We start from the raw sequence: 144,179 nt of genomic DNA, 5'->3' as shown, positions 1-144,179 counted from the left end.
ATGATAGACCGGACCTTCGGATCATACCTAGATTTTAGCAACTCAATTGGGTGGCAATTAAAACCGTTAACCCATACTTCGAATTGATGGTCTCTTCAACAAACTTCTAGAGCCCTAGTTTTTCCCTTAGCCTAATGAATTTGTAGTAGTCTTATCAACGACTTTCGCATCTACTTCGACAGCGAGACTAAATTCTTTAAACACAGGTAGGCAGATTTATACCAAATTCCTCAAATGTTACCTTTGTTTAGATTAGTACTTTTCTTGGGAGACGTGATCTCAATACACGATATTCTTTTCTTTTCCCAAAAGTTTGTAACTGTGGAAATTGAAATCCTTACAGAGTGTTGTTGTAAATTATGAGATATCCTTGGCATTTTCAGTCTTTATCGCTAATTTGTTAGCAATTTTTCAGCTATAACGTTTCTCCTCACATGTCAATCGAGAAAATTTAGTTTAACCTAAGACGTAGAATATGATTAAAGTTGTGACAATTGAGGCGTTGTCTTGTTTAGACCATTCTTCGTACACTTTTCGATAACATCGATAACTTCAAAATCCACAGTGATGATTCTCTGGATGTATTGGCTGCGTACTGATGCAGCACGATGAAGTATCACTTATGTTTCCCAATGATTGGAACTGTACGAAATGAATAATCTGATTCATGGCCTAGAGTCAACAGTTATCATCTTCATTTGAAAATCGAATGACACTTCTCTGTGGAGAAACGTGTCCAAAATCTTTACTAACATTAGACCTCTCAAATATATCTTCATTTGAAAGGAACTAGATTTCTGACAATGGCGATGGAAAAACCAAATCAATGCCTACGATTGCACCATCATGTTTTACCCCGGTTTTACAAACGTAATTACTAATTACTGTAGCAAAAGACATATCTACCCTTGAACACTTTCAGCTTGTCCTACCTTATTTCAATTGGAATTCATGAGTATTGATATGACGTTACTTACAATTCATCAAGAAATCGTTCGAGTGGTTGTAATCACTTTTTGTATCCAAATAAGATGAGAAATTATCAGCAAAAGCTCCATGTATGAGGTATCTTGTACATGTTGAGATTATGATAATGTTTCGATGATTATCAACTGACTTGACTAGTCAACTCACTTTCCGTTGGTCCAGAGGGATTACACTTTAGATCACTTGATAAAATTTCTCATTCTTGAATTTATCATATTTTCTAGCGTTTCGATCAACATCTACTCTAACTGTGATTCCATATTCATCTTTTTGTGCTGGAAGCATTTCAGTCAATCGTGGGTACACATCTACCCTATTGGACTTCGTATTGTTTCTGAAGCAGATAGACCATCTAGAAGAATCGCTCGGACCTTGGAATTTTAGTTATGACCATTAATTCTGTCATGTCCCGGCACAGGCCCCCACTACATCCCAGGCTCGACTCCGCCGTAACACGATATAGTCCGATTTGGGCCCTTACCACGCCCTCACGATTTTGTTTATGGGAACTCACACGAGAACTTCCTAGTGGGTCACCCATCATGAGATTGCTCTCACGCGAACTCGCTTAACTTCGGAGTTCCGATGGAACCCGAAGCCAGTGAGCTTCCAAAAGGCCTCGTGCTAGGTAAAGAAGGGAATATACATATAAGGCTTATATGATCCATTTCCCTGGGCGATGTGGGATGTTACAATCCACCCCCCTTAGGGGCCCAACATCCTCGTCGGCACACATCCGGCCAAGGATTTACTCTGATACCAAATTGTCACATCCCGGCCCGGGCCGCCACCACATCTTGGGATCGACTCCGCTATAGCACGATATTGTCTGCTTTAGGCCCTACCACGCCCTCATGGTTTTTTTTCTGGGAACTCACACAAGAACTTCCCAGTGGGTCACCCATCATAGGATTGCTCTCGCTTGAACTCACTTAACTCTAGAGTTCCGATGGAACTCGAAGCCAATGAGCTCCCAAAAGGCCTCATGCTAGGTAGAGAAGGGAATATACATATAAGGCTTACATGATCCATTTCCTTAGGCGATGTGGGATGTTACAAATTCCCCAATCACCTAACAAATACTCAGCTAAATGAATCTTTACCATTGGTGATTGAATATTCCGGAAGCTACCGTTATAGTGAGATGTTATGCATTCAATCTAGTTATCTCGTGTTATAGATTTGATGGACTTGTTTTAACCCTCAAATTCTTAAGTGTTTTTTTTTTTCGCTAAATCCAAGGGAAATTCACTTTTAATTTGCTTGCTAAGACATTGTGAACCATATTGTCTGGGTACATTGTGTGACTAACGCTATTATATCTCGCCGTGATACGTGTTTCACTTCCAAGTCCTAGGAAGTCTTCTTGGAGCCCATAGGTACTAAGTTTTGTGTTGTACCACATTTCACCCTCAGACTAATGGCCAGTCTAAACAAACTATCCATACCTTAGTGGACATGTTAAGTTTACCCATTCTATAGGTTTAGCATGATTACAACTAACACCTATCCCTGTTAGAGTTTAATGTAACTTCGATTATAATTTCGATTTTAGGTATGGCACCATTTGTGGCGTTGTAAACAGATTTTATGCAATGTACATGATTGAGAGAAGAGTATTGAGAACAGGTATCTGAAAGATCAAGATTACGATATAGGAAATTGTGTACTATTGACGATGTCGCTCGAAAGGGTAGTACGTGAGTGCGATTAAGGCATTTTTGGGGTGATTTATGCCAATTTCCCAATGGGGGCATGATGGTAATATTGCACCCTCGGGAAATTATTTCTTGCTTATCAAGACAATAGTGAGTTGTCGCTATTGCAAGCTGCAGACGTAATATCGATAACTTATTCGTTGGATTTGTTAAGCAAATGGATAAGTAGGCTGTCTACGTTAGTATTTTTATTTATTCATTTAGTTCTTTTATTTATTGTTTGGGCTTGACCCAAAGATACTACACACATATCTTCGGTGTACGTGACACTACGAGTGCGTAGATGAAATTTTTTTGTATTCAATTTTAATTTCAGTACAACTATTTTAAATTTTACATTATTGTGTATACGTATTTTGTCGTTATGTTATTATATATGTATTTTTTTACCTTGTGCTTTTATAAAGATATTGTATTATAGTGTTGTGTTGAAGGAGAAGAAAAGTTTGAGTTTGGAGGCATGAAAGAGGAATCACTGCAATCCGATCGCAATGGAATGGGATTCTCTTTTATGCAACCACTCTAGCTTGATTTCTTCTTTATTTATTTTTCTTCTATCTTCTCACTATTTTATGTATAGCAAGTTATTTCAAATTTCGGGGGCTAAAATTTTTTTAGGTGGGTAGATTGTAACAACCCGTCCCCTATTTTTCAACTTTGAATAATTTTAAAAGAGTGAATTGACGAAAATGCCATTGGAGGTGACATTGATGACTTTTGTTGACCATCATTTTGTGACGTGTACCAGTCACTATTTTGACGTATTCTCGAAAATCTTGATGGTACGAACGCGTAGGTGCAAGCGGAATCGAAATCGGAGTTACGATGGAGGTTTTACAAAACTACGAGTCCGAAAAATACTTTTGCAAAAATTACTATTTTGTTGTAGCCTATTTTATCTGACAAGGGTAAGGGGGCCGGCGACAAGGAGAAGAGAGATTGAGAGATATGTTTGTAGAATTGTAGGGGAATGTATATGTTATCCCTCTTACATAGTGCCTTTATTTATAGTACTAAATGAAAGAAGAAATTCCTTCATCCCCAAGGAATACAAGTTGTAATAGGAAAGGATAACTAGAATCAAATCTAATCTAGGATTTACAAATAAACTAGGAAAGTTTACAACACTCCCTCTTAAGTGCATAAATACTCAAGGTAGATTTAACATCATGCAGAAGTTAAGGAAGTCAATTAGTCAACACTGATTCTAAGGAACAACGCTTATTCTCAATAAGGTAGGAACTTGCATAAGGTAGTAAGCCTTACTAAAAAATCCTAAGGCTATGGCAAAAACCCAAGTAGGGACAAAATCCATACTCTAAGGAAAATGTGTGAGAAATACAAAGTCAATAGAAACGTCTACGGGACGTCATCATGGATATGACCAGCCCAAGGTGGGTGCCTCGTTAAAACCTAGTTAGGTAGCAAAAACCCAATGGGAAAAAATGCTCCCAATCATAAGGAAAAAGAGTACATTAAGATCAAGCAAGTATTCTTGCGGATACTCCCCCTAAGTCTGACACAATTCCACAGAGAAATAGCAATGTTACAACTCAGAAAGTTTACGCATACCAATTCCATGAACAAGCTTCTAAAATGTCACCTTCGGCAGTGATTTGGTGAAAAGGTTGGCAAGATTATCTTGTGAACAGATTTGCGTGACTCCAATCTTCTGATGCTCTTGTTTTTTATGTGAAAAAAAGAACTTCGGCGCAATGTGTTTGGTGTTGTCTCCTTTGATATAACCCTTCTTGAGATGTTCGATGCATGCTGCATTGTCTTCAAAGATCATCGTCAGGACATCAACAGTGGGGTAAAGATCACAAGAGCTTTGAATATAGCTCACAACTTCTCTCAACCAAAAGCATTCCCGAGTTGCTTCATGTAAGGCGAGAATTTTAGCATGGTTAGATAAGGTGGCAACTAAGGTCTGTTTAGTTGACTTCCAAGAGATTGTGGTGCCTCCAACGATAAAGACATAACCAGCTTGAGAACACACCTTGTGTGGATCAAACAAGTATCATGCGCCGGCATAACCAACAAGGCGAGAATCGACTCAAGAATTAAAGGGTGCAGCATTACTCGAGGATTCATAGGGATAGAACAAGCCTAAATCTGTACTACCCTTAAGGTAACGATAGTTATCTTTCACGCCAGTCCAGTGTTTGTATGTTGGTGCATTACTACATCTTACCAAAAGATTAACAGTGAAGGAGATGTTTGGTCTAGTGCATTGAGCTAAGTACAATAAAGTGCCTATCGCACTTAGATAAGGAACTTCAGGCTCCAAAATTTCTTCATCATCCTCCTTCAGACGGAAGGGATCTTGTTTTGCATTTAGCGATCGAACGACCATATGAGTACTCGAAAGCTTTACTTTATCCTCATTAAAATGGCGTAAAACCTTCTGGTTGTAGTTCAATTAATGTACTAGGATTACATCTGAACGGTGCTCTATCTCGAGACCGAGACAGTATCGAGTCTTTCTTAGATCTTTCATCTCAAATTCTGACTTCAGGTGCGCGGCAGTTCTCGCGAGCTCTTTAGGAGTTCCGATAAGGTTCATGTCATCGACATATACCGATGACATATACTGCAACAATCGTAAATCCAAAATGTGATTTCTTAATGAACACACAAGGGCATAGTTTGTTGTTCACATATCCCTGACTAGTCAAATACTCACTCAAAAGGTTATACCACATTCTTCTGGATTGTTTTAAACCGTAGAGTGAACGCCTCAACTGAATTGAGAGCGTGTTATGAGGTTTAGAAATATTTGAACCAGTCAATGTAAGTCCTTCAGGAATTTTCATATAGATTTCCGTATCAAGATCCCTATATAGATTCGCAGTTACTACGTCCATTAGCTGCATACTCGGTTTTTTTGAAACTACCAAATTGATAAGGTAGCGAAAAGTAATCACATCCATAACGGGTGAATAAGTTTATTCATAGTCAATCCCAGGGCGTTGTGATAAGCCTTGCGCAACAAGACAAGCTTTCTAATGCACAATTTTGTTCTTCTCATTACCCTTTCGAACGAAAACCCACTTGTAGCCAACTGGCTTCACATGTGGAGGAATAGGAGCTACAGGTCCAAACACCTTACGTTTCGCAAGCGAATCGAGTTCGACTTGGATTGCTTGTTTCCAGTTTGACCAATCAGTTATATGTCGACATTTATCAACGAAACGCGGTTCAATGTCATTGCTCAACATGATCTCAGTAGCTACTACAAATGCTAATGCATCATCGACAATCATCTCATTTCTACGCTACACATCATCTAAGCTATCATAATAGACTGAAATTTCACGATTCTCCGAAGGAGGATTCATCTTTTCAAGGATGCTTTCGTAATCTATAATTTCCTCATGAATTGAATACAATGAGTAAGCGATAATCGGATTAACGGTAGGCTCTTCGGGACCTTGTGTCGTGGATTTCCTCTTCCGAGGGTGTGAATCCTTTGAACCAAGAGATCTACCATGCTTTTGTGTAGGGGCAGATGATTGGTTAGCCGCTAATGTACGTGGATCACCTAAATTGGCCCCCCGAGCCTGCAAAAGGGAAGTCCGTCGTACATTTGCTACATCCATCTTTGCAGGCGTATTCACAACTAGAATATATGATCTTGTCACTCGCGCTAGATCAGTGAAAGCATCTAGCATGCTCTGAGCTACGCTCTGAATATCTAATATGCATAGCACTTCAGTCTCTTACTAAGTGGTGTGGGGATCTAAATGAGACAAAGTGAGAGTCGTCCATGATATTTCGTGTCGTTCTTCAGGAACATTGACGTTCTTATCTCCCCCTAACGAAGGGAAGATTGTCTTATAGAAGGAACAATCTGCGAAACGAGCGGTAAACAGATCACCTGTCAAAGGTTCTAAGTAATGAATAATCAAAGGAGAATCATATCCAACATAGATTCCCATCCTTCACCAAGGCCCCATTTTTGTACGTAAGGGTGGGGAGATCGGCACATATACCACACATGCCTCAGGCGGACCAACTTTGATGCTGCAATATTGTATGGCCCCAAGCAGTTATCGGGAGCTTGGTACGTATGACTAATGATCGAGCAATCATTTGTAAGTGCATAATGAAAGCCTCTGCCAGGCCATTCTAGGTGTGAACATGGGGTACAAGATGTTCAACTTCAACCCCAACCGATATGCAATAGTCATCAAAAGTTTTAGATGTGAATTCCAGCATTATCCAATCGAATAGATTTTATCAAATAATCAGGGTAGTGAGCCCTGAGCTTGATAACATGTGCCAACAGTTTGGAGAATGCAGTGTTCTTTGTGGACAACAAGCACACCTGTGACCAACGTGTGGAAATGTCAACAAATGTCCCCTTGAATCCATTGTAGAAAAATGGGAGGATTCGAACGAACCTTGTTATAAGAAGGCTTAGTAATAAGTATTCCCATGGAACATGTTTGACATGTAACTCCTTGGATCGAACCAAAACTTTGGGTTAGTGGATGTTGTGTGATGATTTGAGGATACGGCGCGCTATTCGTCCAGGATGTCCCAAACGATCATGCCAAAGTGTAATTTCGTGCGCGGTCCCAGTAGTAGGGCCGACCACATAGTGGTTTTCTATAGGATGTATGGTCGTAGTATACAGACCACTCAGGATACGTTTCATCTTCTCTAGAATACGCTTCAAGCCATATTCATAAGAAGTTATGCACAGAAATTCAACTTCGTTTTCTACATGGATTTCAGCATGGTAATTGTTATCTCTAATGTCCTTGAAACTCAACAATGTTCTTCTGGAACATGGAGAATAGAGTGCCTTAGAAATGGTCAAGATTGTACCATTGGACATCATTATACGTGCCTTACCGAATCCTTTTATCAGGTTAGATGGGCCTGAGAGGGTTGTTAGAGGTGCATTCTTAGGTATGAAGTTAGTGAAATAGATGTATTCACATAAAACGGTGTGCGTGGTTGCACTATCTTCTAGATAACTAACTTCCCCACTAGCCATACCTAGAATGAAAAATTAATTTGAATTGGTCACATGCGTAAAAGTTCCAAAAAACAAATAACCAACAAATAATCCAAACGTAATGGAAAATTGTTCAACAATCAACCAAAAAACAAGGGGGGTTCAGCCACTAGGTGGAATTCAGCCCCATTGTGTAATTTTTACTAAAAAAATAGTTTATGACTAAGATTCTAATCTTCCATAGGTGTGGTATCCTCTTGAAAGTCAGAAACCTCCATCTTTGTAGTTTTCGGTTTGTCCACTTACACGAAGTTTGATTCAAACTTCTTACAACGAGAATGATATTCAGCTACAACCTTCTGGGAGATCGACAAACATGGGACCAATGGTCCTTTGAACCACAGCAATAGCATATATCCGCATCTATGGTTTCAAGTGCTTTGCCTATATTCTTGAAGTTCAAGGCCTTAAGAGTGAGGTTTGAGCACTTTTAGGCTTTACTTCCTCTTTTGGATGGGCCTTGACTCTGTTGACATTGGTGGGATGGCTTCTGGCCACCCCTACCACACCTCTTTTGGTGTTTTGGGCATTGGTTTATGCTATAATGTGATTCAGGCACAGCAGTCTGGTGCGAAAATTATCTTAGCACACAAATTTAACCTTCTTTTGACAATTGTAGTACAAGTATAAGTAGGGATCGTTCTGGACCGGGGATTAGGAGGGCTTGCTAATAACCTCTAAACTGATTCAAAAACATAAAACTAAACTTAAAAACACTTAACAAGATTCACAAGACTCAAAGCAAACTTAAAATACTCAAAACAGCTTAAAACAACTAAATAAACTTAAACTAGACACTAGGAATGACTTTGGACGAAAATTGACTTTTACTTGAATCAAAACATTTAAAAACACAAATTAAAACAGATTCTAACTAATTAGACACACTAAAGTAAAGGGGGATTCAGTTTTGGATGAAGTTGAGACAAACACACAAACAAATATGAAAAACTAGACAGATTGTAAAACAAATTTGAGAAATAAGATGATGGATAGGATAGCTAGAGGCTTTTTCTCCACACATGATATGCATGCAAACAACTCGATTTCCAATTATTACTTCATTGAATTATGAATGACAATACTCCAAATTAACCGTGACATCACTAGTTAATTCTCAGATTTTCCTTGTTTTATTGGATTGGATAACATCATTCGACAACCCAAAACATTCTTCTAAAGTTCCCTACATGACATCATAATAGAGATACAATCAAAGATCATTACGTTTAATGAAAATCATAAGCATTGACAAAACACTTGCAACTATGACATCATGTCACTCATGCTAGGAATTGAACTTAACGCGATCGTTTATAAGCGACCTTCACTACATGTGAATATAAGTTTGTAACGATTATGTGAAACATTAGAAACAAAAGAAAGAAAACACCTAAATGCTCCAACGATCCAAGTTGGACAACAAGCACGTCCAAGCACTTTCCTTCCCTTCCTTTGCTACGGCACAAGGTGTTGGTGAGTGTTTGAAGGTTTGTTTGTATGGAGGAATAGATGTGAAGATGAATGGATGTGTTTGGATGAAGGTTGTGTTGAAATGGGAGTGAACGATCTAACAAAGTATGAACTAAATTTATGTTGCACATACTTCCTTGTATAGAGGAAGTGCATGGCAATGGAGGGGAACATGGAGTGGTGTAGCAATTGAGTGCAATGATGCATGAAATCTGAAATGATGGAGGGAACAAGGAATGGTGTAGCAATTGAGTGCAATGATTCAATGTAATGATGCATGAAATTTGAAATGATGGAGGGAACAAGGAATGGTGTAGCAATTGAGTGCAATGAGTGGTGTTTGAAATGATTCAAAGGTGAAAGTGAAGTGATGATGCAAAGCATGGGGGTAAAATGGAGTGGTGTTGTAACTAGGGAACATGAATGATTGTGCACATGGTAGAGAAAGGAAATGGAGGTGGAATGATGCAACAAATGAGTCAATGGAGGAAACATGGATGATGATGCATGGCATAGGAATCCAAAGAGAGTGCAATGGTGGTGCACGGCAATGATGGAAAGGTGAATGGTGAAGTGACACCCCTTTGTGGCTGAGCTCTTTGTCCTTTTTACATTAATTCTTCTTTCTCTTTAACACATTCCTAGCCTCTTTAGTCTTCAATTTCGTCCATCCACCTTGCTCCCTGCATGTGCTATTCATTCCAAGCCCAAAACTGCTCCAAAATGCATCTTATTGCTTCATAAGGCCTATGGACCTACAAACACACGAAAATAGCTTAAAATACATAATTAACTAAGAAATAACAACATAAATGCATGAGAACAAGCTAACTCAGTCACATAAATTTGCTCCTATCAAATTCCCCCACACTTAGCTTTTGCTAGTCCTCGAGCAAAACAAAACAAACGAAACAAACAAAACACAACCTAGACCTTCCAACATTTGCCTCAGAAATTTTTAATGAAACATGACATGTTAAAAATCATCATTCCCATAGATTTTGGTCATCTTTACACTCTAGCACATACTTAATCACAGTCACCACTTACTAGTTCACAATTAACCAATTAAAACGATGTTTGAATGTAGTAACATGCCTTAGAGAATTTGCTCAATTTCTTACAAGATACTCTCTATTTTCACACACATTTTCTGACGACACACCCTACACTAGTATATGTGAGAAGATTAATGTAGACACGAAAGACTAGGACTCACATATGTTATAACAAAGAAAGCAATTTTCTGGAGTTATTAAGCATGTTTAGATATGATCTCATGAATGGAATGCTACTACTTAGATGCGAGAACCAGTGACACCATATGCTCATACCAATTTCGAACTCCACAAATTGAAACACAAAACACTCAAGATTGAAGTCAAGGGTTGTAACGGGGCTTAGGGGTAATGGCTAACAAAGAAAGGATAGGGATAGCAAACGTTCTTAAAGCGATAGCAAGCAAAGTAATGAAATAGACACTTGGAATTCACTTAATAATGCAGAAATTAACTTTTAAACACAAAGGGAAGATTCAAGCAACACTTAGGGCCGTATTCAATGTTTTGGACCCTTTTTTAACAAACTTTTTTTCTTTTCACTTTTTTTTTTCTACCCGTACCTTATTAAGGACTTTGGCACACACACACACACAAGAATCACTTCCCCCACACTTGCTTTCTACAATACATTGATAAAAATAAATAAATAAATAAAAAAAGTTCATTTTAAGTCATGCTTTACTATGCTTCAAGAACAAGGGTATGGATGGTCCTAAAACTAGGCTAGGTAAGGATAGTGTGGATTAACAAAGACCATAGGCTTAACAAGGCTTAACAAGGCTCAACGGGGTTAAACTTAAACATATAATAAAATAGGGGCACGGCAATTTGGCTTTGGTGGTCACTACACAACTTCATCTTGAATATGTGTTATGCAAATCAATAGCATGCTTTGAATGAAATAGGCATGAGTCCTAGCATTTGGAACTAAATGATGAAACGCCTTCTAAGTAGCAACCAAGCAAAGAATAATGAGATCATGCAACGACTTTAGAAAACAATGATGCACAGATTATTAACTCTCCAAATAAACGTTTAGGCTCAAGTCTCACAAGGTTGTAGCGTTCATTTGAGTTCCTTCCTTCAAGCATCTTACAAAAACTGATTTTTCCTTTATCATTGCATGTGAATTCATAAATTATAACCACAACCAAGCATACACCAAAGAGTAAATCAAATTTTCATCCATGTTTATAACTCTCTTTAACAGTCATGTAATTAAAAACCAAATCCTCATCATTGTGTTGGAAGGTACCCTAAGACACAAACAAACACATAAAAACAACTCTCTTTTTGAGTTTTTCAAAACAATTTTTCAAATTTTTATGATATTTTCGGATTTTTATGTCAAAACACACTAAAACACTCCAAAACAGCTTTAAAACACTTAAAACAGCAAGGAACAACACTAGAAGTAATGAGTGATAAACTCGTACGAATTTCATGCAAAACAACTTGGTTACCCCCCCTCACACTTAAATCAAACAGTGTCCTCAATGTTTCAAGCATAAACTTACACAAAAACAAGCAAACAAACAAACAACGAATAAACATGACAAGCATAGCAAAGTAAAAACCAGACAGAGTAGAGTTTAAGAACGCAAATCTGGTTTTGGAGATAGATGATCTTGTTGACTTTCCACAGCTTTGATCTCGAACTGGTTTGGAATTCTGAGTGAGGAATATTAGAGTTCCTTGGTTGTGCAGTCTGCATTCTTCTCTGCTTGTTTCTTCTAAACGGCAGGCAAGCACGGGGTAGAGGTGATGGTCTGTTTCTTTCTTCAATCTTTCCAAGTGCCGACCATTTGCTTTCTTTCTCCTTGTCCCTAGCTGAGGATGAATTAGCACATTATCTCCACATGCTTCGAGGTATCATTTTCACTTCCCTTATCTGTTCCCTAGGCAGAAGTGGTAGACGAAGAGGAAGCATAAGATGTTGAAGATGAATACTCGAGAGCAAGGCTAGGTAAGCAATCAGGAAGGGGTTCCAGGCAATCGGTTCCAGATTGGAAAATTGATACCAAATGCTGGCTGATTGCTCTCTTTCTCCTTGTCCCCGCAGATGAAAACAACGACAAGGAGAAGGACAGGGAGAAAGCATGATATGAGATACTCTTGCTTTCAACCTTCATGATATGAAATAAGGAACACTGAGTGACTTGAGAGGCTTTGTTGGGAAGGCATTCTCGGAGATGAAGAAGGGTTATGTATGTCTGCCTTGCAATTGAGGGTGAAGGTCGACATTTATATGAATTAATAACCGGTACTATTCTTTCACTCTTTCGGCAACCGTTGGATGATTGAATAGTAATCTTCACGTGCTTTCTACGTCACCAGAAATCTTCGATAGATTGCCCGTAATTTTCGCAAGGCTGAGTGTACATGTGACAGATGCTGACACGTCTGGAAAAGCAAATGCCTCTTCGATATCTAAAATCGGCGCTTCGACAAATTGCCCGTGATTTCCGCAAGCTAAGTGTGCATGTGACAAATGCTGACACGTCTGGAAAAGCAAATGCCTCTCCAATTTCTGAGCTTGCCTCTTCGATTTCTAAGCTCCGTCGAGTGCAGAGGTTGCATGTGACAAGTGCGGACAAATCTGGAATAGAGGATGGCCTGTGGTTTCTGAGCAAGCCCAGCTTTTGAGAAAGCTAGTGCCTCTTCGATTTTTGAATTGGCCTCTTCAATTTCTGAGCTCGCCTCGTCGATCTCTGGAATCCCGTCAAGTGCTAATTTTTATAGAGGATAAGCAGTTCGTTTTTAAGCACACTTGAATTTCTGCCCATAGAAACTCCCTTCATTGCACTTCTAAGATCTCAATTTGTCCGACCACTTTTTTCTTCAACACCTTTGAAAATGTATATCCCCTCCGACTGTCGTTTTGACTTGAACCTTGGTGAAGAGGCATCCATGCCTTCTCCAGACAACATATGGCGCTCATCCTTCATATCCCCTACTGGTCCTCTTACCATTGGGGATTCGGTGATGAAGAATGATATGACCGCTGCGGTGGTGGCCCGAAACCTTGTCACTCCTAAAGATAACAGACTACTTTCCAAATGGTCTGATGAGTTAGCTGTTAAGGATTCTCTGGCTCTCAGTGTGCAGGTTCTGTGTCTAATATGGCCCAACGTCTATTTGCTCGAACCTGTCAAGTTGAATCATTGGCGACTGAAGTGATGAGTCACAAACAGGAGATTAGAAGGCTCAAGCATGAAAATAAACAGTTGCACAAGCTTGCACATAACTATGCTACAAACATGAAGAGGAAGATTGACCAGATGCAGGAATCTGATGGTCAGATTTTACTTGATCATCAGAGGTTTGTGGGTTTGATCATCAGAGGTTTGTGGGTTTGTTCCAACAGCATTTGCCTTCGTCTTCTGGGGCTGTACCGCGTAGTGAAGCTCCAAATGATCAACCTCTGATACCTCCTCCTTCTGTTGCTCCGCCAACTGCTAATGCTCCACCGACTACTAAGACTTCTCCTAAGCAGCCTTTGTGAAGGCTCCCTCTCGTACTTTTCTGCCTCTTGTTCATTTTCAACGAATTTTAATGTAAAATACCTTGCATATCTGTCAATGTTTCAAAAATAAACCCACAACAAAAAACAATTAAACAAGCAACAAATAAAAATGACAATCATGGCAAAATAAAATTGCAGAAAATGGAAGGTTTTTAGGAACGCAAAACATGGGTTGCCTTCCAAGAAGCGCTTGCTTTAACGTCTTGCAGCCGGACGAAACTTCCTTCTAAGCTTGGATAGGGCCCATGACACTGAGTGGGATTTATTCCACAATCTTCCCCACATCACTCTCATAGTATAGCTTCAGGCAATGCCCGTTCACTTTGAATTCGTCGTCGTTCCTTAAGCTTTTAACTTGGACTGCACCATGGGGAAAAACATTAGTGACAACAAATGGCCCAATCCACTTAGATTGTAACTTACCAGGGAACAATTGTAGACAGGAATTGAATAGTAGCACTTTCTGTCCAATTGAGAATGTTTTTCCCCGAATCATTTTGTCATGAAACGCCTTTGTTTTCTCCGTGTAAATTCGTGCATTCTCATAGGCTTTGTTTTGTATCTCCTCAAGTTCATTCAGTTGGAGCTTCCTATTTATTCCAACAGCATCTAAGTCCAAATTGAATATTTTCACAGCCCAGTGCGCTTTGTGCTCCAGTTCCACAGGTAGGTGACACGGCTTGCGGTAGATTAGTCGAAATGGAGACATCCCAAGAGGTGTTTTGTAGGCAGTGCGATATGCCCACAATGCATCATCTAAACACAAGCTCTAATACTTCTGGTTTGGCCCAACAGTCTTCTCCAAGATTTGCTTGATTTCTCTATTCGAGACTTCGTCTTAGCTACTTGTTTGAGGGTGGTATGGCGTGGAAACCCGATGCTTCACATTGTACTTTTTAAACAGCGCCTCAATGGTGCGATTGCAAAAGTGGGAGTCTCCATCGCTTATGAACACCCTCGGCATGCCAAATCTGGAAAAGATGTTAGCCTTGATAAAATCTGCCACCACTCTAGAATCGTTAGTATGGGTGGCTTTGGCTTCCACCCATTTCGACACATAATCAACGGCTAGCAAAATATAAGTAAAACCATATGAGAGCAGAAAGGGTCCCATGAAATCCATACCCCATACATCAAAGATCTCCACATTAAAGATGGGGGTTTGCGGCATTTGGTCTTTGGCACCAATTGTACCTGTTATTTGGCATCTATCACAAGTTATACAAAATGTTCTAGTGTCCTTAAACAATGTAGGCCAATAGAAACCACTCTCTAAAACCTTAAGGGATGTCCTTTGGGTAGCAAAATGACCCCCACATGCATAACTATGGCAAAATGCAAGAATTGAATTAAACTCAGAATTGTGCACACATCTACGAATAATCTGGTCAGGACAATACTTCCACAAATATGGATCATCCCACACATAAAATCATGCATCATTTCTGAGTTGATCACGCTTGTATTTATCTAGAGTGCTAGGAACTTGTTTTGTGACCAAATAATTGACCAAATCAGCATACCAAGGCTCACTTACCTCTAGGGACAGCAATTGCTCGTCAGGGAAGGTCTCTGGAATGGGTAAGGAGTCCTCCTCGTGCACCAAACGGCTGAGGTGGTTAGCCACCATGTTTTCACTCCCCCTTTTCTCTTATTTCAATGTTGAACTTTTGAAGTAGAAGCATCCAACGAATCAACCTTGGTTTAGCCTCCTTCTTGGTGAAGAGGTATTTCAATGCTGCATGGTCAGAATATACAATCACTTTAGTGCCAACTAAGTATGAACGAAATTTATCTAAAGCAAATACAACTGCAAGAAGTTCTTTCTCAGTGGTAGAATAATTCAATTGAGCATCATTTAGTGTCCGGGAAGCGTAGTGGATGACGTGGGGCTGTTTGTTCCTCATTTGGCCTAAAACAGCACATGGCATAATCAGATGCATCACACATTAGCTCAAATGGAAGGCTCCAATCTGGTGGCATGATGATGGGGGCCGACGTCAACATGTCCTTGAGGGTTTTGAAAGCGGTCTCACACTCCTTGTTGAACTTGAAGGCTACTTCCTTTTGGAGTAAACGGCACAGGGGTTGGGCGATTTTTAAGAAATCCTTAATTAATCTCCTATAAAATCCTGCATGGCTAAGAAAAGAACGAACCTCCCTCCCTCACAGAAGTGGGAGAGGGTAAGTGACGTACAAGATCTATTTTAGATTTATCAACCTCAATCCCATTTTCTGATATGATATGCCCCAAAACTATACCTTGTTTTACCATAAAATGGCACTTTTCCCAATTCAAGACAAGATTAGTTTCGATGCATCGTTGTAAGATCAGAGTAAGATTATTCAAGCATGCATCAAATGAGTCACCAAAGACACTAAAGTCATCCATAAACACTTCAATGATCTTTTCCACAAATTCTGTGAAATACTTACCATACACCTTTGGAATGTGGCTGGTGCATTGCATAGCCCAAATGGCATGCGTAGATAAGCAAAGGTACCAAAGGGGCATGTGAAGGTAGTTTTTTCTTGGTCATCAGGAGCTATCACAATCTGGGAATAGCCATCAAGAAAACAATAAAATGAATGACCGGCTAATCTTTCTAGCATTTGATCAATAAAGGGCAGCAGGAAATGATCTTTTCTTGTCGTAGCATTGAGCTTCTGATAGTCAATACAAACTCTCCATCCGGTTTGGATTCGGGTGGGCACAAGCTCATTATCTTCATTTTTTACCACAATGACTCCGAACTTCTTAGGAACAACTTGGACCGGCGAAACCCAATGGCTATCAAAAATTGGGTAAATCACTCCACAATCTAGTAGCTTGATGATTTCCTTCTTCACAACGTCCATCATGGGTGGATTGAGCTGGCGTTATGCTTCTCTAGATGGTTTGGCTCCTTCTTCCAAGAGTATTCGATGCATACAAGTGGTAGGGCTAATTCCCTTGATATCGGCCAATGTCCACCCATTGGCAGTTCTGTATTCCCGAAGCACCCTCACCAACTTGTTCTCCTCTTGTGCAGTGAGTGAAGAAGAGATGATGACGGGCAGCGTCTCTTGCTCTCCCAAAAACACATATTTCAAATGGCTAGGCAATGGTTTAAGCTCTAGGGAAGGGGGCTGGATTACAGAATGAAGCAACTTGTTAGTCGAAATGGGAATTGAAATTAGGTTAGGAGACTTACCAATATGCCTTGGATTTGACTCTAGGGCAGCAACCATCTCCACCAATTCTTCTTGAATAGGCACGGCAAGATGTTCCTTGTTGTTGCCGTGTGCATGCCTAAGTGATAACCCTTCGTTTTTTAGTCCAATGCTTTGCGTAAGAGTCTTTTCAAGTGCATCCTCATTCAAATCATCAAGGAATTCCTACGCCCAAGAGTCAATCACATCAATAGAGAAACAAGAGTGACCATCATGAGGATATCTCATAGCATCAGAAATATTGAAATCAATAACTTCCCATCAAATTCTATGGTCAATGTTCCCTTGAATACATCTATTTTTGTACGGGCAGTCTTCATGAATGGTCGGCCAAGTAATATTGGTAATTGAGAGGAATGGTTCGAGTCTTCCATTTCAAGCACGTAGAAGTCCGCCGGAAAGACTAGGTGATTTACCTGCACTAAAACATCCTCCAAAACACCTTTTGGATACACATTAGATCTATCGGCCAGTTGAATGATCACTCCATCATTTTTTAATTCTCCCAAGTTCATAAATGCATATATTGAATAAGTCATGACATTTATTGATGCACCTAGATCTAACATTGCATTCAAAGCGAGTATTTCCTATAACACAAGGAATTGTAAAACTGCCTGGATCTTTGCACTTAGGAGGTAGTTTTTGTTGCAACACAGCTGAGACATTCTCACTTACGCTTACCACCTCTTTGTTTGAAGCCTTCTTCCTTGTAGTGCACAGCTCCTTCAGAAACTTAGCATACTTGGGGACTTGTTTAATTGCATCTAGAAGTGGAATGTTGACTTGCACCTTTCTAAATGTGTCAAGGATGTCTTTGCCACTCTCATCCTTCTTTGATTGCACAAACTTGCGAGGAAAAGGTGCATTGGTTGGAATGGAATTAGAAGTCATGGAATTTGAACCCAACTTACCTTTGGTGGTCGAATTAGGGTGTGTAGGTGGCTGCGGCAACGATTGCTCAATCCTTGCCGAAGGCAGGCCTTGTTCTTTCTCCTCAGATTGCATCTTTTCATCCTCCTTTTGATTGGATTTATATGGGTTGGGATCAGATCCAACTTCTTGTCCACTTCATAAGGTGATGGCTTTGGCAGATTCGAAGCCTCCCTTTGGATTGACATCCGTCAAACTAGGTAACTTACTTGGCTCTCTACTAAATTACCCCATGAACTCAGCCATTTGTCCCATCTGTCTCTTCAATTCAGTCACCTCTCGAGCTTGATTTTGCACTTCCTTAGCGTAATTGTGCATATCTTTGGCTTGATTTTCCTGACCCTTAGCCAACGTAATTAGTAACTGAATAACTTGAGCATTATCAAAAGACGAACCTGAGTTATTTTGGGCAGGTTGTGTTTGGGGTTGTGAGGGTGCATACGACCTTTGATAGAATCCTGGAGGTTGTTGTCTGAATGCACTTTGTTGTTGGGTTTGTTGAGGCTCCCTCCATTTGAAATTTGGATGATCTCTCCAACCTGGATTGTATGTATTCGAGAACAGATCATTCCTTGGTTGGTTTTGACTCCCAAAACCCATGGCGTTGGCAGATTCCCACCCTCCGTTCTTGATCAATTGAGGGCACTTATCCGTGAGATGTCCATTCATTGAGCACACGCCACAAGCAGCTACACTTTGTTCTTTTGGTTTTTCAAGCACCTATGAAAGAAGAGTAGTAAGATTACCCATTTGATTTTGAAGTTCGGAAATAGCACTTACCTCATTAACTTGTTGCTACCGTGAGTTGTCTCTTTGACCAACGCCTTCATATTGTTGAGCATTCAATGCTTGATTAGCAATTAAAGTCATGGCAGCCATAGGTGTTTTGTCCACCAAAGCTCCTCCCACTGAGGCGTCTAACATTTGGCGTTCAATTGGTAGAAGCCCTTCGAAGAAATATTGAAGAAGAAGCTCCTCCTTCATCTGGTGCTGTGGACATGAAGCAACAAGGGTTTTAAAACGCTCATAGTAAGTGGGAAAGGATTCACCTTGGTTTTGCTAAATGCCACTAATCCTTTTAAGTAGTAGAATAACTCGAGAAGTTGGGAAAAACTTCTCCAAAAAAGCCCGTTTCATACTCTCTCATAATGTGACAATTCTGGGGGCTAGCTCATACAACCAATCTTTAGCCTTTTCCAAGAGAGAAAAGGGAAAAACCTTCATTTTCAGAATGCTCCCATCAACATTCACAGGGGTCATGCTCGAACAAACAACCTCGAACTCCTTCAAATGTTTATTAGGATCTTCCATGGACAACCCATGGAACTTAGGAATATGATGCAATAAACTGGACTTTAATTCGAACTCGTCGGTCTTGTTTTGGGCCGCCCTTGGATATTGAATGCATAAAGGCAAAGCATTGTCCAATCCCGAAGTGGAAAGCTCCTTGATTGTTTGATTGTCTACTGCCATATCTTGGACTTCTTCAAAAGTCCTTGTCGTGGCCTCCTCTTGCTCTTCTACTTTGTCTTCTTCAAGATCTGGTGTAGGTTGAGATGGTTGGGGATCTTGTTGATTCCTTGCTCGTCTCAAAGTTCGTTCAAAATCGTCGTCAAATTCAAAGATGTGTTTATGAACAGGTTGAGAACTTCGAGTCATAAACCACCTAAAACAAGAAAACAAGTAAAATCAGCAACTAGGAACAAAAATACTTGAAAATAAACAAAAATAAATAATAAGGGATTAGTAAAGTTGCTAATCCCCAGCAACGGGGCCAAAAACTTGGTGCGAAAATTATCTTAACACATAAATTTAACCCTCTTTTAACAATTGTAGTACAAGTATAAGTAGGGATCGTTCTAGACCGGGGATTAGGAGGGCTTGCTAATAACCTCTAAACTGACTCAAAAACATAAAACTAAACTTAAAAACACTTAACAAGATTCACAAGACTCAAAGCAAACTTAAAATACTCAAAACAGCTTAAAACAACTAAATAAACTTAAACTAGACACTAGGAATGACTTTGGACGAAAATTGACTTTTACTTGAATCAAAACATTTAAAAACAAAAATTAAAACAGATTCTAACTAATTAGACACACTAAAGTAAAGGGGGATTGAGTTTTGGATGAAGTTGAAACAAACAAACAAGTGTGAAAAACTAGACAGATTGTAAAACAAATTTGAGAAATAAGATGATGGATGTGATAGCTAGAGGCTTTTTCTCCACACATGATATGTATGCAAACAACTCGATTTCCAGTTATTACTTCATTGAATTATGAATGACAATGCTCCAAATTAACCGTGACATCACTAGTTAACTCTTAGATTTTCCTTGTTTTATTGGATTGGATGATATCATTCGATAACCCAAAACATTCTTCTAAAGTTCCCTACATGACATCATAATAGAGATACAATCAAAGATCATTACATTTAATGAAAATCATAAGCATTGACAAAGCACTTGCAACTATGACATCATGTCACTCATGCTAGGAATTGAACTTAACGCGATCGTTTATAAGCAACCTTCACTACATGTGAATATAAGTTTGTAATGATTATGTGAAACTTCCTTATATTCTAGCAACGGATTTATGCATGCCAATTAAGTGTCGACCCTTAATTAACAAATACAAATAAGTTATCAATCAAATAGTTAAGCCAATTGCATTCACGATTCAATAGTTCATAACTGGAATTTATCAAATTATATTGCACACATAATCATGGCTTTAAAATCACCCCTAGCCAAGAGGGGTTTAGCCACTCATATTTACAACAAAACGAAAGGAAATGAATTTAAACATTAGAAAGAAAAGAAAGAAAACACCTAAACGCTGCAACGATCCAAGTTGGACAGCAAGCACGTCCAAGCACTTTCCTTCCCTTCCTTTGCTACGGCACAAGGTGTTGGTGAGTGTTTGAAGGTTTGTTTGTATGGAGGAATGATATGAAGATGAATGGATGTATTTGGATAAAGGTTGTGTTGAAATGGGAGTGAATGATCTAACAAAGTATGAACTAAATTTATGCTACACACACTTCCTTTTATAGAGGAAGTGCATGGCAATGGAGGGGAACATGGAGTGGTGTAGCAATTGAGTGCAATGATGCATGAAATCTGAAATGATGGAGGGAACAAGGAATGGTGTAGCAATTGAGTGCAATGATTCAATGTAATGATGCATGAAATTTGAAATGATGGAGGGAACAAGGAATGGTGTAGCAATTGAGTGGTGTTTGAAATGATTCAAAGGTGAAAGTGAAGTGATGATGCAAAGCATGGGGGTAAAATGGAGTGGTGTTGCAGCTAGGGAACATGAATGATTGTGCACATGGTAGAGAAAGGAAATGGAGGTGGAATGATGTAACAAATGAGTCAATGGAGGGAAAATGGATGATGATGCACGGCATAGGAATCCAAAAGGAGTGCAATGGTGGTGCATGGCAATGATGGAAAGGTGAATGGTGGAGTGACACCCCTTTGTGGCTGAGCTCTTTGTCCTTTTTACATTAATTCTTCTTTCTCTTTAACACATTCCTAGCCTCTTTAGTCTTCAATTTTGTCCATCCACCTTGCTCCATGCATGTGCTATTCATTCCAAGCCCAAAACTGCTCCAAAATGCACCAAAATGCATCTTATTGCTTCATAATGCCTATGGACCTACAAACACACGAAAATAGCTTAAAACACATAATTAACTAAGAAATAACAACATAAATGAACAAGCTAACTCAGTCGCATAAATATGCTCCTATCACAGTCGCCCTAGTAGGTCGAGCTTTGATGTGAAATAATCCAACACGCAAATTAAACCTTATTATTGACAATTGTAGTAAAGATGTAAGTAGGGATCGTTCTAAACCGGGGATTAACTAGGGCTGCTAATCTACTTAAATTAAACTCTAAAACACTAAACTAGACTTAAAAACACAAGTCTAAACTCTATAGACTCTAAACTGACCTAAAACACTCAAATCAGCAAAACTAAGTTAAAAAGACTCAAAACAGGTTCTAGGGACTATTTGGACGAATTTAACACTAGTGAGACTTAAAACACTAATTTAGACAGATTTAAACACTTTTCTAACTAATCTAAGACACTTAATTGAATGGGGGGATGATTTGGACGAATTTGATTAAACTAAACAGATTGTAAACTAAAGCAAACTAGATATGAAATTGGGTGAATTGAATGGTGAAAAAGGTCCTTCTCCACACATAAACATATGCAACATAAATCGATTTCCAGTATTGTTTCTTTAAACCATGAAGGAAAATGCCCCAAATTAATCGTGAATGCACAAATTAACTGTCAGATTTTCCTGAATTCATTGAATTGAATGGACAACGCATCGCAACCAAATTATTCTTCTCAAGTTCCCTATATGAACAGCATGATAGAGATACATTCAAAGATCATTAAGTTCCATGGAAATCATAAGCATTGACAATGCAATTATAACTATGAACTGCATGATACTCTTGCCAAGAATCTACTTAACACGATTGTGACTAACAATCTCCACTACTTGTAATTATAAGTTCCTAACGATTAGGTGAAAGTCCTTTATAATTTAGCATCAGATTCATGTATGCAAACTAAGTATGCATCCTTAATCAACACACAAGAATAAGTTATCAATCAAATAGATAAGTAAATGACATTCATGTTTTACGAAACAATAACTGAAAGGAATCAATTCATATTAAACATATGTCCATGGCTTCGAATTCACCACTAACTAATAAGAACTTAGTTACACATGTTCACAGCAATTGAAAAGCGAATTGAAATAAACATTGAAACTAAAACGAGGGAAGAAAGAACTCTTAGAACTCCTAAGGATGCAGGTGGCTTGTGCACAAGGTCCTCCTTCATCAATGGAAGGCACGGCAAGGGTCCTTTTTCTCCAAAATTGCAGCAAAGGGTTGTAGAATGGTGAATATGGTGCGGCAGATTGTGTTTCTGAATGGTAAGGGGTTGTCAAGAATTTTGGCTTAAAACACATATATATAGGCACGGCACAAACCCTAGGGTGAATCAGATTAGGGTTAGAAATCTACACACTAAGAGAATTAGGGCCCTAAGGTGCGGCAAAGGTGTTTAAATCCACTTAGAAAAAAGTTTGGCCCAATTAATTTCTGAAAATGATTTGCACAACCCAAATCCACAAGGAAAAAGGCTAATTAAATTAGAATCCAAAGGGAATTGGGTAAGGAAGGGTGCGGCACAGATTGGAGGGAAAATGAGTGGCTTGCAAGGCAAGGCAAAAGCCTTCTAGAAGGGAAGAGGGGCCACTTTTGTAGGGTTTCTAGAAAAAATGTGTTTTGTGGCAGAAATTAAGGCTTCTAGAAAGAAATGCTTTTAGAATTAGCTTCTAGAAATAGATATTTAGGTCCCCTTGCAGCTAGAATTAAGTCACAAACTGATTTGGATAAGATGAGATAGGATAAAGCTAGATTAGGCAAGGATAAGATAAGATAAGGTTGGATAAGGTTTTGGATAATGTTTCTTCTTTTGAGCTGACTCCTAATCTTCTTTGTCTTGAATTTAATTTCTTCATATCCTTATCAGATTCCTAGCCTTTTGAACTCCAAAAACGTCCATCCACCTTGGCCCATACATGTGTTATCCATTTAGTGCCCAAAACTGCTTCAAAATGCACTTTCTTGCCAACTTTGTCATTTGGACCTACAAACACGAAAATAGCTTAAATCACTATAATAAACACAAACTAACTACGAAAATGCAAGAAAACAAGTTTAACTAAGTCGCATAAATATTCTCCTATCAAGCTTGATCATTCTTCATCAACAATTGGTTCTACTTTTCAGCGAGACGTAAAACAGAGATCAAATTCGAGAACTTAGTGAACTTTTGAGCTATTTATTGTTGCTGCAGGACAATATTAGAAGCAGAAAAGGTCGAATAAGTCTTCTCCAAGAAATCCTCTTCAGTCAAAGTCTCATTACAAAACTTGAGAAGTGATCGGATTGGAAAAATTTCAGAATTATATTCATTCAATAAGATGTCCTTTTGGTGATCAAAATGATCAACCAAAACAACCCATAATGCTCGTGGATCCTATTCAGCAATGTACTCGGTTAGCAAGGCATCATGAATATGTCTTCGGATGAAGATCATAGTAGTGGCTCTCACAGCTTCACCAACCGGATTGTTTGTCTCTTATTCAATGGCAGGATGCAAATTCTTTGTAGTGACGTGGAGCTTCACATCTTGGACCTACTTGAGGTAGTTCCTTCCAAAGACCTCCAAAGCAGTGAAGTCGAATTTGTTCAAATTCGACATGTTCTTATCACAAAATAAAGGACAAGATGTGATTAGTGCAATGGAGAAAAAAAAATCAATCCATTCACATAGGAGTAGAACATATGTTCTAGTAGACATGTATTGGTTAATATTCGCATGAAAAAATTTCGGGTTTTCAGGGTGATGATTTTAAGTGAAAAACTTCAGGTTTTCAAACAAGGCATGTTTATAGAAACTTCAAGTTTCAAAATAATTATGAACTTTAGGTTCATATGTTCCTGCAGACAAATGCAAATATATACACATAAATATGCAACAAGAAAATATGCAAATAGAACTTCGAGTCTATAATTAGAATTGAATTAATTATTTGGACTTCGAGTCAATTTTAAAGTGTGGGTTAAAAAATATAAAACCCATTGGGCCTAAAGTAATTAGGCAAATAAAACTTGGGGCCCAAAAGAAGGCTTAAGCCCTACGGGTGGGCTGAGCAAATTTGATAACATGCTGTCAAGCCCAAAAATTAGGCTGGGTTAGTTGATAAGGCCACGGGGGTTCAAGCCCAAAGTAGCAAACGGGCTACCTTGAAAGAAAAAGGTTACGCCCATGAAATAGAGGCCCAGATAGGGTACAAATCCAATCCAGCACAGTGCAAGTGCACTGGTGTACCAGCTGCAGGCTGGGATCGAGTGCAGCACAGGCAGTGAACCCAAGGGAGAAGGGAACAACGGGCCGAGCAAAGGTATTAGCCCAAAAACATAACAAAATAAAAAAATAAACTTTTTTTTTCTTCTTTGCATGGGCTGGTCAAATGGTTTTGGGCTAATATAGGGAGTCCAAAAAAGGAAATAAGGAGCAAGCCGAGAGATAGAGCCCAATAGAGCTTGGGTTGGGTCCAAAGACACCTCAGTTGTTGTTGGGTGCATTCGTCGGGGAAGAAAAACTAGCGCCAACGCTTCAGGTGGCCGTGGTTTGGGACAACGATGCTCGGGGTGAGTCCGTGGGTCGACAGAGACCTCAAATATGGACGGAGGTTTTGAACAAAAACTCAATCGTTCTAAAAAAACCCTAGAACTTCGAATCGGGTTTATAGAAAAATTTCGATGAATCTTGGTCCAATTTCGGTGTAGGACAACTTCTAGTCGTTGGCGACGTGAACGAAACATTCAGGGTGGTGACTGCAGGCCATGCCCATGGTCGATATGGACAAGGACACCATCAATGGTGTCTGGTTTTCTAGGTTTCTACCTGGAGCTTTTGGCTCCGACTTTGGGACTCTTGGCTTCAGCACGGCTCAGCCATCAAGCTACAGGCTTGGGCAAGCGGCTCGAGGTCATGGGTTCAAAGAACCCAGACTGTGGTTTCCCATTTCTTTTGTTTCCCTTTTTTTTTCTTTTTTTTTCAGTTCAATTCATATACAATTCAATTCAAAGCATATTCAATTCAATAGTTTAATGCATGTACATATATTTGATGCAATTCTTGGCAAATATCAAATTCACATAATTCAACAATTATGAATACAATGCATACACAATTTATGTAGAATCTAAAATTCGAAATACGTAAAGTTGGGTCATGCATTATGGTGAATGTTCATGCTATCAGGGCTGAAAAAATATCTAGATAAAAACCATTGTTTTGAAAGAACCTGATTGTTTGATGATATGGATGAACTGGTTTGATGCAGAAAATTTCCTCGTCAAATTCCTAAATGCAGTGGTAGGAGTGTATTGATAATGTGTTGTAGCCTATTTTATCTGACAAAGGTAAGGGGCTGGTGGCAAGGAAAAGAGAAATTGAGAGAGATGTGTTTGTAGAATTGTAGGGGAATGTGTGTTATATCCCTCCTACATAATGCCTTTATTTATAGTAGTAAATGAGAGAATAAATTTCTTCATCCTCAAGGAATACAAGTTGTAATAGGAAAGGATAGCTAAAATCCAATCTAATATAAGATTTATACAATCAAATATAAACTAGGAAAGTTTACAACATATTTTATATTTTATATATTTATTTTATATTATTATTTTATTATTTTAATATTTTTTTAGGGATATTTTTATTATTTTATAATATTTACGTCCTGTGGGGCCCACACTCACCCAAGCTCTCCACTCTTTTTTTGCCATATGTTCCTTCTCCCTATCCCCACACTTTCGAACTCTCTCTCTCCCCTTTGTCTTCTCCCGCAACTCTTTCTCTCTCTCTCTCAATCTCTTTCATTCCTCTGCAACCACTAGCGTCAAGGATAGTGACCACCAACTCGCCATCTTCTTCGGTGAACTTCATCAAACCAACGCCTAGATCCTCTCCTTCTCCCTCTTGTCAGTCTTTCTCTCTTAAACCCCTTGCTCTTGGCTAGGAAGCTGAGCTCCGTTCGAAATTCGAGAGGATTCCAAGAGAGTCTAACAAATCTGACCAAGTAATTAACTCAAGAAGTCTCCCCAATTTTCAGGGAATGACAACAATAGTTGTAGGCCTTTTTCCGACAGATCCTGACCATGACTTGACCTGATTTTGGTGCGATTACTAGCTAAGACTCCGGCTTCCCTCGTTCGAACATTTGTGTCGCAAGTATCTGTGAATGGGTCTTTTCTTTTATATAGTATATATATTATTGGAGTTTCCATACATAGATTAATAATGCATTTTCTAAGTGATGCCATAATTAAATTAACGTTATGAGAATTGTCGCGATGATTGAAATTGTGAGATTATTATGAATCCTACGGGATGCACAGGTATGCATATTATTACGGGATGCCTTATTTATATTTATGGAAGTGAATAGTATTATGTCGACTTAAATTATTGATATACCGCTGTATGATTTTATTTACGTTATCTGCTCATCGTTGTTGCACCAGTGTTAGTACTTGCCCAGGCCAAGGCCAGTCTTTCACGTGTATGTTCACATCTCACCGTACACTCACTTGGATCCATTGTAGGTGCCAGTCCTGTCCTAGATGCTATAGGCAATTAGGACTCATATGCGATGCACATAGTGCCAGTCTTCACGTGATTGTAGTACTATAGCGTATATCATTATTACACCCAGTGATGTTCATGTCAGAATATCTTAGCATGAACTCGTGTGTCAACATATGTCGATGAGCACTCAATATGATATATTTGTTATGCGAGATTATATGATTACTGGACCTTAGGTGTTTATTTACAATTGTGACGTATTGAATTCTTGAGATATTGCAGTCTACGGTAGTATTTTCATACTATACGTAGTATGTAAATTTTGGAAACTATACTTGTTTTACGGCGAGGGGTTATTATATTTTCGAAAAGGTTTTTACAAAGTTTTATTTTTAGGCCCATTCACCCTTATTTTTTCGCCCTCCAGGTATTGGAGATTACCTTTGATGGTATAATTCTCATTCTACTTTTCCTATCTTTACTTATGCTCTGACATCACGTGTGAAATGGGTTCATTCCCGCTCACTAGTGCACTCTCATATTTAGGCACTTTTAGATTTAAATTTATTCACATTTTTCACTTCACTACACTTTATGGCTTCATCACCTTCCTAGTGTCGGCTAGCACATCTTGATTCGGAGTCCAGGCAGACATTCCAGGTTAGGGTGTATCAATTATAAAAGTTCAGGGGGTAAAGGCTAAAATTAGAGTTCATGGAAAAATTGGCCAATTATAAAAGTTCTGGGATCAATTGACTAAACTTCAAATTAAAGTTCAGGGAATAAGTGGCAACTCCTTAGAAGATTGAAAGAGGGGGAGGGGGAGGGAATCTACAAATACCACTAATTAGATACTAACGTGAATCTCGGCATTGACTTGGATTGATCTTCACATGCTCTTTTTGCCTCAAATACACTTCTTTTTATTTTTTTGTCACCGAATTGAACAAATCAAATAAAACAATGTACAAATGACATGTAGGAGGAGAAAAAAAGTGCATATTTATCATTTTCCTCTAAAAGAAAGTCAATGATCCCATGATTTCACTTCAAGCAAGCAATTATATTCCAATTGAAATGAAGCTTGCCAAAGTTTCTTTTGCTTCAGTAAGTAGTCACCCTTTTTATATCTAGAAGGAAGATGGAAATTCTCTCCTTCTAACTTCTTTATTCGTTAGTTTACAAAAAAAAAAAACAAAAACAAAAAGTTCTTTATTCGGTTTATTAAAGAGAACAATTATCAATGACACGCGTCGCCCAAGACACATGCAAGAGATTTCCTGCATTTAAATCTCCAGTGCATATTTATGCACCCAAATACAAGAGGTCCTTTAGGGCCTTGTATATATATAGGAATGTGATATCCACACATCCCTTTTTACCTCTCTCACACCCTTTAATTTTCAGCCATCGGATCAGATGAATTGAAGAAGATCAAATGACATAAATTAACAAGAGATGTGAGAGAAGTAAAAAGGGGTGTGTGGATAGCACACCCCTATATATATTTGTTGGAAATGTGCCCTAAAACCAATCATATGATGATACTTTACGGACATTTCACATGTTAAACTAATATAGTTTAATATCAAGGGCATAGATTATTGTTTTAAGCCGTCTCATATAACTGTTATAGACCTAGGGTTAGTTTTGGGCCGCAAGGCCCAATGGGATTTGAATGTCAAGCCCATTAACTCAAGTTGTATGACAACTTGAATAAACAAAGGGCTTGAAAGCCCAATAAACCCTTAAGGCCGGCCATTTAGAGGAGGGTAATGAACTTGCTTTAATTACAAGTTTGCCACTCCAATGAAGGAAGGTATAAATATGACTTTATAGCCAAAATTCATTTAGGGTTTTCTTTTAGGGAAAGGATGAGAACACAAGCTCTCTTTTCTCTCTAAAGAGGCGCCACCCAAGAGGAAAATAGCTAGCAATCTTACTTCCTCTAGGTCACCCATTTCTTCTTAAAATCTTACCTTGGTGTGGAGACTTAGAGGTTCTCAATTTTGAGAACTTGGAGAAACCTATTCTTCCATCCAAATCCATGGATCTAAGAAGCAAGGAATGAAAGCCCTATCTCTTGGGTGATTATCCTTTGCTTTTGCAAAGAGGAATCTACAAAGGTATAAATTTCTCAACTCACTTTCTTTTGAGTTGAGTCTTTGTTCACCTAACTACTAGGCTTTGAATTTAATGGGTAATGTTTTGTTTTGAGTGCATGCAAGCATGATTCCGCCTTTAATTTGTTAATTGCATGCTATAGATGTTGCTCAAATGAACATATTTTTCACAAAATTTCCTTCAATATTGACGGACAAGTGACATGACACGACTTTTCACTCTCATAGTTGGTTCTAGACCTTAAAACCCTAACTACAAAAGAGAAAAATATAAAAAAAAACTATGTTGCCTACTTTTGCCCTTGTCCTTGGGTCTATTTCGTCTCTTCCCCTCCCTATATATCTCTTATCTCCTAACCTTTGGTTGGGGTTCCTTTTTGTCTTAAAAAATATATATTTTTGATAAAAGCCTTCTCTTTCTCAAGAAGAGCCTTGGCAGTAGGCTTGGCAAACGGATCGTGTATGTTGAGTTGAATATCAGAGTGCGCATACCACAATGAACGAACAAATGGATTACAAAACTAGAAATATTATTGATATCAAACAGAAAATGCTGAAACGACTACAAAACCCTAAAGGTTACATTGTGAATAGCTTGACTTCTTCTCTAATGAATAACAAAGCACCCTATTTATAACAAACTAACCCTAATTTCTAACAAAACCTAATTCTAACGGACTAAGCCCAGAAAACCAAACATTCAAATAAACCAAAATACTAATATTTTCCAACATCCCCCGTCAAACTCATGGCAGTACACGACATGAGTTTGCCAACAAGCAGATGTGGATGCAAGCCTTCAAATTCTGATGCCAATGCCGATGCCGATGCCGATGCCAATGCCAAATTTACATGCCAATACAAATTCCAACTTCCGAACAAACTTGAACAAAAAACAAAAGATCCAACTGTCATAACGTCACTCTAATGATCACCAGTCCAAGCACTCGAGTGATCGTCGCGGTGGGCAACCGGATGAACAAATTGATACCCATCTAGAACAGATTAAATTCCGAAGAATTGAACCTGCTCTGATACCAAGTTGAATATCAGAGTGCGCATACCACAATGAACGAACAAACGGATTACAAAACTAGAAATATTATTGATATCAAATAGAGAATGCTGAAACGGCTACAAAACCCTAAGAGGCTACATTGTGAATGACTTGATTTTCAACTGAATAACAAAGCACTCTATTTATAATAAACTAACCCTAATTTCTAACAAAACCTAATTCTAACGGGCTAAGCCCAGAAAACCAAACATTCAAATAAACCAAAATACTAATATTTTTCAACATGTTCGTGTCGTTTTCATGTAACACCTGTTATCTTAACAGGTCGTGTCATATCACATATGTTATCTTAATAAGTCGTGTCATATCACATCCGTTATGACCCGTTAAAAAATATATTTTTTCATAAATTTGCACATACCACACATTGCCTCATAAATATTACTTCAAAACATTAAAACACATTTGTTTTTTAAGTACTACATCTACACTCGAAAATAAGAGTCTAATAAAAAAACATCATACACTACTAGTCTATTACAAAATATTAAATGTGCAAAGATATGCAAAATGAAATAGTTTATACAAACAAGTTTGACGGTTGGATTGTTGAAATTAGTTTTGTAGGATACGTATCCCATCAAAACAATAGATTCACTAACACTTAGAGTTTATTTATACTTTTATTAAGTATAACATAAGATTTTGTGGTATCCACTTGTGTAAATATTTTAAATTGAAAATCGAATTCATTCATTGTATTCATATATGGTCAAGGAGTGTAGTTGTAAAAAAATCATCAAAATCGAAGTTAACATAACTGGTAAATTGTGATTTTTCGTTTATAACCATCGAAAAGTTCTATCCCGTTACTTGATCTCTGAATGTTTGTTTTTTACGATTTTTGGTGTATGCGATCTTGAAGCATATACAAACAAGTTTGATGGTCTGATCGTTGAAATTAGTTTCGTATGATGCGTATCCTATCAAAACGATAGATTCACTAATACTTAGAGTTTACTAGAGATTTATGCCCCCACATTGCTGCGGGATTGGAAATTGTATGAAACAGTCTAGATTAAAACAATCAATTCAATCAAGATCCATATTCTCAACATACTGTAACAGAGAACTTGATGATATTATTTTTTTTTTGTAAATCTGATTGTACTAAGCCATTCTTTCAATAATATGATAATTAAATAAAAGATCACTACCAATAGTTTAGATTAAAACAATCAAATCAATCAAGATCCATACTCCAACAGTAAGATAACTAAGAGCGAAGAGTTGAGAGAAGAAACAACACAAATGACTGGTTCCCGGAAAACAATTTAAGCGGAGTTAAAAAAAGCGGTCAATCATGACCAAATTTAAGAAGTCACTAAAACCAAAGCTCATACAGATACAAATCCAAGAATCCTATCTTGATTTTCCTTTTTTCAGTTTTATCAAGCACAATGTTCAATTGTTGTGCAAATAATCCAAAATCGAAAATGTTGAAATGTGTCAAATTGGAAACCTTCTTGTATTCCATGTATGCAATGACTGCAAGTCTGCTAATATATTCAGTCATGTTGACCTATATAAAGAAAAACCGATTTAGTTCATACCAAATTATGAGTCATTCCGTACATAAAAACTTCCTTTTTTCAATCACCCCTCTAAATAAAAAAATCAACTCCAAAATTGATGATCAAAAGTATAACTAAATGAAATGGGAAAACAGTTCAAAAACCTGCCTATGTCAAGTTCTATGAATTTGGGATTAAAAATTGTATGAAAGATTGTATCATAGAAAAATACGAAAATTTACAATGAAAACATTAGAAAGATTTTTACATACAATATACTCATTTACAAAAAAAAATAAAAAAAAAACAGAGTTTCTGAAACGAACAGATAAATCAACCAATCATCGCAGTACAAAACACAGTAAATAGAACGTTCACAGAACTGAGTCTCTTACACAATCCAAACATAGAATTTTAGCTTGTTGGTATCAGATGATTAACTCTAATTACACTAACGCGGACACTATCTATGAAGAAAACTAAAGAGAAGAACAAAAGTTGTGAAAAGTTATCAACCAAAGTACAAAGACCATAAAGCATGAAATGTTCGAGAAGAGCAGAATTCCTCTCAACTGATGCATATTGCTGTCATACCTCTGAGAATAGCTAACTAAACCAATCTAACTCTAAAGGCAGCCATCATAAATTGGAAAGCTCATTCGACAAAAGGCTACAGTCCTAAAAGGTTCCTGTATATACCTAATTATACAAACAATTTTGCTAAGGAATACCTTTCCAACCTCCTCCTGCAGCAACAGATACTGCATGTACAATTTGATAGTGTTTCTACCAGATATGTAACGAATGGGATTAAGAATTATTAAAGTTGACTCTCCACTACACCTATCCATGCGGCTATACATATTCTCTTGCAAAACGTTCAAAATGATGATATCAAAATCTTGTGAACATAAATTATAGCCGATGGTATATGTCCGTTCTCTTCTACCATTACAACCAATGAGATATATACATTCTCTTCTACCATTAAGATATATAAGAAAACAATTGTTCAACCTAAAATGAAGATCTAAAAGCGAGCTACCGTACATGTTCTATCCATTCTATTCTACCATTGAAGCATGCATGTTAAGAAAATTTTGTAAATCTAAACACGTATAAAAACATAGCATGTCCGTTCAGCTTTAAAACCAAAAGAAAAGATTTAGGTTTCTTTCTTACCCAAATCCACCAATTTGAATCAAATCTCTGCAGCCCTTCCAATCAAACGCAAATTAATACAACTCTGAAATCAATAGACAAAACGCAAATTAATACAACACTGCAATCAATAAACAAAACCCAGATTTTAAGAATTAAAATCATCAAAAAATTCCACAAAGAAAGAGAATCCAGAAACCAAACCTATCAATCAATTCCTAAAATCAACAGTAAAGAAAAAATTTCAATAAATAAGTTCTAACTCCACAAATAAACAGAACCCATATCAAATAATTCACAAAAATCAATAACAACTCCAAAATTACCTTCCAAGAGATGGAGACTCCGAGTAGGCTTCCAATAATGATTTGATTGATAAGAAAATAGTTGTAGGTCATGGGATATCACTTTGGGATTTTCATGGTTTACCTTTTCTTTTAACATGAGTTAATACTTGATCACCCAATCCTCCATGTAAGATTGTGAGTATGAAATATAGGTTGGGACCGGTTATATCGTTTAAGATTGATATAGAAAAGTCTTTTGTTTAAAGTAGTTAAGATATCCTCAATGATTTGGGTTAACAGGATTGAGAGAAGTTCTAATTGGTTTTGGAATAAGACTCGGTATTGGAACTTTATAGTGTCTCATAATTCTGTTTGGTTTGTAGCTTTGAGTCTGAGTCCGGTTCTGATAGGGAATGGACAGCGGAATGCTATATATATATATATATATATATATATATATATATATATATATATATATCTCAAACCCCTGCTCTTGCGATTGTAAGCTTGTAGAGTTCTAAGACCTATTGATTAGAAGAGTTTTTCTTATCGTTAAAGAGGAGAAGGTTTTGAGCAATAAGGCTGCAATGGCTTCTTCATCAGGATCAAATAGTGCAGGTATGTTTCAAAGGATTTTGACTCTCATATCTGTCTAAAATATAAAATTTGTATTGGCTGTGGTTCAATTGGATGAATCTTTGATTCTTGAATAAGGTGTTATAAACTTGTTCTTACATGTAGTATCAGAGTCAGTAGGGTTCAACCATTGAATTCAACAAAAAAAAAATGCATGAAAACATATTACCTGGGTTTCGAACTGGGCTTTTAGGGTTCTTAGAGCCTTTAGTTAGAAACGGTGCCGTTTTCGTTAAAATAGCCATTAGCCAAGTCATAAAAAAAAAAGGTAAAAACGGTGTCGCTTGGTATGCTCTTCGAAGAGGACTCTCTCTTATCATCTGAGATCGACCATTTTCTTCCTAATTACTTCTCTGATTCATGATTCTTAGTCGAAATAGATGCTGAAATTGACGAATCTTGAAAGTTAACTACAAAAGGTATGAATTTGAAATTCGAATTTATTTCAAATTATATAGACTATTTGGGATTAGGATTAGAACATTGACATGATTCATGTATGATTATCTGGCATAAGTCAAAAGTAATACAGATTGTTCTTGAAAGATGCTTCCGCTTATATATCTGATATCAGAGACTATATATATGTATATTGTGCAATCTGTGGTGACTCTAATGCAGATATTGATGAATCCCGTTGAATTGCTTATTCTATGTGTGTCTTTAAAATACCAGATCATATGTATGAATAAGTTGATTCAATGAATAAGTTTGGTAGTGAAAAGACTAAAATCAAGAATCTTTAAGATTCATAGTGATGATTTCATTGTTGTCTAATGCAGTTTCACCAAGATCACTGAACTTAGCAGCAATGCCAATACTCACTGGTGGAAGCAATTACAAAAGATGGAGAAGAGAGATTGAATTTCTTTTGACACTAAATGAGTATGACATTGCTCTTAACAATCCACAACCTGAGGCTTTAACAGACAAAAGCACTAAGGCTGAGAAGGCTGATTTTGAGAGATGGACCAGGGCCAACAAAGTGGCACTATCGATACTAGAAAGTGGTATGATAGACACTGTGCGTGGTGGGATAAAGAAGTCAGCTCTTGCAAAAGATTATCTCCAAGCCATTGAGAACAAATTTAAAGAATCAGAGAAGGCTGAGATTGCTCAATATATGTCCCTCTTGACTTCTTATAAATTTGAAGGTGGAGGATCAATCAGAGATCATATTCTGAAAATGACTGATGCAGCTGAAAAACTTAACTCCATGGAAGTTAATATTTGAGAGAAACAACTTGTGTTTATGATACTCCAAGCATTGCCGCTCAAATTCAGTCAACTCAAAGTGTCCTACAACACTCAAGGCAAGACTTGGACAGTGGATGAACTCATTGCTCAATGCGTGCAAGAAGAGAACAGACAAAAACAAGAAAAGGGAAAAGAGCCTGAAATTGTCAATTTTGTCCAAGTTGCCAAAGGAAAGAAGGGGTCCAATGTTGGTAAATCTTCTAAACCACAATCTTATGATAAATCTATTGTGCCTGCTAAAAGTTTCAATTCCTCTAAGTCTAATAAATTTAAGGTAAAAACTAAAAGTGTTGAAAAGATTAGATGTCATCACTGCAAGACTAAGGGTCACTATAGAAAAGATTGCGAAATATTCAAGGAGTGGCTGAGATCTAAAGGTAGAATTGATGTCTATGTCTGTGAGGAAACAAACCTTGTTGATATTCCCACAAACTCTTGGTGGTTTGACACCGGCGCATCTGTGCATATCACTAACACTTTGCATGGTTTTAAAGAACAAAAGAAGACAAACAATTTTAATGTTTTCGTTGGAGAGGGAACCAAAGTTTTTGTTGAGTCCATAGGCACTATCAAAGTAAGATTAGACACTGGTTTTACAATGCAACTGAATGACGTGTTATATGTGCCCAAAATGAGAAGAAATCTCGTTTCTGCATCAAAACTGGTTAAACAAGGGCATGTTTTTGTGGGAGATGATGAGTGTGTCAAGTTTTTCAAAAGGGGGTCTTTACATGGAAAAGCATTTCAGCATGACCATCTTTGGAAAATACAGTGCAATGTAGAGTTTGAGGACTTACATGTTTTAAATACTGCAACTAAGAGGATGCATGCTTCTGATCAATCCTTTATACTTTGGCATAAGAGGCTAGGACACATTTCAAAAGAAAGAGTTTTTCAGTTGTCTAAAATGAATTTGATCCCTGCAATAGACATTAAAACTGCTGCAGAATGTGTTGATTGCATCAAGGGCAAGATGACTAATACTAGAAAATTAGATGCTAAAAGAAGTAATGCATTGCTCAAGGTCATTCACACAGATATTTGTGGGCCATTTCCTGTCAAAACCATTTGTGGGAATACTTATTTTGTAAGCTTCATAGATGACTTCTCGAGATTCAGTTATGTTTACCTAATAAGTGAGAAATCGGCAGTCCTTGAATGTTTTAAAGTCTTCAAATGTGAAGTTGAGAAACAGTTAAACCATGTGATTAAAGTTGTTAGATCAGATAGGGGAGGTGAATACTTTGGCAGGCATACAGAAGCAGGGCAACAAAAGGGTCCATTTGCTCATTTTCTTGAAAGTCAAGGGATTGTGGCTCAATATACCACTCCTGGTACCCCACAACATAATGGAGTGGCAGAAATGAGGAATAGAACTCTTATGGAAATAGTGAGAATCATGATTTCAAGATCCAAGCTCCCAAATTTTCTTTGGGGAGAGGCATTGAAAACTGCAAGCTATATTATAAATCGAGTGCCCTTAAAATCCATGCCTAAGACACCTTTTGAATTATGGCATGGCAGAAAGCCAAGCTTCAATCACTTTCATGTATGGGGATGCAAAGCTGAAGCAAAATTCTACAACCCAAGTGAGAAGAAATTGGATCCAAGAACAACTACATGCTATTTCATCGGTTACTTAGAAAAGTCAAAGGGTTTCAAATTCTATTGTACACAAGCATACACAAGGATTCAAGAAACTCACAATGCCATTTTTCTGGAGGATGAAGATGTATTAGATATGGCACATGAAAAATTCGATTTTGAAGAGATGGTGCAATCAGAAAGCTGTTCTCAATTAATCTACAATCAAGTACCAGTATTGCAAAGAACTCATCCAAATGCCGATGATCTTGATGATGATATGGCAGAAGCTGAGAGCAATGATCAAGCAAGCATTGAGAATCGATCAGAGACTCAGAATCAAAATCTCAATGTTCAAACAAATGAGAATTTGACTGAACAACCACAGATCAGGAAGTCTAACAGAATCAAGAAACCTGTGATCTCACAAGACTATGTGTATCTTCAAGAGACAGAATTTGATTATGGTGATATAGATGATCCTATGACCTATCAGCAAGCTATCAAAAGCCCTCAAGCAGTCTTATAGCAGCAAGCCATGGTGGAGGAACTTGAGTCAATGGCAAAAAACAATGTTTGGTCTTTAGCAAAGCCATCAGATAACACTAAACCAGTAAACTGCAAGTGGGTATTTAAGACCAAGAGAGATGCTCAGGGAAGAATTGAGAGATATAAAGCTCGATTAGTTGCAAAGGGATTCACACAAAGGGAGGGTGTTGACTACAATGACACCTTTTCACCAGTTTCTTCCAAGGACTCCATGCGAGTGATAATGGCCTTGACAGCTTATTTTGACCTGGAATTGCATCAGATGGATGTCAAAACTGCATTTTTGAATGGAGAACTTGATGAGGAGATCTTTATGTCACAACCTCCTGGATTTTTTGAAAGGGGGAAAAAGGATATGGTTTATAAATTGAATAAATCAATCTATGGTTTGAAACAGGCTTCAAGACAATGGTTTCTGAAATTTGATCAAGTAGTTACTTCACAAGGGTTTATTGAAAACAAGATGGATGATTGTATCTACCTTAAGTTCAAGGGATCCAAGTTCATTTTTCTGGTCTTGTATGTCAATGACATTTTGCTTGCAAGTTTGGATGTACAGTTGCTAAAAGAGACTAAGAGCATGCTGAGTTCAAACTTTGAAATGAAGGATCTTGGGGAAGCTCACTATGTTCTCGGAATTGAAATCGTGAGAGACAGAAGACAGAAACTTCTTGGTTTATCTCAGAAGGGATATATAGAAAGAGTGCTTAATAGGTTTAATATGGAAAGTTGCAATAAGGCTGATGTTCCAGTAAATAAGGGTGATAAGTTCTCTTGAGATCAATGTCCTAAAAATGAACTTGAGACTAAATTGATGAAGATGAAACCATATGCTTCTTTAGTTGGCAGCCTTATGTATGCTATCATTTTTAAACTCGTTTATCCTTTCTTTTTTATCATTTACTCATTTTTCATCCGTCTATGTGTTTTTTTTAACAACTTGAAAATTAAAAAAGAAAATTTTGTCGTAATTTTCTTTTTCTAACAATTAAACACCGTTATAGGTACATTCATCATACATTTCCGCATTTTAATTTTTTAAGTCCTTATATCATTCCAATAATTAATAATAGTTTACAGACAATATTTTTAACCGTTAGCAATGAAGGTAATATAAAATTTGCTAAGTATTCTTGGGTTACGAAAACTGTTAAAAGACAGTATTCTTGGGTTATTTAACTCAGAATGTAAAATATTAACATAATATATATAATGGACCATGAAATTTAAAGTGGTTAAGGAAAACTATATTATATTAGCTATAGAAATCATGCACTATAGTCAATAGCATTGATCTAAGTTTTGTCCGATAGGGAACATGGTTTGTGTTAATTTTACTTATATAAAATAAATGGGTAAATGGTTACCCGTTTATAACCGCGGTTAATACTCATAACCACCCATTTAAATTTCGCGGGTAAACGGTTATACCCATAACCGTTTATTTATCTAAACAGTTACCCATAACCGTAACCGTGAAATTTAAATAGGCGGGTAACCGCGGTTACCCATAACCGATGGGTATTTGCCCATCCCTAATCTCAACGGTGAAGACCGAAGTAAAGCATGTCGGAAAAACGTGTTGAGGAGGTGTTGATGTTGTGGTCGAGCAGCTCGAATCGGCAAGGAAGTTGTCACATTATAAGGAGAAGGGCTGGAGGCGTTGTTGTCGTGGAGGAAGTGGGAAGGGGGAAGAGCTCAAGAATCTATTCTGGAAGCAAATGGAAGAGTTCATGCTATTCCAACCTTCATCCCTTACACGATGAGCAACACATGTACAGAGGGGTAAATTAGTAAATTAACTGTGCAACTCACATTAAAAAGCTTAGAATGAGTAGCAAATGAAGGGCAAATTTGTCAAATCACTGTTAATGAACAATGCTCAGCAACTGAGTTTTAGTATATATAATTTATACTTTCATTAAGTATAAAGTGTAAATATTTTAAATTGAAGATCGAATTCATTCATTCTATTCATATAGGATCAAGGAGTGTGGCTATAAAACATTATCAAAATCGAAGTTAAAATAACCATTAAATCGTGATTTTTCGTTTTATAATCGTCAAAAAGTTTTGTCACATTACTTGATCTTTGAATGTTTGTTTTTTGCGATTTTTTGCTGATGCAATCTCGAAGCATATACAAACAAGTTTGACGGTTGGATCGTTAAAATTAGTTCCATAGAATTCGTATCCCATCAAGTTCAATGGTATATATATATATATATATATATATATATATATGTATTTATTTATTTATTTATTTATTTATTTATTTATTTATTAAGTAGATTTAAATTTATTTATTTTGCACGTATAAGTTTATAACACTTGAAAAATTAAATGGTATGTATATCTAAGCTGATCCAATGGTCACCAATTTTTAAAATTTAATTTAATATATATATAATTATTATAGTATTTTTTTAGGGTTATAAAATTATAAAATTAATATTTTGCTTATCATGTATCGTGTTATCCACATGTATACCCGAACCAACCCATTATCTTAACAGGTACTTATCGGGTTACTCGATAATGACCCGATTCGTTATCGTGTCGATCCGAACACCTGTTAATTTCGTGTCGTATTGTGTCAGGAATTGCCAGGCCTACTTGGCAGTGTCTATTGCATTCGACTCAAATTCATATCTTTGAGTGGTGACTGTTGTTTAGAGTTAAGGTGATGTTTCTTGTGATTTGTGTGCATGAAAAAACATTCCAAGGAAGAAGCTTGGTGTTTGTTGAAGGTGACTCATGACAATCCTTCTTTGCCAATGGTTGCAAGATCATCAAAAGGTGATGCAATCTTTTCCTCCTGGTGCCTCCACAACAGTGTTTTAGAAAAATTGCCTTGGGGCGTGCCTAGGCATCCTTAGAGACGGTTGGCAGCGTTCGTCTCTGTTTTGTGGGAGTCAGCGAATAAGTCGTTTAGGCTTCGTCGAGGCGCACCAGAGCGTTTCCAGGCTTTTTTTTTCGTTTTCTTTTTGCTTTTTGGCTTTTTTGTTTTTCTTCTCGAAATTCACGTTTGTTTTTTAAATCTAGGAGAAGAGAACACATAAAGCTATACCGCTCTTGGTTTCAATGGAGAAGAAAGAGAGAAACTCAGTTCCTCTCTCCAATTCCCACATGACAAAGTCTAACTTCAACTCTTAACTCTTTGTTTTTTTTTTTATTGTCCATTCAAATATTGTCACCTAGCATATGGCCCACTCAACCTTATTTCTTTTGAAATGCCTTATAATTGCGGCCACACAACCTTATCCCTATAATTGCACCCACTCAGCCTTATTTCTCTTGAAATTCCCTATCATTGCTTACAATAAAATAAATAATTACAACATATTTAAGACCATATGACATAATTTTCAAGTTCAACTAGACTTAGCAATGAAGAAGATGATTTATGCTTGATTTTAAAACATTGCTCCATATGATAATTCTACAACGTGCAATATTTAGTCGGCACAAGGTGTTATCTTTCTTTTTAGTTGAATGCGAGTCCTCTACGGTTGTGGAATTATCTTGTATTCATAATGAGTTTGTAATTGTGAAGTTGTAGTGTTTTGTTTAGCGTGTATGACCTCTTGATTGACGTTTGATACGTTTGCCCTATGTACATTCTTGATAGTTCTCAATAGAGTTCCATTTGATCTCAAAGGAATTTAGTTGGTTCCTGTATCCATAGCCAGAGAAAAATAAGAATAACCACGTTCAAATCCATTGTGTGATTTTAGATTGTTCGAATGAGATTCAAGAAATTTTAAAAAATCATAGATCGTCACTGAATTTTTTGGGGAGGTTTACTGATCGTAAGTGGAGACTTGGATGAGAACTAAGTAATATTTATAACAAGGTGACTAACAAAACACTTCCTCATGTACAAAGTGTACTGCGTTTTGGCATTTGCACAAGAAACTCCAGTTTCCAAAGATTCTGGCCTCAATTCAAAGATCAGATATTCTTCATGTTATAAGCTTACCATGAGAAACTAGAGAGGCCCCTTGGAAGTTTTCATGCGAGAGCGCTTTGCTTCTAACCTGGCTTCTAGTAGTTTTGCCATCAACGTATTTTCGTCGAGGCCTGGAGGCCATTCCCATGAAGATTGAGATTTCCCAAAATCTGGGGTTCTTAGTTTTGACATCCATTGCTGTACTGGACTAGCATTACCTGTATGCACAGGCTGGACACAAGTTTCCACCCTGCAATTACTTTCGGGATGACTGGATTTCATTCCACGTGTGCTAAGTCGTTTACTTTGTATTTCTTTTAGACCTGTGATCAAATCGCAGTACTCAGATTCTTCAAGATTGTCAATCAGAGCTTGATTTTCTACTCCCACTATTTCACCATGTTCCCTATTTGCAGATTGGCTTCTGTTTGCATTATAGGACACTCTTTTGGTCATGCGTTCTTCAAATTGCCCTTGTAAATCACACAAGCTATTGGCCTTAGTGTTCTCCTGTGATACCTTCTCCCTCACGGAATTAGATCTCGCTATTCCTTCATATTGGCCCTCTGCAACATTATTTTTTCGCTGTCTAGAGCCGCGCTTGACTTGCTTTCCACTAGCACTCTTGCTTACGTCTACAGAGTGTGAATCATTGTCGGTGGAATCTTCATCAGCTACATGTTGTGGTGCACTTGTAGCCTGATTCAATGGAAAGGACTCTAATGACTGCTGGCGTGAGCAGTTTCCCTTCAGCTCCTTTGGGGATAACTTCCTATTTTTCTTTGTCTCAATAGATCGTTTAGCCTGAAGAAAGGTTTCTATATCAAAACCTAACTTGTCCACAATTGTATTCCTCTCCGCATAGTCGCTCTGAGCTTCAGGCATCTTCATTTGCATCCGTTCATCAAGCCATGCTTCTGAAAGATGGAGAATTAATCTGTCAGAGCTGATGTTACCACTGTGACCCTTCTCGGGCTTTTGCTTCAGGGATCGCACCTCTTGTTCATACTCTTTTATTCCATTGGCAAACTCATCGCACAAGTTTTCTAATAGGATACGCGCTTTTCTCTCCCTTTCGAGCTCTCTCAGAGCATTAGAGAAAGAAGATTTCATTTCAGGGAGCTCTCGAGCTAGCTTCCAATGCAGGCTCTCTGAATGCTTTCTCAACTTCCTCTCACCTTCTAGCTCATCCCTAAGCGATTGGACAGAAGCTTTGATTCGGTCTTGGTCCTTATTCTTCCAAACAAGTTTATTTTCTGTAACATGCTTCATCAAGTCGCCCATTTCTTGCCTATCTGATTCTTTCTCATGCAACAACTCTTTAATTCTTGCATGAGAATGATCTAGTTCCATTTTCAGCGCTTTAACCAATGATATATTAGATGCATGTTGCTCTTCAAGAGTCCAGATACGATTGAGTACTTTGAGTAATTCTGTGGATGTTTTAAAGCTACGACTTGATTCACCCATCCTTCCCTTATAAGGTGCCACCTACAAAAAATTGAAAACCAAAAGGTATCTGAATCCCTCAGACCCAGATAATGGATAACATTGATTCTACAATGTAACTGTTCCAATACGAATAATTACGGAACTCTTTTTTCAGGCATTAAAATTCTCTTCATTTCATGCCTCTTAGCTCTCAATTGTTTTAGTGAAAGTCAAGAACCCAAAACAGTAATCTAATTGTACGGATGACATTGTTTATATGAATTATACATCATACCTCAAAGTTCTTTCTTGGATTTCTTGTAGTTACATAATGTCATAACCTATATGGTCCTTTGAAAACATTTTTATCCAGCATGGAATCTACATGTCGATGAATCTTTTCCAGTGTTTTAAAAGGCTCACCTCAGGGCGCGCCTAGGCAGCCTCTGAGGCTGGGCGTCAATGTTCCTGCCTCTGTTTTGAGGGACGTCTGGGCGGCGGAGCATCCAGGGCGTTCATCTGGGCGTTTTTTTCTTCAAAATCCAGGTTTTCTGAAATGTTTTCTGCCAGTCTAGTTTCAACTCAGCCTTTATTTCATTTTAAATACCCTATAAATACTCCACTCAACCCTTTATTTTCGCCATTTATTTCATGTTAAATACCCTATAAATACTTCATTCAACCCCTTATTTTCCTTTAAATTCCTATAATTATTGCTTTATATCATTTTAAATATCCTATAACTACTCCACTCAGCCTTTATTTCCTTTTAAATTACTTATAATTGCAACATTAAGTCTTTATTTTCTTGAAATTTTCCTATAATTGTGACCATTCATCCTTATTTTCCTTGAAGTTCTCTATAATTGCTTACAATAAAATAAATAATTATAACATTTTGAGACTATATGACATAGTTTCCAAATACAACTAGACTTAGTAATAAAGAAGATGATATTATCTTTGATTTCGTTATAGTTATATTTGTTTTTACAAAGTATTGTATTGTTATAAATATACTTATATATATAATATATATTAAAATTTTACGCCTCACGCCTCGCGCTGGGCTATCCATTGGACGCCTCGGCCACACCCCCGCCTTTTAATACATTGATTTTTTCTGACACGTATCACTTTACATTTTTTGTCTACTTATCAATTGAATTTACCTTTAATCACTAGTAGACGATTCAATGAATCAGCCATTCTGATTACCATGTTAGTAAGAAGAAGCACATTCAAAGAAATGGAAACTCAGCTCATAGTCCTCATTCTAATTGTTGTTGAACTTTGAAGCGACTTCCTATTTTACCGGGACATAATTACTCACCTCCAATGAGCTACAACTAGCAGGAGATAGGGGTTGGAGTGCACAACCATTGCTCTCAACTGATTGATGGTTCTGTATCAGTGGTGCTGATACAAGCCTCCGCAAGCTGCTTGCACTAGCTGGCTGGAACGAGAAAGTTCAAGGATCAGTAATTAATCAAAACACACAAATGAAAGCACTTTCACATGTTTTTGAAATTTCGGAACCAGCAACAATAAGATAACAACTATCAAGTCATACACAACGACGAGCAATTCTTCCGAACATTACAATTTTCCCCTAATGTTATTGCTGCATAATCGTTCCAACAAGACAGCTCTATGCCAAACACATTAACCTTGACAATTAAGAATCAACAACTCAAACTTTTGTTTCTGAAAAAAAGGAAATTCTGAATCATATTTGCAGCAGAAAAGGAATTCAAAAATTCTGCACTTGCAAGTGTATAAACCCAAGAAAATAAAACTACAAACACAAATGTTGAAAGTTCTGAGGAAAGTAATGGACACAAACATAAGACAATGAGAATGCCTCACACTTTTGTTGGTTTGTTTTACAAAACTACTCTAATCTACGGAGCCTCCGACCTTGGACGGAAGGGGGCTCACACATTGCTCTAATCAAGTGGCCTAACTCACATCTACGGAATTGTATATCTTAATGTGCCAAAGAAGCAAAAAACAGATACAATCTTTGGACTAATGTGCAGCATAGCAAGAAATCCCAAATAAGCAAAAACTTGAAGAAGCATTCCATTTCTACAACAGGCTTCACAAAACAAAGCATGACTGAGCATTCGACCAAAAATAAAATAAACACATTAATAAAAGAAAACCCACGATGCCAACACATCCGACACTTAGCAAAAGAACACAAATTGCACACACACCTGGTCGTGAGTTGAGCCAGCAGGACTCTCCGCCTCCACCAGAAGCCTGGAAATCCCAACCCCATTTCTGCTCCGCTGCTTGCGGTGGAGCCCACCGCCTGCTTTGCTCATTTGCTCGATTTCCCAGACGGAGGAACAGAGCTTTCTGGCAGAGACTGACGCTGCGGAGAGAGGGTTGAGAAATTCTGAGGTGGGTTTTCTGTGACTCTGAGAACAGAAATCGACGAGCCTCCAAATGGGTGGTGGAGTACTGCAAAGCCCCCCTCTTTTCCTCACCAACATACCGCGTTTCAACTTTTTAACCACCACTCCTCCTTGCTTTTTCCTTTCACTTTCCGAACCTTTTTCCTCTCTCTCCATCTCTCTCTTAATTCAAATTTCAATCTGTGCTTGCTAACCCATGATTTTGGCTTTTGTATCTGCTTTTTTTTTTTTTTGGCGCTTCAAGATTACAAGGTTGCTTCTTTCACTCTCTTTTCCTTCAAACCTACAGAGTCGAGGTTTGTTCTGCTCGGTTCTGCCTACATTTTTTTTCATCTATTCCCCTTTTTTTTTTTCTTTTTTTTTTCCGCAGTGAATTTTTATGTTTCCTGTTTCTTTGTCCCCCGATTTACCCCGAAGTTTATCCACCTCAGCCATAATATGTCAAAGGAATTCTGACAGGGACCTCCAAAATTGGATTTGCACGTGAGATCTTAAGAATTCTCAAATTTTAATTATTCATCGCGCAGCCTGCGATTATAAATTATTTAATTTTTTTATTTAAAATTAAATATAAATAGTACCTGACGAAAATTAACTGTACAATATATAATAACAATTAAGATCCCTAAAAAATAGATCCGATGAGAATCCTCTTCCTCCAGAATTGGGCCCACTAGGCTCCAGCAATTTAATTGTGAGAAGTTACTACTATTTAAGCTTCACAACTTAAAATTCATTCTTAGAACTTTGATCTTAGGTCATCTCTAACTGAAAAGCTAAATATAGTTCCGTTCACAATTATAATCTTGTATAAAATTGTTGTTAAATGAACACTATCAAACCATTCTCATATATCATCTCCAACCGAATAGACTAAACATAGCTCCTCAATAATTTATTAGTTTTAAGTTTATAGTTTGGTTAATATTATTAAACTATTGTTAGATGCTTTTAAATTTAATCGTTGAATTTAAATCAATTATTGCAACTGAGAAGATGACAAAAAAAAAGACTAAGAGAGGCTATATTTGGATAGCATGATGCCACTTTGGCAAAATAATAGTATGGTGGGCTTTATAGAATTATAACTCAACTATCAATTAGAGATGAGTTTTTTTTCGCAAATCAAACCATTTTTTTGCTTTTGGGTAGTAATTGTAGGTTTATATTTGAATTTTATAAGACTTTTGACATTTTGAAAGTTGACTTAGTAACAGATATCAATTATAAATAATGAGCGTGATGCATATTTTACTAAAATTAAAATGACATTGTATTATCTTGTGTACTCAACCCATAAATTAGAAAACACCTCCAATAAACATCATAACCATTTGTGGTTTGGTAAAGGGACTCTTAAATTTTAAGAATTAGCAAACAATGATATTGTTAGTCAATTTTTCAAACGTTTTACACGATAGCTGAAGATCTTGACCCTTGAAAGAGAGAAATGACAAGATATGCACGTGATGAAATTGCCCTTTTCTTGCCTTCATGCGCCCCACATCTATACATTACAACAAATAATTATAGCTTTCTAAATATCTCACATGGTTTACCATACGTAAGGATGGGTAAATACCCATTGGTTATGGGTAACCATGGTTATCCATCCATTTAAATTTGATGGTTACGGTTATGGGTAACCGTTTAGATAAATAAACGGTTATGGGTATAACCGTTTACCTGTGAAATTTAAATCGGCGGTTATGGGTATTACCCGCGGTTATAAATGGGTACCCATTTAACTGTTTATTTTGATATATGTAAAACTAAAAAAAAAATACTTAGTTTCTAACTAGGTTTAGTATCCCGATATACATTTGGTTATAAAGGGCCATAATATATATATATATGCTTTTTTTTTATGCCTCACTTGAGAAAAAAATATAGTTGATAAAACGAGCTAATGTTTAATATATATGATTAAATGTGTTAAAGCATTAGAGTGTTCGACAATTTTGTTTTTGAGTCTTTTGGAGCTTTGACCAATTCAAGACAATGATTACCTTGAGTATTTAGAAACATGTTATTATCAAATGATGCGTACCTATATATATATAAATTTAATTCGCCTCGAGTTTTCAATAAATATTTGACCCCAAAATTAGAAATCGATTAAATGGCTTGGATCGATGAACATATGTTTATAAATAAAATCCAAATATTTATCAAATTAGCTGATTAGCAGGTTGCTGCGTACTTATATATATACAAGAATATTAATTAACCTACAACCATGCATGGTTGTTTCTTGTAATAGATTGATCGTCAAATAATTGGGAGACATCACATATAATATATTCATAAATAATATTGCCGTTAATATAAAAATACGTGTTAAATGTGCTTATAACAGTATTTAATAGTTAGATAAAAGAAAATTATGACAAATTTCTTTTTAATTTTCAAGTTGTTACGGGTAAAAAAAAAAGTAAACAAGTAAGCGGTTATGAGGATGGTTAATCGTTTATAAACGGTTATGGGTATGAGTATACCCGTTTATGTAAATATCCAACGGGTAAAAGGTTATGTAGGTAAAAGCTTAAACGGCTATGGGTAAATAACCGCATTTACCTACCCGCCATAACTGTTGCACACCCCTAACCATACACATCTTTCTCATATAATATAGAAAGAGATACATACAACACGAGACTAATAATTTTTCTTGATGATCAGTGGCGGAGCCAGAATTCTGAATGAGGAGGGGCCTTTCACAAATATGTGTGTGTGTATATATATATATATATATATATACATGAGTGTGTAAAAAGTTGAATTCATAACATGTTGACATATGCAATTTGTGTAATCCTCACAAAACTGAAAAAATTCTTTTAAATTCAATACTAAGAAGAAAAAATGTAAAACCCCAGACAACCAAGTAAGAGGTAGGTTGTGGAAGGCTAAAGAAAATACAAAGAAGTAGAAAAAGGACAAGGGGGAGAGGTCTGCAAATAAAGAAGGTGGGTTGCTTTAGAAAATTATAGGGTGTATATTACTGTTAGGTTAGAGAATCGAACCAGAAGTGGTGTTGCTTTTTCCATTTAAAATTGCACATCTCTTTTAAAACTCCTCTACCAAACTTATCGTTTCATTAGACAGTCGAAAAAATTTAAAATCAAAACTTAACGATGTCGTTTGCTTCATTTTCTTCTATAAGGTTCACACCTCATATGAAGTCAGGATGGGCCAGGGACTACCCTAGTCCCTTGGTGGCTCCGCCCCTGTTGATGATTATAGCACAACTTTGATGAGAAAGGATCCTCTCTGAATCCTGAATTTTGGCTGCACGCCTTGCCTCGAGCACAGTTGCGAAGCCATCGCAACTCCATCGCCAGGGATTCGATGTAAAGGATCTGATGGCCATTGTTGCCATTGCAGCTACTTCCTATTTCGATGATGCCAAAACGTTTTCCTAACCGATGAATTTTCTTTTGAACAGTTAAGATTGAAAGATTTTCCGAATATGAATGGAAGAGATTCGGAGAGGATCCTATCCCAACATTGATATCCAACCGATCAACCCCAAAGGATAATATATAGGGTTAGGACTGGAATCCTAGGCGAAGGAAGGTTACATTTTTTTTTTTTTAAGCCAATTTAATCAGTCTGTTCAATTAGTCACTGGAGAAGTATGTTTGTCCCAACATTGCAATCCGGAGACTTTTTACAAAGATAATATTAGGGAGATCAAAATTTTAAATTAAATATGCAAACAAAACAATATGTTACTAATAAAAAAAATATGGGTTTTTTGAACTTTAATCCTTTAAGAAGATTAAAATTCAATAAAAACTTGGTGTTAGATTGAATATTGATTTTGGTCCTCTAATGTGTACTTAACTCATACTGATACTATATTTTTGTTTTAATATTTAATGGATATCTTATTTAATGTCATTACATTAAAATTAAAATTATTTATTATTATACATATTTTAATTCATTATATTTATTTTACTTCCTCTAATTAGTGTACCTAAACGTTGTTATCATAACATATTTTACTAAATTAGTATACCAAAATGTCCGTACTTAAATATATTATAGTGAATTAGTGGCACATAAGAAAATATGTAAAAACATAAGTGTACTGAAAAATTCCGTATCTAAATATATGATACTAAACTAATGTACCCAAATGTTTGTACCTACATATATTATAATAAACTAGTGTACCAAAATGTCCATACCTAAACATATTATACTAACCTAGTGTATCAAAATGTTCGTATATAAATATATTGTAATGAATTAGTGGCAGATAAGAAAATATGCAAAAACATGTGTACCAAAAAATCTTTACGAAAATATTTTTTTATATAAGATAATTACCATTATGAGAATTAAAATTTATAATATTTTCTTAAAATTTAATTTATGAACACGTTAATCGAGGTATATTACTGAAGCCAAAATTTTAGCACTGATCACTTGTCCACAAGGACCACTCGACCTGTCAGTCAGAAGAGGGAAGGCCCAAAACTGTGGTCCTTGGCCTATCATGCAACAGTCTATAGGCATAGGATTATGCCTCTTTATTGCTCTAGTTGCCTTTCAGCTTTCTGTGTGCAGGCAGCAAGTGTCCGTCATCTCCCAGATGTCGTTTGATTACGATTTTGGATTTCCTTTCTCACCTTTTCTTTTCTTCACTTGAATGCTTTGCTTGTTGAATGCAAATTCGAGGTATAGAGTCAATTCAATTGTCAGACAACCAAACTTTATCCAAAATACCAATGCAGATTTGCTTCTTAGGTTTTCTTTTACTTTTAACCCTGAGAGCAAGTCCAACAGAGGCTGGTTGCTCGGGCGACAGCGAGGACAAAGGGCCCGAGGGCCGGTGGAGAGAGGTCCAGCCGTGTGGAGGCCGAGCCACGGTGGGAGCCCGAGCGAAGGTGGGGTGGGGAGTCGACGGGCCTGTGGCCTGAGGGTTTTGCAATTTTTTATTTTTTTTATGTCACAGAGAGAGAGAGAGAGAGAGAGAGAGCTTTTGTAATTTTTTATTATTTAAACAAACAAAAAAAAACTATTATTTTAATTGCTTATTGCCAGGGGAGGATTCCAAGGGTGGAGATGTAAATGACAATTACTGTTCATTAATGGTAGTTACTATTTATTTAAGGCAGTTACTGTTCAATATGGTGAATTGAATAGTGGATTGCCAGGGGGGAGGGCTCCATTGGTGGAGTTGCTCTGAGGGTGAGCTCGGTTTGGCTTAAATAAGTTTTATACTCAAATTTCATCTAAATTAACCAATTACGATTTTAACTAAACTAGATGAAAGCGAACCAAATCAAATCATCTTTTTTTAGTTTCTAAATTCATAACGTTATAACGCAAATTGTTTGTCTTTTTGAAGATTAAAAACCAAATTAAAATACTCATTGCGGGTGGAATCAGTCGATTTGATATGCACCCTTATTACTCATTACTATCTAAGCCAACTACAACATAGTCATTGTTGAGAGTTGAATCTAGCGACTTTCCAACATAAATATAGCACATCTACCTTGCATCAAGAGCTTCCATGCCAATTGAATTCCACCAACGAAAGGACCACAAAAGATCATAATTGGACCACTGGTGTGGTTTGGTGGTGTTCTAGATGGCGTGGTCCAAAGGGGGCATTGCTTTTGATGAACATATACAAAATCCCATTTCTGGTTTTGTTACCAACATGGGCAATGATTAAACCTCAAAGGGTACAGTAACATGGAACTTTCATTCCTTGTTTTCGTAAAACTTGTACCTTGCCATTGCATTTCTCACATTTTGTTGGGTGCGTCCAAGATTGGATTTACTGTATTTTGATTTTTGAGGTACCAATTTGTGACTGGCCGGCCTTTGCATAGACTTTATTGGGAAACTTGGCCTGGTATAACATTTGGTCATGTACGTACACTGCTACAAAAAACTCTTTGTGAGACAAAATAAGATTTGTTACGCAAAATAAGATTTCATCACTCAACACCTTGCGCGACAAATTTTTTGTCGTGCATAGGGTTTGCGCATGGAAATTAATCTTCATTTCGTGAAGGTACTTTGCGCAATGAAATATTTCGTCGCACAAAGTTTTTGGTTTTTTATTTTTTATTTAATTAAATTAATTTAATATTTTGCGCGACGAAATATTTGGTAGCACAAGATTTTGCATGACCAAAGTTTTTTGTTTTTATTTTTTTTATTTAATTAAATTGACTTTTTGTTTTATTAATTATTTTTATTATTTTATTTAATTATAGTAATTGTTTGCGCAACGAAATATTTGGTAGCGCAAGATTTTTTGAATTTAATTTAATTGTATGGCTTTATTTGTTTAATTACTTTAATTTAAATTGACATATTCAAAATAAAATTACATATGAAAAATAGTGATCAAATGATCCATAATATACATTATATTAAAAATGTACATATAAATTAACAAATTACAATAATAAAATCCTAATACAAGTCTATTATGTTGGTGGTGGTGGGGGATATGGTATGATAACATCATAATCATCAACTCCTCAACTTTCCTCATCAAAGTCTTGACAATTCCCAACGAAAAAACAAACATGGTCAAATAACAAAAAAAAAAACATAAAATAATACCAAAAAAATGGGCATAACCTCCCCTAAAATCGGCATACCCCAAATTCGACCCCAAACTCCACCCCTCACCTTATACCTGACCCCAAACCGAACCCAAACCTAAAATTAAGTCCAAAAAATCATATTAATGAAAAATAAATTAAAATTTACGAAGAAAATACCTTTTGGCAAGATTGAGAGTGAGTGAGAGATAGGGAGAGAGGAGTAAGTGAGAGAGAGAGAGAGAGAGAGAGAGAGAGAGAGAGAGAGGAGAGATTGAGTGTGAGAGATATGGTCGGATTTGGGGAGGGAAAAGAGAAGAGAGGTAAGAGAACTACATAAGCATTGAGAAAATTGTGGAGGAGTTATTTTGGTTTTAAAAACCGTATCACTTTGCATGATGAAAGATTAGTCACACAAAGTCTTAAAAAAAAATTATAAATTCCCACATCCCATTTTGGCGCCCACCCAAATTTTTAGGGTTTTGTGTGACGAAATATTGGTTGCCCAAAACTTTGTGTGACGAAGGATTGGTCGAGCAAAGTTTTAAAAAATAAATTTTCCACGTCCCATTTTCAGTACCTACCCAAATTTAACGATTTTGCGCTACGAAATATTGGTTTTATTAGACAATTTAAAATATAAAATTAAATAAAAAAAACAGAATTTATGCGATGAAATATTAGTATTCGTCACTCAAAGTTTTTAAAAGAAAATAATTTTATTATACAATTTAAAATATAAAATAAATAAGGTTTAGGCGACAGAATATTGATTCGTCGCACCAAGAAAATAATTTAGGTTTACAATATAAAATATAAAATTAAAATAAATAGGGTTTAGGCGACACAATATTAATTTTTCGTCGTGCAAAGTTTTTGAAAAATAATAAAAACAATGAAACATTTATTTTACAATTTAAAAATATAAAATTAAATAAAAAAGAAAATAAATTGGGTTTAGGTGACGAACTATTTGGATTTCGTCGCGCAAAGTTTTAAAAAAATCATTTTATTTTTTAAACATATTGCATAACGAAGTCTAAAATTTCATTGCGCAAAGTGACTTTGCACGATGTGTTTCGTCATGTAAGGGATTTTTTTTACTAGTGGTACTGAGATAGAGACTGTTTGGTTTCTAAGAATTCAATACTTAGGAGTCCATCTTGTATATTTATTTACAAGCACTTTTGTTGAAAACGCATTATTAGTAGCATGTTAAAATGCTTTATGAAAAGTACGTAAGTATTTTAATGAATAACTTGTGAATAATTTGTAACCAACAAGGTAATATTTGCAAGAACAAAAAAATGACGTTAGATGCTATAAGCGGTACGTGCATGCCATTGTATGCACAAGTTGTTACCAACATGGTAATATTTGTTAAAATGTTACAACCCAAAAACACTGCCAATTAACATTTTCGCATGCTAAAAGTGTTTTCGCTTACTAAAAGATTTCCCATGTAACATTTTTTTATTCTTACAACTATTAACATTACTTTCCAATCCTAGTAATGCAGCAAGCTGTAATTTCTACAGACGCATCCCTCGGATGCTGAGATAGCTGACATGAGTATCAAATTCAATCCAAACGAGCCCTTTGTTGTTACACTGCATAACTTGGAGATTGATGGATTGATTGGATACTCATAAGATTCAAAGTAAATATGTTGAAGTAAGAGATGAAGATAAAGGTGAAAGAATTTTTCATGTGGTAGAGGCTATAAATTACATGTTTTATCAAGCCTTATGTGCTCCTGCTCATCATCTGTGCATGGATCAATAATGCACACAGCCAGACTGACACCGATATACTTCATTCACCAATTGTCTTAAACTACTGAAAATCAAAACATAACTATATGGATTGTTCCACCATTGCAGATCTACTTGATTACATAGCTAGGAGACGAAGAAATTGACAGTATCATTTATCCCAATCGTCATCGGCCCACAACTGCCAAAAAATAAAAAATAAAATATAAATAAATAAATAAATATTCCAAGTACATAATATCATTAATTTCAACATCATCACCCTACGTATATAACAACTTGACTACACATACACAGTGGTGAAGCCAGAAATGTTGGGAGGAGGGACGAAATTTAAAAGGCTAAAAGGTCCAAAAAAATTTACATTCAATCGTTTTAGATAGTGGACAATATTAATATTGTTCAAAATTTATCAAGCCAATCGTATTATACACTACACGTAATTGCCTACAAATTCATTAACAAACTAAAATCCATTGCCAAACTGTAGAAAAGAAACTACTGGCCCCCTTTTGTAAGTAGCATTAGGGGTGAGTTCGGTTCCGTTCGGTTCGGTTTTTTGCCAAAACCGGAATTACTGTTTGGTTCGGTTTGATTTTCTATCGGTTTGGTTTGTATTTGATTCGGTTTTTCTCAGTTCGGTTTCGGCCCGGTTTGGTGTTTTTTTTTTTTTTTTTTTTGAAAAAATGAAAACAAAATTGAAATCTAAAATTTTAACATCTCCAACACAATTATAACATAAGCATTCTAACACAATGAAAATAAAGGTAGTCCTGAATCCGAATCATGTTGCTCTGTATATTTCATTGCCGTGCTCTGTATGTTTCATTAGGATTTTAACAAAATCTATAGCTGACTTTAGCTAAGTTCCACAATGTTGCTCTATTTGTTGACTCAACAGCAATCAACATAATGTGACTCAGCACATACAAAAATTGGAAAGCATCAATAATTGATCTTCATTTTAACCAAGGAAAGCCAGAAGAGTATCAGAATATATACACATATATATCAGAACTATCAAACTTGAAGAGGTAAATAATACATTTGATCTCTTTAGTACACTCACAAATTTACAAATAAAAAATATACGAAAATGTATACTGACAAATTTAGATACATGCAGAGAAGAATATTATCAAGGGACTAAGTATCCAGCACCAACAGCATTAAAATCAAGCATCCACCAGAATTACCGACGATTGGATTGACTGATATAACTACAAATTTCTCCACCAATATCAAAAGGATCTATCAAAAACTTTTCGAATTGATGGGGTAAAAATATTACCAGCTTGACATATTACCCCAAAAATAAAATGATAAGTCAAACATGATCAAATTGTTCGCAAATTAAGACGAAGAAACTGCAAAAGTAGCTCAAAAATCCAACTGCGTAACAAGTAAGCAAAGTTCCCAACTCAAATTTAGCATGCAAATTCAACAAATGGACTTAAATATTGAAAATTTCTCTACACCTACTTACTTTAGAACCCCAAAATTAGCTTCAACTAAGTGTTCAGAAATAGCATACCCAAAACAAATCGCAAAACCCATGAAATTACAGAACCCATGAAATTGAAAATAAAATCTACAAAACCTATGAAATTAAAAACAAAATTTGTAGAACATGAGAGAAAATACCTTGCAAAGGAAGGAAGTCGTGGGTCAAGATTCGAAAATGCGAGAGGAAGTCACGAGTCACGGGGGTGAGAGACTGAGAGTGAGACGGCGAGTCAGCGACACTTGCAAATTTACGAGATGTGAGACGGGTCGCTGGGAGTGGGAAGGAAGAAGACGAAGAGCGACGGAGCTGGGAGTGGGAAGGAAAGGGTCAAGTCGTCCAGAGTACAGAGGAGATGGATAAGAGCAAGTCCAGCCTTGCATGTAGGCCGGGGGACAAGGGAGAAGAAAGGGCCCGGGGGCCTGTCAACTAGCTCCAGCCATGAAGAGCCCGAGCTCGTGGAGAAGGCCCGAGCAAGAGGCCTGTCAATTTGTGATAGCCCGGCAGCCCGAGCTCCCAGCCCATTTTTTATTTTTTTCTGTCAGGCACGTGCACCCCACTCGCGCGTGGGGGCGCGTCGCCTGACAACATTTCAGAAAAGCAGTCCGCTTTTCAGAAGGTCTCAGTTACCGTTGGGAAGCCACGTGGCTTCCCACGGTCCGTTCGATCTCAACGGCCCCTTCATTTGGACCGTTGGATTTCAACGGTAAAAAAAAAAAATCTTATTTAATATCAACTGTTCGATCTGAGATCAACGGTCGATATTAATATGCTTTATAAATAAAGAAAAAATAGTTTTAAAATTAAGAAAAGTTACCGTTGTGACACGTGGCACAATCTGGAGTGTTGGAATTCAAATTTTTTTAAATCTAACGGCAGAGATTAATTATTTGAAAAAAAATTTAAAAAATGGTAAAAATTCGAAAAAATTTGTAAAAAATTGTTTTTACTTTTCTATAAATACCACTTCTTCTCCATCTACCTTACACCACAATTTCATATTTTCTCAACCACTTTCAATCAAATTCCTATCTTTCTCTCAAAGTTTCAATCCAATTTTTTTTCCACAAAATGACTACTGATGTAGGTACGAATTGGTCGCTTCTTGAAGATGTTGCGTTGTGCACTAGCTGGGTTGAAGTTACTCATAATTCCCTTACGGATTATATGGACGATTCAGAAAGGATTGGATTGTAGATAAGGCCACGTGGCATGCCGTCATTCGTTAAAAATCTGATCGAAATCTATCCTCAAAGATTCTGAAAAGATAATGACACGTGGCACGATCGTATTGGATAAAAATCTTATCGAAATCGATCTCCAATAATTATCTTTTCGGATAATGACACGTGGCGCAATTTTGAACGAGTTAAAATCTGATCGAAATCTATCGTCAAAGATTCTCAAAAGATAACGACACGTGGCACGATGACATTGGATAAAAATCTTATCGAAATCCATCACTAAATAATTGTTTTTTTTATAAAATGACACGTGGCGCAACGAGAACAATTTAAAAAATCTTATCCGAAATTACGAATAATTTTATTTTGTATTATTTAAACAAACAAAAAAAAACTAATATTTTATTGCCTATTGCCAGGGGGCAGGGCTCCAAGGGTGGAGATGCAAATGGCAATTACTGTTCATTAATGGTAGTTACTATTCATTAAAGGCAGTTACTGTTCAAAATGGTGGATTCAATAGTGGATTGCCAGGGGGGAGGGCTCCATGGGTGGAGTTGCTCTAAGGAAATGAAAAATTGAAAAGGTGTGGCTGCTACAACTAGTGGCTAGGGTTAAAGGGTTTTGTTGATTTTTCATAAAAATAAAAAAATTCTCCGAAATCTGGAGGCATGAGGGTTTGAACCCATGCGCTCCAGCTTGAAAAGTTTCATTGAAACCAACTTGGAAACAAGTCATTATTCTATGACTAAACTATTTATAAATATTGAAAAAAATAATTAAATATATATCGGTTCGGTTCGGTTCGGTTTCCGAACCTCAAAAACCCAAACCGAACTGGTCAAATTTGGTTTAGTTCGGTTTGACAGTTTCGGTTCGATTTTTTTTCGGTTCAGTTTTTTTCGGCCTCGTTCCGGTTCGGTTTTCGGTTTTTTGAACCCACCCCTAAGTAGCATTTCATTGTACATCTTTCATTAACTGATCAAATTGTAGGGTAATCTTATATTTATCCACCTACAAGAATCCATTAACTACCATCTTTTTCTTCCCGTACTCTGGAAAAAGAGCTTTCCCCGCCTCATCAGCGGAAGATCCCAACTCATCCAAAGCAGCCTATAACAATCAATCAGAAATGTTAGAATTCGAAAGTGATTACAATTTAGAAACAAACTATTATAAAAGTGCAATGCTTAAACATGTTACCAGTTAAAACACACACACACAAAACTTACTACCTATAGAGGTTGATCACAAGTCAATTACCGCGAAAGCTTTAGCAAAGTCGTCTACAAATTCGTCTTTTGGTTCGTGAATATAATTTGCATCTTCTTTATTTGAATTCTTGTTGATTATATCATAGAGCTCGCTGAATCGCCTAGAGTAATGATCATATTGATCTTTGTACCTGTAAAATGATAAGGGAAACGTATATAATCATTCATGGAGCACCAAAGGACAATTGAGTGCGTAGTGATAAGAAGTTTGTCAATACAATGATTGTGAAATCCCGTTCTGGATTTCGGTATTGTAATTTAGTTATTATGTATTTCTGGGATTTACATTATTTTCGTTAATTTTAGAGCTTTAGTCAGCTAGTTACAAAGTGTGAATTTTAATAATTAGTTATTAAAAATCCGTAGATCTTTGGGGGTCACTCTTAGTATTTTTGGATAGAACTCGTCCCACAAACCCATTGGCCAAAACTATTTGAGAAACATAGTTTTAACGAAGGAATTACAAGCCCTAAAGTTAGGGGAAATCGGTAAATTGGTCCTTCTATATATGGGAGACCCAAGAAAGTTGGAGGGGGATCAGCCCAGGATATAAACCGGGTTACGCGATCCGACTTCCCTCTTCCAAACCGGTGCGCCAACTTGCCTACACTGCGGTTTTTCAGGCCCTTTTTCCGACGATTTTCGATGTCGAAACCTATTGTGACCACCACCATTTATCTCTACACATCCTTCTGAACAAAACCCAACCAAGCATCGCCTTTATTGGCCATGATTTCTACTCGGGCATCCCTGATGGTGAACTCGCCGCTTCGGCCATCCCGACGTCACCCACCACCATCAGTCGATAGCCTAGGACCCTAGGAAGAGGTCACTAGGTCTTGATCGTTCGTCGGTGTGATGAGGGTCGAAGTTTTCCGACGAACTGAGGCTTCTACGACAATTTTCACCGCCTCCAGGCCATATTTAGGTCTTGGCACAAGTATAACTTTTACTTTACTCTCCATGATATATGAACTGGTAAAATTTGAGTCAGTTTGGTGATTGTCAACAAATTTGGCGAGGCTTGGCTGCTGGTTATTGCGTGTGGCCTGTGACCTGATCTTGTATTTTTAGGCTAAACTCAATGCCCTGATTTCCTTTTTTATATCTGTATTATGTAATTTGGCTATTTGAGCCTAGTTCTGTAAATGTCCGCCACTTGACCTTGTGGTAGGTAAAATTCGACCATTGGATCACCATGAAATTATAGTATGTTGTTATGCATATTATGTGAGGATCTTAAGAATTTATGGATCGGAAACTCTATTTTCATATTTTTTTGATTGAGTTACATAGGGTTGTTGACCATACCGTTGACTAAGAGTTAACTTTTGATCAACATGTTCTAGATCACTCTTAAGTAAGGAAGTTAGCATTAATAGAGACCCGATGGAGGACCAAACGTGCAAGTGGCCCCTTACAGGGATTTATATATTTAATGGGCTTCTAGATGAGATTAGTGATGTTGTACAATTACTAGATGAGGAGATGAGCCAAGAATCATAATAAATTTGTTCGTTAGAACTTGTATTATTGGTGTGACTAGATAATTGGTTGTCATGTGAATCTATGGTAGCTGTGTTTGCAATACAAATCATGTGGGTCAATGTGTGATAATGAGTCTGCATCATGTAACAGTGTGGTACATAAATGATCCCGCCTGATTAATCCGCATTACGGGACCATACGCATTCTAAGGGCGATTCATCCTAGTTAATCTTGGTTGTCATATGGCTTCGTTATATAGTATAGATTCTAGTGAATTATACTAGTTTAGTTCCATTGAGTAATTCTGGAACTCTATATTTTTTTTTTGTGAGAAAGTATTATAAAGAATGATATGTAGTATTATATGTGTTTTCAAAACAAGGGGTTGGTATGTTTAGAAAATAAAATTGTTTTAGAAAACTTTTATTTTTGTCCACTCACATTTTAATGCATACTTTCTCTAGTTGATAAAAATCCTATGTTCAGATTGCACAATTCCCATTCCTAAGAAATGATATAATAAACCAAGGTCTGTCATCTCATACTTCTTAATCATATCATTCTTGAACTCTTTTATCAATTCCATACTACTTCCTGTATACACAGTGTCATCAACATAAATTGATACAATCAATGGTTCTCCTCCTTCCTTGATTTTGATGTAAAGTGTGGCTTCACTGGAACTTCTTTGAAAACCACACTCCAAGAAATAGGAATTGATTTCTTCATACCAGGCTGTGGGAGCCTGTTTTGGCCATAAAAGGGTATTTCTTAACTTATATACCTTTTCTTTAGAGTCAGGCACAATGAACCCCTCAGGCTTATCCACATAAACTTCTTCAGTTAACACTCCATTCAAGAATGGTGATTTTACATCCAGTTGGTATAACTTCCAGCTTTCCTAAGTTGCAAGTGCAAGTGTCCTTGTTGTATCCTACCTAGCAACAAAAGCAAAAGTTTCATTGTAATCCATTCTTGGCTTTTGTGAGTAGTCCTTAGCAACCAGCCTTGCCTTATGTTTTTGTATGGTGCCATCCAATTTCAATTTGGTTTTGAACACCCATTTCACCCCAACAATGAATTTATCTGATGGTCTATCAACCAACTCCTATATTTCTTTCTTTTTTATCATCTCAATTTTGTACATAGCTTTCTTCCACGCTTTATCAGTAGCTGCATCTTCATATCTCTCAGGTTCAATGATACTGAGATTACATCTTGCATAAACATCATTCAATGACCTTAGTTTCACTGGTGTGGAACTCGTAGAACTTGCTTCACCAATTTATGTTACAGGATTAGGGAATTTAAGCCTTTGAGAACCACTCCCTTCTAACAGTGATTCTCTTACAGATTGATTACTTGTATCATTCTCAATTAGTAAGGTAATCTCTTCTTATGTAACATATTTTTGGCCATTTCAACAATTGCCCTATTCTTCCTCTCAGCAACACCATTTCAACAATTGTTTCTCAATCACAATATATTCACAAAAGCTTTGAAGCTCATTTGAAGTGTATTCTCCACCTCTATCACTCAATAGGTTCTTAATTTCATTAGCCAGATTGTAACTCTACCATTGACTTGAACCTTTTGAATACTCCAAAGACATGTGACTTGCAGGTTTTACACACAACACATTCCAGTGCAGTCATCAATGAAAGTAAAGAAATACCTATTTCCTCCAATTGTGGTAACCTTGCATTGGTCCACACACATCTGAGTGAATTAGTTCCGGAGGTTGTGTGGATCTTTACACTTGATCTTTCTCAAATGCTTTTCTATGTTGCTTCCCTGCAGCACAACCAGCACAAATTCCACCACTTCCTTTCAACTTAGGTAGCCTATGCACTATTTCCTTTTCATCTAGTAGATAAAAGCTTTGGAAGTTCAGATGTCTTATCCTTCTATGCTAATCCCATATATTTTCTTCAACCACTGCCTCTATAGAATATTCATATCTTCCATAAGCAAAGGAAAGCATATGTTCCCTGTCATTTGCACTGTGACCACATGATGCTCAAGCTGCCTATCTTCAAATATATCCAAATTTATCACACTCGTGACATTTTGGTTTTCCTTTTGAACCAACATTCTCCATAGTGCAGATTTCCACGGTATTTGCATCCATCTTTTGTATTCTACTTATTTCCCCCAAATTTAGGCACATAGTTTGGCTTTTCACCAAATTTCACATTTCCTTTCTTATCTTTGTTCTTCCAGGTTTTCTACATTTGGAACCCCCAGCATATGAGCTGTTCTTGGATTGTAGGCTAAGACTATTGGATACTCTCTCAGTGAACATCTCCATCATTAGCATGTCTATTCAGCCTTTGTTCAAACCCTTTTCAGAGTTGCAACAACATATCCCTTGTACCCTTAATCACAGATATAATATTATCAAAAATAGGTGCCAAGCTTATAAGCAACTTCTCTACATTTCTTTTACTAGAGAGATCTTCGTCATACATCTTCATCTTATTTATCAAGTCAAACAATCTAGTAACATACACAGAAAGTGATTCATCATTTTTTATTCTGGCATATTCAAAATCTCTTCTAATACCTTGTAATTTCACAGCTCGAACGTGAGAATCTCCTCAGTACTCTTGCTTCAGTATATCCCAAGCTGCCTTAGCAGTTTCTTGATTTGCAGTCCTTGAGAAAATTTCATTTGAAATTGAGTTCTGAATCAGTTTGAGAGCTCTAGCATCATGAGCAACCAGATCCTGAGCTTTCTTCTTCTCATCTTGTTCTCCTTTAGTCACAGCTAGTGCCTTATAACATTCATCCACAAACATATCAAGATTATAAGACTTGAATACAATCTTCATCTTGAAACGAAATCGTAGTTGATCTTAGTGAAGATCAGAGCTCGTAGCTCACCTCCAGATCTAGCCGTTACAACTGAACCTCTTGAGTTCTTCATTTAGAATCTCAGAAATCTTCTTCATAGATTACGCCCTTTGATTCAGATAGAACCAAGCTCTGAGGCCATGTTGAATTTAGTTTAAAAATGGTTATTTTGGTGAAAGTTGGATTCGAGCAGTTAAGAAGGTATGATGATAGCAATCAGAGAGAATGTTGCAAAGAGTACATTGCTCTCTCAGTGCTTGCATACACACTGAATCCATTACTTAATCACACAAGAAGTGTTTGAAATCCAAGCTATCTTCAATCATGCAGCAAGCTTAATCTCCAACAGATAATTGTTATATTGATTTGATCAATGGCAATTGCCATTACTTATATACATAGACTATGTCTAAGTCTAATACTATACAATAATTGTAAGAGAAATTTAAACTAATTAACTTATACAGATGAAATCAATGGAGGTAGGGATTCTTTGATAAGCAGGGAGAGTGATCACACTAAGATCTACCCACCAAAGTTCAACCCAGTTATACGATCCATTCCCCCAAAGAGTGAAACCCTTGTAATATTATATCCTTTTAACGGATTTTGGCGTTAACAATGATCATATTGAAATCTATAGAAAGAATGGTCTACATTGAACAATATTACATGAATATTTTCATGTAATCACATTAAAATTTATAGCAAGAATCGTCTAGTATTAACAACTTGTGCATACAATGGCATGCAGAAGTCTACTATGAACAATATGACTTGAAGGTTTAATTTCCATGAGAGTTTATGTTCCTATGAAATTTACAGCAAGAATCATCTATTATGAACAACTTGTGCATGCAATGGGATACACTTACCGCTAAGCACCTAACTTCAAAATTATATTTTTCTCTATAAATACTACCATCAGTTACAAGTTCACAATCCTATTTATACAGAAGCTTGTATTTTCTACAACATGCACGAAATGCGACATTTGGATCCAGAGATAGCTGACAAGTGATAGAGCTCTTGGTCTCGACCGGAAACCTCTCCTCTTTACTACGTTGTCTAAAATGATCAATTAGCTCAATCTTCGACTATGTTGTGGCTGAATCCCTGTCAAAACATGTTTAGAGTTATTTTAAGAACTTAATTATGGCTCATTTGGAAGTACTTTTAAAATGGTTAAAGCTCTTTTGGTGAATATTTTTGGTACCAATCCTTAGCAAAAATGCAAGTGAATCTTGAAAAAATACTTGAAGTCAAGTGCTTTTGGAATCCAAAAACATGTTCTCCAAAAATGCTTTCAGTCATCTTAAAAACACTTCCAAACGGTTCCTTATTGAGATGCAAATCACATCCTTAACGGTGTGTCAAGAATAGAAACCCTTCATGGTTACAGTGCATACTTAGGGCTCTGTTTAGAGCCAGTTTGGGATTGCTATGTTTAAAAAAAAAAAAAAAATAAAAAAAAACTGCTTATATTGTGCTTTAAGGATAATTATCTGGAAAATGAAATAGTTGAGCATTTGATAAATTGTTATTTAAGAAAAGTTGTGTAAAAGTGTTTGGTAAAATTTAATGTCAAAGTGATATATATGTATATAATGACAAAAATAGACATAGTTGTGGGGTTGTTGGCAGAAATAGTGGAGGTGATGGCAGCAACAATGGTGGGGGTGCGGTGGTGGTATTAATAATAAGGTGTGGCAGTTAGGGTTATAGGTAGCAGTGGTGCTAGTGGTAGAGATGGCAATTGCAACACTTTTGGTGGTAGTAGTGGCAACAAAGGTGGTGGTGATGGCGACCGTGGTGTAAGGTTGGTTGTTGCAGTCATAGGTGGTGGCGATGATAATGGTGGTGAAGGCGGTGACATTATCAGTGGTGGTGGAGTAGACCGCGATGATGGTGATGGCAACAACAACTGTAAGGTATGGTGGTGGTGCCAATAGTGAGGTGTGGTGGTTGGTGTGCAGAGGTTACAATGGTGGTAACAGTGGTGGTAGTGGTTGTGGGGGTTGTGGTGGCAGTGGTGGCGGTGGTGACAATAATGGCGACGGTGACGACAACGGATGGTGGTGCAATTGTGGTGCTAGTGGTGTCGGTTGTTGTGGTGGTGGAGGTGGTGATGAGTAGCGGCAGTAGTGGTGGTGACGATGACAGTGGTGATGTAATGTTAGTTGTTGTAGTGGTAGGTGATGGTGATAACTTTGTTCTCCAAGAGAGAAAATATATGTAGAAGGATAAACAATGTCAATTTAAAAATTTAATGAGGGTATTTACAAGAATTGAAAATATCCATTAAAGGCTCAGCTCTGCTTTTTATAAAAGTTGTTTGTAAAAGTAAAGCAACCTACATGCTGCTTTTATAAGTTGTTGGAGGCCATTGCTTTAAAAATAAGCAAGTTATTTTATTTTTAGTAAACATTTTTTCATTGCTTAATTTTAAAGTGAAGCAGTTTTTAGTAAAAAAAGAAACAATACCAAACAAAGCCTAAATTGGATTAGATAACCATAGGATTCAAGGCTTGATGAAGTATATATAAGGTTTTGATATCATAGCATTTGGTGAAAATTGGAAGGGTTACATTTGCTTCATGAGTAATCCATGTTCTAAATTGGATAAAATATCTTCATTTGTTCTTTTAGCATACCTTAAATCTAGTGAGTTATCTAATACAATCCTAAGTACCGATTCTGACATTTGAGTTTTGTAAGACTTGAGCTGAACCATGGACATGAGCTACTGCCTGTTGCCTCATACATAGACCATCCTTATTGAAAGCCCAAATGTGGCACGAACAGGTCTAATATGACTACTTTCTAGTTTTAATTTTCATTCAGTTTTATTTTTTTCAGTGTCTAACAATAACATGAAGGTGTTTCATACAAGAAATTTAAAGGTCAGATTTTGAAGGAGCATACGGAACCTGCCAGTTGTGTTCAGACTAGTCCGACTCTTCGGGCAGAAATACTTTGCTCAGAAACTCCTGAAAGCGAGAAGAGTAGGCTTTGGGGTTCACAGTTTTGATGGACTTTGAGTCGTATTTCATTGCCTTGCAAGCATGCTCAATGCGTTTCTTCATGTTGTAATTCTGACAAAAATCTATTATTCCAAAGAATAAAAGAACATTGAAGCATTCTTGTGTTCTGCTGGAGCTATATGATCTACTCTCCATTTCATTCCTGCAGGTTCGGACAGCTCGTGCTGGCAGTCTGTCACCAAATTTAAAATCAGGCCTGCAGCAGAAGAATAATGAGCAAGAGGAAGAAAAGAAAAATAAAGCAGTTACTAGTAAGCAGCATATATGATTTGGAAGAAACATATGGTTGGAAGTTTGTTAGGTTTTATTAGTTACAACTGTTACCTAAATTGTAAAGGCACTTTCATTTACACCCCTACTATTGTCAGGGCTTAAGCCCTGAAAACTTCCTATCAGAGGGGATTGTCCTGAAAGCCAAAGAAAGCAACTGAAAATTAATACAGATTTTCAAGAGTGACAAGAATTGATATGGGAAGAGTCTCGTGTCATCTGCCATTGCTTTCTTCCGCATCCAGGACAAACCACTCAGATACTAGTTTGTCACAGCTAAACCATCATTAGGAAATTACTGCAATTATCTCGCCAGCAGAGCCTCAATGATGGTATTACTTATTCGATGAGTCTAGCTGACAAAATAGTTGAAAAAGCAAACTTCCAACTATGTTTACACCAAACAGAACCTAGCACAATTCTATGCTAACTGAGACATTTTGATGCTATATTTAAACCCAAACAGAACCAATCTAAACCTACTTTCATCTTGCTGTTCAGAATTCTATGCGGCAATATATACAATACAATACCTGTCAATTAGATCGCATATATCGGCAAGAGTTAACTCTGATGAGGTTTCATCGTCTTCTGAAGTATCATCCGTTTGCCTTTTGGCATTAAAACTTCCGGAATTTTTTTTATCATTTGAACCTGCCAAGGGAGAGGTGGATTGTTTATGTTAGAGAATTAAGACTTTGTATATGTTCAATTCATGAAAAAAAGATGCAACCTTAACACTATATTTGACACGACGACAAGAACGGGAAAACAAAAATACCATCGCAGTTTTGGAAATTTTGTACCAGTTTTCTGCAGAAATATTTCTGTCTATGGTTGCTGTATTCTCATATTTTAGAATTTCCTAGTCTGCATAGATTTCCATGATACAAAACATCTATGGCTGATGAAAAACTTAGTTGCAGAATAAGCGGTAGAAAACGATTAATGAGAAGAACCACCTTCCAATGAACGTGAAGTATCTAGGTGTATACCAAGCAATAAACTATAATCCATGATGCCCTCGCCTTCCAAAAACTCGCAGTCATACTTGATTTGCCTATAAAAAAATAAGAAGACAAAAGATGTTAATAAGGCAAAACAAGGGATATATATGTCACGATGCAAACAGATCCATGCATCCTTGTAATAATTTTTGTCTTCTGAGACTGATGTGCGTAATAGGATAAGCTATACAATCAAATCTGTGTATAACATACCACAGCCAAAATCCAACAAGCGAATAAATGAATAATTAGGAATTTGTAATTACTTAGAAACAAATTATATATGATGGAATGCATTTCCAAAATATTAGTTTGTGAATGCACTCTCCAAACTAAAGTCATTCTCCCTTTGTCTCCATAGAAATCACCTTGGCAAGAAAACAATGTCAGTTTGTAGTTTACCTGCCAAATAACAATGGCAATATTACGGGCTCATATTTTCTTTTAGAAATGAGATACAAATCAGATAATTTGTAGAGCAGCAGCAGTGCACAATAGAGAAGTAAAGTTTCATGACTCTCAAGATCTCTAGACATCCAATAGGTGAAAGGAGTCAAAAACAAAATTTTGTTTATTATAGTACCGATGGCTACATGCCCTCAAATAATTGAACACAACTACAACGGCTCATTCAGAACATCTCCAGACATCCTAGGAGTGCTGTATTATTACAAGAAAATAGGAAACGACATGCGAGTTTGAGATCAAAGCTGCTTCTAATTTAAATAATGACTTAATCTTCAAGTAAAATAAAAAATTTCAAAGAGGCACCTGCTATTCACTAACATCCAAAAAATTCAAACTGAACTCAAGTTTTTTGCATAAAAGTTTGCTTATGCGCAGATGTGCTGAGAAATGACATTGATAATTAGACAAAGGTACTTACGCTAAGAGCCGATCTCGTACCAATGGGTCAAGGTAAAAGCAAAAGTCAAAATCCAGATCCTTGAGAATGACTCTGTCGTGAACTTGTGATTTGTTGCAGGTTCTGCCTACTGAAGACCCTTTGAGATCATAGCACTTATATAAGCATAGTTCTAACGGCATTACAGTTGCCCAAACGGCAAAGTAAACCTGCTCATTTCAAAAAAAAAATAAAAAAAAATGTAACTATTGATTAGAAGGAACTTGAATATGTCAAAACCTAATTAAAGGAGGATTTGGTAGGATAAATTTGTTCATCCAAGCCCTTTGCATATACGAGTGTTATGACACCATCATCCATGACGCTTTTTATGAGCATCATGGAAGGCAAAAGATGACGCAGTTTCCACATCATCCATGACGCTTATTATGAGCATCATGGAAGGCAAAAGATGATGCAGTTTCCGCATCATCTTTGTTGATATTTTTAGTCATTTGTATATAGCGCTATTTTCATATTTATGATTGGTTGTATATTGTGTGCTATTTCTACCCAATTATATTGCATTTAATTTAAATAAGTAAACTTCAATTCTCGTAACTGAGAAGATCGTACCTTGATACCTCCTGGTGGCCTGATAACATGAAGTCCATACAGTCTTTTCAAAAGTGAGGCGCCATACTTCTTAACATGGCGGTAATAATTTGGAAGCATTTCTAGGTACACCTATGAGAAAAAGTAAACACAGTAATATGCTTAGACTGCTGATAAAGAGATACAAAAGCAAAGCAAATTTCTTTGTTGATTAACTGCATCAAAAGTTCGAATTAATTCATAAATAAATCTTTAGAAACACAAAATCCTTCAAAGAACATAAAAATAAGAAGAATTGTTTCAGAGTTTTTTGTTACCTTTCATCCATTAATGGTAAAATGACACTAGAGATTTTTTTTTACCTTCTTTTCTGATTTCCGCAGGGTTTTAATCATGAATCGTTTGTCACCAGGCAATATATACACCCTACCATGTCTTCCTGGTAAAGAAACCTCCCTTAGAGTGTCATCTCCACATATTGTAAGCAGGTAGTCGTCGTAACTAATACTGTCAAGCTCCAGCAAACGTCTGCAAACAATCTATTCGATTATAGCTTTTTCAAAATCGAAAAAGATAGCAACGAACAGAGGCATATGTATATATATACCATAGACATATATGTGGGGACATGCTAAATCACTTCTAATTATACGAACAAAGAAACCTGGCACGAAAATAATTTGACATGTAACACATCTGAGAGGACACTGAAAATAAACCTGAAAACTGTAGGACTGTAATGTTTCCATTCGAAGTCATTCATGATGTAAGCTCCGTGTATTGAGCCCTGCCTGGTATATTTTATACAGTTTGTTTTAGCAGCTTTGAAGTCACCTGGTGAAAGTTCCTCTTGCAGAAGCTCCATGTATCGCCCTGAGACATAGTTCTTATTGGATCAGCATTTCAAAGTAGACGATGTTACACATTTGAGTTCGTTAGCACATCTACTAGCATCACGCATTACAACAAAGAAATGTAACAGTAATGTGGTCCTGAAGCTACTGAGTTAAAAATCATTACCACAACCCACAAATACAACGATGCGTAAAATTCTCTTGCTACACTGACGGTCTGGTCATATAATCAATAGTTCATATTCACGATTATACATGTTATTTACAATACAAAGGATTCATGTAATATTGATAATACAAGAGATTCTCTAACGTGTTATCATCACCTAAAAAGTAATGCAAGACATAATACATACTCAAAAAATAATTTGAAACTGAGGATTAAACATAACCACGAAAAATTGACATAAGAAGTTATAATCTCTTTTTCTGAATTGCTTTTTATCAACTTGTAAAACATTAATAAAGTTCCTCTTGTTCCTTTAACCAAAAAAAAAAAAAAAAAAAAAGTTCCTCTTGTGCAAGTAATTGAAACCAAAAGAACCCTTCTCTATTCTATAAATAATCAAAACTCGTTCAAAGAACAAAAACAAAATACAAAAAATGATTCATAATTGCAAATGGGATCATTTGGTATCTGACATTTATCTAACCAAGAGCCAAAATCTACCAATCAAAACAGAAAACCCTAGGAAAAACATGAGCTCCAAACCAACCCAGCAGTTATTAACCAAACATTAAAAGGAAAACTAATGAAAATGGCTTGAAAACTTTGAGTTTTAATGATAAGGACAAAATAAATGGTAAAGTGAATAGTACCAGGATTGACTTTTTAGTGTAAAAATATGATTTTTCATTAAAGTGAACAATACCGGGTGCTTTTCGTTAAAGTTTCCAACATTAAAACCCGAAAGCCACCTTTGCATTGGCTTCAATATCTCTGACAAGATCAAACAAAATCAAACCCACCAAAAAGAACATTGTTTGCGCAAAGATTTACCTTTGTCAGAAACCCTGTTTCGAATCCCAAGAATTTCCGGAGGAAAAGGTTCTCTTTTTTTTTTTAGGTACAACTTATTGGCTTCTGCTGCATCGTCGTCGTCTTCGTCATCAGTTTTAAAAATTGAGCTATAGTTGTTGGCATGGTTACGACAGAGAGGCGAGGAGGATTGCCCATCGGATTCATTGATTTACTGCACTTTTACGCGCGCAAAGAAAGATCCTCAACAACCAATATTGCCGTTTTTGGAATGCCAACGCTAACAGAGTTTCGCGTCTGGCACAAGACGTAAAACACCAACCCCAACAACGGTCCATTTTTATTAGACCATTTTGCCCTCGATTTTGGTATGTTTAATTTTCCATTTCATGTCCATTATGGTCATGTTCACAACTCATATGCAGTTTGAACTTTTTGGTTACAAACAATACTAATATTTCAAACTATGCTAAGAAGAGGGGAGGGACGGTTTGAACTCAAAACGGGTTAATGAAAAAGTTTCTATCCACTAAAACAATTCACGATAGGGTAAATTCTTTAGAAGGATTGATGGATGCATTAATCCAATTTGTTAGTTCCTTTGCCAAAAGGAGGGTTTCTAGGTTCACTAATAAAACACTTATCCACCTACAATCACGGTTCAATTCTTGTCTTCCTTATTTTACGGGAGCACAGATTAAAAAAAAAAAAAACAAAAAAAAAAAAAAGAAGAATGATAGCTACCTTTCCCACTTGTTTTTCTCGTTTACCTTTCTTATTTATTAAGTGTCATATGGACTCCAGTTAAGGCTGGGTTCGGTTGGCAAACCATGCCAAATTCCTTATACCACCTGTCAGCCATATATACATAATTACCGAAAATCAGTTACTGCTAGCCATCCATCTTCTTGCGGTTGCCAAAAATTGGTTCAACCAAAATTATTGGTTGGTTCGATTGGTAAATGGCACAACCAGTGGTTTGCAAATAAGCTACAAAAACAACAGCTCAACACCATGCATCAACCCATAGATAACAAACTAGAAAAGAGAAAAAGAAGTTGTTGCTGCTATTTTTCAATCGATGATAAGCCAATATAATCATGACTTAAAAAATTAAAATGGAAATCAAATCAAAACTTAAATAAGCCAACAAAAATTGTCAGCAAACATAATCCAAATAGTTATAAGTTCACAAACTCAAAAGTCTAACTAATATAATTGTCTAAATTCAATTGTAGCAACTAATGCATAAACAAAAAACTCAAAACTCAAAAGTATGGTTCTGATGATAAGATCCCCTTATAACCAGGGAGGTGTGCGTTGAAGAGAAGAAGAAAACTGAGAGATCAAGGCTGCTCGAAGTCGTGCAAGAGTTAGAAAAAAAATTGAACAACCTTTATTTTTTAAACCCTAAAACAGAGGAGTCATTTATTTTCTAAAACCCTAAAACCGAGGAGTCAAGCATGTAAAAATACCTAAAATATCTAAATAGAAAAAAAAAAAATATATATATATATATATTGGTCGGTATGGCATACCGCCGGTATACAAAATCCAATACCAAAACCATACCATTAATTGTCGATTCAGTATAATGCCAACCGATTATGAAAAAATGCCAAACCTATACCATACCATTATGAACCGATCGGTATGGTTCGGTCGGTAAATCGATTTATGGCAAAATTTCCCACCCCTAACTCCAGTGGTAAAGACGCGAACTGCGAATCCCCAATAAACAAAAAATTGCAGGAGGTTCCGAGTTTGATGCTCCAAGCTAGTAAGTCTGCTTAACTGTGGCCATGAGCAGGGTGAAATTCCCGATCGCCTCTCCGGTAACCAAAAGGGGTGGATAACCGTGGCTTGCCACCAATTGTCCTTTGAAAAAAAAAAAAGAATAAACTCATTACTATTTTTTCATATTTAACCTTGGGGTAATGTTAAGGAGATTAAATTTGTAGACAAAATTTGAAAACTAAATAATTTTCATCAACGTTTGTCATCATTGTCGCTCTCTACCATAGTTGTAGAGAGGAGTGTTGCCCTTACACTACGGCGTAGGTCCAAACCGCGTTGGCTTTCTGATCTAACATCTAATTTAACAAATCTATTGTATGACAAATAAATAAACAATAAACTCTCATATCATTTAATTACAAAATTTTATCTATAAATTTAGTCTTCCTAATATTATTCTTACCCCTTAGCCTTGTTTTCAAGAGCAAACTTCTCTCACCTACCACCCCGTGTTCTATAATCTAACCAATTTGTTTTTTCTTTTCTTTACCAAAAATAAAAACCCACCTAGAGGAAAACCCTTGGCCCCACCCTATTCCCCAGATCCGATTGGTCACGATTTGTCCGTTGACAAATTTGAGTTTTTTTTATTTTTTATTTTTTTTCTTTCTACCATGATTTGATTTTTGTGATGTAGGTTTGGAGGATTATTATGGTGGGTTGAATGCCTTCTGCAATTTTTTGCAATTTGGTATTAAAAACCATAAACATGAAAAGAACAAGAAAGGATGGGGAAAATGGACGACCAGGCTTCTAGAGCTAAGTTAGATATTTTTTATTTATTTTTAATTTGGGTGGGTTAAGGCTGGTAGATTGTCCTTAGTTAGGGACATATGTGAACATAAAATAATATATTCTATTTAGTTTCAACTCATTAAATACTTATATTTTAAGTGATAATGAAATTCACGTGACAATTGATGAGTGAGAAAGACAAATGATTTTGTGTAAATCACATTCCTATAAAAAGATTTGTTACAAAAGTAGCACTTCATCTAAATGATTTTGTGTTTAGATTCTTCTCTTACACTAGCCACCTACTAAGCAAAGACATTGCCAACCTTTTTAGATAGACTATTAAGGGAAACAAATTTCAGTTATAAACTTCTGTATATGCATGTTCTCATAATAGCCCCCCTGTAACTGCAAAGTGCGTGCAAGTCAAGTAATTAAAAGTATATATTGTGCTTGCAAGTCAAGTAATTAAGAGTATATATTTGAATTCGAAATTCTGTATTTGATTTTTTCCTCTCTCAATATTGTTTGTATCGTAAAACTCGAAGAAAAGGTTTTGTTTTATCTTAAAAGAAAAATGACAAAGATTTTTGTCATCCCCTGAATGGAGCATTGGACATATTGATTGTAGTGATCTCATTTGGTGTTTTTAATTCTAATGTTGTCAACTTGCCCTCACTTCTATTTGAACAAATCAATACCATTAGAATAATGTGAATAATTTTAAACATTTAAATCGTAAAATTCAAAACTTTTTTGAATTGGAGTGATGACGATTCCAGAAGCATACAAAACACAAACAGCTACAGAGATGTCGATGAGTTTGCAAGAAATTTTTAATAAGAATATTTTGCTAAACTACAAAGAAAAAAATTCAAATTTAAGTGCTTTAGAGGAAACCACACTACTTTAATTAATTTAGCTAAATACTTACGTAAAATTCCAAACTTAAATTAAGATTCATCGAAAAGCCAAGGCATTTCAATAAAATAAAACCCTTTTTCTTTAAAATATTTGGTAGTGGGCACAAGTCTTTGGACCACAAGAAAAAAAATAGCAGCATAAATTCATAAATCACAATCTTCCACCGTCACATGTCCACCAAGCAAAATCTACCTCCATTAAATATAGAATTTTAAAACCAAAGTGTTGATCTTCGTCACTTCTCAACCAACCCACACAAGGCAAACCCGAGCTTACCTCTTAATCTCCACTTTTTTAAGAGCCTAATCAGTTTCTTGATTATTTTTACGTTGAAAACAAGTGAATTCGCTAAAAGATACCACACGAAGTTTCTGTCATTGGCTCATTGCCAGAAATTGATCATTTCCCTTGGACTAGGAAAACACCTTCGTATCAATGGAACTTGAAAAGGGACAGTACCAATCAATGGAAATTTCGTCGTATGAACACTTATGACATATAAACAGAGTATGAACCATCTAATGAACAAAACTTCGCTAATCTAACGGTCCAGACAATGTATGTCATTGGAATAGATTGCCACTCCCACATAGATAATGAGGCATGAAAAGGAAATGTTTTAGGCATCCCGGGATATACGTGAGGAATAAAGAAAATGAACATATCATATATCCCCAATTGTATGACAGAATCCCTATGCAAAAGAGTTAAAAGGTAAAATGTTTATAAGTTACATGTCAGGAACTCATAAGATTGTATTACCAGCGGTAATTCCAATTGAAAGAATAATATAGCCATGACCATTAATAAGCAGCTTTTTATCTGCAGGTAAATTATATGTATACAAATTTTTGGACACAAATGTTGTAACTGAAAACTAAAGGGAAAAGAAAGAAAACAAGGTGGAACACAGGAATTTCGGACAAATTGGTATAATACCACCACAACATCCTATCAATCCACACAATCAAGGAGAAATTTCGAGCCTCGGTTCGAAACAAAAACCAGTAAAGAGCTGAAGTGGGAACCTCTTTGTTACAGGGCACTTCTGTGACCATCTCCAATGCCTCAGGTTCATGTCAAATACAAGAAGAGTTGGAGCTCCGTAGCTCTGTATGTATATGAGATCATCTGTGCCGCTGCTGGCAAAAACATCATCAAACTCCCCAAACCCTTGGAAGAATTTGTGAGGCATTCGCGCAACCTCTTGCCAATCCTTCCCCTTTAGAAGCCAGATACCAATCCCCTTAATTATGTCAGGCCGATCTTGTTTACCAATCCCTCCCACCATAACCAACCTCTCCTTCAAGTTCATCAGACGGCCACATGTAAGAGGGGAAGGTACATGAATAAAACTGCGTATCAATAACCCATGAGGAGAACGAGATGAAAGATTATATGTGATTAGGCCATGACGATTGTCTGGTAACCCGCCCCCAGTTGAGTAAATCAAGAAGTACAAAACCCCGTCACAGATAACACTCTCATCCCCACCTCTCCATCCTGTCAGAACCTCTGTCAAAGAGGTCATCCACATCATTGTTTCGGAATCATAAATATGAACGGAGACATCCCATTCGAAAAAATTTCCAGCAACTTGCTTAGATTTCACAATTGAGATTGTATAACCATGTGACTTCCTGTTAACGGAAACTGCAAGTGCACTGTAATCAGAAAATTTCAAGCCAGGGGGCTCCTGAAGCTTCCTACATGTTTTGGTAATAGGGTTGCAGACATATAATTCCGTTCTACTGTCGTTGTCCATAAAGCATACCAAACCGCATGATGAAGCAATAAACCAATTGGATGTCTCAATGCAGGGGAGCTCAATGCCATACCACTTCCTGAGGATAGGATCATATGCATAACCAGTTGGATCATTAGAGCTGGTAAACATAAAATACCAAGGCTTTTGTGATAGCACGTGCGAAAAGTTCCACATAAACCTTCTTGAATTAAGAATCTCATACCACCTTTTGCACACACTACGTGCTCTGAAAATGCTTGCAACTGGTAGATATGCTAATATCCGTTCCAACAGGTCATCAGGAAGTATCAAATCCACTGAAACTGCATTAGCTTCTCTATTTCCTTCGTCACTGAGCTCTGAGAATGAATCATACTCTGTAGTCCGCCTTGCCATGTTATCAAAGGAATGGCTAAACCATGATGTTTCTCCCTCCATTATCAAGAGAAGTAAAGTGAAAAGAACCTGAACACAAATATAATACACAAAAAATTCTTATCTAGAAAATACAACACACAAAGTTATGTTAATGAGATTCTCTTGCCATTACACAAGCTAGCGACCGCGAGATTAGCATCACTAACAATATATTAGTTACAAAACCAGTTGTCCAAACCAATACGAGTCGGAGACAGACAAATTCAAAATTGACGAATCAAAGATGGCATATCACTTCCAGATGTCAGCTAAATTAACTCTCTCATCTGATATGATTGACTGATTCATGACACCATAATCAGCAGATAATACTGCTCCCTTCTACCTTTAATAATTACATAAAAGGAATGAAACATGATTCCGACTAATCAAAAGACTACACATAAGCAGAAATCAATCCACCTTCGGAGATTTTTATTCGCTATTCCCACAGAAAATATTCATTATCCAGAATCCAAATCAATATTCATTCTATAAGAAGCGACTTGGTAACTGTCAAACACTCCATTTGAAAGGCAAAACAAAAGAAAGGACGGTAGGTGCAGCAAGAAAGTACAGACAGTCTAGCTAATTGAATACCGGAAATTCGATACAGAAAAATCCCATATCTTCAAAATTACAGATGCGACAGAGAATGCAGCATAACCAAATTATATCTTGTAATTGATAGAAATTCTACCTGATGCCAAAACAGAAAAATCAAATACACAACTAATGAACCACATATGAGATTGCATGCAGTGATGCAAACCCAGTAGAGAAATGATATCAAACTAAAATGCATACCAGGTGAAGGTATAAAAAAAATAACACTTCTCAGCAGCATATGGCCAATACTAATTGCAGAAGTTTACAACCCACATCCAAAGCAAGAGCAACAAAACAAAAGGGGGCCTTTAAAATTAGATTGAAAGCAAAAACTTGTGCTTTTTTCAAAGAAATCAAACCCTAAGAGAGATTTTAATTTAGTTAGATGAAGAGCTATTAGTCCATGGATAACAATCAATCAATCAAAACACCAAAACCAGAAAGCAATACATCAACAAACAATAGTTCCACATAACATTGATGGCACAAACAGATAAAAAAAAAACCACAGAAATATAAAAATTTCACACAAGCAAAAGCAGAGAGAAACTGTTTTCCTGCAACAAAATCCACCTAAGCACGTACCTTTTATTCGAATCCTGCCTTCTCCACGGCCACTGGCCAAATGGGTTCCCTTAGATTTGTGCAGAGATTCAATATAGCGGTGAAAAACAAACGAACCGAAAAGAAATTTAACCTTTCACCGCCCAGACCTCCTTAAACGAAGCAAAAGGTAAAAAAGCACAAGCTTTCCTTCAAATGGTAGAAAACCATGAGATGGGTAGCTCTAGATTTGGCTGGTGAAACATGTTTGCTCATCAGCTGGTGAGCAAAACCAATTGCAAAAGGAGATATTAAAGGGAGAGGGAGAGAAGAGAGAACAGGCAGATAGTGAAGTAAGAAAGAAAGCGTTTTATTTCTTTCTATAGCCTCTCTCCTCCTCTGTTTATGCGTGAGAGTGGGGAAGAGAGAGAGAGAGAGAGAGAGAGGCGCGTGAGAGAGCGTGGGAGTTGAGCTATGTTTTTGTCCATACAACAGGGTGAGCCTGAGATTTATGGGTGTTTGTGGCTTTTATTCAAGCATTTGATGAATTTTAATGAGAGGAAGAAGGGGACATTTGTCCACAGCACAACCAAAAAGGAAAATTATAGGGTGAGCATCACACAGTTATTTTGACATTTCATGCATTCTTATTAATTTGCATTCACTGATTTTCTTTAATTACTTAAATTTGACGGTTAGAAATTAAGAAGAGTATATAAAACATAAAATAAGTGTGTAAATATATAGCACAAAAGTACAATGTCATTGTACTTGTGGAATAAAAAATAATCAAAAAAATCCAAAATACAAAACACAGACTTTTTTCTCAAGAAAGATAAGATTGTCCATATTAAATGGGCAGGATTCTCAAATATTCATAGCTCATCATCCCTAAAGGTCCAAGCAATTGAATACGACCGTTAAGGCTCCCTGCTTGTGGTGTGGAAAAGTCAAAGACATTAAAGATAAGATTAATTACTAAATCTTATTTTTAATACATTCCCAATTGAATAGCAACTCTATCAAGTAAGGAATCCCTATCACAATGAATCATGGATACTTCCATCATTATTCCAATAAATTATCTCTTAATTAATATCTTGAGAATATTCTTTTCTTATATATCCAATGGATGACACACCTTGGCCATAAGATGTTGTCATGTATAGGGCTAAACCCTAATCCTATATCTTGAGAAACTAACTTATGCATCAAAGATCCATTCGCCAAACCTCCCCCACCTCGTGGGCGTGTGAGGCTTTGGTCTTTAATCAACTATGTTGATTATTTTTTATGTACAAATTCGTTAAGACTGAAGATGTCAGATTTTTGCTACCAATCGTCCCCCCTTTTTTTTTCTTTCACTTTTTTTCTTTTTTTTTTGTCCCTTGTTTTTTATCCATTTTTTCTTCTTCACAATTTCGTATTACACTTTGCACCCTCATTTTCCCCAACCACTTTGTTTCTTTTCCTTTTTTTTTTACTTATTAGACTGAATTTAATGGAGTTATTTGATAAACATTTCATTTTTAGTTTTTATTTTCATTCTCTTTGAAAATTGAATTTAACATCAAGCCAAATTTTGAAGACTCACAAAAATAGCTTTCAAAAGCTAAAAAATCGAAAATAGTTACTTAACTAAATTCCAGTTGTTCTAAGAGGTTATTTGATAACTATTTCGTTTTTAGTTTTTTTTCTTTCTTTTGACTAACAATTTGTTTGGTAGCTGATTTTTATTTTTATTTATTTTTAAATGACAAATGAAAAGCACAATTCATGACACACCCAAATCAGAGCATGTTGGCCGTCACGTGAGGGTGACGTAGCCATGTGCACAGTGCGGAAGCAATAATGATAATAGAGAATATGAATAATTAAAAACCAATTCATAAGAGTACTAGCTAAGGTAAGTGCTAGAAAATGTGTGAATACACAATCAGAGCATAAGTAGCCTAAGTTCAGTCCAGAAAAAAATCACTAATTAAATGACACCCAGAGATGCCCTACATTTGTGATAGTCTGTCAGAACCTCCAGTCAATCCTCGTGAGCCACCAACGAACTAGCTTATCTAAAACCTGGAGGGGCGCAAAATAGAAAGTGTGAGTGGGCAAAAACAAAGCTTTTCAAAACCATTTCATTATCAAATGCTCTAACCCCTACCGTAAACCATGTATAATTTTATCAAAAATGGAATAAATATATAAGTATATATACAGATATATTTCAATTCATGCTTCACATATCCATTTTCATAAGTATGCCATGCCAAAATATGAAACAGAATAAGTAACTCAGGTGATAATAAATTCATGGAAAAATAATATATTAGCCAGAACCCCTGCAGAGGTCTATACGGCAGAATTCATAGCTCATTAGTCCATCTAGCCAGAGTTACTGCAAGTGACCTATACAACACTACACTGCACACGAGTCGGAACCACTGTAATGGCTTGTACGACAGGACTGGGTGTAATATAACTATGCTCTACTATGCTCCTTACTACATTCTCACTATAATTGTGCGAAAAATCGCTAGTCACCTACGAGTTGGAACCACATATAATTGTCTGTACGATAAGACTGTGCACCTAAATTGGATCCAATGTGAGCATATGGTGCGGCATGTGACATTATATACAGGCATGTGCCATATCTCTGTCTAAATTACTAACACCGAGGTGACAATATTCCTCAATTAATCACAACCGTTATTCACATTCACAATTCATAAACTCACCTAGAACTTGCCTGAGCATCCACAGCACCACAATTATATATATATATATATATATATATATATATATATATATAATTTAAGTCATAACTCATTTAAATGCATTTTCTGGGAAAGATACCAAGCATATACATATATTTTTAAAACCAAAAGCCCACTCACCGGTATGTCGAAGGGTTGTAGTCCCCGAGTCGCCCTTGACTATGCTCGTCCTCGGGATAAGTCTCCCCTATATGCGAAACAACTATAAAAACATTAATTTAAAGCACATAACCAATACTGGCTAATAACTTCTTATACATTGCTCAAATGGGGTGTTTAAATATACCAACGTGATCTACACAACCACAGGAACATGCCCAAAATTTTAAAATAATTTTTGGAGCCCTCATGCACCATCACGTGCCAGCAAGGGCATGGCTCTACACACCCCCACGCGCGGTGATGTGAAAAATAAGTTAACACACAAAATTAAACCCTCTTTTTATCAAATGTAGTAAAGTATGTAAGTAGGGATCGTTCTAGGCCGGGGATTAGGAGGGATTGCTAAACACTTGAAAACTGACTTAAAAACATAAAAACAAAATTTAAAACACTAAACTAGACTCAAAGAATGCAAAACTATACTTTAAAATACTTAAACAAACATAAAACTCAAAACAGCAACCTAATGACTCAAAACTGCCTAAAAACCACTTTCTGGGCAGTTTTGAGAACCTAACAAGAACTTGGACGAAGTTGGATGAAAACTTGAATCAAAACACTTAGAAACACAAATCAAAACACTTTCTAACTAATCTAAGACTTCAAAATAAAGGGGGATTTGTTTTGGACGAAATTTGAAAACAAAACAGAAACTTTAAAACAAAACAGATTGTAAAACGTTTTTGGATGAAAAGGATGGATAAAAGGCTAGTTAGGAGGTTCTTCTCCACACATGACACACTTGCAAACAAAATGATTTTCAGTTGTTCTTTCAATAAATTATGAAACTCAACACCCCAAGTTAATTAGATACGCTTAAATTAACCTTCAAGTTCTCCTTAAGTTAATGAATTGGATGGAAAAGCGCATACAACAATTCAAAGCATTCCTCAAAGGTTCCTTACGTGATGAGCACAATAAAGATACAATCAAGAATCATGAAGCACAATGAGAACTATAAGTGTTGACAAGGCATTCGTTACTATGATGAGCATGAAACTAGTGCCAAGAATTCATTCAACGCGATCGTTTTCAAGCGACCTTCACTACTTGTGATTATAAGATTGTAACTATTAGGTGAAACTCCCTCATAATCTAGCATCATATTCATGCATGAAAACTAAGCGTGCACTCTCAATCAACATACACAAATAAGTTATCAATCAAGTAGATGAACGAATTGAATCCGCAACTTATGAAATAACAACTGAATGTAATCAAATCATATTGCAAGCATGTACATGGTTTCGAATCACGCCCCAACTAAGGGGGTTTAGTTCCTCATTCTTGCAATACAAAGATACATAAAATTAGACATTAAAATCCAAGGAAAGAAAACACCTAAAATGCTCCAACTTGGAAAGCAAGTGCATCAATGGATCTCCCTTCCTCCTTGTTGCGGCATGAAGCTTGTGGACAGATTTTTGGGTGGATTTATGGTGTAGAATGGATGGGGAATGATATGGAGGGGTTTAGGGTGAGTGTGGAAGAGTGTTTGATGGTTGGAAGGTGGTGGAGAACTAGGCAAAGAGGGTGGAAGAAGGTGGAGTGGCTGTTATGTTTTCTAGGCACTAGAATGGTGTTTTTGGGGTGTTTTGCTTCCTAGGGTGTGTATGGACGAATTTCTGTGATAAAATGATGAATATGGGGGATTATCCTTTGGCCAAGGGGTGTAAACATGTATTTATAGGCCCCAAAAACCTTAGAAAATCAGGTTAGGCTAGGGATGAAATGCATGGCAAGTTGGTGTGTGTGGTGTGCAATGGTCCAAGGGTGAAAATGAAGTGATGATGCAAAGTGTGAAGGGTAAAATGGAGTGGTGTTGCAGCTAGGGAGCATGAATGATTGTGTACATTGCATAGAGATGGAAAGGGAGGTGAAATGTGTCAACAAATGGGTCAAAGGTGCAACAACATGTGTGACACATGCCATTGGATTCCAAATGTGAATGATGGAGCATCAATTGGTGCATGTAATGGATGTAAAGGTTGTCTAAAATCTAATGGGTGAAGGGAACAAGAGGTATCAAGCAATTGAGTGAAATAATTAAATGAATTAAAGCATGAAATCAGAAATTATGTAGGGGACAAGAGTGATCAAGCATGGCATGAGAATCCAAAGGGAATTCTATGTGTTTTGCATGGCAAGGAGTGTGCAACTTGGAGTGACAAATTTTTGGGCTGAATTCTTTATCTTTTGGACACTAATTCTTCACATTCTTGGCCTCTTTAGTTCTCAAATTCGTCCATCCACTTTGGCCCATGCATTTGCTATCCATTCCAAGCCCGAAACATGCTCCAAAGGCCTCCAAAATGCATCTTCTTGCATACTTTGTACTTAGAGTCTTTCACTTTGCATGTGGGCTTCTTTGCATGTGTATGAGTTGTCATTGTTTATCCTTGCAATTACACACACACACTTGCACACACATATGCCCAAAACGTCCATCCTCATGCATGCAATCCATTTGAGCCCAATATTGATCCAACATGCACCAAAATGCACTTTTCTTGCCAAGGTTGTTATTAAGACCTACAAACAAATGAAAATGGCTTTAAACACTAAAATAACTAAAGAAACACAACGTAAACGCACAAGAACAAGCCAATTAAGTCGCATAAATATGCTCCTATCACGCGGCCAAACCTTAACTGAGGCCTAACGGCTGTTAGGAATATTTCGTTAAATTTAAGGAATATTTCGTTAAACTTAACTAACGCTGTTAGTCGCTGTTAGGAATATTCCGTCATCTTCTACCTTCGAAATCCAGAGACCGTCGTCGTCGTCGGAAACTGGAAAAATCTAAAAATCCTTCTCTAACTTCTTCATTTTTGCACCAAATTCATGAAACTTATACCAAATTAAAGCTTACAAGGAGTAGAACACATTCTTACCAATTTCAAGCTCTAAAAATCACGGGATATTGCCAGAGAAGGCACGATAATTTCGGCCAACTTTCAAACTCGCCAAACTCGACTTCCCGACGTCCAATTTGCTTGGTTTTCTTCTTTGAGCTTCGTAAGAACGTCCTAAAGCTTCCTATGAGCTTAAAATCCCTTGAAACATCCATAATTAGGACCACATGAACAGTACTCAAATCGGGGGTGATGGTTTCTCGGGGTTTTGAGGGTTTCACGATCTAAAAATGGCATACATGAACTCAGAGACTTTCAAAGAGTTCGAATCTTACATTCTTGACGTCAATCCATGCGTGAAATGTGAGTTGGTGTTCGTCCGTACGTTTTGTACGAAAATGGTAGGAAGGTTGAGAGAAGGAGAGAGAGAGAGATAAAGAGAGAGAGAGAGAGAGAGTGCACATGGTGTTTTTGTTTTTGTGTGTGTGTGTGTGTGTGTTCACTTGGTCACCAACCAAACAAACAAAAGTTTAACTTTTAATTGAGTCGAAAACTTAGGAACTCAACATATTGTCTACATCCCAAAAGCATGTCACACACATCACAATCTCAACGTCCAAGGATAAAACCGTCATTTCGCACCGTTGAAACTAAATATTTCGGGACGGGCTGTGACAATTCAAAACTTTTTTTGAGTTTACAAAATTTGACTTTCAATTTTTATTTTTATTTTTTAATTCAAAACTCAAAGAAATCACCAAACAATTTTTTTTATTTAAAAAACAAAAGGGTTAATCTCAGTTTACTACCCTAAAGTTTTTTGGTTTTCAACATTTAGTATATGAATTTGTTAAGGTTGTTGTTAAATTTGCCATTAACTGATAACGTGACATCCACATGGACAATGACTGGGTGCCACGCGGATATTTAAAAATAATAAAATAATAAAAAACAATTTTTTTTAAAAAAAAAGCTATTAGGTGTTTCTCCCTCACCCCTTCCGACCCTCCTCCCTTCTCTCCTTTGCACCCACCAAAACTCTCGACTCCTTCCCCGATTTGGCATCATTTAGCCCTAAACTAGGCAACAAAACTGAAGAATCCAACTGGGTTTTCCCATTTTTCCAATCATTCGACACAATTTTGAGCAAATAAACGATTGCCCATTTGTTATTTACACTCCCATAGCCATTTTTTGACACGAATTTGGTATAAAGGTTCGTGAAAGTGAGGGCCTATGAGGACTTACCTTGGGTGGTGAGGTGGCGCTTGATGGACTGGGCTGTGGCGGCGACGTTGGGAACCATAGACGGAGTTAATCGGTTGGAGATCAAGCAAAAAGTGTAGTAGAGTGAGCTCTGAAATTCTGGGGAGTTTGGAGTCGGTGGGTGAGATTTGAAATTGGGGTTTATGGAATGAAGGCTGATGACGAGCTCTTCAATCAGATCTGCAGCTTTTTGCTTATCTTTTTCCTCCATTGGTAAGAGAGAAAGGTCGAAGTGGGAAGGGAAATGGGTTGCAGGAGTGTGGGAGTGATTTGGTAAGGGTAAGGCTGCGAGGGTGGGTGCAGAGGAGAGAAGGGAGGGGGGTCAGAAGGGGTGAGGGAGAAACGCCCAAAAGTTTTTATTTTTTTATTAATTTATTAATTTATATTTTTTAATATCCACGTAACGCCTAGTCATTGTCCACGTAGATGCCACATCAACAATTAATGGCAAATTTAATAGCAACCTTAATGGATGTATGAAAGTGTCCCACAATTATAACTTTATGTACCACTCTTGGATGGAAAAAAACTTTGTGTACCAAATGTTGAAAACCAAGAAACTTTAGGGTGGTAAATTGATATTAACCCTAAATGGTTAACAAATGGACCTTGAATATAGGCTAAAGGCATCAAGAACATCTCACGGCCCAAAATTCATATCAGCTGAGTTATCCATGTGCCGCCTCCAGAGGTGGTTTCTGGAGAATGGAAACTCAATTTTCTAATGTCAACAAAAATTCACCAAATTTTACGGGTAGATAGAACTCAAGATGGGGATGAAACTTGCCACGAAGTCTGAAAGCGAACGAAGGACAGCCGAAATTGTTGGTAAGGGTCGTGGGTGCCTTAGAAACTCGCAACATCGATCTGTCGCTTACAGTGGCCCAACAAGGTCACAGCTGATCGTGTTAATCCTAGGTGGAAGAGCTACAAATTCCAGGTGGTGGTGTCAATCATTGCTTTAATTATTCACTGGAAAAAGAAAAACGGCTGCTGAAACCTTAAGAAAATCACGATCTTAGAGTGGTTCTTTTGGTGGGCTTTGTAAAGGTAGATGAGGGCTTCAATTCTGGGTAGGTGGTGTGGTAAAATTCATCGGGAACAACATTCAGTCGTGGTTGATTTGTTTGTGTGAAAAATGAGTCGGGGTGGAAGTTGGGTCGCGATTGGGTTTTCTAAAATTGGAAGGTTTCGGATTTTAGCAACTATTGTGATTTTCAAAACAGAAACATACGATTTATAGAAATCCCAAATATCCAAAATGTCCCTAACTTTCCTCGCTCGTTTAATTTCTTCATTTCAACTCCCTTTTGCAAACAATTTTTGCTTAACTCTCGAGGAATCAAGATCCGTTCTAAAAGTATAAGAGGTGGCCCACTAAGCCAATGAAAAATTTTCCAAAAAGAAAGGTCAACTCAAGCTTTATTAACAAGTCAAACAAGAATTTTCGATTTTAGCGAAATAAAATAAAATCTCAAAATTAAAAGTACAACTATAAATAGTGAAATCCGAAAAAGGTATTTCACACATATTGATGAAAAAAAAGAACCCCCTAAAAACCCAATTTGTTTAGACCTACTCCAATCTTTGGAGTATAACTCAAATTTTAGGTTCTCAACTTACCCCAACTTGCTCCAACCCTTGGGCAAATATGAGTTAAAATTCAAAACTCATTTATGAGCAAATTTAGCCTAGAATTCCTCTTGGTTAGTGGGGCTGGCCCACCATATATGTATATTTTTTAGTTTTATGTTTATAAATTTATTGAATCCAACGGTTAAGATTTAATTTGATCAAATTCAACAATTAAAAAAAAATCTAACGGTCCAAATTTAAATTCAACGGTTAAAGTAATTAAAAACAATTATTTTACGTGTTTCATATTCTTTCGTAGTGTTCCACAAGTTTCATGGTGTCCATTTAGTGATTTTTCAATAGTTTGTAGAATCTAAATAGTTTTAAGTTAAAATGTTCAAAAAATTAAATTAGGATAATTTGCATAATTTTTTATTTTTTTAAAATTTACTTTAAGAAAAAAATTATTCTAAATTCATTATGTAATAATCTTGGGCTAAAAGTTTAATTCAGAAGGTTTGGAGAAGAACAAAAATATTTTTGGGTTAAAACCTAAAGTTTTTTGGTTAAAAATTTTAAGTTTTAACTTAAGGGTTGAAGATGATCTTAGACTCATAAAGTCCAATGGTTCTACACAACGAAGTGCCCTTGAACTTAAAATTTGCACGAAGTATTTTCAAGTTCAATCCTAACAGACTAACCTATATTTTAACACTTTAGCTTAAGTCCTGTAAACCTCAAGGACGCCCGAAATTGTCTATATAGCTTTTCAACTAAATAACACAACGCATTCGCAGCATCTCCAAATCACATGGCACAATTTGGTCCATTCATTTCTAACGACTACTTCAATCCAATGTGGTGAGCCATTGTATGATCAAAAGCCAATTCAAACTATATTATTGCTAGTCATTGTGAGGCTACGCCTACTACCTCTCTCTATTAATATAGATAATATCATTTGTTAAAAAAAGAAAAAAGAAAAAAACCACTTGCTTAGATCTTAGAGGCTTAGGTGTGTTTCGCCGTGAAATAAAACAATGTAATCTTAATTTAGGTCGACAACAGAAAGTCATACAACAGATAAATTAAGGCAAAGTTAAAGAACCCAATTAAATTTGCCCATTGCAAAAGGGGAATGACAAAAGATGATGTACAGTGACATTAAACTCAGAAATTTGGTAATATTCAAAGTTTAGGCATATATTGATTGACAATTGGGGAAGAAACTGCCGGACAAAAAAACAAGCAAGAGAATACAACATGCTGTAGGAGACTAGGATATACGATCCCAAAGTTTCTTTCAATAAACAAACAATTATAAATATACAATGGAATATTGTGCAGGTACACTACATAATACCAACAAAAAAAAAATTGTTCAAATTATATATTTCTATAAGCGGCTGCCCTAAAAAATGCATAGTGCGTGGAGCCTCATCTGCTGATGGATGAAACTTTCTTCATGCCCAAGGGATAGACAGGTAAAGAAATGTTAAGACGATTCTCTTAAAAGTGAAACTGTTTATGGATTTTTTGCATCTTATAGTTCAACAGTAATTTATGTGCCAACATTGTAAAATATTGTGCAAAAAATGTGAGGTGATAGAAAGTCCATAAAGAATTCTACTTTTGAGAGTCTTTTCTCATAAATATATGAAAGGAAATAAAATTCCACTTTGTCACCTTCTGAGTGTCGGGCAGTATAGCTTGATTCGGAATCCAAGTGGACATTTCAGGTTGGGGTGTGTCAAAGGATCAAAGCCATGGAGTTAATTTACCCAAAAAAGGGGTACGACGTTATTTATTTGATTCGTTTTATAAATAATAATAAAAAAAACTAAAAAAAGTTAACATATTATGTCCAAATCTTTAAACCATAAATATTAGTATATGCCCACACACAAAGTGTTCTTAAATTTTTTTTTTTTTTAAATTAGAGATGATAAAATCAACTGTAGGTGAGGCTTAAACAAAAAATAGCAAAATTTTGTTTTGTGAAATTATGTTATTGTCCTTAACTTTTCTATTGTAATAGAAAACAAATATGTATTTTCATCATCTTTTGGTTGACAAAGAGAATTTTATTAATATGTAGTTTAGATTAAGAGAATAGTTATTAGCTTCTTCAAAAAGAAATGAAACTATTATTAGTACTTTAAAAATCTTATTTACACTTCTCACAAGTGTTTTTTTTTATTTCTAATTGTAGAAAGTTTGGGGTGTAAAATGAGATTTTAGAAGTACCAATAACAATTCCCATATTAAATTTGAAAAATGATTTTCGCACACCCTGCTCTCTATTTCGGATTGAATAAATTAAACACAATTAACGGCCAAAATTAAACATGGGTGGTTAAGAAGTTAAAAACAGTGTGTGAAAATCACTTTCAAAATTTATCCTGAGTACAATTTTCTTAGGAAAATTACATAATCAAAATACTTATATTCTAAATTTGGAGAAAAACTTGTGTGGGGCTTGGCTTGCTACTGGACTTTGTTGAGTGGCACTATAATCCACTTAAAACTCTCCACGTAGTAAGTTTTAAAATATAATATTTATCAGTCCCTATCATTCTTCTATTTCAAAATTTTTATGATTATATTTTCTACTAATGAATATATACCATGAGATTGATCTAACATTTCATATTTTTCCCTCTCCCCTATCCCCTATCTCTCATTTTCCTTGCCCATCTGCAGTTCATATTGTTTTTCTTTTCATTTAATTTGATTTATTTATCTATAATTATCTTTGAAATAATTACTGGTGAGAGGAAGGAGAATTCGTATGGTGTTCGGTTTTGTTTCTGACGACTAAAATCATTACCATGAGCTTCTGATCCTTTGCAATTAATGGACCTGATCGGTCGAACTTGAAAACTTAGTCGTTTAATATATTTTGGTGATATTCATTTTTGTAGTTAGTCAAGGTAGATGCTACAATTCATATTTATTGATAATCTGTTACAATTATAGATGCTTTTTGTTGACAATTCATATATGAAGAAAGGAAACAAACATTGTCCAAGAAGACTGCAATGGTAGAGAGGGAAGAAAAACAAGTGGAATGGGAAGAAGAAAAAATATGAAGTCTTAAATAGATTTGATGGTTTATTTTAATTAATAGAAAAGATAAGTATGAAAATTTTAAAATAGAAGAATGACAGGGAATGGTAAAATATTATAGGAAAGAAATCCTCTCCGGATCTCTTCCACCAAAGCCAACAGATCAAGTGATCCAGGTCTTTGAAATTTTATCCAACGGCAAAAATTATTACACCTTTTAAGGAATAAAAAAAAGGTGAGCCGTTGGATGAAATTTTAAAGGTCAAGAACACTTGATTTGGTGGCCTTGATGGAAGAGATCCAGAGAGGACCTCTTTCCAATATTATATGTAAAATTTATCATGTTGCAAATTTTGAATGGATTGTAGTGTCACTCAACAAAGTTTAGTGGCAAGCCGAGCCCCATACAAGTTTTTCTCCTAAATTTATGAGACTATTTGCTGCCATCTTTGCTTTCCTAAAAAGAAAAAGCATGGAATTTTTTTAAAATGTTGTATGAATTTATACATACTTTTCAACTGGTTATATGAACTAAAATTTTAGACGAATTGCTGTACCAACATTTTGATAGTAATTTGTCATCTCACCCTAACTTCGTTAAGCTTTCCATTCAAATTAAGTTGCATGAAACTTGCGTATTTCGGTCATTTCAACACCTCACTCTCCTTCTAATAAAGTTGCCTTCGACAAAAGTATTTCTTAGGTTTCTCAAAAAATACAAAAAATACAAAAAAAAGAGGGTTGATCTGGTATACGATGATCTAGGGGTTTGTCTTTTGAAAAGGGGATCGAATTGCACTCCAGTGTTTTGAAATGAAGATGATTGAAAATATAGTCATTGCGAACGCTCCAATCTATGGTAAAGTTGGATGATATTTGTATATGTTAAAATGTGTGAAATAACCCGAACACAAGTTATGTGCTTTTGGATGAAAATTTAATGGAGTTAGGATGAGAAGACAAACTAATAATTTCAGAAAGTTGGTATGACAAATCACATAAAATTTTAGTTCATATGATAAATTGAAAAAGGGGTATAAGTTCATATAACATTTCAAAAAATCTCCCTAAAAAGTATGAAGTTATTGACCTCTGGCATCACATAGTTTTTTTTGGAACTAATTAGAGGAAGAGTATGAAATGGCAGTATGAAGTTATTGACCTCTGGTATCACATAGTTTTTTTTTTTGTTTTTTGGAACTAATTAGAGGAAGAGTATGAAACAAATTGTAATGGCTGCACCACTACATAACAACCTATTTATGGTAAGAATGATCACTTTGTTCACATTAAGTCATGCCTCACTTGTAATAGTTTATTGACAAACTTTTACAAAACAAATATTAGTTATATTTATGTCTTGTTATGTGTGGGTTTTGTCAAGAGAGATCTACAAATAAAAAAAATAAAAAAAACTCAGCATATTATATTAATACATTTACTTTATAAGTTAGATAATGATCAAATTAGGTTAGGTTATATATCCCTTTATTTTCCAGGCGAGCTTAATTATTTGGACCATTCCATCTAACCGTGTTTAGTTACAAGGCCAGAGATTAGTGCATTTCTATTTTTGGATCATAGCTATAGGTAGATCAGTTGTAGGATGAGAGTCGAGTGATGTTATGTTACAGTAGGCGAATGCGATTGAGGTAAAAAATTTGGTATAAAGAGAAGAAAAGTTTCACGAGAATCACTGTCTCATCTATTACGAAATTTTAAATCAAATTATTGATTTTGAGGTCTTAATAAGGGCTTATGGTGAGATGATACTTGATAAGCGCATACTATGAGGTCTTAATAAGGGATAATGAGGTCCTACAAACATTCCAACTGAGGCCATCTCCAATGGAGAGTTAAAAAGTAAAAAAATGGTCTGATTTGTCCAAAAACTCATCTCTAACCTATGGCTAAGCTCTAATTTTATGGAGCCTACTAAGTCATTATTTGGTCAAAGGGACATCAAGCTGACCAAATGTAGCCCTCGTCTTAGCCCCTTTTTTTTGAAGGGTTAGCTCCCCATTCGCAATAATTGATTCAAAATCAATGGTTAGATTTGAAAACATCCAACGATAGTTTAATTAAATGAACTAATAAATTTGAAGTATAAACTTAAAACTAATAAGTTATTGAGGAGGCTATTTTTAGCCCTATCGATCAAAGAAAATATATGAATATGGTCTGATACTGTTTATTTTAAAAAAAAAAAAATTACAAAGCTGTAATTTTAGACAAGAGTATATTTAACCATTTCTATTGGAGATGGCTTCAACACGGCCTTTACAAACCTAGCGTGCATGATGGAAAAAGGCAAAATGTAAAGGGGAAGATAGTGGAGCAAGTAATCAAAGGTAAAGGAAAAGGGACAGCACATGGTTGAATTGCCAAAAGTGAATTATTACAAACTTATGGGTCGTGCAAATCTGGTGATGCCAATTAGTGGAGGTTATGGATTTTTGTGAAACCAGACTGCTATACAAGTGCTCATAGTCTCGTACATAATTGTGGGTTGCAAAATGCATGTTGAAAATGTGCTTGTGCTTTGGCACGCCAATTTGTTTTGTTTTGTTTTTTTTCTTGGCTAGCTGTACTTCTAATCCTTAGGTCACTCGCAAATCCATCAATGGGGTTCTAGACTTCTATGAACATTTACGATTTGCTACGTTGGGACATAATAACGATTGATTTTGTGTGTAGTTTGATAATTTTGTATATAACGTCTATTTTTCAGTTATATATAATTTTATATGTATGGTTTAAAGATCTGTTGAAGATCTTATTTGTAATTTGATTCTTGTTACAAAAAAAAAAGAAAAAAAACGGTTTTCAAAATGTTATGAACTAGATTTGTTGATGAGATCTCATTGTTAAAAGGTTTCAACGTCCTCCAAAGAAGAGACGATCACTTCTTAACACCTACGGTAAAAAGAAGAAAAAGTAGTAGCAAAAGGAGAGGAGACCACATGGGAAAGAAGAGGAGACCAAAAATTGATTTGACAAAACATTAATGGGATAAGATAAGTTGTTTCATGTTATAAGGTTTGGTCCTTGTTTTGATAAAGCAAGGAAAAGTAGGTATTCCTTCTCTAAATCTAAAACATGCACATTACTTAATTAATCAACACTCCTATCTTGTAAAATAGTGAAACATGTCGATGAATTTTTTAGAGTACTAATAACAATTCTCTTTTAAAATTACGCTAATATCAAATTTTTTTTATAAACTTTCCTATTTTTAGTGTGATTGTGTAAATTCTAGATTAGATTTGATTATAGTTATTCTTTCCTATGTGAAACAAAAATAGTGAAACATGTCAGTACATGATGAATTTTTTAGAGTACTAATAACAATTCTCTTTTAAAATTATGCTAATATCAAAATTTTGTTATAAACTTTCCTATTTTTAGTGTGATTGTGTAAATTCTAGATTAGATTTGATTATAGTTATTCTTTCCTATGTGAAACAAAAATAATGAAACATGTCAGTACATGATGAATTTTTTTAGAGTACTAATAACAATTCTCTTTTAAAATTACGCTAATATCAAAATTTTGTTATAAACTTTCCTATTTTTAGTGTGATTGTGTAAATTCTAGATTAGATTTGATTATAGTTATTCTTTCCTATATGGACTTGTATTCCTTGGGGATGAAGGACTTCTCTCTCTTATTACTATAAATAAAGGCACTGCATAGGAGGAATAACACATCCTCTACACATACATTCCTTTACACAATTCTACAAACATATCTCTCTCTCCTTTCTCTCCTTGTTGCCAGCCCTCTTCCCTTTGTGCATAACTTCCTAGGAATCTATATCGGATAGGAATCTATGTCGGATATGATTCTCTTTCAATCATTTGTTACTTAGAACCTTTGGTAGACGATCTGTTTATCGCTCGTTTCGCGGATTGTCACTTCTATGAGACAATCTTCCTGTCTAAGTACATTAACGTTCCTGATGAATGACACAAATTATTGTGGGCGACCCCACTTTGGCTCATTTAGATCCCCACACCGCTCAGTCTAAAGCTAAAGTGCAGTGCATATTAGATCTCCATAGCATGCTAGATGCTTTCACCGATCTAGCACGAGTGACAAGATCATATATTCCAGCTGCGAATGTGCTTGCAAAGATGGATGTACCAAATGTATGACAAACTTCCCTCCTAGAGGCCCGAGACGCCAACTTTGGTTATCCAAGTAGATTAGTGGCTAGCCAATCATCTGCCCTTACACATAAGTGTAGCAGACCTCTTGGTTCAAAGGATTCACACCCCGAGAAGAGGAAACCCACGACACAGGTACCTGAAAAGCCTACTGTGAATCCGGCTGTCGCTTACTCATTCTATCTAACTCATGAGGAAATTCTAGATTATGGAAGTGTCCTTGAAGAGATAAATCCACCTCCCGAGAATCGTGAGATTTTGATCTATTATACTAGCCTAAATGATGTGTGGTGTAGAAATGAGATGATCATCGGTGATGCATTAGCATATGCAGTAGCTACTGAGATCATGTTGAGCAATGACATTGAACCCCGTTCCGTTGATGAATGTCGATGTAGAACTGATTGGTCAAATTGGAAATAAGCAATCTAAGTCGAACTCGGTTCTTTTGCGAAACATAAGGTGTTTGGACCTGTAGCTCATACTCCTCCATATGTGAAGCTCATTGCCTACAAGTTAGTTTTCGTTCGGAAGCGTAATGAGAAGAACAAAATTATGCGTTACAAAGCTCATCTTGTTGCGCAAGGCTTCTCATAACACCTTCGGATTGACTATGACTAAGCTTATTCACCCGTTATGGATGTGATTACTTTTCGCTACCTTATCAGTTTGGTAGTTTCTGAAAAACTGAATATGTAGCTGATAGACGTAGCAACTGCATATCTCTATAGGGATCTTGATACAGAAATTTATATGAAAGTTCTCGAAGGACTTACATTGACTGGATCAAATATTTCCAAACCTCGGAACATGCTCTCAATTCAGCTGAAGCGTTCACTCTACGGTTTGAAGCAATCTAGAAGAATGTGGTATAACCATTTGAGTGAGTATTTGACTAGTCACGGTTATATGAACAATGAACTATTGCCTTTGTGTGTTCATTAAGAAGTCACATTCTGATTTTGCGATAGTTGCAGTATCTGTCGATGACATGAATCTTATCGGAACTCTTGACAAGCTCGTGAGAATTGGCGTGCACTTGAAGTTGGAATTTGAGATGAAAGATCTAAGAAAGACTCGATACTGTCTCGATCTCGAGATAAAGCATTGTTTGGATAGAATCTTAGTACATCAAATGAACTACACCTAACAGGTGTTACACCGCTTTAATGAGGATAAAGCGATGCCTTCAAGTACTTCTATGGTCGTTTGATTGCTAAATGCAAAACGAGATCCTTTTAGTCCGAAAAAGGATGATGAAGAGATTTTGGAGCTTGAAGTTCCTTATTTATGTGCGACAGGCACTTTATTGTACTTAGCTCAATGCACTAAACCTTACATCTCCTTTGCTGTTAATGTTTTGGCAAGATACAGTAATGCACCAACATGCAGACACTGGACTGATGTTAAAGACATCTTCCGCTACCTTAAGGGTACTATGGATTTAGGCTTGTTTTATCCCTACGAATCCTCGAGTGATGTTGCACCCTTTTATCTTGAGTTGATTCTCGCTTTGTTGGTTATGTCGACGCAGGATATTTATTTGATTCGTGTAAGGCACGTTCTTAAACGGGTTATGTCTCTACCGTTGGAGGCACCGCAATCTCTTGGAGGTTAACTAAACAAACCTTAGTTGCCACTTCGTCTAACCATGCTGAAATTCTCGCCTTATACGAAGCAACTTGGGAATGCTTTTGGTTGAGAGCAATTATGGGCCATATTCGAAGCTCCTGCAATCTTTACCCCGTCGTGGATGTCCCAAGGATGATCTATAAAGACAACGCATCGTGCATCAAATAGCTCAAGAAGGGTTACATCAAAGGAGACAACACCAAACACATTGCGCCGAAGTTATTATTCTCACATCAACAACAAAAACAACAGAAGATTGAAGTCACGCAAATCTGTTCACAAGACAATCTGGCCAACCTCTCATCAAATCACTACCAAAGACAACGTTTCAGAAGCTTGTTCAAGGAATTGGTATGCGTAATCTTTCTGAGTTGTAACATTGCTAGTTCTCTTTGGAATTGTGTCAAACTCAGGCGGAGTATCCTAAAGTATACTTGCTTGATCTTAATGTACTCTTTTTCCCTATGAATAGGATCATTTTTCTCACTGGGTTTTTGCTACCTAACTAGGTTTTAATGAGGCACCCACCTTGGGTTGATTATATCCCTGATGACGTTTCGTAGACGTTTTATTTGACTTTGCATTACTCACGCATGTTTCCTTAGACTATGGATTTTGTCCCTACTCGGGTTTATGCCATAGCCATAGGGTTTTTTTAGGGAGACTTACTTCCTAATGCAAGTTCCTACCTTATTGAGAATAAAGTGTTCCCATAATCAAGTGCCGACGAGTCGACTTCCTCAACTTCTACATGATGCTGAATCTACCTTGGGTATTTACACACTCAAAGGGGAATGTTATAAACTTTCTTAGTTGTAGTGTGATTGTGTAAATCATAGATTAGATTTATTCTTTCCTATATGGACTTTTATTCCTTCGGGATGAAGGATTTCTTCTTTTTCTTATTACTATAAATAAAGGCACTGCGTAGGGGGAATAACATATCCTCTACACACACATTCCTCTACATAACTACAAACACATATCTCTCTCTTTTCTCTCCTTGCCGCCGGCCCCCTTCCCTTTGTCAAATACAATAAGCTACAACAAATTTTATGTTATAGGTAGTTTATAGTGTTTAACTAAAAAATAAAGTGTTCAGGATTTAATCAAGAATACTCATGAAACAATCAAGTGTATACATCTTGATTTTTTATGATTGTCTTTGGCATCGACACTCATAGATCTTGAAAATTATCTTCACTTTCCCAACATATTGATCAACAATTAGGAACTTTAAATCTTTCTCACTACATGAAATTGGAATGTGACTCTTCCATCAGTATATTTAATTTATTTTTATCTAAAAATTATTTTTAGTAAACATTACACACACTCCGATCAGGAATGTCAATTTGGGCACTTGAATCAAGGCATGATGGCCGACAATTGAAAGCTGAATAAACCATAAAGTGAAGATAATATGAAAAAATGTGAATAAATTAAAATTTAAAGAAACTAAAGCAACATTGCGTAATGTGCGAGTTAGAACCCAAATTACAATGCACAAGTGTCAGAGCATAACTACGAGTGTAGCATAAATAATAAATATTCTCATCTAGGGTAGGATGGGTGTTAATACAATAAAAGGAAATAACTTCCTACATTATCAAAAGTGAATGTCAGCGTTTGCCAATAATCCTCGTCACCACAAGAGCACTGCCACAAAATCTTGGATGGGCGAAAAACAAAGGTGACTGGACTGAAAAGTAAAGTTTTGTAAAACCGTTGTTTTCGTAAAGTAGTAATCCCTCGTAGTAAAACATGTATAGTTCTCAATCATTCATACTACTCATATGTAAACAGTAAAGTACCCAAATAACAAAAATGGATGTAGGATACAAGTATCAAAATAATAAACAATAATATCTGCAAAGCTCATTGTTGTGTTCCTTTCAAGTGCAAATATAAGAATAGTATAATGCCACAAGTAAGGGTGTTGAACCACAATGACTAATTAGAACTCTACAAATTACTAACTTTGGAAACTAAAATAACTTAAAATGCAAGATTGATAAAGATAAATGATAGGTTGATTCATAAATAATGGGAATGGAACTAGGGATACCGATTTTACCGTTATAAGCGAATTCCATGAAAATTAAGTCAAAATGCATTCAACTCTCCAATCTGCAACTAGGTTTCGTTTTACTCATTTATGATCATCCATTTGATGTGTGGTTGAGATCAAGTGCTCATAATCTGCAACCTAGTTGTGATGTTCAACTTAGATTACCAAATAAGAATCTATTAAGAACAAGAAAACTTCTAAGAACCAAAGAAATACATGGCAGGATGTATGCATAGCAGTTTCTTCATTCAGTCTACCAAGATTAAGCATGATGTGTACTATAACCTTGATCAAATAATCTGTAAGAAACCTTAATAGTGATCAAACATTAAGATAGACAAACAAATTAAACTAAAATCAGTGAATGAAACAAGAAGATGAATCAAATACTCTAACTTAATAACATAGAATAGTTTTACAAGGCTACATTGAAATCCCTAACTATGAACTTAATTACACAACATGATTACGGAATATATACATATCAAGAACAATATGAGTGAAATTAAATTCATAGAAGAAACCCCTTGAAGCAATTATGATGTGGAAATCCTTTAAGAACAGCGCGGCTGCGTGGTTTCTTCGGTGACAGCGGATGGCGAAGGGAAATAGGGTTTTGTTTCTAAAAGAAAGGCCAAAGAAAGAGAATAGAGAGACCTCGGGGCGACCCAATGGGGGCTTGTGTAAAAGTGATTTGAAACCCTAGTATTTATATTCTAAATGGGGTTGCATCTGATTGCAAGGTGATCTCAACCATTAAGCCAAAGTTTTGAACATTTTTCCTTATTTGGCTCCTCCAAATACTAGGGTTTCAGATCATTTTTACACAAGCCCTAGAATTTATATTCTAAATGGGGCTGTATCTGATTGCAAGGTGATCTTAACCATTAAGCCAAAGTTTTGAACATTTTTCCTTATTTGGCTCCTCCAAATCAAGCTAGATATTCCAATTCCTTTCCCATTACGCTCTTGGTCTCCTAACTAGCTAGATTCGCGTTGGATTCTTTATTTGGACTTCAAAACAAGTAACAACTTTATTTGGGCTCCAAAACAGGCCACTAAACTTCTTTCCACATTTAAATATGGGTCAACCCCAAAAAAGGCATGTTTTCACTTCTTTTGACTTCAAATTGATCCTAAAACGCATGTAACTACACACTGATACAAAATTGGGTGAAATGCAATTGGTTTTACTCTAAAATGTCATAAATAGACTAAGAATGGATGGTATAAATGCATGAAATATATGAGTTATCAAATACCCCCAAACCTGGTTTTTACAAGTCCTCGAGTAAAACTATAACTAAAAACACACAAAATTATAAAATCTAACTATACCACTTTCGATGGCTAAATGATTGCATTGAGCATGTGCAACAAGTCTATAAACCTCTAGGTGTCTCTAGTCGGAGGAGTTGTGTCTCTTGAGGGTTTACAGTGATGACGCCCACAAACATCTACAGACTCTACAAACAAATTGGTTAAAGCATACTTGAAACAAACTAATAAGAACCAATTAAAGCTTAGCCATACATCCAAACCAAAAGTCCGTCACTTCAAAGAATCGTATTATGCGTAAAGTGTAAAAATATTACTCCATGACTCATGACTTTAAAGACACCCTACTCAAATGCCAATGATGCGAAATATATAAGCACACAAATTAAACCCTTTTTTTATCAATTGTAGCAAAGTATGTAAGTAGGGATCGTTCTAAGCCGGGGATTAGGAGGGATTGCTAAAACACTTAAAACTGACTCAAAAACATAAAACAAAGTTTAAAACACTAAACTAGACTCAAAGAATGCAAAACTAAACTATAAAACACTAAAACAACTCACAAGACTCAAAACAGCCAAAAAACACTCAAATCTGCCTAAAAACACAAACTGGGCAGATTTGAACTCTAACACTCCTTTGGATGATTTTTTGGGTTTTCTTGACTCAAAACACTTAAAAGCACAATCTAAAACATATTCTAACTAGTTAGACACTCTAAAGTAAAGGGGGTTTGGTTTTGGACGAAAATTAAATGAAATTAAACAAGAAAGACTTAAACAAATTTTAAACGAAATTTGGTGAATTAGATGGATGATTGGCTAGCTAGGAGGTTCTTCTCCACACATGTCACACTTGCATACATACAAAATGATTTCCAATTGCTTTTCCATACATTATGAATTCTCAACACCCCAGATTAACCGTGAATTGCACTAATTAACCCTCAGATTTTCCTAAAGTTATTGAATTGGATGATTGCATACAACAACCAAAAGCATTCCCCACAAGTTCCCTACATGAATTGCATAATAGAGATACAAGCAAGAATCATTAAGTTCTATGAAAATCATAAGCATTGACGAGGCACTTGTTACTATGAATTGCATGAAACTTATGCCAAGAATTTACTTAACACGATTGTGATTAGCAACCTTTACTACTCTTGAATATAAGTTCATAACGATTAGGTGAAACTCCTTTATATCCTACCATTAGATTTATGCATGAAATTTAAGCGTGCACTCTCAACCAATACACACAAATCAGTTTTACTTCATATAGATAAGCAAATTGAATTCACAACTTATGAAACACATATGAAAGTAATCAAATTATATAGCAAGCATAAACATGGTTTCGAATCCCCCCCTAGCCAAGGGGGTTTTAGTTCCTCATATACACAAAGCAAAGATAAGTAAATTTAGACATTGAAATCCAAAGAAAGAAAACACCTAGACGCGCCAACTTGGACAACAGGTGCATCCACGAACTTCTCCTTCCTCCTTGCTATGGCACAAAGCTTGGGGACAGCTTTTGGGGTTATGAATGGTGTAGAATGGATGGGGGATAGTATGGTGGTGTTTAGGATGGATGGGTGGTGCGACAAGGGTTGGTTTTGGTCAGGAATTATGGAAGAATGGTGGTGGTGGCTGCTGCAGAGAAGAGTGGTTATGTTTCTGGCGTGAATTGATGTATATTAGAGGTGTAGTTCAGCCAAGGGATGAATTAGAGTATATATAGGCACATAAAACCCTAGGGAAATCAGATATGGACTTGGACTTAGCAGAAAATAAGGATTAGGGCCCAAACAATCAAAATCCAAAAGGGAAAAGGCTAACAAGGTGCGGCAAGGATAAGGATGGAAGGATAAGGCTTCTAGAAAGCCTTGCAAGGTAAGGAAAAAGGGTTCTAGAATGGCTTAGGTGAGGCAATGATAGGGAAGTGCTCTAGAACCTTCCTTTGTGTCAAAAAATGCTTAGGAAACCTTCAATGTTGCTGAAACTTAAGGCCATTTAGGTTTAGGAAAGATCAACCCAAAATAGGAAACTTTAGGCTTAACTTTCCTACTTCAAGTAGGAAACCTTATTTGAGTAGGAATCCTCATTCTTCTAGGAATCCATCTTTGACTAGGACTCCTCCGTTAATTAGGAATCCTTCTTCAATTAGGACTCCTTTGTTGATTAGGAATCCTTCTTCAATTAGGATTCCTTCGTTCTCGTCCATTTCTTTCGTTCCAAGCATGTGATATCCATTTCAAGCTCAATTTTGCTCCAAAAGGCTCCAAAATGCACTACTTTGCATACTTTGCCCTTAAAACCTGAAAACACATGAAAATAGCTTAAAAGACTAATTTAACTAAGAAACACAACGTAAATGCAGAAGAACAAGCTCACTAAGTCGCATAAATATGCTCCTATCAGCCAAAGATAGAATTCGCCTTAACTCTAGTCCTCACAGATATCACTCAAATTTTCACTTAGATCTTAAGGTGTAGTCTCTCCATAAATACATGTGAGTGAAATTATGTAAAAGAGATTCAAAAAATTCTCACATATGAAATATGAAATAAAAGCACAATTTCTGAACATATCTCACGAAATGAATCAAATACTAAGAATATGGATAGCACACGTACTTACCAACATCTATGAATACATCCCCAAAGATTAGCTAGGTTTTTCACAAGGTTGTAATGTAAGACTTAGGCTCTGAGCTATGAAAGAAAGGATAGGAAATACTAGAGCTTAGGACATACCAAAGTGTCTTTGTTATGAAATAAGCAGGCTCTTCATTTGAATTGATATTTGTTATTCGTTCTTGGCATCCAGGACCCATGTGTGAGAGTGAAAGGATTTGGAAATTGCATTTTCTTTGATCATCTTTTTTTTTCTTTCTTTTCTTTCTATTTCTCTTTTTATTTTGAAACTTCTTTTATTTTGCAATTCCAATACATGTTACCTCGGTACACACCACTTTCTTGATCTGGAGCTCAATCTATTTGTGTCTTCATCCCTTTAGTATTCCCCAAACTGTAAGGTATGGATGTAATGGGCTAAGATGGATAAAGTTTGGTATGGGTGATGAAAGAATTAGGCTAAAAGTGTTTGGGTGTAACACAGGTGAATAAAGCACACAAAGGGATGGAAATTAGGCCTTTTAGTGGTTAAAACATGCACAGCCTAACATCGTCTCAATGAGTTCATTCATAGGTGATAATAAACACATGGTATCTGCCACATAGGATTATTCTTAGCATTCAATCAAAGAGAAATAATGAGATCATTTCAAGTGAGTCTAAAAGAAAAAGATAGGAATAGAAACACTTTAAACCCTCTCAAAGAAGCAAATAGGCTCAAAATAGCTTACTAGGGTAGTCTCCACTATTCTTGTTCTAGAATTTGAGCATGATTTATTAACCATCATAATTCCAAGAGTAACAACTTTGTAAAAGAAAATAAGATACAAAACTTTTTCATGACAACACTGTAGTTTTGTTTGTAAACATAGCCCTCATAAACATTCACATTAGTAAGCAAAAGCAAACTTAACCAAAACTAAAAACAAACGAAATTTTCAATCCCACACCCCCAAACCTAAACTAAGCATTGTCCTCGATGTTTAAAAATTAATGGAATGCATGCAGTGTAAATAGGCAGATTGTGTGGAATGAAAATAAAATAAAACTAAAATACACAAATAAAAGGAAAGAACACAAACCTAGCTAGGTTGCCTCCTAACAAGTTCTTTATTTAACGTCTAGGCAAGACGCGGTGGGTATGATGGATGAACGTCTAGGGTGGCAAGAAGTCAGGGTACCTCTGAACCATGGTTGGAAGAAGTACATTCTTTTGAGGGACTTTGAATACGGTGCGTTGAATTTCCACAAGGACTTGATTGTGATGGTATTTTTGTCTCTCCTTGTGAATAAAATGCAAGGCCATATCCTCTTCCTTTGTTTGAGTTGGCAGTAAGGTCTCGTTATTGAACTTCAATTCTTTTCCCTCTTGAAATGGTAGCAAATCATCTTCCAAAGACTCCAAATATGGCACCTGAAAAGATGTAAAACAACATGAAGAATCCGGCACAGATTTTGAAAAACATTCAATTAAATTAGAGGATAGAAGAAGAGATTCAAACACTATGTCGGACACAATTTCACCAAGCACATCTATGGGTGACCCATCATGCTTTTGTGTTGACAAATCTCCTTGGAAAAGGAATTTGTGGAACATATGGCTTGGGAGGAATGAAAGGCTCTTCATTTTTGTAAAGCTTATGAACCTCATGAAAATATGCACAACAAGCTTCCTTTGGTTGTTCCTCATTCTCTTCTTGATCATCACCACCGAATTGATGTTCATTTAACGCTTGGACAATCTACCCCAATTGAATTTCCAACTTGGTTAGTGCAAGTTCTTGAATCATGCTACTCGTTGATTGTTGAAATTGTAAAGTGCTTTGAGCAAGTAGCTTCAAAGTGTCTTCCAAAGTAGTGTCAAAGGATTCCGGCTGTGATGGAGGTGCAAATGCTGGATTTGGAGTCTCTATGTTGCTCCAAGAGCCATGATCAGAGTTCCTCCAAGTAGGGCTATATGTGTTCGACAATGGTTGCAGTCACTCTTGGTTAAAGAAACACATGCGGTGTGAGTGCTTTCGGACAAACGTAGGAAACTTATCTCTCCTTGGGCAGAATGAAAGAGGATGGCCAGTTTTAGCACATAATGGACATTTGTCGTACATCTCTCTATAACACCTGAAATCAAACAACCTAAAATGTAAATTAAAAATCTAAACTAAGAAAAGAAAAACATATAGGGTTTATAAGGCAAGCAATTATAAGGGACTGAAATCAGTTCCCGGCAACAGTGCCAAAATTTTGTTGTGTTCCTTTCAAGTGCAAATACAGGGACAGTATAATGGCACAAGTAAGGGTGTCGAACCACGAGACTGATTAGAACTTTACAAATTACTAGTTTTATGAGAACCCTAACTAAACAATGAAAATGCAAACTGAATTTAGATTTTCCAATTGGAAACTAAAATAACTTAAAAATGCAAGAAAGATAAAGATAAATGATAGGTTGATTTAGAGATAATGGGAATGGAACTAGGGATACTGATTTCACCGTTACAAGCAAATTCCATGAAAATTAAGTCAAAACGCATTCAACTCTCCAATCTGCAACTCGGGTTCGTTTTACTCATTTATGATCATCCATTTGATGTGTGGTTGTGATCAAGTGCTCCTAATCTGCAACCTAGTTGTGATGTTTAACTTAGATTACCAAATAAGAATCCATTAAGAACAAGAAAACTTCCAGGAACCAAAGAAATCACATGGTAGGATGTATGCATAGCAGTTTCTTCATTCACTCACATGTCTACTAAGATTAAGCATGATGTGTACTATAACCTTGATCAAATATTTAATATTGAGAACAACACGAGTGAAATTAAATTCATAGAAGAAACCCCTTAAAGCAATTTTGATGTGGAAATCCTTCAAGAATGGCGCGGCTGCATGGTTTCTTCGGTGACAGCGGATGGCAAAAGGAAATAGGATTTTGTTTCTGGAAGAAAGGCCAAAGAAAGAGAATAGAGAGAGCTCTGGGCGACCCCAAGGGGGGCTTGTGTAAAAGTGATCTAAAGCCTTAGTATTTATATGCTAAATGAGGCTGTAGCTGATGGCAAGGTGATCCCAACTATTAAGCCAAAATTTTGAACGTTTTTACTTATTTGGCTCCTCCAAATCAGGCTAGATATTCCAATTCCTTTCCCATTTTTCTTTTGGTCTCCTAACCAACCAGATTTGCTTTGGATTCTTTATTTGGACTTTAAAACAAGTAACAACTTTATTTGGGCTCCAAAACAAGCCACTAAATTTCTTTCCACGTTTGAATAAGGGTCAACCCTAAAAATGGCATGTTTTCACTTTTTTTGGCTTTAAATTGATCCTAAAACGCATGTAACTGCACACTGATACAAAATAGGGTGAAACACAACTGGTTTTACTCTAAAATGTCACAAATAGACTAGGAATGGATGGTATAAATGCATGAAATATATGAGTTATCACTCATAAAATAATTTAAACACACAAGTCATGAAGATGGTAGCTACATAAACAGGATGGGTGCATAAGTTACGTTCTAGTACTACAATCACGTGAAATTGGCACTAGGCATTCATATATGGCTCCTAGTTGGCTAGTGCAATCTAGGGACATGCTCGCAGCTATTTTGGATCCAAAATGAACGTAATAGTGCATGTGAACATATACATGAAGCTGGTCCTAGCCTAAGCAGTACAAATAAAAAAAGACACCATGCAAACATTTATGATGAGCATATATAGTACGTATAATATCATGCCACAATTTGTAAACACAAGCATGGCACATAATCATTCAAAAGGCATTTATGGAACTATGTATAAGATAATATAATATATTTGAAAGCTAAGACCCACTCATAGATATGATGCGGAGTCGTAACCGCCTTACCTAGTTTGTCGTCGGGGTGAGTTTCTTTTAAAACAGAAATTACTACACTAATCATGACACTAAAAAACATTAATGTAAAAAAAAAAAAAAGCCCTAAATTCCATTTGTTTACTTGAAAATGGGAATTAAAAGTGGTTGGAACGAGGTTCACATGGCATCATGCACCAACACATGCCACCACGCGTTGGCACAGAGAAGGAATATTTTTCGATGATAGCCAGAGTGTTTCAGATTCCAGTCACCAGATGAAATATTATGTCAATTTAAAGAATATTTAGGCCAACGAAATATACCTTTGGAGTTAAGAATATTCTAGTGCCATTAGGAATGTTCCTTCAACTTTGATGGAATATTTCATCTTCTTCCTCGATGAGTCGGTAGCTGGCACCACCATGCCTGCCGCTCGCCGTTCAGAGTTTCGTGCAGAAATTGGGTATTTTGCCAAATTTCAAAAAGGAATTAAAACATATCCATTTCACCACCAATTTTCACATAACATATGCCAAAATAAAGCTAGCAGCGAGAGGATTCAAATTATACCTAAATCATCGCTAAAGGACGAACAAAGGTGATCGGAAAACAATCGTGAAGTTTGGGTTAAATTTATTTTAACCAAAAACCATGCTATAACTTTATTTAGTGAAAAAGACTTAAATTTTAATAAAAAAATGCTTAAATTTTAATAAAAATGACAAAAGAACTTAAATTTTAATGAAAAAGACACAATTTTAATATTAAAATAAAATTATAAAAAACAAAACTGACGCGTGGGACCAGCGCGTCCTCAAACATACTATTCATGAAACTTACTATACTGTTTGTGGAACTTAACGGTACTACACTGTGTATATTTATATTAGTTCTTTTGCCTTAAGTAGGTACGAGTGAAATCTACATATATCACTTTTATATATATTATTTATTATATACATGAAAATACATCTTACGAGATTATAGTACCAGACGTGTGTTTATATTATCTTACCTTTTCAAATGCCTAAAAATGGGTGTCATTGTTGTTACAGTTCACTAATTCATAATATGATATGTATGTGTATTTTCATGTACTTTTTGTTATTTATTTATTTTTTTGGAAGAGGGGGAAGGGGGGGGGGCAGTGTGATGGGCACACATGTTTATATTTTATGTTTTTTTTGTCCTTATCTTTAAATAAAGTTATTAGATGGTTTTTAGTTAAAATGCAAAGTTTTAAAGCCATTTTCATTAAGTTTTCTTATATTTTTTTTCTCAACGATTACCAACCTTCAAACTCGTAACCATGAGGTTTAAAGCCAATGCACTTTACCACAAGGTTGGGAAGAACGTAGGCAATTACTTATTTTATATACTAGCTGAATGGTGATAATTTGTACAAGATCTTGAGTCTCTACATTTCGAGATTAAGCATTTACCCGTGTTCTGCTACGCCTAGACTACTATAATAACGAACCTAAAATATGACATCATTTAGCATTAATTTAAGGGAATTGTTATTAGTACTCTAAAAATCTCATTTGACACTCCAAACTTTCTATAATTAGAAAGAAACATACATTTGTGAGGAGTGTAGGATGGAATTTTTGGAGAGCTAATAACAATTCCCTAATTTAATTAGTTTATTTAATTCTTTTTTATTAAATGACGTTAACTTCTCTTCCCCAGACTCACACCCTATCTCTTTCTCTCATAAATCCTGTTCAGGCAGGAAATGTTGCTGATGGGCGTTCCTGGCTCGAGTACACAGCTCTTCGTGGAGTTGGCACTTTGGTTGACTGTTGGATTCTTGCTCTGTTCATCATGCTGCAAGAAGAAGACAGAGTTAATTCTGAAAGGTGCCTTTGTCGGGCCTTAAGTATAGGTCGTGAGGCTCGCAATCAAAACTAACTTAAGTGCTGAGGCGTGCCACCGCCATCTCAGCATGGCAAATGTAAAATGAGTAGATTTAAGCCGATTACTTGCACCCCAAGTTACTATAACTTCTCATTATCAAAGGATTGTCGTGGATAGGTTAAGTCCACGTTAGATTCTTTTCTATGCCTTGAGATCAAGGACTTTTGTATATCTTGTATGGCAAAAAGGGCAGAGGTCTGGATCCAATCAATGCATTAAATGAATTCATTCTTATGACAGTAAAACTATTCAATTAAAAACCAGATCTGAGCGTATGCTGAACCTTGGATCTTTAAAAGACTTAAAATGATCTGAATACATATTAAGGAATTCATTACAACACTAGATCTATTAACTAAAAGACAAATAAAGGGAATTGGGTAAGATTGAACCTTGTCGGCCAAGGCTGGACCTTTCGCCGTTCCTTTTCTTTGCCACTACAAGGGTCTGAGGGTTTCAAGGGAGAATGGATGACAAATAAAGTTACACAAGAGAAATCGATACTACTTGGAGAGTAACAGAGCTATTAAACTAGACAAAAGATGGCTTTTTGTGAGGCTTGATCCTGAAAATGATTGAGGTTGGGGGCTGACTACAGCTTTGTATGCAAATCTGGCTTGAGCAGAGTTTGTGTATTTGTTTGTTTGATTGGTTGAGTGTCCTTATCTCTGGGCCTTCTTCCTCCTTTTATAGGCAAATTAGCCTAACTGCTTGCGGCTTGGTTTCTGCCCGAAAGCAACATGAGGGGTAGTGACTCATCAATAATTTACATACCCTGCCATTCAAAAAGTGCTTTTGGGCTGAGAGTAGTCTGATTTCCATCAAGTGTCACTTTATTCAAGCCACTAGCCTTTGCATTTAATGTGGAATCATCATTTTGCCTTGGGCTGGGCGAATGGGTTTGATACTGGGCCTTCGGGCAGAGCCATGCCTTCTGAGCTCCTTTTTTGGGCTTCTCTTCCTTTGGCCCAAAGTTCAAATATTAACCCAAACAGTGCCCCCTTCAATCATTGTTAAACCTGCAAATCGAGGTGTTAATAATGATTGAATAATTGTCGCCGTACCCTCGCATGCTTCACTTGGAACTCGCATTTTCTAACGTAGTTAATACAAACTTGAGTCCATTCCTCTTCCCACGAATTCCAATTGTCACCTGATCCTCTTTATAAAATCCAGCTCAATTTTAGCTCCTAGGTAAAAAAAAAAAAAAAAAACGATTGATTCTTCACCATCAGGTGCTCTGCTCGCTTTGAGGAACAATCACTACCTTCCACAACTTCCGTCAGGTGCTCTGTTCGTTTTAAGCTTGTTGAAACCTTGCAGGCTAGTCAAGTAATCACCACTCCACCTACTGCCCCCATAAGTTAGTCTCCACCATCACCTTCATAGAGGTATGTTCTAGGGCCAGTCATCAGGCCTTGATTGGCCACACAACTCGATCGGGTTTTGTGGATGAATATGCAATAGAATCTCAAGAGTTGTGATACCATTCAAGGGTTGAGCCAAAATGTAACACCCCTATTCTAGGATATGTACTAGTGTGAATCCATTGAGCTCGATCTGATGTAACTTTTATTTTTCGCTCAAATGAATAAGATTTTCTTAGATTGCTCTATCTTGTATTTTTCCTGAGGTTCACGTATGATGAATGTAAAATCTGACTTCTTACACCCCAGGCTTTGCTTATTCTTCTTCTATGTAGCAATCTCTAGCATCCCATAAGGTCGGATGACATATTTTTAAGAATTTAACATTGATTGGATGCTTTTGTAATACTCCCTCCATATCTGCCAAGTAATATCCACCTTTGCCTAATACCTGATTAACAATAAAAGGGCCTTCCCAAGTCGAGCTCCATTTCTTGAAGCCCTTAACTTGTGCTCCTAAAGGGAGGATCGCTTTCCATACTAACTCTCATTCTTTGAAATTCTTCAATTTTACCTTTTTATTGTATGCTCGGGCAACAACTTCTTTTCCTTCTTGAATTTTGTTTAAATCTTCAATTATGGCTACATCAAGATCTTCAATCTCTTAACACATAGCTTGAACATATTCTTCATTGTGTAGCCCAAACTGATTCTGAATTCTGACTGAACTTACATTAATCTTCATGGGAATCATAGCATCTTGCCCGAAAGTCAAAGCGTAAGGGGTTGTTCTAGTCGTTGTCCTTTTGGATGTCTTATATGCCCACAAAGTTTCTCCTAACCTCTCATGCCATTTTTTTGGATTCTCTGCTACTGTTCTTTTGATGATGCTCACCAAAATTTTGTTACTGGCCTCCGCTTGCCCTTTTGACTTCGGGTGATAAGGACTAGATCGAACCATTTTTATTCTAAACTTGTCAGCAAACTCTTCTACTTCTTTTGAAATAAAAGATGGTCCACGATCTGTGACAATTACCTCAGGCACCCCAAATCTGTGCAAAAATTTTGTTTCAGTGAACTTCTTAACCGTGGCTAAAGAAATATTCTTGACAGCTGCAGCCTCCACCCATTTGGTGAAGTAATCTGTGGCCACGATTATGAATATGTGTCCTTTCCTAGAAGCTGGATGAATTTGCCCAATGAAGTCCATTGCCCATCCTCTGAATGGCCAAGGTTTAACCACAGGGTTCAAAAGTATCGAAGGCACATGTTGGAGTGGCCTATGTCTTTGGCATTCTTCACATCCTCGGGCATAATCTTTGCAATCTCTCTCCATCTTGGGCCATAAATAACCATATCTCCTAAGCAACCACCTCATCTTGGTTCCAGCTTGATGAGCTCCACAGATTCCTTCAAGCACCTCGGCCATGACCCTAATAGACTCTTCTTGGCCTAGGCATTTTAACATTAACCCGTCTGAAGTCTTCCTTAGTAGATTTTCTTCCCACAAAACATACTTAGTCGCTTGTTGTATATCTTTCTTACTTGTAGGGAAGGAATGATCTTTTAAATACCAAAGGACATGTGTTCTCCAATCTTCGGCTTCCACTTCTTCAATCATTACATCTAGGCTAAATCCCCTATCCAAAATGGAAGGGAGATCTCTTCTCTGGACTTTTATATCCCCCTCAAACTTTCTTTCTTGGATCTGTACTCACGAGGCTAATTGTGCGATATAGTTGGCAATCACATATGTTTCATTAGGTATATAGCCAGTTGATATTTTTGTGCCCTAATAGCTCAATAATTAGGTGGCTGTCAAGTAATAACTGGCCATGGCGATGTGTCTGCTTCTATACTCCCCATTTAACTAATTGATTACCAATTCTGAGTGACCAAGCACTTCAACTTTCGTTGCCCCCAATTCTATCAAGATTTCTAGGCCAATTATCAAAACTTTATACTCTACCAGATTGTTGGTAGTTTATTGATAATCCAGGAAGAATGAATAACAATGATGAATACCTCTAGGATCAATAATGATGATCCCAGCACCAGCATCATTTTGGGTGCAAGATCTATCAAAATACAGCTTCCATGGGGTAACCCAATAGCTGGATATCCTTCATACTTCCTGCTGAATCTACTCTTCTCTGCCTGAAATGGCTTTGCTTGGTTGGATCAAGATGTGAGCCACCTCCAAGGTTCCTGAGATGTTGATTATTTCTCCCTGAGACTCTTGCTGCTCAGCTAAAAAGTCTGTAATTGCCTGCCCTTTGACTGCCCTCTGCAGTACATATTGAAAATTGAATTCGGATAATGCCAGTATCCACTTCCCAATTCTTCCTGTCAACATAGGTTTTGCCAGCATGTATTTGATCACATCGGTCTTGGCAATGATATAGATGTGGCAAGGTAACATGTAATGCCTTAACTTGCAAGCAGTGAAGTACAAAGCCAAACATAGTTTCTCCACTGAGGTATATCTTGTCTTTACCTCGGTAAGGATTCTACTGAGGTAATACACGGCTTGCTCTTTTCCGTCTTCATTGTTTTGGGCCAATAAGCTTCCAATTGATCTCTCTGAGGAAAAGATGTAAAGTTTTAATGGCTTTCCCCTCTGAGGTGGCATGGGCACTGGTGGGGAGGCTAAATAAGCTTTTATGTTGTCGAAAGCTTCTTGATGTTGCTTACCTTACTCAAAATCTTCCTTATCCTTTAGTCTCAACAAAGGAGTTAGCGGTTGAATCTTGCTCGCTAAATTAGTAATAAATCTCCTTAGAAAGTTGACTTTTCGTAACAACCTTTGTAGTTGTACTTTATTGGTGGGTGAAGATGATTCCACTATTGCCCGAGCTTAGTTTTTATCAACCTCCACTCCTCTCTGATGAACGAGGAATCCCAAAAAGTTGCCCGACCTTACTCCAAAAACGCACTTCTGTGGATTCATCTTTAACGTGTGGATCTTTATTCTTGTTAAAGCTTGTTTGAGATCTATCAAATGTTGTTCATCAGTCTTGGATTTTACCATAATATCGTCAATATATACTTCCATGCTATGGCCGATTAGGTCGTGAAAAATGGCATTCATTGCTCTTTGATAAGTGGCACGAGCATTTTTGAGCCTGAATGGCATCACCACATATTCATATGCTCCAACATGACCCGGACATCTAAAAGTTGTTTTATGTATATCTTATTTAGCCATTTTTATCTGATTGTATCCTGTATTTCCGTCCATAAAAGACAAAACTTTGTGTTTGGCTACTGCATCTATAGATAAGTCGACCATCGGCATGAGATATTCATCTTTAGGCGTGGCTCCATTAATGTTTCTATAGTCAACATAACACCTAACTGCTTTAGTTATGGCTTTTAATACAGGAATAATGTTGGCCAACCACTCAACATATTTGGCAGGCCTAATAAATCCGGCCTGTGGAACTAGCTTTTCGTATCGATATATTTTTCCTTCTAATTTTGAAAAATTTCACAAATTTGAATCTCTTTTCTCAGTAAATATTAAAAGTGTGTTTACGTGTCCGTAATTCAAATCAAAAGTCGAAGTGTGATTCCGATTACGGGTTATTCTTGTGTTTGCTAAAATTTGCAGGAATCAAAATGGATGGGGACCACACCAAAAATGAAATTGGATTCTTGATTTTGGAAGAATTGTATTCCTGAGGTGGGAAGGTATTATTAGGGCTGGGTTCGGTTGGCAAACTATGCCACCTACTAGCCACATACCAAAAATCAATTATCGCTAGCCAACTATCTTCTTGTGGCTGCCAAAAATCGGTTCAGCCAAATTTTTTTGCTAGTTCGGTTGGTAAATGGCACAACCGGTGATTTACAAATGAGCTACAAAAACAACAGCTCAAAACCATGCACCAACTCGTAAAAAAACAAATCAAAAAGAAGAAAAAGAAGATGTTGCAATTTTTCAATTGATGATAAGCCAACATAATCATGACTTAAAAAATTAAAATGGAAATCAAATTAAAACTTAATAAGCTAACAATAATGTTAGCAAACATAATCCAAATAGTTATAAGTTCACAAATTCAAAAGTCCAACTAATATAATTGCCTAAATTCAATTGTAGCAACTAATGCATAAACAGAAAACTCAAAAGTCAAAAGTATGGTTCTGGTTATAAGATCCCCTTATTATAATCCCAAACCAACTAACTTGTTGTTTTGATAATGCAACATGACTGAAGTAGTAGCAACCAATGCATGTGAAATCTTCCATGAATCAATTCTTTGAAGCACTTGACATTGATGTTCCCTCTTGAGATGTAGAGTATAACCATCAAATATTTACCTAAATCTAAGAGCTGATGAAGAAGAAGAAGATTTCTGAAATATGTATGGCAAAGCTAGCAGTTGGCGCGATGGCAGGGAGGTGTGCGTTGAAGAGAGGAAGAAAACTGAGAGATCAAGGCTGTTAGAAGTTGTGCAAGAGTTAAAACAAAAAACTGAACAGACATTGATTTTTTAAACCCTAACATGGAGGAGTCATTTATTTTCTAAAACCTAAAGTTGAAGAGTCAAGCATGTAAAAAATATTTAAAATATCTAAACAGGAAATATGTTTATATATATTGGTCGGCATGGCATACCGCTGGTATACAAAATCCAATACCAAGACCATACCATTAATTATCAGTTCGGTATAATTCCAATCGATTATGAAATAATGCCAAAACTATACTATATCATTATGAACTGACCGGTATGGTTCCGTCGGTAAATCGGTTTATGGTAAAAATTTCTCACCCCTAGGTGTCATTTAAATTCCGAGAGACAAGCAGAATCTAGAATACAACTTTTCTACCTATTATAACCCCATCTAATTCCAATCTGCCACTTAAATCAACAATCCCAAACCTCTTCGCCTGCCTCCCTTTCACCTCCCTCTAGATTTACACCCCAATCAACCAATCCTAATAACCTTAACACGTCTTCAGATATTGTAAAACGCTGGTTTTTCTTTGGTTGTGGTGTTGTGGTCATGTGGGGATGGAGGAGCGAGAGAAAGATGGAGCCACAAGAAATGATAATGAAGGATGCGCATAAAATAAAATGTTGGGGAGGGAGGGAGAGAGTCGTGGTGATGGCGGTGCTGGCTGGGGAGGACTGACAAAGGATACTGGGAGAACAGAAAATGAAGTGAGGTTTGAAAAGGTCGAAAAATTGGGTTGCTTAGGAAGTTATGGGGGTGGGACCATAGGTATAAAAATGAACAATACTTGGCTACTCAAAGATGAGTGGTAATTCCTACTCAAAAATTTTCAAAATTGTTCGTTATCAATTTATATAACTTGGTGTTTATAATCAGAACCGTTCATATTATAAATCACCCTATAAAGATCGTCTCTGCAAAAAATCAATTAAAACTAAGGTCATTTAGTCATCAAACTATTTAAAAATAAATGAATGGTATTGGTAAAATTCTTACGAACCGTCTATGTATTTGCTACAATAGATTGACTAAATGACCTTAGTTTTAATTTATTTTTTGCAAAGATGATCTTTACAGTGTAATCATAATATGAATGTCTCTGATTATTAGCACAAAGCTCTGTGATTAATGCACTAAGAGTTTTAAGTAGGAGTTCATACTCATCTTTGAGTAGCCAAGTTGTGTTCTATAAAAAATTAGGTTTAAAAGGGTCAAAAAGAGTTGAAAACTTAGTTTATAAAGAGATAGAAAATTCAATTATTTATGGGTTAATGTTGTTTATGAAAGTTAAATTTTATTAATTATAACATAAAATAACTCATTTAGACCAAGGGCAGTTTAGTAATCAAATGGTTTCGATTTCGATTCAGAAGTGAATTCGTAAACAATTTATATGGAATTGACATCATTCCTACTCCGTTTCTCGACAATTTAGTAAACACATTTCATAGGAATCTGTTTCTGATTCCTCATCAATCAAATTCCTCCCATTTTGATTACGGATTAATAATCGAGTCATAAGAAAATATTAAACTTGTTGCCTCATCTATCTAGAACAACCCTCAAAACGATCCAAAGCAAGAATTTTTGCAGTCTTTCAAGCAGTTATGTCGGACTTGTTGCCTCATCTATCTAGAACAACCCTCAAAACGATCCAAAAACAAGAATTTTTGCAGTCTTTCAAGCAGTTATGTCGGTTAAGCAAGCTAAGCTTCACACGGCTCCAAGGAAGCCAAAAGGCTCTCCCCTCTCACGACCTACCCAAGGAAAATGGTTCAGGTAACTCAGCCCGTGACCGGTAGTATACTTTGATCGTGGGTTATATGTATCCCTTAAACTACCACGTTAGATCACTACAAAAGACAACGTTTAAACGTTATCCCACTTGTCCTATGTTTTCACTGCGAAGTCCAACATTATCCCACTTCTTGTACGTTTGTTTTTCTGTGATTCATGAGTGGCCACCATACACCCAATCACCATCGTTGCTAGTTCAAAAAACAATCCCGTAATACATGTCCTGAATAAAAAAATTAATAAATTTTATACTTGCAAGTATGCATTGTAGTAATCCGAACGAAGACAAGCAAGTTGAATTAGGGCTACCTGAGTATCGACTTTTAATGACTGTAGAATATAAAGATTTTGCCATACTTCGGAGTATGAGATATTTTTAATATTTGAACATTAAATTTTTATTTTAAAAATATAAAAATTGAGTGAAAACATTTGAAGTATCCCCAGAGCACCATAGAATTTTGGTACAATATGATCATCAAACGCAACAATAATGCAAGGGTTTCAATTTCTAATGTTAGAAACCTTTCTTTAACACCACCAAAGAATGTGAGCGGTCGAATCAAAACGGATTCACCACAAACGTAGAGTTCGAAGATATTAATTTTTTTTGTACGGCGATATTGATGATTGTGAATTTAAATTAAGCCATACAATGAATCAATTCACCATCCATAAGAGTCAAACATGAACTTTGAAAAAAAATTGAAATTTCATTTTAAAACTAGTGTGCAATATAAACCATTCAAGTTTATTCTTTCAGATTTTCCACTTGTAATACTACAGTGAAAAGATTTTGGGCCAATAAAGATCAATCTGGTTATTCTCCATTTAAAGTAAAATTTTATACATTTAAACGATTTATATGCACTAAATTTTATTATATTAATTTTAAAACTTCATTAAAAAGGAGAATAAAACGAAGACTTGGATGATGGGCAATTTTCTACGTGAATATGTACTAGAAATAGCAGTAAAGGATGAATTTTCTACGTTCATTTTAAAGGGAAAATTAACGAAAAGTCTTTAAAAACTTTAGTTTTAGTCAAAATGACAAAATAAAAGTGTAAGTAAATAGTACAAGGAGTGACTTTTCAAGGTAAAAATGTTCTTAACGTTAAAAGTGAATAATACCAGAAGTGTTTTGTTAAGATTCCCTAAAAAAAATGTGTACGTGCGTGTGAGATTGTGATTGGTTGTAGCTTTACTTGTTTGGTTACTCCATCAATCAAATCATGTGATGTACTCTACACACCATCCTTACTCTACTCCTGCACACTTTAGGCTACTAGGCTACCTCATGCTGCTTCTGCTTGCCAAAACGTTGCATGACAACTTTATTACCAATATCATTAAATATTTCTCTATATAAAAATAATCATGCTATCATTCATTTATTGATCTTGCATGTGATTTCTTAATCGATTTTTTCATAAATTTCATGGCCAAAAAATGCTCTTACTACGTTGGTAGTTGCAACTGAAAGAGTTAATGCTAATTTCACGAGCAAGTAAACTAATTATACACCTTGCTAATGTAACAAGCATGGGTATTTTTTTTTTGTGTACTAAAAAAACTAAGTGGGGGCATTCCCCCCTCTGGGCCTAAGGTGGCTCCGTCCATGCCTAGGTGTATAAGTTACTTTCTAATACTACAATCACGTGAAGCTGACGCTACACACTCGCATACGGATCCTAGTTATCTAGTGCAATCTAGGGACATGCTCACACCTAATCTGGATCTAAAATGAATGTAAGGTGGATGTGAACATACCTATGTGAAGCTGGTCCTAGCCTATGCAGTACAAGTTGATAAAAAGAGAAACCGTGCAAACATTTATGATGAGCATATATAGTACGTATAACATCATGCCATATTTTGTAAACACAACTAATAATTAAATAATAAGGTATAAGACCTCGATGAGTGGCTCACCGATGCAATCGTGGTTCGTCGCTTGCCAATCGGAGTTTTGCTTGAGAACTAGATATTTTGCCAGATTTCAAAACATAATTAAAACATATCCATTTCACCACCAATTTTCACATTTAATATGCCAAATTGAAGCTACGAGCGAGAGGATTCGAATTATACCTAAATCGTCGCTAAAGGGCGGGCGGAGGTGATCGAAAAACAATCATGAAGTTTGGCCCAAAGCTAGTTCATTTGATCAAAGGTATATTTAAGCATGCAATGCTCGAATTTGAGACTAGGGACATGGAGTAGTTTGGTAGTGTTAACTCAATGGGAATAATGGAGCAAACATATAAGGTTTGGCTAAAAAAGGCGTCGGAAAAGACTGCAACCCAACTAGAACAATGGAGGCTTGAGGATTCCATTAAAAACTCATAGATGTGAAGCTAAAATTCACATGCAACTGGTTCAGAGGTTACCTAAGATCAAGAGGATTTGAAATGTACCCTTTTCGTGGCATACTGTCGCCAGCAAAGGTGAGAACTCGCCAGGTTTCTTTCAGATTTGAAATGGAGATTGTTCGGGCTAGATCTGCCCCTCGCATAGCTCATCGAGGCTCTTGCCTATCGGGCAAGGCTTATTGCTTAGTGTGTTGCAATATGAGTTTGCAGTTAGTTTGAATGGTGCATTTGTGGGGCCTTTGGTTAGGCTTCGAGGCTCATAATCAAAATTAACATAGATCTGAGCGTGCCACTAATATCTTTATATTACAGACTGTTGTTTAGTTGTGAAATGAGTTGATTACTTACGCCACAAGTTATTTAAACTTCTTGGTTATTAATGGATTGTCACAGTTGGGTTAAGTTTGTATAAAGTTCTTTTTTTTGCCTTGTAAACAAGGACTTTTAACTCATGATATTGTATGTCCAAAATGAAAGGGGTTCATGGCCTTTCCAACCATTACAATTAACTTTAAAAGAGTAAATGTTCATTAGTTTGGCTAGATTGGTCACATGTGAAACTTTGAATGGAAAACAGTTGAAAGTGATTTAAAAGCATAATGAGATATGCATTAAAAAACAGATCTACTTTATGTAAATACAAACAAGAGAGACTCGGACAAGGTTCAACTTCTTGCAACCACTTCTCTTTGTGTTTACATGAGTTTGTAGACTCTAGGAAACAAAATGCAAATAGGTCTTACTCGAGGGAATCGATACTACAACACTGGGGGAAGGTAGCAAGGCTTCTAAACTTGACAAAAGGTGACTTTCTATAGGGATTCTACGACTAAAAAGGTAGAGTCTAGACAAAACACAGCTTTCCAGTTTCTGGCTTGTTTGAGAGCAAAGTTTGGATGTCTTTTGATTGATTGGTTAAGTATCCTTGTCTTTGGTGTCCCTTTCTACTTTTATAGGCATTTTAGCCTGACTGTCCAAGCTTTGACTTTTACTGATGACTTTCAGAGGATGATCTTCTTACTTGTGGGAGAATAAGGATCTTTTAAGTATTGAATGATAGATATTCTCTAGTCTTCTATCTCAAGCTTTTTAGTCATTATATCCAAGCTAAGTCCTCTCTCAAATATAGAAGGGAGATTTCTCTTTTGTACTTCTACGTTCATCCCATGCCTTCTCTCTTGAACCTATACCCTAGAAGCCATCTGTGCCATTTCATTGGCAATTAAATTTGCTTTTCTGGGGACATGGTTGATTGTCACTTCATTGCCTCAATTTTCTAACAACTGAATAGTTGCCAAGTAATATCCTGCCATTCTGAGGTGTCTGCACTTGTATTCTCCATTCAATTGATTAATCACCAACTTAAAATCATCATATATTTCTACTTCAGCTGCCCCCAACTCTATTAGAATTTCCAAGCCAATGATCAATGCCTCATATTATGCCCTATTGTTGGTAGTATCTTTGTAATCTATAAGGAAAGAGTAGCAATGTTGAATTCCCTTTGGATCAATGATGACAGTTCCAGCTCCTGCAGCATGTTGGGTGCAAGATCCATTGAAATATAGTCTCCAGGGAGTAATCCATAGGCTAGTTATTCTTTTTACTTCTTGTTGGATCTATTCTTCCTTGCCTAAATGAGCTTTACCAGGTAGGATCCAAAGGCTGACTACCTATAAAGTTCCAGGTACATTGATAAGCTCCTAATTGGATTCTTGGTGCTCAGACATAAAGTCTGCAATTACTTGTCCTTTTATTACCCTTTGAGGTACATACTGAAAACTGAACTGTGATAGTGCTATAATCCATTTCTTAATCCTTCCAGTTAGCATTAGTTTTGACAACATGTACTTGATCACATCATTTTTGGAAATTATATTGATATGGCAAGGCGACATGTAATGCCTCAATTTGCAAGTAGTAAAGTACAAAGCTAAGCATAGCTTCTCAACTAGGGTATATCTTGTTTCTACCTCAGTAAGGACCCTACTGAGGTAATACATTGCTTGCTCTTTCCCCTTTCATTGTTCTGAGCTAACAAACTCTCTATTGATTTCTCGGATGCAGAAATATAAAGTTTCAAGGGTTTCCCCCCTCTGGGAAAACATGAGCACTAGTGGAGAGGCTAGACAAGCCTTTATCTTGTCAAAAGCTTCTTGGTGTTCAGGGCCCCACTCAAATGTCTCTTGATTCTTTGATCTCAACAAGTGAGTTCATGGTTGGATCTTCCCTGCCAGATTAGCAATAAATCTCATTTTTCCTAGCAACCTCTGCAATTGCACTTTGTTTGTGGGGGAAGGTGATTCCATTATAGCCTGAGCTTTGTTCTTGTCCACTTTCACACCTCTTTGGTGGACCAGGAATAAAAAAAGTTGCCCGATTTAACCCTAAATGCACATTTTTTAGGATTCATCTTCAATTGGTGGGTTCTCATTCTTAGCAACACTTGCTTAAGGTTCTCCAAGGGTTGATCTTCAAATCTAGACTTCACCATGATATCATCAATGTACACCTCCATGCTATGCCCGATTAAATCATGAAAAATAGCATTCATTGCCCCTTGATAAGTAACACTAGCATTTTTCAGGTCAAATGGCATGATTACGTATTCATATAGTCCTATATGTCCTGGCCATCTAAATGTTGTCTTATGTATATCTTCTTTAGCCATTTTTATCTGATTATATCCAGCATTCCTATCCCTAAAAGATAAAACTTAATGTTTTACAACTGCATCGATGGACATGTCAGCCATAGGCATAGGGTATTTATCTTTGGGAGTGGCTTTGTTAATGTTTCTATAATCTACACAACATCAGATGGCATTAGTTACAACTTTTAATACAGGTACAATGTTGGTTAACCACTCTACATACTTTGCAAGCCTAATAAATCCTACATTTACCAGCCTTTCAATCTCTTTTTTGATTTTTTTTTCTTCTATTTTCTTTGACATCCTTCTTGGTACTTGCTTCACAGGTCTGTACCTTTTTTTTATAAGCATTCTGTGTTCCACTAAACTGGGTCTAATCTATGCTTCTCCGTGTAGTGCCATGCAAAATAGTCCTTGAATTCATGCAAAAGATCAACTATTTTTGCCTAATCTCCAGCTTCCAACAAACTACTGAGTTGTATTGGCCTTAGGTCCTTCTCATTTCCCAAATTAATGGTTTCCAATGGGTCTTGTACTTCAGGTGCTGGTTTATCAGGTTTTGTACACAAAAATTCCACTGACTTTGGAGCCTCGAGCTCATTCTCTGGCCAATCTAAGTCATATAAACACTCTGCCATGTGAATGCTGCTTTCACTTCTTCTCCTAAAATCTTCTTTCCTTCTCTATCTTTGGTGCTCGAAGTTCCTTCTGTCCACTTTGCCTGGCTGAGCTATCTTTAATCTCTCTTCTTTCTCTCCTATACTCCAACAGTCTCTTGATTAAGGACTAACTGCTACTACTTGGTCCTTCCTTTTTTGGTTAGTCATCATTAGTGTGCAGAGACAATATAAGGCATGTCTTGTCACGCCCCGCAAATTTATTTCGGAATTTACATTTAGGGGTAGGCCAAAAATGTCACAGTTACCCTTTATGTTAATAACCATTCTAACTTTTCTTTTATAACGATTGTCCTCTAAAATTAATCTCGTTTATTTTATGGTTGCATCTAACTTCTCGTTAGACTGCTTACGTACCCTTTTGAGGGATCAAGCCAATCGTAGTTCACCAACCGTAAGAGAAATTGAACAAACCCTACTTAGGTTACACACTTACTTAATACTCAACAAAGAATTATATACACATAACTAGATTCCACCACTTTCTTATAATTCCTCTATCAAGTCCAACATGAATAAAATTAACCAAAGATCACCCAAAATCCAAGGTGAGGCTCACGACAAGCTTACTCATCAACTTAAACCAATTCTTTGCCACTTTAGTTACAAGTTTAAAATCCACACAAATTCATCCAACTTACACCAAGAACTTAACATAAATTAATTCATCTATTAGAACCAAAAAGGAAATATGATAGGGTTTCTTGAGTTCCCACCTCCAAACTCCTCCAAAGTTGTTCATCAATCTGCCACTTCGTTACTACGCTCTTAAATCAACTTCATCACCACAAACCCTCAACAAAAACCTCGAAATTGCGAGTTAAACACTTCAATCTCAACTTGTTCGAAATGAAACTTGGAATTCGAAAGATCCACTTACATATCCTAAAAGTGTATGATGAGAGAAGTATTTTTCTTTCTTCGGTCGAGACCCATCTCTGGCGAGGTTGGCCAGAATCGGTGAAAAACTAACAAAAACCGTCGAAACTTCTAGGCTTCAATATATGAGAACGCTTGGTTCCAGCATATGATTTTGGTATCAAATTGAAAAGGGCTTCGCTACGAATACATAGCCTTCGACCGTACATGATTTCGTTGCCGTATGAGAAAGTTATCATTTTTGAAGTGAAGAAGAATTAAGGGGGAGAAGAACAAAGCAGCCCCTTGCTGCATCTGCCAACCGAGGAAGGAAAAAAGAAGAAGAGAAGCCTTTGGTTTCTAGAATACTCCCTCCTAAAATTACCATTTTGCCCTCTAACTTTGATTGTTCATATCTTATTTTTTATAACTCCGTTTCACAAACGGGTTTTTCCTACATGCTCGTAGGGTCGTCCTCTATTTGAATATATCAGGAAATCTAATAAAATATATGAGGATAAATTACGTCCTCATATAATTACGTTAACCAAATAGGGGCACTTTCGTCATTTCCACTTATCGATAGATTTTACCACGTAAATTATAATAATGTCCGGAAACAAAACTTTAAAATTTCCCAATTCTATTTCCATAACCATAAATCGATTTATTTTCGATTTTCACCACATATTCATAATTATGAATATCTAATTCATATATTTAAATTTTCAGAGAATTACATGTCTCACTCCTCCTTAGACCATCTCCAATGGTTGGGCTAAAAGCCAAATATTTTAGCCCGAAAAATTTAGCTTTTAGCTCAGAAACAGCTTTTCTGCTCCAACCGTTCTAGCCTAAAATTTCAGTCCGAGATTATTAAAGAATGAACTTAGGCTAATTTTTTTGTTAAATTAATTTTTTTTTAAATAAATATGTAAACTATCATAAATTAATTTTATGAACATTTTAATCTAAAAAAATTTAAATTTTGATAAATATTGAAAAATTTCAATTTCAATTTCTGGGCTAAATTTTTTGGGGAATCTAGCCTTGGTTTAGCATTTAGCATTTAGCCCGAATTTTCCCCTTGGATTGGAATGGGTTTGGGGGGGATTATTGGGGGTAATTTGGCTTTTAGCCCACCATTAGAGTTGGTCTTAGTGAGAGAAAGTCCTTGTTCTAGGAGTTTCTAGGCTATTACCTTAGTACGGCAGCCGTTCTGATCAGCACCTATACACTTTAAGATCCCAACACTAGGATTGTAGGAATTGGCTTCTGCAACATTGGTTGTGGGGAGAAATGATCGTGACTCAGCTTCCACTATCTCCCAAAATCCTTGTTCCTCAAGGGTCCTCTCATGATAAACAGTAACTTCTTGGTGTAAGGTGGATGGCACATACAAACTTTGGTTGATCCAATTCCTTCCCATTATACCCCATAAGTAGAGCTGATATCCACTACAAAGAATGTCAACATGATCCTATTGGATCCCAAGTCTACTTCTAAAGGCAATATCCCATGTGTTTTGGTGATGGCCATAGAGAAACTAGATATTGTGAAACCAATAGGGATAAGATCTTTCTCACTTCTATATAGCCTATTTATCTGTTTGAGTGGGAGCACATTCACTGCTGCCCCCCATCTATCAACACCATTTTGAAGGGAACTTTCTCTAAATGAGCTATCATATATATGGGCTTCATATGGTTTGCTAAAGCTAGACTTGGCTTGCTGAACATCATCTTGTCAGAGTAAACCCTCTTGAACTCTTTTCGTGTAGGGTCAGGCAAGTCTGCCAAGCTTGATCCCTCTTTTCCAATTTCCTCAACATTCACAAGTGTCATCATTAGTTCTGGTGCCAAATAATCACATTCAATTGATGATGGTTGATCTGGTTCTACACAGACATGGCTTATAAAACATAGGTTAAGTTCACATGAAAGTTGTTGGGTTCAGGTACTTTTATCTTCGTCTCTCCAATCTGACATAGAAACTGATCCATCCATGTTTAGGCATCCTTGGTTAACATTAACTCGGGCATTTCCTCTTCTCCTATTATATCGAAACCATGCAGCTGCTTTGGAGATTCAAAGGGAATATCCTCCAGTAGTGGTGAAAATATCCCTCCTTCTGGAGAAATGGTTCCAAAACAGATAAGCTCTAGATTCCAACCTAGTGTAGGTACCATCACCATGATTTCTTGGGCTCTTCTCGATATCTTGTACTTTCCTCGATGGGGGTTATAAGTTACATGATCCCCTATGGTTTTAGCTTTACTATTAGCTATCTTTACCTCTTTCTTACTTCCTGAACTGAGTTGTCTTCCTCCTCATTAGGTGAACCTCTCGAACTTAACATTTTCAGAAGCTTCTAAAATGGCAAAGATTTTTAGTGAGTTCATATGAAGCTTGTGTTGCCTCTGAACCCTCTTTATCATGGATGTTCCCATCTTTCTAACAGGTATTCCGTCTTTGCCCACTACGTACTATTTTCGGCCCAGGCGGGCTGAATTTCCTTTTGTAACTAGGGGAATCGGGCTTATGGTTTTCTCTCTCCATTCTTGTCTTATGTTGTTGTGGCAGACTAGCTGGGGAGGTTTAACATCCACCCATCTTGGTAACTTTGCTTCCTTATCTTCTACTTCTTCAAAAGCTTCAAAGTCCCTGAACACCTCAGATAAGCCTTTAGGCTCTGAATCTCATCCCAACCTTTAGAACACATTCTTGGTAGTTTCTTTCTCAACAGCCCGAGTAATGCTTCTGTGGGCGGCTTACTTCTCTATCTCTCTTCTTCTGACCAACTCTCGATCGATGATGGCACCTAACGCTAGCACCTCGAGTTCACACTCACGCTAACATCTGTTACACATAACCACTCCTTTAAACAACTGATTGGGGCCTGTCGAGCAACTTTCTGTCACTTTTTGTTGGCCTAATTGCTTGTCTTCTTTCTCTCATTTCATCCATGGTAGTTTTTCCTTTCCCTCTCTCAACCTAATTAAGATTGATCATGTTGATTGAGGCTTCTGGAATAGATCTATGTCAATAATCATATTGGATTAAGGCTTCTCTAGCAATAGTTTCCCCTTGACTACAAGACCTTGGATCCAATATTTGAACTGCACACAATTAGTTATGGAGTGATTAAAGGTGTAGTTAACCTTGCAGTACTTCTCCCATCTAAGTTCCTTAGGTTTAGGCATCTTCTTGGTATTGTCGGGCATCAAATGAGTATGACTACTTTGGGGCTTCATGGGCACAAAGTCTCCATCATTCATCATGATCTTCTGGTCTTTGATGGGCCTGACCAATCCCTTCACCATTAAAGGTTTGAAATGAGTGGTCATCTCTGCAGCATATAACTCAATCCCCTATCCCAAACTGCTATCATTTTCTCCTGGCTTTTAGCCTTCAAACTTCAACTGGTGTATTGGGGTGCTTAGATGAGTGTTTCACTTGCTATTCCTCTGTCAACAGCTTCTCATACTTAGTAGCTGTAATCACCAACTCCTGAAGCTCGTTAAACTGCACATCATAAAACTTCCTCCTCAATGGTAGCATTAGAGCCTTCTGGACAATGGCTATGAGTTGAGCATGGTTGATTTGGTGTCTCTTTCTGCTTATATAGACATTTTAGCCCGACTGTCCAAGCTTTACCTTTTGCTGATGACTTTCGAATGGTGATGAGTCGTCACTTATTTATTCATCCATGCTCTTGAAAAGTGCTTTTTGCTATGGTGAGCTACCATCTGTCACCCATCACCTCTCACATAAGCATGTGGCCTATGCGTTGCTGAAATAGTTTTTAAATTCTTCATGGGCTATTGGCTTGCCCGAGCCTAATATCTCCCTTACTTCTTGCGTTCTTGGGCATTCAATGTCATAAAGCCCATTGTCTAATTTTAACCCAAACAGAGGTCGTGGTCCATCAGGTTTGGGTTTGAAGGGTTCGTTCATGTCTATGAGTTTAAGGAGGAGAGTGGGAGTTAGTGGTGGTGATAAAGCTCACCGAAATTGGTGGTGGTAAAGCTCACCATAGTGGGTAGCGATAAGTGGTGGTGACTTTAGGTGTTGTGCATAGAGATTAGAGAAGGAGAATGAAAGAAAGTTATAACTAGTGTGTGAGTGGAGTCAAGTAGTGACATGGAGGGTTGTAGGAAGAGAGGGTAAGTGGTTACTTTGCAAGTGTGTGTATTTGGGTCAAGCCTAAACAATAAATTAATTAGGCACTAGAAATAATTAGGATACAATAAAAGTAAATGGGCCAACTTGCTTACTTGTTTAACAAGTCTATTTGAAAGACCAACTAGGAAATCATCAGTACCACAATATGTCGCCTCCAATACTGACAGCCCACTGCGATCTTGAAAATGGCTTGTGGATTTTCGATAGTGTAAAATTACCATTTTGCCCCTCACCTTGAGACATGCACAATTTGTTAGTTACGCATCCAGTTTACGTCTCTTTGTGCTCACACATTCACAAAAGCAAGTACTACGAGAATATTCTAAGAGAATAGACAATAGGTGTGACGACCCATAAGGTCAACTGAAGTCAACACTTTCTCCTTTCGGGAGCATTTGGGTCATTTTATACTTAGGAAATTAAATAAAATAATTTCATAACAATTAACGAGGGACTTTGAATGTTCCTTAATTACATATTATATTTTTGTTCTCTTCAATTACCAGCCTTCAAACTCGAAACCAGGAGGATGAATGTTAATGCACTTTACCACAAGATTGGGAAGAAGGCAGGTAATTACTTATTTTATATACCCACCGAGGTGATGATTTTATACAAGATCTTGAGTCTCGATATTTAGAGATTGTGCATTTACCTATGTTCCGCTGTATCTAACTATTATAATAGTCTAATGAATCTAAAATTTCACATCTTTGAGCATTAATTTAATTAGTTTTTTTAATTCTTTTTTATTAACCGACGTTAACTTCTCTGCCCGGATTCACATCCTCTCTCTCTCTCTCTCATGAATCCCGAATTCGCAGACCCTCAAAACCATGGCTGCCACATCCCATATAACCATTAAAAAGTTAGGACGAGAACAAAAACTTTCCAACATGCTAGCGAATATCACACGTTTCATAATTTAATTTTTATCCGTTTGAGGCTCTACTGTGATGATGGTGCTTGTAGGGTGATAACACAAAATTAAGCTTGGGAAGAGAATAAACAAAAAAAAAATTCCCCGAGAAAATCCAACATTCAGACCAAAAGAATCTAGACAATCCAAATTAAATCTTTAAAGATATTTGCTCGACAAGGTTTTACTGGAGTTTAAGATATTTGGCAGCCATGGTTATTTTCTATTTGCTTTGACAGAGGCTACCATTTTTTCTAGACATGACAATTTTTTACATGACTCGTTAACACAACAGGTAAACAACACGAAAAAAACAAGTTTCGGATCAACATGATAACTAATTGGGTCGTTATCAGGTCACACGATAAGAACTCATTAATAACGACTCCTTAACAGATTTATACGAAGGTGACACACGGGTAACTCATTTCGATATGTTAAAAAAAAAATTATTTTGATGATTTTAGTTTTTTAAACTACTAAAAAAAACTTACTATAAAATACAATAGACATAGAGTGTGTGTGTGTGTGTGTGTGTGTATATTGTATATTAAATATGTATTATTGTATTATTATTCTATACAAATTTAAAAATTTTGAGTTTTATTTAGGATTAAATACCTAAAACCCCCCAACATTTTAATGTCATTTCAAATTGGTTTCACAGTTTTAAACATTCCAAACAAGTACCCAACCTATTGAAAATGTCATATCCATTGAGCCCCAATAAAATTTTCAAGCATAGATTATATTCAAAATTCACCAACTTGGTATATCATGGTCAACATTAATTTTAGTTGCCTCAAAATCCAAATTTTAAATGTAGATTATACAATATGGAATCCAATGATCAAACAAGTATTGAATTGAATTACAAATGGACCCAAATTGAAATTACATCAGGAGGGCAATCTTCTAACAAATGTTAGGTTTAAGAATTTAGCTAGGGTGTCAAGGAGCTTGCTTTTGCTCATGTGTTTTCCTCATATACTAATTCTCGGCTCGTAAAGCTTCCAACTCTTTTTGTGTGCGTTGAAGATGGTGGTGACCACATCATGGCATTCCATACCATTTCAGTAACATCCATGACCTTCTTCTTGATGTTAGCGGCTTGAGCTATAGGCTGGAGTTGTTGGATTTGCGTTGGATTTTAGGTACTTAATCATTTTATTTATGTATTTATTTTTTTAGTATACTATAGGCAAAGAGTGAGATTAAAAAATTATAAACACATTAAAAATAAAACTATCAAAGTAATTTAAAAATACTAAACATATTAAAAAATTATAATAATTAATTTACAAGTGCGAAAAATGTGAACAAATATGCAAAGGTTGGTGATCTCATCCTCTATGCTTTGAGTATGAGTATATCAGCGTTTGAATTTTTAAAACCATACAAACCCTCATGAATAGTATTTTTAAGGGAGTTCAAAATAAATAAAATTCATAATCATTAATTTACTAGTCTGAAAAATGTGAAAACATATACAAACGTGCAAGGTTCCTCAACCTTGAAATGCAACTCCCTTCATTTTGCATATCCTTGAACATTTGGTATTTTGTAGTAATGTACCAAGGTTTTTTCATTAGGCCCTTATTTTGGAGTATGTAATACTTGAAAGACAAATGTTTTTTTTTCATATTTTTAAATAATATTAATGTGACAATGGGGTATCCATGCACTAATTTAGTATTATATGTTTTCTATTTTATTTTTGAGTCAAATTATATTTTTCATTTTCATTATTTATTGATTTAAAATATATTTTCTTTAATCGGTAAAGGGTCGGTTCATATTACCTGATAATATTAACGAGTCAACTTTGGATCAGGTCATATTACCTGTTTACTTTAACAGGTGTTACACGACACGACCCATTAAGATATCGAGTATGTCAGAAAACGACATGAACACAGAAAACACAACACAAATACCTAGTCTAATTTTTTCCGTTGTTTGCAAGAACACAACCAACCTCATCAACTAACGGCAGAAGCATGCTAATTAATGTCAGTTTAGAGAAAAATTAGAGAAAAGTAATTAAATTCAATACCAAATGATGTGTCATATTTTAGGTTTGTTAGATTGTTATAATAGTCTAGATGTAGCGGAATGCAGATAAATGCACAATCTCTAAATATACAGACTCGACATTCGTTGGTACATGTAGCGCCCCGTCCCTGAAATATTTAATTTCAAGAAATAATTCTGATGATAGGCCCAAGTTAGATTCTTGTTTACATTACTACCAATAATCACGATTCTTTATTTAATTTTCTTAATTCCACACATGATCTGTAACCATAATTCTCTTACCAAAACATACAATTATATTCTCAATTTATCACCGTTTTCTTCTCTCAAAACAAATTCCCTTCTAAAGATTAATTCTTGATTATTTAAGGCTACCCTTGAGCGGGATCAAGCCTATCGTAGTTCACAATTCAATCTTTTATCAATTTTCGAAAATATTCTAGTATCGGCCATATTCAACATTAGCTTTTACAATCAAATCACATCAAATGGGTACCAATTACGGACTTAAAATATCAAAATTTGCATGAAAAAGGCAGCGTCGGCCCACTGGCCATGTGTCGCCGCACATGGCGGTTGGCCATCCCGACTTGCTGAAAAATTCAACTATTTCCAAAAATTACCAAATTTTACAAACAAATAGATCTCAGTGAGGGGAGCAATTTTCATACATGTGGCCAAGTCCAATTTTCCCGAGAAGTGGCCTAAAAATGCCTTGATTCGATGGAAACCCTAGAAATAGGTGTTTCTTGATTCGTCCTCCAATCAACTCCGACGCTCCAACCAATGATTGGGCATTGTTCCTGGGCTCAAGGGAAGTTGTTTGATGGTGGAGATCGATGACACAACTCACGAAGATGGCGGTTCGCAGTCAAAGTACCGCCGCACACACCGGTGCGGTTCTCATGAAAATCGGGGCTAATATCTTCGATTTTTGGGTGAATATGGAAGGGAGATTGATGTTAAGTTGTTTCAAAGTGGCCCCGCTCTGTGAAGCCTGAGAAATACTGGATATGGTGTCGGAAAATCGATGTAGAACCGGGTCAGGGACGGTTTGCACGGGGTGAAACTGGGTTGGGAAGGTTTGGCTGCTTTTTTCCCCCATTGGGCACTCCCCCTCACCCTTCTTTCCGATTGGCCCCCATCTGCCATTCTTTTTCCTTTTTATTTTTATTTTTTTTATTTGTTTTATTTATTGTTTTTTTTCCCTTCCCGTTGGTTTCTTCCCCCATTTTTTTTCTTTCTTTCCTTCCCCCATTCTTTTTCGGGAAATTTAATGTAAACCCATGTAACCTCATTCTACACCCAACTTAAATTTTAATGTTAATTGTCTATTTTACCCTATTGCATAATTACTATTAAGTACAAAATGAAATTAATAATAAAACTCAAATTTCTCAATAAACCCAGACACTATAATTAAACCCTAGCATCACCCTTTGTTTATCCTACGTCCATTCCAGCTAAACCCCTAATAGTTCTGATAGAGAAAAGCAAGCTTTTTTATTGATGGATAGTGATTTTGAAGTTTTAAATCTTCCAACTAAGGTATGGCTTGATTTATGGATATTTTGTTTGTTTGCTTCTTCTTTGGATTAAATTTCATACTTATTATATTATATTGTATTTGTTTTTCTCGACCGTCTGTCTGCCCCCAAAACACCATTGCAAGGACTTTTGATTAGTAGTGCAAAGACATATAACTTGATTCTTGGTGCAAATAACAATTGCCCAACCTCATAAACCTTGACCACTCACTAGTGGGTGGCATGTCTCCATCCAAATCCAAAGCATCAAGGTCAAATATTTTTCTGGCAAGGTGATGGACTGAACTAGAGCTTGCATCGCATTCTCTGGCAAATTCAAATCTATGGAAGGATCTCTTGGATCCAAGTCTATGGATGGGTTTGGTAGTAGGAAAAAAAAAGCCGTGGAAATGCTAGTCATATGCAATTAATTATACAGGGGCAAAGGACGCCTCTTTGAAGAAGAAAAAAACATTTAGTTAGAGATGTTATTTTATAAAGGAAATGGGTGTAAAGATAACTTTACATTTTGAATTGGGTTTGAGAGGGTAGTTTAGGTAATAAATTTGGGTTTAAAGAGATATTAATTCTTTAATTAAAAAAAATATGGGTGAAGAGAGTAAGTTGAGTGTAGAAAGAGGTTCGATAGGTTCAAATAAAATTTCCCTTCTTTTTCTTTCCTTCCTTTCTTTCTCCCCCCTCTTCCCGGGGTATATTTCCACCAAAACACAAATCTGGAATGTTCCATAATCATGGAAAATGACTATTTTGCCCCTACTTTCGTTCATTTCTATTTCATTTGTTATCACTCCGTTTTACGAACGGTTTTCGCCTACGCGCTCGTAGGATCGAACTCTATTCAAATATGCCAAGAAATACGTTAAAATATATGAGGATAAAATACGTCCTCATAAATTACGTTTAGCCAACTGGGCCATTTTCGTCTTTTTCTTTATCAATAAATTTTACAACGTAAATTATAATTATTTCCAGACACAAAACTTTAAAAGTTCTCAATTCAATTTTTCATAACCATAAATCGGTTTATTTTTTATTTTCCTCACATATTCATATATTTAAATTTTCAAAGTATTACAATACATATATGCATGTATAAGTGAGTGTGCACATGATTCAACCTTAGGGATGAATGCTCTGAATTGAAACTAAAGAGCATGCATGCATGCAGAAATCAAGATAAACTTGTTGTCAACTAGCTTTTGGTATCAAGATATTTTTCATTCTAATTTTGAAAAATCTCTCAAATCGAATCTCTATTCTCACTATATATTAAGAAGATATTAAACTTGATGCTCCATCCATCTAGAACAACCCTCAAAACGATCCAAAATAAGAATTTTTAGAGTCTTTCAAGAAGTTCTGTCAGTAAAGCAAGCTAAAGCTTCACGGCCCTTGGGAAGACAAAAGACTCTCCCCTCTCACAGTAGAAGGAAAGTGGTTCATGTAACTCAACTGGTGACCAGTAGTATATTTTGATCTTGGGCTATATATATCTCTTAAAATACCACGTTAGATCACTACAAAACACAAGTTGTCCCACTAGTCCTACATTTTCACTGCAAAGTCCAACTTATCCCACTTACTGTATGTTTTTTTTTTCTAGGATTCATGAGTGGCTACCATACATGCAATCACTATCGTTGCTAGTTCAAAAAACAATCCGGTACTACATACTGAATAAAAAATATTAATTAATTTTATACTTGCAAGTGTGCATTGTAGTAATCCGAACGAAGACATGCAAGTTGAATTAGAGCTATCTGAGTATAGACCTTTTAACGACTCTATGTTAGAATATAAAGATTTTTTACTGTACTTCGTGAGTATGGAATATTTTGAATGTTTTGAACATTAGATTTTTATTTAAAAAAAATATATAAAATTGAGATATAATGACGAAAACACTTGAAGTATTCCCACGTTTTGGTACAATATGAGCATCAAACGCAACAATAATGTAAGGGTTTCAATCTAATATTAGAAAACTTTTTTAACATCGCAAAAGAGTGTGAGCGGTCAACTCAAAACACATTAACGTGACCTAACCATGACCATTCATATAAGAGGGGAGGGAAGGGGAGGAAAAAAGAGAGGGGATAGAATCCTTCTCCGCGTTCTACACACTATCCCTACTCTACTCCTGCACACTCTAGAGTACTAGGCTACTAGGCTACTAGGCTGCCTTCTGCTGCTTTTGCTTCTGCCATAAGGTATGGTAGTCCACATCTTTACAGACATATCTATTTCATCAAGTCTCTCTTTGAAACAGTGCTTATATCGTTACGTATTTTTTGTGTGAAATTTCGCTACCTTAGGACCGTAATAATTTGCTGATTTTCTTCTGCTTTGTCACTCGTGCTTCTTTCTCTGTTGAGCTGCACTGAATTTGTGGATGGTTGTGCACTCGCTCTGCTTGAGAATTTTTTTACTGTGCCTAGAGAACAGATAGTACACTACATGTTTTTATATAAATGGTAAAAAAAAATATTTTTTAAGTTATTATATTTTAACACACATATCTCATTATTAGTATAGTGATACGTGGTATATCATACCGTGTTTTGATCACACTGAAAAATCTCTCGCTCTGCCTAATCGTGTCCTGGCTGTCCTTGTTTTTCGGGATTGGTATAGAGATCTTGCTTTGATTTGTAGAGTTTACCGAGAACATCAAATCGGATAGATAATTGGGTGGATTTAAGAAACGAAACTTGGGCCAGGACTTTAATAGGTTTTTCACTAGCTAATCATTATTTGGGCCCAACCATAAACTTTTGTTAGTATTGGGCTCAGCAGTTGTGTATCAAAGGTAAACCCAATAAGTCAAGGCGTGGAGAAAACTTCGATACATGCGTCTAGATCACATGTAACGTATCATTTGATTCATTTTCCTTTTCCAACTAATTTGTGGCCTTCACCATGTGTGTATGTTGTCCTAGTGTGACAGTCACATTGAATACTCTCTTCATGAAAATATTCTCAATTTTCATTATTTTCTTTTGATATGGCACCCATGTCCTTTTTTGATATCATTTCTTAACCAAAAAAGAAACGTTAATCGAAGCACTCCTCCAAATTCTTTACTTTCTTCAACACAAATTTGCATTCTTTATCAATGATTTTTTTTTTAACAAACGATATTATCTATCCTAAAGAGGAGGGGTGAGATTAGCCTCACAATAAGCTAGGAATAATATAGTTCAAATTCACCTTTGGCGAGAATCGAACCTAAGACCTCTCACTTATAAGTGAAGAGGAATATCACTAGACCGTAGTACTAAGTGGATCTTTATCACTGTTAACATTCAAATGCAAAAAAAAAAAAAAAGGATGTAAATACTGTTAACTTTTCTAGTTTATGTGTGATTGTGTAAATCTCAGATTAGATTTGATTCTAGTTATTCTTTCCTATATGGACTTGTATTGTTGTGGATGAAGGAATTATTCTCCCTCTTATTACTATAAATAAAGGCACTACGTAGGGGGAATAACACATATTCCTCTACACAATTCTACAAACACATCTCTCTCTACTTTCTCTCTCTCTCTCTCTCTTTGCCATAGACCCTTCCCCTTGTCAGATAAAATAGGCTACAGCACGTTATCAGCATGCTCATATCTCTGCACTTGGTAATCTGACGAGGAGATTTTTTGCATCAAACCAGTTCATCCATATCATCACACAATCAGGTTCTTCCAAAACAATAATTTTTATCTCGATATTTTTACAGCCCTGATAGCATGAGCATGAACATTCACCATAATGCATGACCCAACTTTACATTTTTTGAATTTTAGATTCTACATACATTATGAATGCATTATATTCATAATTGTTGAATTATTTGAATTTGATATTGCCATGAATTGTATCAAATAATTGCTCATGCATTAAATTATATGCATTGAATTGAATTGAAAAAGAAAAAGAAAAAATTTGTTGGGATTCATTGAACACCCATCCATGTCGATGGACCCCCGAGCCAAGAACCCAAACTGGAGCTATGCCTCTAGGCACAAAACCCAGAATCGACACCTAGAAGGCGTTGCCACCCTAAACCACCGTGACGTAGCCACCTTGTCTGCCTCCCCGACGACCTGAAGATTGTCAACTGATGTCACTTGGTTAAAGGTTCCTTCAAATCTCATCAAATTTATCGAAATTCTGATTTCACTTTCCAGGGCTTTGGTTGAATCGTTGAGATTTCACAATCTCCATTCATAATCATGGTCGACACCACCCAAAAAGGGTACCTCCGAGTCTCCATGTCCAGGATTTGGCCACTCGCAGTGGCAGGGCCAGTATTTTTCTCCAGCAACACCCCTAGCTCTGCTAAGATTTCTTGGCTCAACCCAACCCTATTTTTTGGGCCTGGCATTGACTCGGGCTGAAGAATTTTTTTTTCTTTGAGCTCATTACTATAAGCCCAACCCGACCCTTAATCGATAAAAAAACAAAGTTTTTTTGGGGCTTGCCTCTACCGGCCCACTACCTTGGCTCAGCCTAACTCACGACACCAGCCTATGTGGCTTTGGTGTCCTCGTGTCCCTACCACACCAGATCCCAGCCCGTAGCTGGTGAGCCGGAACCTTAGCCTGTGACACACTCGATCCCGCCCTCTCCGTTTTGGGCCTGCATCATAGCCGAGCACAACCCAGCCCAATTCTTGGGCCTGGGCCACACATTTCAATTTACTCAGCCCACCCGTGGGCTTTGGCCTATTATTTTGGGCCCCAAGTTTAATTGCCTAATTATTTTTAGGCCTAATGGGTTTTATATTTTTTCACCCACACTTTAAATTTGGCCCGAAGTCCAAATAATTAATTCAAATATAATTATAGACCTAAAGTTCTGTTTGCATATTTTTTTTATTGCATGTTTCTGTATATATATATATTTGTGTTTGTCTGCAGGAACATATGAACTCGAAGTTCATAATTATTTCGAAACCTGAAGTTTCTAAATACATGCCTTGTTTGAAAACCTGAAGTTTTCCTTAAAAACATCACCCATGAAAACCTGAAGTTCATGCGAATATTAACCAATTCATGTCTATTAGAACCTGAATGTTCTACTCCTATGTGAATGGATTGAATTTTTTTTCTCTCCGTTGCACTAACCACATCTTGTCCATCTATTTTATGATAGGAACATGGCAAATTTGAACAAACTCAACTTCACCGCTTTGGAGGTCTCTTGAAGGAACTACCTCAAGTGGGTTTAAAATGTGAAGCTCCACCTCACTGCAAAGAATTTGCGTCCTGCCATTGAAGATGAGACGGACAACCCTATTGGCGAAGCTGAGAAAGCCACTGCCATGATCTTCATCCGAAGACATTCATAACGCACTACAAACCGAGTATCTTGCTGAAGAGGATCCACGAGCACTATGGGTCGCTTTAATTGATCGTTTTGATCACCAAAATGACATCTTCTTGCCTAAAGCAAGACATGACTGGCAGCATTTGCGCTTCCAAGACTTTAAGTTTGTGAATGAATATAATTTTGAAGTTTTTGGAATCCAATCACTTCTCAAGTTTTGTAACGAAACTTTGACCTAAGAGGATCTCCTAGAGAAGACCTATTCGACATTCTCTGCTACTAATATTGTCCTGCAGCAACAATATAGAGCTCAGAAGTTCACTAAGTTTTCAGATTTGATCTTTATTTTACTTCTCGTTGAAAAGTAAAATCAGCTGTTGATGAAAAATCATCAAACTCGACCTACTAGGGCGACTGTTGTGCCTGAAGCACATTATAGCACGAACCAACACCAAAATGCCAAAAGAGGCATGGTAAGGAAGGCCAGAAGCCACCCCATCAAGGTCAATAAAGTCAAAACCCATATAAGGGAGGAAATAAAGCCCAAATGCGCCCTAACCTCGCTCCCAATGCCCCAAATTTCAAGAATGCAAAGCACCTAAAAACCATGGATAGGGATATGTGCTATTGCTGTGGTTCAAATTACCATTGGTCCCATGTTTGCCGAGCTCCCCATAAGGTTATAGCTGAATATCATTCTCGTTGTATGAAGTTTGAATCAAACTTTATGCAAGTGGACAAACCGGAGAGTGGAAAGATGGAGGTTGCCGTTACCCCTATGAAAGATTAGAATCTTAGACATAAACTATTTTTCTAGTTAAAATAAGATAATGGGGACGAATTCCACAGTAGTGGCTAAACCCTCCTTGTGTGGTGATTTGTTTTTGGATATTAAGTTTTTAATTAATTTCCGTCCTTGAATACTTAAAATTATTTTTCATGGATATTCGTTTTTCGAACTTTTATGCATGTGACCGATTCAAATTAATTTTTCATTATAGGTATGACTAGTGGGGAAGTTAGTTGTCTGGCAAATAGTGTAGCCATGCACATCGTTTGACGTGAATGCATCTATTTCACTAACTTCATACCTAATAATTCACCTCTGACAACCTTCTTAGGACGATACAGTAAGGCATGTATAATGTTGTCCAATGGTACAATTTTGACTATTGATGAGGCACTTTATTCCTCGCATTCCGGAAGAACGTTGTTGAGTTTTTATGACATTAGAAATAACACACATTCCTCTACACAATTCTACAAACACATCTATACTCTCTCTCTCTCTCTTTGCTGCCAGCCCTCTTCCCATTGTCAGATAAAATAGGCTACAACATGCACATCCATATTTAAATAGGGAACCCCATTTTTCTCGTCCTATTGCAGTAAAATTTAAATAGGGAACCCCATTTTTCTCATCCTATTGGAGTAAAAATTTATATATATATATATATATCCCCATTTTTTCCCATCCACAATTCAAGGGAAAGCTAAAACAAGCTTTAACTACACAAATTTACTACTTTTTGGTCAAACTATAAACTTTACAATTTACCCCCTCAAGTTTAGGTGTAATTACAACTTCATACAACATCTGTAAAATATTTTAATCTTATACATTAATTATTATTTTATTTCAAGATCATACAATCGTGAGTCAATATGTTAACTTCATTGTTAAATAGTGGTGTCGTAAACTTGAAGCCTACCTATACGCTGACGTGGATATTACAAATTCCACGTAGAACATAAATGTAAAAATAATCTTTTTTCAAAATTTTTTATAATACACTGGGGGCCCCATCTCTACCAACCATGCATCCTCACCCTTCTTCCCAACAACATTCGCCTGCTCCCCTGCTTCCTTCACCACCAAAACCACAACCCACTCCCCCACTTCCATCTTCTCCGGGAAAATTTGAGATTTTTGTTGGTCTTCTGATAAATTTTTGAGATGAACAGAAGCAAAGATAATGCTTTGAAATGTGGGAAAGATGCTTTGGAAGCTGGGGTTCAAACCTGTGCCCTAAAATTCCTAACCAAAGCCCGTCGTCTCGATTTGACGCTACCCATCGACGATTGACGGCAATACCAATTCCTAATCCGGTTCAGATGCCGGTGGCTGCGCCACTGGGCCATCTTGGTTGGATTCAGGCAGCGGCGTTGTACACGGAGGAGCAAATTGTGATGGTGCTGACTCAAGCGTACGTGGAAATGGACTCAAGCTCTGATATTGTAGAGTAGAAGTAGAAGATGGAGATGGAGAGAGAGAGATGGATGCTGGAGAAGTGGAGAAGATGGGGAGACGATGCGGAACTGTTTTCATTGTGTACGGATGTACATGTCTTTGATGTTAGTTTTTGTTTGCAGTTATTTTTGGGTTGACGAGGTTTTGATAAATGGTCAACGGTCAACTAGTTTGTGTTAACGGTTTATAGGTGATTGAGCTGGTGGGATATGGTCATTGACTGTATCTGGTGTGTCTTGGTTGGGTGGTTTTCGGACATTGTTCAATTCTTGTACCAGGGTTACTTTTTCTTGCATCCCAAGCCAAACACGTGCTTAATACATCGCGCAGCACAAGTTGACTGGAGAGAGAGAAATTGACCCACGTCTTGACGTCATCGCTTTAGGAGGACCGAGGAGGAATCGGGCGTCATCGGCATTTTCTAATTTGCAGAAAGAAAAATAGGAAAAGTCAGCCGTCCCTCTCAAAATTTGAAAACTGCTTCTTGTCCTTTCCTGCTTTACGACCTCGCTTTCGCAATTCCCTTTCCCTTTAGGCCTCGCAGCCACTTTGCACTTGCCACACAATTTCCTCTCCTTTCCTTTTCCTTTCTTTCCAAGTTAATTTCCTCTCTATCTATTATAGACCACCCCTTCTCCTCCACTAGTAGGGATGAACAATGGTTATGCAGGCGGATAACCGCGGTTAATTTATCCATAACCGTTTATGTTCATACCCGCATAACCATTTACCTATTGGGTAATTGCCTAGACGGTTATACTCATACCTATATCCGTTTATAAACGGTTAACTATACCCATAACCACATACCCATTTAACCGTAACCGTTTAATACCCATTTATCCTTTTTAACCCGTTTATCTTTTTTTTTTACCATTACGCTTTTTTCACCCATCTACATGTTTTTTAACAACTTAAAAATTAAAAAAAAAATTGTCATAATTTTTTTTTGACAATTAAACACCGTTATAGGTACATTCATCATACATTTCCATATTTTAATTTTTTAAGTCTTTATACCATTCCAATAATTGAAATAATAGTTTACGAACAATACTTTTAATTGTTACCAATAAAGGTAAATATAATATCTGCTAAGTATTATTGGGTTACAAAAATTGTTTAGAAGACATTTTTGTCAAAACATTTCTGTCAATTTCCCGGTTACCCGCAAGGAATTTAAATTAATTTGGCCAATTCCTTGATGATGAGAATCAGCATTCCTGTAGTAGTGTTATTGAGAGAATGACCGATGAATTCCTTGCTAATTTATTGGGTGCTAAGTATTATTGGATCGAGAACATGGTTCGTGTTAGTTTTACATATATAAAATAAATGGGTAAACGGTTACCCGTTTATAATCGTGGTTAATACCCATAACCGCCCATTTAAATTTCACAGGTAAACGGTTATACCCATAACCATTTATTTATCTAAACGGTTACCCATAACCGTAACCGTTTAATTTAAATGGGTGGGTAACTGCGGTTACCCATAACCAATGGGTATTTACCCATCCCTATCCACTAGTCCTCCTCTCCCTCCCTCCCTCCCTCCCTCTCTCTCCCTCTCTCTCCTTCCCTCCCTCCCTCCCTCCCTCCCTGCCTTGCCTTGTGCCTCATCAGTCGCTCAGCATTGTGGAAATACATAAGATAATGCCTCATCAGTCTCCCTCCCTCCTTCCCTCCCTCCCTCCCTCCCTTGCCTTGTGCCTCATCAGTCGCTCAGCATTGTGGAAATACATAAGATAATGCCTCATCAGTCGCTCAGCATTGTGGAAATACATAAGATAATATAATGGGTGGATACTTGTCTATAGTCATCATCAGGAGGACTAGTCCTAGCAGAAGAGATGATGATGATGATTCGTCGTCCACTGCCAAAGTAATCTACATGAACGCAAGTGTTCGTGAATACCCGATTCCCCTTAATGTCTCCAATGTCCTTAAGGCCAACCAATCACCGTCTTCACCTTCATATTCGTCTTTCTTTATATGTCATTCTAACAGTTTGTATCACGACAGTTACATTCCGGCTTGAGATTCCGAAGATCAGCTAGAAGCCAATCAGATCTGCTTCATGCTCCCCAGATCCAAGCTTCAACACTGCCTCAGTGCCACCAATATGGCGGCCTGGCGGTCAGAGCCAGCCTTACCCTCCAAAAAATTAATACCAATGCTTCTTCTTCTTCCTCCTCCTCCAAGACACTACTACAAAACCATTTATTAGCGTCGCTATAATAACCGACAAGAAACGTATATTACTGGTAGATATTAAGCAAAATCCGACAAAAAATGGATGCAGTGGCAGATATAATAAGCAACATAATTGCTAGTGTTAGGAAATGAATTTTCTATCGGTTAAGGCTCTAAAACCGACAAAACCATTGTCAGATATATGCGACAGTAAATACTTAACTACTGTCGGATATTATCAAACAATGACGTTCGTAACCGCCAGGAAATTAAAAATGTCGACGGATTGACATCAGGTTTCTGTTGGTTATGACACTCCGCTTTTAAACCAACATCCACACTCGGGGGAGGTTCTGAGCGCTCATGCTCTTGTCTTTTGGTATAATACTCCACTTTTAAACCATTCCGGTATTCCTTATATGAATGATCCGCAATGGGGAGAGTCATGTTCCGAATGAGTGGCATTTTGGCATAGTCTTCATCAAGAAAAATAATATTTCCCTATATTCATAAAAACATACATGTTAGTACAGATCCGAAATATAGAAGTAAAAAATGAAAATATATACTTTAATTCTTTCCCACAAAGCTTCCTTATCACTTTCTGGAATCAAGCGCCAATCCCTCTTTAGTGGAAGATGTCTTGGATCCTTAACCTCAGAGGCTATTAACTTTGAAAATTCAGCAACACTTGCACTAACACATTTCCCCGTCGAATCAAACTCACAAATTTGTCTCCCTTTCCACTTCAGAATAGCAGCTCCACGAGTTATACGAGTTACTCCTTATTAATAAAAAACAAACATTTGTCATGTACTTCAAAAACAACAAAGAAAAAACCCACAATATAATTACTTTAAAATGTACCGCTTTCAGTTTGTTCATGGAATTCATGGCCTCCATTTTGTTCCTCCATAGAAATGACTGAGAAAGGAAGGAGGAGTAAAAATGGCTAAGGAAGTAAGAAAGCTTGAGAAAGGAAGGACTAAAAATGGGTAGAAGAAGAAGAACGGCTGGAAGTGAAAATGGGAAGGAGAAAAGGAACGACTAAAGTAAAAGTGGGAAGTTGAATTTGTCACGCCCTGATCCCGACATATGTCCAAGATCGACACGTGACATCATCAAAAACCATATATCTAACTTACCCCGTCTTCAGAATATGTACCAAGCACATCTTGAGCCTCGATTTACGTAGTGATTATTTGTATACTTTATGGCTACATCTAACCTTCTCGTTAGACTGCCTACATACCCTCAATAGGGATCAAGCCATTCGTAGTTCATCATTTCACTATACTCGAACATTTATCACATAAATTGTTATGTCTCAACAATATACCACAATGCATATCATGCAATATTTCAAAGAACAAACGACGAAGCACAGTCATATTCTCTAGCCATATTTATCATCAGGTCTAATCATAACAATAACAATGATATCCAACAATCTCGGTTTCCGGACCACTCAACGGAACTAAAATATCAAGCTGCATCTCGTAATCTACCCAGACCTGTCATATGTACAATCATGCCTACATCAAGGAAATGGCACACTAGGCAAATCAGACACTCGGATAAGTTGCGAAGCTCCAGTGAATGACAATAATACAAGTGTGTGATATTCAATTAAAACAAACCATCGATCACAATCTATAAACATGAAGTATAAAATCATGCTTTATGGAATCATAATCAAGTCGCTGAAAACTCCATAGGAGTCACCCAAACATCCAACGGTTTTTCTAATTCAAATTATAAGATTCTATTTGGACCCAATTTTACATTTTCGGCCCAAGCAATTGAAGCGGTTGAATGATTATGAAAATTAAGAGATTTTTTCTTGGCATTACTATTGATTTTAATCGTAGTAATTATCTTGAAAATATCCTTAAGGCTTGCGAAGACACGCATGGGATTTGTAGATAACCAAGAGTTTTATCGGATGGTAGAGAAATTAAAAGAGATTGCACAGCTGGTTGCTGGCCAACCTTTTACAATTAATGTGGCAGTAAGGAGAGTTATGGGAGGGCTTGCCGTGCAGCTTGGTATCCAGTTAGTTGCAAGAGTTCCATATTTGAATGGGTTTGCATGCACAACCACGTGGAAAAATGGGATAAAGGTGAATTTGTGAGATAGTGATGTGATGTGATGTGATTAGGATGATTATATCTATGCAAAAGAGGTAGGCTAGGTTATGATGATGACACAAGAAACCTAGATAGGCTAGGTCTTTGGTTGGATAGACTTTTATTTTGATTGAGAGTCACGAATAATCATCTGGAAGATAGGGTTTAGCCTATGCCACGGATCAGTATTTCAGTTCCGCAAGTAAGAGTTGCAATTGGACTCTACAGAATTATCAGGCCATGCCAAGTAAAAGTATGATGCTATAAATACATAGTCGCATGCAACAGTTACTGTCCTCCAACAAAACACACAAACTGCCCTGCGTAAACTCTTGTTCTACGCGAAACTTCTCAAGAACCTTAAGATTTGTTTTATTTTCTTTTTCGCCAACACACCTTTAGTTTGGATAAATAGCACTATGAAGGCAACCAGCGAACATCTTCAGTTTGGATAAACAGCACTGTTACCGTAGAATCAGTCGATTGCGAAGCACCTTCAGTTTGGATAAATAGCACTGCAACGAGGCCGATTGGTTATCTATCCAAGTCTCGGTCGAGAAGGATTTTCAAATCCTTATTGGCAGAGGTCATCTCATCAGCCTTTTTAGCAAAGTGAGGTGTTACAGGTTACTATATGCGGCATATTAAAAGCCAAATTTGATATTGCACTTCGCAGAACTAGCAACCTTGTCTTCAGGCTCTAGAACCCAAAGGCCGAGACGTGTTCCTTCCTCGGCCACAGTCGCAAGATTCAGAAGTCAGCAGCGCGCCCAACGCAACATCAACTCATTTTACTCACCGGTCGAGCTCGACCGTTGAGTTGGCATGCCTTGCACATAACCGAATGACGTAATTAGCTCATTAATTACTCGGCCTGCGCGCCATGTAGGTTTGGTAGTTTTTAGGGTTAACATTTTCACATGCCCAGTGGGACCCAATGCTTAAACTACGAAGTTCACATGATATATCCAGATCTCAGTGAGGGTGAGATTTAGCGCTTATTAAAGGAAAATGCCAAGAAACAACAAAAACTATACGAGGAATTATATAAAAAAATTTATGATATGAGCAAAATTCTTGAAAAAGAAAGGCAAGAAGCCTGGGAGCAATTCTTTGCTCCGGCCACAATCAAAATTCGGCCTAAGAAAATTGTTAAGACAGCCGAAGAAAAACCTAGGCCACCTATTCTTTCGGTCGAGACTGAAAGTGTGGTAGGCCTAAAAGAAAAAGTTCAAGTTTCTAAGTCAACAATCGACTTAGAAAATGATTCATCAGAGGAATGCTCTATTAACGAACATGGCCGAGAGATGGTCTTAGACATCAAAACCATGACAGTTGATATGGTTGTTGGCGATAAAGCCGATATAGAGAAATCTCATTCGGCTAAGTTATTTGAGCTAAAGGCTGAAGTTAACGAAGTAATTATGCCCGGGAGGCATAATAATTGTCCAACACATTTGGCGGCTGAGAATCAAAAATTGTTCGCCAAGTCAAAAATATTTGGGAATGATTCTTTATTTGGCCTAAAGTGAAATCAAATTGAGAATTTTGATATAAAAATATCTCGGCTAGGAATAAAGTATCGTTGGCCTCCTCCTGATTATGGTTCGGCCACTTTTATTTTCATTTGCTAATATATATATACACACACACACACACATATATATATATATATATATATATATATAGATATATAATGAATAAATTATTTTCTTAATCATTCGACTTACGAGCCGATGCCAAGAAAATAAGGGGCTGGGCACTGCTGTCGATGGTGCCATGATGTGGTCAGAATATGGGTACAAGTTCCAAAACATTTAATCATGAAGACGTTAGTGAGCTGTGGTGTTTTTTGAGATGTCAGTTGGAATCCTCGCAATGGTAGTTTGGCCTAATAAAAGGATCCCTACAATGGTGGTTTTGGCTGAATAAAAAAAAATTTTGAGGTCAGCTTTGGAGTCCGTGCCCCTAAAAGCCTATTTGAAAATGGAAGGGACATGTATTGCTAATTTGGACCTATTTTTTCAAAGGCTCTACAGCTACTATTGTGAGAAATAACTGACGTGTCAGGCTAATGAGTGAATATACCACAAAGGATGAATTCAGAACAGCTTTTTGCTGAGTGAATTTTTATTCGGCGGTGGATGATTTTTCCTTGACCATATATTTCTCGATGTCATTTGGAGATGCTCAACAGTCATGGAACATATGGTTGCTGGGGTTTTTCGAATTAACGGTCGTTGAGTGCACATGAATGTCTTCTACTTAATCGAATCACTTCATTTTCGATGATACGAGAGGTTCTTCGACTGCCTAATTTCCTTAACCGTTTGGCTTACGAGCCGAAGCTTAAGGAAACTGGGGGGCAATGTTTGGACTCGATTTTACATTTTCGGCCCAAGCAATCGAAGCGATCGGATGATGATGAAAATTAAGAGATTTTTTCTTGGCATTACTATTGATTTTAATTGTAGTATTTATCTTGAAAATATCCTTAAGGCTTGCGGAGACACGCATGGGATTCTTTTATAGATAACCAAGAGTTATATCAGATGGTAGAGAAATTAAAAGGGATTGCATAGCCGGTTGTTTGCCAACCTTTTACAATTAATGCAGCAGTAAGGAGAGCTATGGGAAGGCTTACCGTGCAGCTTGGTATCCAATCAGTTGCAACAGTTCCATATTTGAATGGGTTTGCATGCACAGCCACGTGGAAAAATGGGATAAAAGTGAATTTTTGAGATAGTGATGTGATGTGATTAGGATGATTATATCTATGCAAAAGAGGTAGGCTAGGTTATGATGATGACACAAGAAACCTAGGCAGGCTAGGTCTTTGGTTGGATAGACTTTTATTTTGATTGAAAGTCACAGATAGTCATCTGGAAGATAGGCTTTAGCTTATGCCACATATCAGTATTTCAGTTCCGCAAGAGTTGCAGTTGGACTCTACAGAATTATCAGGCCGTACCAAGCAAAAGTATGGATGCCATAAATACGTCGTCGCAGGCAATAGTTACGGTACTCCAACAAAACACATAAACTGCCTTACACAAACTCTCGCTCTACGCAAAACCTCTCAACAACCTAGATATTTTTTTTATTTTCTTTTTCGCCAACACATCTTCAGTTTGGATAAACAGCACTGTGAAAGCAACCGGCAAACATCTTCAGTTAGGATAAACAACGTTGTTAACGTAAAATCAGCCGATCATGATGCACCTTCAGTTGGATAAACAGCACTGCAACAAGGTCGACTGGTTATCTATCCAAGTCTCGATCAAGAAGGATTTTCAAATCTTTATTGGCAGAGGTCATCTCATCAGCCTTCTCGGTGAAGTGAGGTGTTATAGGTTACTATATTCGGTATATTGAAAGTCGAATTTGATATTGAACTTCGCAGAACTAGCAGCCTTGTCTTCAGGCTCTAGAACCCGAAGGCCGAGACGTGTTCCATCCTCGGTCGCAGTCGCGAAATTCAGAAGTCAGCAGCGTGCCCAATACAACATCAACTCATTTTACTCACCGACCTAGCTCGACCGTCGAGTTGGCATGCCCCGCATATAACTGAATGACGTAGTTAGCTCATTAATTACTCGGCCTGAGCACCACGTAGGTTTGGTAGTTTTTAAGGTCAACAGATTCCCAAAAACCATCATTCATATGTGCATTAAAAACTAAGGCTAGAGGGACGCAGTTCGACCGAAGCCTACATATGTAACCAAACAGGAAGTGGCCCCCTATTGCGAATTAACCAAGCAGAACCATCCCTGCAGTAACCAAGTAGGCAGTGACCCTCTATCGCGGATTAACCAAGCAGAGTCACTCATACGCATTTGTTAGGCAGTGATCGCCTATCGCATATTAACCAAGCATGATCACCCATAAGTGTCTGTGTATGACCATACCAAAGATATAAAGATCACCTATCGCGGAT

At 36.6% G+C, this 144,179-nt stretch overlaps 4 protein-coding genes and 2 long non-coding RNA genes across 8 annotated transcripts; 1 reads left to right on the top strand and 5 right to left on the bottom strand.

The window, feature by feature from the left end:
- Positions 1-31,622: 31,622 nt before the first annotated feature.
- On the bottom strand, positions 31,623-33,514 carry LOC103410185 (uncharacterized). The gene is made up of 3 exons (XR_525310.4): positions 33,368-33,514; positions 33,063-33,126; positions 31,623-31,888 (listed from the first exon to the last, which is right to left on the bottom strand). It is a non-coding gene; the product is annotated as an uncharacterized lncRNA (long non-coding RNA).
- A 401-nt stretch (positions 33,515-33,915) lies between these two features.
- LOC139197755 (uncharacterized) lies at positions 33,916-35,198 on the top strand. Its single transcript, XM_070825711.1, has 2 exons — positions 33,916-33,946; positions 34,747-35,198. The coding sequence occupies exons 1-2, from the start codon at positions 33,916-33,918 to the stop codon at positions 35,196-35,198; spliced, it is 483 nt and encodes a 160-aa protein (XP_070681812.1).
- A 5,985-nt stretch (positions 35,199-41,183) lies between these two features.
- On the bottom strand, positions 41,184-45,492 carry LOC103439274 (uncharacterized protein At5g41620-like). The gene is made up of 3 exons (XM_008377814.4): positions 44,960-45,492; positions 44,071-44,193; positions 41,184-42,797 (listed from the first exon to the last, which is right to left on the bottom strand). The coding sequence occupies exons 1-3, from the start codon at positions 45,317-45,319 to the stop codon at positions 41,346-41,348; spliced, it is 1,935 nt and encodes a 644-aa protein (XP_008376036.3). The 5' UTR covers positions 45,320-45,492; the 3' UTR covers positions 41,184-41,345.
- A 7,943-nt stretch (positions 45,493-53,435) lies between these two features.
- LOC139197876 (uncharacterized) lies at positions 53,436-55,375 on the bottom strand. Its single transcript, XR_011583250.1, has 2 exons — positions 55,167-55,375; positions 53,436-53,703 (listed from the first exon to the last, which is right to left on the bottom strand). It is a non-coding gene; the product is annotated as an uncharacterized lncRNA (long non-coding RNA).
- A 7,111-nt stretch (positions 55,376-62,486) lies between these two features.
- Positions 62,487-69,726, bottom strand: LOC103426719 (putative phosphatidylinositol 4-phosphate 5-kinase 11). 3 transcript variants are annotated; one of them, XM_070824774.1, is made up of 9 exons: positions 69,463-69,726; positions 68,328-68,481; positions 67,971-68,136; positions 67,630-67,740; positions 67,036-67,223; positions 66,105-66,202; positions 65,676-65,796; positions 64,759-65,068; positions 62,487-62,944 (listed from the first exon to the last, which is right to left on the bottom strand). In XM_070824774.1, the coding sequence occupies exons 2-8, from the start codon at positions 68,471-68,473 to the stop codon at positions 64,777-64,779; spliced, it is 1,122 nt and encodes a 373-aa protein (XP_070680875.1). In that variant the 5' UTR covers positions 68,474-68,481; positions 69,463-69,726; the 3' UTR covers positions 62,487-62,944; positions 64,759-64,776. The 3 variants fall into 3 exon arrangements, with proteins under 3 accessions (XP_070680875.1, XP_070680874.1, XP_070680876.1); XM_070824773.1 differs by lacking the exon at positions 62,487-62,944 and having other exon boundaries at positions 64,622-65,068; XM_070824775.1 differs by lacking the exon at positions 62,487-62,944 and having other exon boundaries at positions 64,622-65,068; positions 66,138-66,202.
- A 3,948-nt stretch (positions 69,727-73,674) lies between these two features.
- LOC103439271 (F-box/kelch-repeat protein At3g61590-like) lies at positions 73,675-76,717 on the bottom strand. The gene is made up of 2 exons (XM_008377812.4): positions 76,256-76,717; positions 73,675-75,109 (listed from the first exon to the last, which is right to left on the bottom strand). The coding sequence occupies exon 2, from the start codon at positions 75,080-75,082 to the stop codon at positions 73,865-73,867; it is 1,218 nt and encodes a 405-aa protein (XP_008376034.3). The 5' UTR covers positions 75,083-75,109; positions 76,256-76,717; the 3' UTR covers positions 73,675-73,864.
- Between the last annotated feature and the right edge of the window lie 67,462 nt (positions 76,718-144,179).

Source organism: Malus domestica, chromosome 07 (genome assembly GCF_042453785.1).
Source record: "Malus domestica chromosome 07, GDT2T_hap1".
NCBI classification, from domain to species: domain Eukaryota; kingdom Viridiplantae; phylum Streptophyta; class Magnoliopsida; order Rosales; family Rosaceae; genus Malus; species Malus domestica.
The sequence above is the reverse complement of the archived record's forward strand: the minus strand, read 5'-3'. Positions and strand labels throughout refer to the sequence as shown.

Bases quoted from the DNA above. Each gene is read 5' to 3' on its own strand.
- LOC139197755 (XM_070825711.1), top strand. From the start codon at position 33,916: ATGGCTTCTTCATCAGGATCAAATAGTGCAG. The intron at 33,947-34,746 runs GTATGTTTCAAA...TGTCTAATGCAG, and splicing joins ATCAGGATCAAATAGTGCAG to TTTCACCAAGATCACTGAAC.
- LOC103439274 (XM_008377814.4), bottom strand. From the start codon at position 45,319: ATGGAGAGAGAGGAAAAAGGTTCGGAAAGTGAAAGGAAAAAGCAAGGA. The intron at 44,194-44,959 runs GTGTGTGTGCAA...TTCTCGTTCCAG, and splicing joins CTGGCTCAACTCACGACCAG to CCAGCTAGTGCAAGCAGCTT. The intron at 42,798-44,070 runs GTGAGTAATTAT...AATTTTTTGTAG, and splicing joins CTAGTTGTAGCTCATTGGAG to GTGGCACCTTATAAGGGAAG.
- LOC103426719 (XM_070824774.1), bottom strand. From the start codon at position 68,473: ATGGAGCTTCTGCAAGAGGAACTTTCACCAGGTGACTTCAAAGCTGCT. The intron at 68,137-68,327 runs GTTTATTTTCAG...GATTGTTTGCAG, and splicing joins TACAGTCCTACAGTTTTCAG to ACGTTTGCTGGAGCTTGACA. The intron at 67,224-67,629 runs GTACGATCTTCT...TGAAATGAGCAG, and splicing joins GGCCACCAGGAGGTATCAAG to GTTTACTTTGCCGTTTGGGC.
- LOC103439271 (XM_008377812.4), bottom strand. From the start codon at position 75,082: ATGGAGGGAGAAACATCATGGTTTAGCCATTCCTTTGATAACATGGCA.